Source organism: Acipenser ruthenus, chromosome 15 (assembly GCF_902713425.1).
Source record: "Acipenser ruthenus chromosome 15, fAciRut3.2 maternal haplotype, whole genome shotgun sequence".
Taxonomy (NCBI): domain Eukaryota; kingdom Metazoa; phylum Chordata; class Actinopteri; order Acipenseriformes; family Acipenseridae; genus Acipenser; species Acipenser ruthenus.
Window position 1 is genome coordinate 24,830,429 of NC_081203.1, and position 112,950 is coordinate 24,943,378.

At 36.9% G+C, this 112,950-nt stretch overlaps 8 protein-coding genes across 31 annotated transcripts in view; 5 read left to right on the plus strand and 3 right to left on the minus strand.

Annotated features, from left to right (window-relative positions):
* Positions 1-222: 222 nt before the first annotated feature.
* LOC117422104 (phospholipase B1, membrane-associated) lies at positions 223-7,055 on the minus strand. The gene is made up of 12 exons (XM_058986600.1): positions 6,995-7,055; positions 6,727-6,770; positions 6,365-6,485; positions 5,234-5,285; positions 4,963-5,043; positions 4,660-4,725; positions 3,116-3,207; positions 2,362-2,443; positions 1,604-1,708; positions 1,159-1,254; positions 954-1,022; positions 223-775 (listed from the first exon to the last, which is right to left on the minus strand). The coding sequence occupies exons 5-12, from the start codon at positions 5,038-5,040 to the stop codon at positions 653-655; spliced, it is 711 nt and encodes a 236-aa protein (XP_058842583.1). The 5' UTR covers positions 5,041-5,043; positions 5,234-5,285; positions 6,365-6,485; positions 6,727-6,770; positions 6,995-7,055; the 3' UTR covers positions 223-652.
* Positions 7,056-8,883: 1,828 nt separating this feature from the next.
* Positions 8,884-21,163, minus strand: LOC117422665 (protein sel-1 homolog 1-like). 6 transcript variants are annotated; one of them, XM_058987574.1, is made up of 22 exons: positions 21,069-21,163; positions 20,761-20,844; positions 19,953-19,987; positions 19,387-19,597; positions 17,988-18,155; positions 17,316-17,421; positions 16,992-17,154; positions 16,147-16,200; positions 16,002-16,061; positions 15,795-15,876; positions 15,449-15,603; positions 14,829-14,885; positions 14,427-14,495; positions 14,152-14,229; positions 13,713-13,775; positions 13,466-13,553; positions 13,174-13,322; positions 12,619-12,784; positions 12,313-12,390; positions 11,869-12,041; positions 11,630-11,773; positions 8,884-11,340 (listed from the first exon to the last, which is right to left on the minus strand). In XM_058987574.1, exons 2-22 carry the CDS (start codon positions 20,828-20,830, stop codon positions 11,152-11,154), a joined length of 2,358 nt encoding a protein of 785 aa, XP_058843557.1. In that variant the 5' UTR covers positions 20,831-20,844; positions 21,069-21,163; the 3' UTR covers positions 8,884-11,151. The 6 variants fall into 6 exon arrangements, with proteins under 6 accessions (XP_058843557.1, XP_034783931.1, XP_034783932.1 ...); XM_034928040.2 differs by having other exon boundaries at positions 12,313-12,387; positions 20,761-21,162; XM_034928041.2 differs by having other exon boundaries at positions 11,645-11,773; positions 20,761-21,161.
* A 949-nt stretch (positions 21,164-22,112) lies between these two features.
* LOC117421930 (dr1-associated corepressor-like) lies at positions 22,113-26,981 on the plus strand. Of its 3 annotated transcripts, none has more exons than XM_058987579.1 (7): positions 22,113-22,469; positions 23,007-23,096; positions 23,525-23,618; positions 24,126-24,263; positions 24,738-24,867; positions 24,969-25,051; positions 25,189-26,981. In XM_058987579.1, exons 2-7 carry the CDS (start codon positions 23,042-23,044, stop codon positions 25,241-25,243), a joined length of 555 nt encoding a protein of 184 aa, XP_058843562.1. In that variant the 5' UTR covers positions 22,113-22,469; positions 23,007-23,041; the 3' UTR covers positions 25,244-26,981. The 3 variants fall into 3 exon arrangements, with proteins under 3 accessions (XP_058843562.1, XP_058843560.1, XP_058843561.1); XM_058987577.1 differs by having other exon boundaries at positions 22,116-22,469; positions 23,024-23,096; positions 25,189-26,980; XM_058987578.1 differs by having other exon boundaries at positions 22,128-22,469; positions 23,024-23,096; positions 24,144-24,263; positions 25,189-26,976.
* A 1,187-nt stretch (positions 26,982-28,168) lies between these two features.
* LOC117422333 (activator of 90 kDa heat shock protein ATPase homolog 1-like) lies at positions 28,169-34,759 on the minus strand. The gene is made up of 9 exons (XM_034927477.2): positions 34,386-34,759; positions 31,850-32,040; positions 31,600-31,682; positions 31,071-31,188; positions 30,652-30,740; positions 30,053-30,178; positions 29,042-29,143; positions 28,850-28,901; positions 28,169-28,744 (listed from the first exon to the last, which is right to left on the minus strand). Exons 1-9 carry the CDS (start codon positions 34,463-34,465, stop codon positions 28,572-28,574), a joined length of 1,014 nt encoding a protein of 337 aa, XP_034783368.1. The 5' UTR covers positions 34,466-34,759; the 3' UTR covers positions 28,169-28,571.
* On the plus strand, positions 34,751-51,508 carry LOC117422330 (spermatogenesis-defective protein 39 homolog). 4 transcript variants are annotated; one of them, XM_058987583.1, is made up of 21 exons: positions 34,788-34,851; positions 35,166-35,195; positions 36,229-36,318; positions 36,912-37,014; positions 37,647-37,796; positions 38,712-38,750; positions 39,204-39,268; positions 39,389-39,445; positions 39,891-39,983; positions 40,441-40,474; positions 41,440-41,542; positions 42,058-42,085; positions 42,756-42,829; positions 43,742-43,817; positions 44,260-44,394; positions 44,882-44,923; positions 45,435-45,524; positions 45,683-45,769; positions 46,859-46,948; positions 50,744-50,848; positions 51,362-51,508. In XM_058987583.1, exons 3-21 carry the CDS (start codon positions 36,229-36,231, stop codon positions 51,380-51,382), a joined length of 1,482 nt encoding a protein of 493 aa, XP_058843566.1. In that variant the 5' UTR covers positions 34,788-34,851; positions 35,166-35,195; the 3' UTR covers positions 51,383-51,508. The 4 variants fall into 4 exon arrangements, with proteins under 4 accessions (XP_058843564.1, XP_058843566.1, XP_058843565.1 ...); XM_058987581.1 differs by lacking the exon at positions 35,166-35,195 and having other exon boundaries at positions 34,751-34,851; XM_058987582.1 differs by lacking the exon at positions 35,166-35,195 and having other exon boundaries at positions 34,845-34,983.
* A 130-nt stretch (positions 51,509-51,638) lies between these two features.
* gpr132a (G protein-coupled receptor 132a) lies at positions 51,639-62,134 on the plus strand. Of its 3 annotated transcripts, none has more exons than XM_058987585.1 (2): positions 51,639-52,534; positions 58,048-62,134. In XM_058987585.1, exon 2 carries the CDS (start codon positions 58,084-58,086, stop codon positions 59,107-59,109), a length of 1,026 nt encoding a protein of 341 aa, XP_058843568.1. In that variant the 5' UTR covers positions 51,639-52,534; positions 58,048-58,083; the 3' UTR covers positions 59,110-62,134. The 3 variants fall into 3 exon arrangements, with proteins under 3 accessions (XP_058843568.1, XP_058843567.1, XP_058843569.1); XM_058987584.1 differs by lacking the exon at positions 51,639-52,534 and adding an exon at positions 52,549-53,263; XM_058987586.1 differs by lacking the exon at positions 51,639-52,534 and adding an exon at positions 53,320-53,846.
* Positions 62,135-91,925: 29,791 nt separating this feature from the next.
* Positions 91,926-98,498, plus strand: LOC117422372 (cell division cycle-associated protein 4). Of its 11 annotated transcripts, XM_058987589.1 has the most exons (5): positions 91,927-92,100; positions 92,449-92,546; positions 94,408-94,499; positions 95,432-95,535; positions 96,362-98,498. In XM_058987589.1, exon 5 carries the CDS (start codon positions 96,368-96,370, stop codon positions 97,160-97,162), a length of 795 nt encoding a protein of 264 aa, XP_058843572.1. In that variant the 5' UTR covers positions 91,927-92,100; positions 92,449-92,546; positions 94,408-94,499; positions 95,432-95,535; positions 96,362-96,367; the 3' UTR covers positions 97,163-98,498. The 11 variants fall into 11 exon arrangements, with proteins under 11 accessions (XP_058843575.1, XP_058843576.1, XP_058843574.1 ...); XM_058987592.1 differs by lacking the exon at positions 95,432-95,535 and having other exon boundaries at positions 91,926-92,100; XM_058987587.1 differs by having other exon boundaries at positions 92,449-94,499.
* A 2,528-nt stretch (positions 98,499-101,026) lies between these two features.
* LOC117422201 (SERTA domain-containing protein 2-like) overlaps positions 101,027-112,950 on the plus strand; it is a 14,452-nt gene continuing 2,528 nt past the window's right edge. The window contains exons 1-2 of one of the 2 annotated variants that reach the window (XM_058987594.1): positions 101,027-101,433; positions 112,558-112,950. The exon at positions 112,558-112,950 is cut by the window's right edge and continues 2,528 nt beyond it. In XM_058987594.1, coding sequence (XP_058843577.1) covers positions 112,562-112,950 — 389 coding nt within the window. In that variant the 5' untranslated portion in view covers positions 101,027-101,433; positions 112,558-112,561. Of the gene's footprint in view, positions 101,434-109,043; positions 109,307-112,557 lie in introns of those variants that run through there. The other variant, XM_058987595.1, reaches the window with a different exon arrangement.

A 112,950-nucleotide genomic window follows, 5' to 3' on the forward strand; every position in this document is an offset into this window, starting at 1 on the left:
TACTGCATTGCTCTCAATAATTGTTAGAGGGCTGTGCACCAATGCATAAACAGGCACTCTCTGCCCTCTAGTGGAAGTTGAGAAGTGCATCCAACTCTGTAAGAAGAAACAGCAAACAGGATGATTCAGTCTGACATTGTGAAATATCACACCTGTTACAGAGTTTGATTTTATTTCAAATTACAATTAAATATTACAGATACAAATGTATTAGTATTATTGCTGGTATTTGAATTAGTGTAATTATTGAACCAGTTCAGAAAAGGTAAACAGACAATATGAGAATCAGATATATTGTATAAAATATATAGGATTATATAAGACTGCTGAACATTGATGTTTTTTTAAAACCATAAACAATAAAATGTAAAAAAATTAAATAAAATAGGATCATACAATATTTATACCTGGAGACAGCCACAGTCTTCTACACATGAATAAATCTTTAATTTGTGAAAATGTCACTGTGCACGAAAATGTTTTTAGGGTGTGCACTAGTTTGATTGGTTTATTGTAGGATCTCTTCCGTTTGTCAGATATTTCTCAGGAAAGCTCTCCAAAGCCTTATTCATCTTGTTACTTAAGCAACACTGTGGCTTTCAGATGTAATCATTTATTCACAAACAAATCTGAATATATTTTGGATATTTCTTCATCTCCTGTCAGTGAGGACAAATCCAAAGAAATAGCCCAGCACAAGCAGGAAGGGGAAAAGTACACGGGGTTGGAGTTGTGTTGCAGAACCTCTTAGGCGGGTGTATATGTAAGGATGGTCCTAAAAATAAAAACAAAAGGACATCTGTCAATAACTGTGACAATATTACAGATCCGTACTTGTTTTGTACCATTTTGTTATGTAAAATAGAAATACACCTTTCTCTGCGGTTCTAAGAATTTCGACATAAGCATAATACTGTCAGCTTTCATTGCAAAATTACAAACAAGGTTCTTACCACTGGTGGACAATTAGCCTTTATATTTGTAAAGGTATCGAGTATGTCCTTTTTCCCTTCTGGCTGAAACTGAAATGAAAAAAAAAATAATAATAATAATAATAATTTTAGCTGTATCTCTTACTTGTATAAAATGTGTACCACATTACCAGCAGGTTTCCCACATCTCGCATGCTTATCAGGAGTTCACCAGTCCATGTCTTACCATATTGTTCCACAGCCCCTTTGCCATCTCTTCATGCCCCTTTATGGTGAAGTGGAAGCAGTCCGGAGTGAAATATGAAAAGTCAACTTTTCCGTCCTAAAGTTGAGATTACAAATTACATTTTAATAACCTCAAACCGGGAGCCTGTCCTTCCCAAATGATCTGCAATTTCTGGCACTACAATGGCATAGGTGCGGTTCTGTAAACAACAGATACAGTGTTAAAGGAGATAATAGCTGTGTGGATAAAATCTGAGGAGTTGTCATGGGTGTTGAAAAGTCGATACAGAAATAATTCATTCTGAAATCTCATTCATTTGTATTTATGCCTTGCAGCACCTCCTTGTCCAACTGCAAATCTGATAGCGTCACAAGCGAGACATTGTATTGCACATTAGAGAACCCTACAAACTAGCACTCCTTTGAAGGTAGAGATTAGGCTTTACCGGAAGCCGTGGAGGCACTGCATTCTTTGCGTAAGGCTGGAGAATGTCAGCAAAATCATCCCGTTTGTCATATCTGCCGGATGCTATCAGTTCCTCCATTTTCTTCTGTGGAAAAAACACAACATGCACATGTTTTTTCTCTAATTTGTAAAATGCCATATATTATAAGAGAGCTATACATTTTAGCTTGCCATTTGCATTAGTTTAGAAATGTCCATATTCATTAAATACCTGTAGTAAATAACCACTAACAAAAATGAACAACATACTAGTCATTAACAGTTATTAAACTAAAAATAATGTCCCTAAAATAATGCAGGACTGCCACAGCAATTCCAACTATTGTAATTCAGTTTTTTTACATTTTAGTTTCTGAGATAGACGAGGTCGAAAACATGCTGTGAGGCCCTGGAGACTACCTTGGTCCTTTTTTTTATAGTACATCTTTATAAGACAGGTCCCTGTAGACCAGACTGTTTTTGTGAAACCTTTTAGTCAGATACACCAGTTTAATAAAAAAAAAAACACCCTGTCATTTTACTCTGTCAAAATAGATGAAGATTGTTCTTTCCTTTCATGGTTTGCAATCATGTACAACAGTTTTTTGTGTGTGTGTGTGTGTGTGTCCCTATCACTCATAACTGACAACTTCAGATAGTCTCTCCCCCAGCCCCAGCCCCAACTCACACAGCCTTGATAAAATCAAACCGCACTGCAGACTGTACCATCCAGTCAGCAAGCGTTCCAAACACACTAACCTGGAAGACTGAATTCATCTCAATAAGCTCCTTCAGTTCTGTGGAATTGTCCGGTGGCAAAATCAAACACGAGCAGAATGACCTGAGGAAATAATATATTTGACAAAACAAAGATTAGGGATGGCTAGGCATGGAATACAGGGCAGCAAGCACATTCACACTTCCATACACTGCAACCATGAAAGTTTCACACAGAGTAGTTCTGCTCCAGGTAATATAATTGATAGAATATCACCATGGTAATAAATAAATTTCAAACTACTTAGAGTACTTTTATTGTCTAACTAGGCCCATAAGCAAACCAGGGCTCCACATTCAAGGTTTATTTGGGAATAAATAAATACAATAAATTATAGAAAAATCTTTTAAAAATAAAAGCTACGTTTTACACACACACATATATTTTTATTTTTAATTTCTACTTAAAAGTTGCGACTGCATTTTTTTCATGTTCTAATTCCATCATTCTCAGTGGTTCTCAAATATTCTCAAATATTGTGCCATAGACATATGTAATGAAAACTACAATCAGCCATGGTGTCAAAAGAGCAACTCCAGAACTCAGGTGAAAGAAAGTTGAGACAGTAAAAAACACAGTATTTCCGTAAACCCAATCAGAACCACTCAGAATATTTGTAAAGGTACAGTAAAGAAAAAAAAAAAGCTAAGAATGAAATTTCAAACTACTTAGAGTACTTTTATTGTCTAACTAGGCCCATCCTAAAATCTCTGGCCAACTTTAACAGGAACCTACCTTTGAAGCAAACAGCCTAAGGTTTCTTTTTTGAGGTCCCGAAGACCCTCAAGAGGCAGGATCTCGACGAGATTCACCAACATCCTCGGCATCTGTGAGAAAAGAGTTGAGGGGCTGTGAATAATGAACTCCAGATGTTTCATTCAGAAAACAGACTTCATTATAATGCGCGTTCTAGAACAAAAGGTAAAAACAACTTGCAGCAGTATAAATATTAGTCCGCCTAAGTGGATTAGCTCTTTCCCATCCATGAACAGTATGTAGGCTTAAAGGCGTCAAAAACAGTTTTGGTCTGTTTTGGTTGCAACACGGTCTCATTGTGTGCTGGTGTCAGCTCAGATTGGCCCCCTTTAAATCTGGCCTATCCTGACCAATTTTCAGTTTCCTAGACAATGTGCCCCCCTGTAATTATATACATTAAAATCAGCCCATCTATGACCCCCCCCCCCCCCCCCCCACACACACACACCCCTTAGATTATTTGTTGAAAATGTGCTCCCCCTGTGTCCCCTGTATTTAACTATTCAAGTGAAAGAAAAAAAGAATAATAATAATTGCATTTTCTTTTAATTCAATATTTTTACCTAGTACCCTTTGTACCAGTGTTCTTGTTTATTGTGTTTCATAGATAAAAGTTCTATAAAGAGGTATTTAGTTTATATAAGAATTATACAGATTAAGCAGTAATTTCTGACTCATGCACGCTTAACTTAAAACATTTATATTACATAACACAGGATGATAAAAAATAATGCTTTGATGGCTGTTTTATGATTAGTTACAAGTTTGTTTGGGAACACTACTATAAAACATTTGTTTTATTGACATGTAAAAACGAACTACTGTAGATCATTAATGCATTTTTGAGAAGTTTACTTTCTTTCATTGGAAAAGCACAAAGAGCCATCTCTCACTGAAGGGTAAGACTTGGTCCTGCTATTGGAACTTACAGCCACTAAAGCCAGTTGTCAAAGCCAAAGGTTTAGCAGTACCAAGTTCATTCATTTGTATGGCATGTCTAAGTGCTAATGCATTTAACACCTTGTGTTATCTACCTGTCTCAAATCAAACACAGTAAAATATCTGATTAAATTATAAACTTGTGATTAAGAAAGTGGACAATTTAATTGTAAAGAGCAGATTATCACACTGTACTGTACTAAACATGCTTCCAAACAATACTAAAATAAGCTAATATTGCCCATTTAGCTTCTAAGCACCTAACAAATCAGAGGCTTAAGCAACACCTGAATCCCTATTAAAATGTAATACAATTATCTTGCCTATGTTGCTGTTACCCATTTAGCTTTCAAAATACTGGGGTGTGGAGATACAAACTGTAACAAAATGAGCTCAGAGAAATATGACAGGCAAAGCTTTATAAGCAGGCTATGAAGCCAAGCTTTTTCATCTAGGTTAAGACACAAGATTGATTTCCTGGTTGTCATATGCATTCAAACACAAAAGTATGTATAATAATAATAATAATAATAATAATAATAATAATAATAATAATAATAATAATAATATTAATATCACCATACTTCTTCATAGAGCATGTCCAGGGCAACAGTCAAATTATGAATGAAACTCTCCACTGAAAAAAGAGTCTGTGGAAAAAGAAAGATCCATTCTTGTAAATGAAATGAAATGCTTTGTTATTAAAAAAAGTTTTAGAATCAGGAGAATAAAGTTGCAGATAACACATTCTTTATTCAGACAAATTAAGATTTTTGAATATGAAACAAACCGGTTTGACTATAAAAAGCAAATGAATGCTCATTCAGAAAGCATACAAGAAAAAAAAGAAAAGGGATTTTTTTCTCTAAATGGAAAACCTATAGTACCTTGTTTTTACAGTAGTCACACAAGTCATTGTTTCCAATAAGAATGGTCAACAGTTTCCAATCCTCATTATAGTTCATCCCCTAAAACGAAACGAAATAAACAATAGTTATGATTTACTGTCTCTGGCATCCCCAGTACAGAATTGCGGAAGCAACTCTATCTACTGTGTGCTGTTATAAGGAAAGCAGGGGTTTAGCAGCACAGGAGGGAAACGGACTACATCCATTTGTGTACCTGCTCAACTAATAATCACAAGAGTGGGGTACTTACTGAGAAGTTTTTGAAAGTGTCAATCAGGTGTCTGGTCTGGTCTGGAAACTCACTGTAAAAATATGAATCTGTAGTAGTATTGTTATAGGAACTCTATTACTGAAGTACTGTACATGTTTAATAGTCTATTATCATTCTGTACCTACGTCAGACTGTAGTTAATAAGCTTTTTAAAATTAGAGAAGGTCAGTGAAGTAATGAAGTTACTGGTACACTGAAGAAAGTTCCCTGACACCTGTTCTGTCCCTCTCATATAAGCAGCTCATACACAGTTATCTCCATAGGAGGCTATGTGGTCCAGTGGTTAAAGAAAAGGGCTTGTAACCAGGAGGGCCCCGGTTCAAATCCCACCTCAGCCACTGACTCATTGTGTGACCCTGAGCAAGTCACTTAACCTCCTTGTGCTCCGTCTTTCGGGTGAGACATAGTTGTAAGTGACTCTGCAGCTGATGCATAGTTCACACACCCTAGTCTCTGTAAGTCGCCTTGGACAAAGGTGTCTGCTGAATAAACAAATAATAATAATAATAATAATAATAATAATAATAATAATAATTAGTCCCCTACTGTACATGCCCCTTACAAGATACCATCAACCAGAAATAGGTCTGAAAAATACTAATAAGGCAGTTGCTGAAAACAATTAAAAAAACTGGTAAGATAATGTAAATCATTATAGAGAATGGCAATGCACTAGAGTTAAGATTAATACAGTAGAGATATTTTATCACAGTACAGTGTATGCCCTTTAACAGTAATAAGCAACCATCATACAAGTACTGACACTGCACATTTGACCTTTACATTTTATCAGTTATACAACACTATAATTCACTTCCATATGCAGCAAACATTTATAGACTATACAGTTTAATGAAATAGACTAATAACTGAAACAAATCCTTGATTCATATTGCATTACCTTATCATTAGCTGGATAGCTTCATTATTACAATAGTCATAGCCTTGTGAAGCCACACATCTGAGAGTGTGGACAAGAATAAATGCATTACTTTAAGAATTACAAAAATGAAATACTTCTTTTAAATGAACCCATGTGTTTGATATTGACAGACGTGTATTATCTGTACATGCTTATTTGAGTCACCGCTTAATAAATCAGACACTTACTATGTATTGGCTCCAGTGACTGCAAGGTTAAAGCCAGTTTCGTTCAGCAAAGCTGGTTTTGAATTTAATGTAATCTTAGGAGCGGGGCCAATAACGTCAGGGTTAAAGACTTTTATAATGTCTAGACAATGAAAAGGCAAATAATAAAATAATAAAATAAATAAATAAATAATAAAAATTTACATATATATATTAAAAGTTACATTAAAACCCACTAAGATAAGAAAGCTGTTTTCAATTAAAAGTATGTTTTCAGTCTTGACTTACAAACTGTAACAGTCCCAGCTTCCCTGATGAAAGAAGGGAGGGCATGCCATAGTTTAGGGGCTCTGTAAGTATTAGTTGTCGTACCAGTGACTTACTTGCAAGGGTAATAACATCTTCATATGTCCCGTAGCCTCCAATGCTAAAAGGAAAAAAAAAACTGTTGTTATACGTAATTATTATATAAGGAATAAAAAAGACACCCAACTGTGCAGTCCAATAACCCATAATGCATTCCATATGAAAATGTTGGCTTTTAAGGCTGGATTGTAGCCACAACATGCACCAGAGTGTGCTAATTACAGTGTAACTTGTGAACAGACAGATCTCATCCCCATTGAGGTATTGTGGCACACTCTGCATTACCTCCATGAAAGTTGCCGGTACTCAAACGGAACTCCTAACACATTTGAAGCATTCTCAGCAATCGCAGTCTGCAATGAAACACACAAAAAAAAAGGATTTAGCAGCGGAGTTCAACAGAATACAATAATTATCTCTTTTGTAGTCCATTGAAGCTTTTATTGCTAAATATTACTGAATTTTATTTTTTTCAAGTCAGACTTTTTTTGAAAGCAAGGACAATGTTTTTAAATCGATATTTTTGTTATCTTAAAATACCCCCAGGAGCTTGGTACCTTGACACATGAAAACTCAATTCAATGCTTATAGTGCTAGCCACTTACAGCAGTTTATGACATGTATATGCTATAACAGCTTCAATTGCAAAGAAAGAAAAAATATATTTACATACTATTACATGTATAAGTAAAGGATATTTTACCTTGAACATGGTAAATATTCAGAGCAAAGACAGCCAGAAGAATTAGGAAGCACCCCATGGTCAGTTATATGAGAGGTGCAATCTTATCAGCGGTGGGTCTGCACTTTCTGGAGCTGTGGGAAATGTTAGCTCTTATACCTGTAGGATGGACGAATGCAGATCGTCTTCTATTGGCTACTGTTATCTTTCACCCTTGACAAGTATGTGACAAAGTTCACATGTGATTAGATTAATAGGGTTCATACACAATTCAAAGGAAAAAAAGACAAATTTGGAGTCAATAGACCATGGGTGAATTCATAAAAATCATGAAAAAGTAAATACTCATGACCTACATACACAGAATAGGACATATATTATTTTTCCAAACATCTTAGTATCAGATTCGTAGATACTTAAAAATGCCTGACCTGAACCCTGTGAATGGAGCTGGATCTCTATAGTCCCTTCCTGATGCTTTGACATTTTTTTTTTTTCCCCCAATGAGAAAATGCTTCTATACCGAACAGACATTGCGCACAGTATTTGGCACCCAGACATAGTGGGATTAAAATCTACATTTATGGGCCAACAGATTTTCTGACAGATGAGTTGTAATGGTTCATAACAAGGCAAAGGACGCCACCAAGAAGTAGCCAGAGAAACAAAGGACTAACCAAAGATACGAATTGATGTGTGAATAAATTGCTTAGTCAATGGCACAAAGAACAGAGATCAAAAGCTGGAACCATGTGAAACGTCTTCAGTGTTCAGAATTTGTAGTTGCGATTTGTTTTCAAACACACCAACCCCTTGCTCTGCAGTGTAACAGAAAGTATTGTACACTGATGAAAGGTGCAACTAACATGCAAATATAAAGAAAAACATTGTTTCTTACAACTGCAGAAGACAATTTTGAAAGTGAGTGTTTGAGCTGTATATAACAGTTAATCTAATATTAAGTATCAACTCTTCAATAAAAATATCATATATACCTAGAATAACACAGTAAAAAAAAAAAAACCCTTGCACAATTTCTGATAACGTTTTTGATTTCAATTTCCTGATACAGTTACACTAAATACAAAATCATTGCAAAATGTAATGTGTATTTTTAGTTTCATACCAGCTACTGGAGAATTTCAGGACTGGTCTGTCTCTCACTGCCTTCCGCTGCCTTCTCAAGACCCACCTGTTCAGAATGCACTTGTAGTTCCCCTGATCTACCCCTACAGTGCACTGGGCTTGCCTGACCTAAGCACCATGTTACTGGATTCTCAGCTAAAGCACTATCCTTCACTTCATTACTATTCTGTCATTGTACATACAATTTGTTTTAATCATAAACTTGCTACTTCTTAGCTCATATTGTATTCTAGTAGCATTTGCACTTACTGTAAAATACACCATTTAAATATTGTTTTGGCCCTGTAATACCTGTAAGTCACCTTGGATAAAGGCATCTGACAAAATAATAATACAAACGGAAGGAAAAAAAGAAAACGACAGTTTAATTACATTTAAGTCTGTATTTTGGTAATACAGCGTTTTCTCAAATTGCCATTCTGATATATTTAACTCCAGTCTGTACTCTACACCTTATTAACAACATTTGTACACAATGTTACACTGCAACAGCTGTTCTATTGATTTTACACATACAGATTTTATATTTACAAAATAGATTTTCTTTTTGTGTAACTAAACCCCTTAAAAACCAAACTCAAGATGTTAGTCTATTTGTAGGCTGTCATGGATTTGCTATAGACATGTTGTGGGTAAAATTAAAAAAAAAAAAAAGAAAGAAAGATGTCAAAGGGTTAAGTACTCCCAATGGACATAATTGGAGATGCAATTCTTCCAAGACCAATACTGTTCAATGCATGGAACATTTAACTACATTTAAATACGCTCAAGTCTTAAGCACAAGCTTTACATTTAATTGCTGTAAAAAAAAAAAATAATAATAATATGCAAACATCCCCATGTCCATTACTAGTTAAACTCACTGAGAGGTCGGGAAAGGGGCGGTGATGACATTTCTTCAGGAAATGTCTCTACACACCCACACACCCACACACACACACACACACACAAACACACACACACAGAGCTGATTATTGTATGAAACAATGGGCTCAATTCACAAAGAAAAACATGTGATGTTGCAAAACAAGAAAGAAACAACTTTACCTTATATTAAACTTTCCTTCCTGGTTGTTTATTATCAGTAAATTGGGATTTTTTTGATTACCAAATGGTATTTTTTGTTTTATTTTTTTATTTTTTTTACATTTTAACTAACTCAATCCTCTTATCTTAAGACAGATTGTATCCCTTCTTTAATTACAGCAAGCTTTTCTTTAGTTAAGACATCTAATAGTTTGTTAAACTGCAAACTGCTACTTAATTAAACAAAAATCAAACCAGCATATATTTTAATCTAGAAATAAAACATCATAGGATTTTGCTGGGTACTAGAACTGCAACACTATGACTTGCACCAGCTTTCAAAAAAATGCTCCCTGGGATTAAATTACAAATTCACTCAAAATGATAGATCAGTCATAACATCACACACATAGCATTCAAGATATGTCTGCAACACATACCAGATAGCTAGTTTCAGAAACCTGCTAATGTGGCCGAGTACAAATCCTACACATGGATTGGATGGTAAAGTCACACATCTGAAAGGCTGAACACATTTTCAGACAGTTTGGTTTTAGATTTTATTTAATAGTTTTATGAGGAAAAGGGTGGAGAGCAAACACCTTTCATTTAGTGTTACTTGGCACAGTCGTGACTTCTTGAAGTTTAGGTTTCCTTATAAACTATTATTTGAGACTTATCTTTTCAGTAAACGTGGGTTACCAGTAGATGAAAGAATATGGAACACTATTTTCCGATAAAGTGATTTAATGTTAAGCAAACCATGATGTATTAAACGAATTTGCACTGTTCATTTAACTTTTAACAATTTAGTGGTGGAAGCATTATAAAAAAAATTATAAATTCACCTAATGCGAGTATAATCTTGCAACCATGTTGATTATAGTGGTAACATTTCCATTAAAACACCTCTAAGGGGAATGTTCACAAGCCAGGTTACACAGGCAGCACTCTAGAAGGAATAGATTACTGAAAAAAAAATCTCTAATAAATTATGAGTTCCAATTGGCTACTCCAGTGACCTATCACTGATAAATGTGCCTGGTTGAAGAATTAACACATCCAATGTCTATCTCACATTTCAAAGACATGTTAAACCACCCCGAACTTAAGACTTCAATGCAAAGTTTCCACAGGTCAGCAAAAAGGATCAACTGGGGTGACACAAATGAAAAGTCCTGTACACAAGATGCACTAACTGTATGTGAACTGTGTTTCTGAATACAAGGTTGAGCCTGCTAATGTATTGGAGAGACACCCCTCCCACCCAATTTAAAAAAAAACCTGTTGCAAATGAAGAAGCAATCCAACCCGCTCCACATTTATAGAAACATTTAACAGCTGTGTAACAGCATTATACAATCAGAAGCAGGATATCTGTCATAAGTGGAGGGGGCAGGTGTGTTCAGAACCCTATGTGCACAATTTCTGCAAAATGAGGGTTCAAGTCATGTTGGGATCCTTTTTATGCTGCTCCAAAAAGAGCCAGGACAGCCTCTGGATTTCTGTGCAATACAGGCTTTAGGAGAAGTCTGTTAGCCAGAAAGCCATTATAATGGAGGGTCAGTGAGGAGGGAGGGCAGTCCGCTTATTGCTCCGGCTCTCGCTGCTCTCCTTGGGGCCGCTGTGGGGCTGCAGGTCTAGGAACTCCCTGGTGCTGTCTCTGCCTGTAAGCAATGACGGTCCCCAGGAGTAAGGCAATGATTGTCATGAGGTACAGGTCCCACTCTGGCCCCAGTAACTGGTCCAGGTCAATCTGTGACATAAGCTCCTGAGCCTGAAATAAACCCAAAGTAAAATTCAATTAAAGGAAGCAAGAAGAAATGGGGAGAAAAAAGCACAGTAACTAATTAACCCAAGAACTTCTGATACTGCTATTATGTATTTTATGGCTTCCAACATTTAAAAAGGTTTTCACTGGTATACATAAGTAACAAGAAGAGCAATTAAAACAACCTTGAAATACAACACTAATAGCATTGCTGCTTCTTGTTCTTTAATAATAAGCTTCCAAGAATACAAATTCTGAAAATGATTGAAGTGAAAGAAAAGCAGTGGGCACTTACATTCCTGACACTTACGTTCATTTCTTGTAGATACTGGAGGGAGTAGACCAGTCCAAGCTTGCAGAGTGCTAAAAACACAGGGACCTGCGCATCCGGACTAGCCTCAGCTGCCATGTCATAGAAGCGCTTTGCAAGGTGGATATCCTGAAACAGAAGGAAATATGGTTTCAATCAAGACTACGTCAAATAAAGAAGATTTAACACAGCCTAAGAGGGTGCTGCAGTCCTCCCTGCCTCACCTGCTTTATTCCCAGCCCTTTCTCATGCATGTAGCCCAGGTTGAACATGGCTTGAGCGTTATGTTGCTGCTCTGAAGCCAGTCTATAATGAATAACTGCTGTCTCATAGTCCACATCTGTACCATAGCCATAGAAATGGTAATCTCCCAGCTTGATTCTTGCCACTGTGTATCCTGTTTAGAGTATACAGAAAAATAAAATGTTTGGGGTTATGATCTCGACCGCGATCTTCAAACTCACCACAGCAGTTCAATGTTGAAAGCATGTCTAGTGCACTTTTCAAGGCTGCCAGATATCTAACAGGTTCATAGCTTAATGTTATGACGGATTGCTTGGATCACTGAAATGCACTCTCATTAATTTAAATGAGTCTGTATATATACACAATCCATGACCACAGCTCCACATCTTTCACCATTAAAATAGAAAAGCCCAAGTCCTCACCCTGGGCAGCGGCTCGGTTCCAGTGCAGGAGGGCTCTGGGGAACGTCTCATTTTCACTGAACAGTTTTGCTTCTCCTGCTTAAAACAGCAGACAAGGGAAAAAGACAAAGTTTACTGCCTGTAAATCACATGCATGTGAAATTAAATAAAGATCATTTAATGTGATATGATTTATTTATATATATCAACCTTGATACATGGCAAACCGTTAGCAGGAAGGTGAATATCTAAAATGTATGACTAAAGAAACTAAATGAGGCGTCCGAAGGCTCCACAAGTGTGTTGTTTCTTTGGGTTTTGGCTTACCTTGATCCAGTATGAAGGCCACATTGCTCTGTGCCACTTCATATCCTTGTTCAGCCAACAGAAGGTACTGCACCACAGCCAAGTCAGCTTCCCCTTCTTTGTAATGGCTGTAGGCTGTCATCATCCGTTCAGACCAGTGGCCCCGCTCACACACGTTCTTAAACAGCTTTAAAAAAAAAAAAAAAAAAAAAAAAAAAAAATACAACTTGAAATTGTATTAAAGTAAAAGAATGCTGGTTAAATTTATATCTAAAAAAAGATAAAAAGGTGGTTCAACAATGTTTTTTAATTCTTCCATTCCACAGAGAAGACAAAGGGCTCTCTCTAGTGTTTAACTAAATTATAGCAACTTATGATTTCTTAATTGTCATGAAAAATATCAAGCTAAATTCTTTTTTTTTCAAAAACTGAAATTGACATGTTCATTTATTATTATTATTATTATTATCATTAAATGGGAGGGTGCAACTATTTAACCATCTTATCACCAGGTCACGCATGTCATTAAAATATAGAACCACAAAACTGCAAATAAAGCCTTGCTCTGCTGCTCACCTCTACGGCAGTATGGCAGGACCTCATCACACCCGTGCCAGTGGCATGCATCTGAGCCAGGTTGTAGAAGGCTAGGATATGCCCAGCCTGAGAAGCCAGGTTAAAGTACTTCAGCGCCTGCTTGTAGTCCCGCTTTACACCTATACCATCTGAAGGAACAAAAGAATTCAAGACATTTTAAAACGGCAAATAAAATCTGAAAGGTATTCACAAACCTATATTACATTTCTTACAGGGTACTGTTAAATCTATTCTTGTTAACCTCCCCAAAGCCCCACAGAACGTTTCTTACTGTAGTACATGGTTCCCAGTTGGAGCTGCCCATCCACCCAGCCCTGCTCGGCTGCTTTCTGAAAATACTTCAGTGCCATGTCATAATTCTGCAATAGAACATACAGCAGTGTGTGAACAAAACACAAATTTGAACATTGCATTCCAGATCAAATGGGCCAAGGGGAGCTTTTGTTAGTGAATTGTTTAGGACTTTAAGAATCAAACGCATTACTACTTTAATGAATTTTAATGTATGCAATACGCACCACTGGAACTCCCCTGCCATATAAATAAGCCATTCCCAGTCCACTCTGTCCAACCGGGTTACCCTGAGAACAAACACAAGGAAGGTTATTATATGCACGGAGTTTGGAAAATGTGATAAGTGAGACTATAGGTTTAGTGATTTACAGTCAATTAAAATAAATCGGGAGGTGTCTTTTGTCAGCCTAATAATGGTAGCTTCAAGTCATGTTATGTGGAATATATAATGTAAATCATAGGTTATTTTTTTGAAGACGTCTTTTCGCAAGTTTTAAAACAATACTATAAGTTCCCTTTCAACATTTTCGAAAAATTATACAATGCAGGTTACAAAGGGAACTGGGTGTCAATATTATATACCGTTTAACTCGGATGGGAGAGTCCTCATCTTTGTGAAGTGAATGAACACAATAGAGAACATGTTTTTTTCCCATTACTCACTAAGTCTGCTGCCTTCTTGAAGTACTGCATTGCAGTTTCATTGTTTTGAGGTAAAGAATCGCTACCCTCAGAGTACATCTGAAAAAAAGTCAGAAGTATACATACTGAACAGGAAAAGTAACAACAGATATATTAGGAATTTAGGTGAAGCACAGCAGTGCTCATTAAATCCAACTGTTTTTGAACAAACTATTCCAGCTTTTTATTCATGCAAGTATAAAAACAGAAAGAAAAGACAATTAGCTTGAAAAAACAGAACAAAAAGAATATGGTACCTTTCCCAAAAATGCCATAGCATGTGTATTTCCGGCATTAGCTGCTTGATTGAAGTACTCAAAGGCCCTCTAAAAAATAAAAATAAAAAAATAAAAAGAAATTACATAATAGAAGAAAAAAGGTGGTCAAAGGCATTTTGTGTGTTTCCTTTCATTATGAAACAGAAAAATGATTTCCTTTTTAATGTGCACCATTATTTTAACAAGTTTTCACACACTGTAAAAGAATGTATACATGTTATATATGAGCTGAGCAGGATACACTCTCTAGTTTATTTTCATGCATCTCAGGCCCTGTCTGCAAGAAAGGAACAACACTTGTGTGCACAGATATATCTTTCCAAATTGAAAAGTTAAGCAGAGAGTTTTGCTATGTATCTCATAGAAAATGTTACATCATACCTCATGGTTTTGTTCCACACCACGACCTCCATGCAGATGCAACTGTCCAAGACCAACCTGCACAAAATGGATAACAACTCACATGAAATCTCAAGGCCCAGTTTTAAAAAGCATATACATGAATAATGCTTCAAACACAAAGCCAGTACACTGGCAGTGTGGCAGCAGCAGCACTGTAAAATTACTGCCACAGATGTGCAAAATGTTATGATCACCACGACTGAACTCCTAACTCCCTCCCCAGAAACAAAGGGTTTAGCTCTTCCTTTATACAGATGGCCACTACCCAATTAGCACTCAATTACCTAATTGGGGAACGGCCACACTTGTGATTGATGGCAGGGACAGAACTAACCCCATCCCTGCCAACCTTACATTCCCACACACATTTATACAAGCAAGGCTTTTGCCCCGCCACAGGGATCTTAAATAGTATAAGCAATGGTAGCAGTTGAAACTGTGGTTAGAATTTAAGAAATAAAGCAAATGACACTGTGACCAAATACAATACTCCTTTTTTTAAACTTAAAACTTAGCAGATGTCTTGTTACTTACTGTGCCTTTGAAATATAAAAAGTATACAAAGAGGACATTTTCTGTTGTACTAGCTGCCTGCTTACCTGAGCCTGCACATCCCCCTTTTCAGCCAGAAACTGGTAGTATTGGATCAGATCCTCTTCCAGCATTCCACTGGCCACGCCAGGGTTCTCCACTTCATCCAGCAGGCGGATCCGCTGAACCACACTGCCTCCTGTCAGGGAGATGTCACTCGCCACTGTGGGAAGCACACACAAAGCAAAACCTTTTTAGAAGGATTCACTTTAGCAGAACCAGTTAGCTCCTGAGCAAGTGGCAAACCACGTTTGTGGATGTGATAAGAACTCTTAATTCAAATCTATTCTCACCCCCATCCCCTCCAACAACAAGGCTAAAGAGACACAGTTACTTAAGTAATATGCTGCTTACCATGGTTCGCTACAAGTCGATAGTGTGTCAAAGCAGATTCACAGCTCTGAGGGACTCCTATTCCACCCCAGTACCTGTATCCCTGAAGAAGTGGCAGAATTAATAATCTTCAACACTGAATTGAATTGCAGGTAGGCAAGCCAACAGTTCCAAACGATAACTTGATACTAAAATCAGGGACATCTAAAACCTGGTGTTTTAACTTACCAGGATCATGTGGGCTATCAAGTTCCCTCCAAGTGCTCCAAAGGTGTAATAGACCAATGCCTGCCAAAAAGCAAAGACAGATCAAGCATGTGCTATAAAATGGTTTATATTTACATTTATAAAGAAGTATTCAATGCACATATACCTTAGCTTGACTTGAGTTAACTCCTAGACCAACAGCATGGAGGAATCCAAGCCCCTAATGAAACAAGACAATTAAAAAGCCACTCTTGGTGATTTGGCCAGCATAACAAATCTCAGTCACATTTCAGTCTTTCAGAACATCTCCATCATCTCATCAAATGTTTAATGTTGTTGAAGCTGACACCCTGGGATCCTTCAAGAAGCTGCTTGATGAGATTCTGGGATCAATAAGCTACTAACAACCAAATGAGCAAGATGGGCCGACTGGCCTCCTCTCGTTTGTAAACTTTCTTATATTATGTTACAAAATAAAATGAGCACTGACATTTCAAGTCCTGTACAGGAAGTGTGCTATCATTTTTAAACATCTACACTAAGTCCACTTTAATCTTATGTCAATGAAAAAGGACTTTTAAGGATTTGAAAGCTTGGTTCCTATTCAAATAGGAGGGAAAGGGCACATTTTCTGAACGGAATAAATCAATTAGAACAGCATAATCCATCAAGAAACTGCTTTGTACAATAATTAACCTGCTTTCCATTTTTTCTCTTTACTTTCATAAAATTTGCCCTCTCACACATAGGTATATACGCCCCATTGTGTTTTCTACTTGTATTACTTAAATAATGTAAGGCTTCATTTCCTTTTTTTTCCTGTAAAGCGTTGTTTATTCTCTGGGCCAATATGACGAACAGAATTAACATTTCCTTTTATGAACAAATTATTTACATTAAAAATGAATGATCTGACTAAAGATGTTCAAATGAGTTGAATAGTATGGAGTAATCCAGCAAGGCTTACCATTACTAACACATTCAGTTTAAGTTAAAGTTAGCTGTACATACCGTTTGAGCTTTGGGAGACCCCTCAATCAGCAGCTTCTCAAAGAGTTCCCTGGCCTGATGGGTATTCTGTGTCATATAATCTCCAAACAGCATTGCGTATGCCACTTTCTCCATTGCCTTGGTGTGACCCATCTCTGCAGCTTTCATCAGAATACTGTATCCCCTGCAGAAAAAAAAAAGACACAAAATACATACTCATACAGAAGCAAGCTAAACTATTGGTAAATGTTGCAAACGTAATTCCATTTGGTGTCAAATTTAACATGTGTGTATGAATGTATTTCAATTGGAAAGCGTAGGACTAAACAGTGAGAAGATGCTTACTCTTTCTTTTGGCTGGTCTTGCTTGTTCCATTAATGATCTTTATCGCTGTCTGGTAAAGGTCCTCGGCCTCTTGAGCCTGGCGTCTCTGCTTAGCCTGGTCTTCAGCTGATAGGAAAAGAAAGCCCATGAAACGGGAAGACTTTCCACCAGGATTTGAAAACAGAACATGGTGGAAGCACTGTATTTAAAGTATTATTCCTGGTATTCAATTCTAGCCATACCGTCTGGCAATGGCACCTCAAATTGCACTCAGCTGAGTGCAATACATACAGGTGTGACATACTTTTAGTCTTTTTTTCTGTTATAAAATGTACTGTACCCAGACTGCCTGCACTGTACCACATTTTTCCCCCCACTGTCTGACCGGTTATCCTTTTTTGAACAACTTGTAAACTTGTTAAAGGAATTATGCAACAAGCAATGGTTATGTGAAAAAGATCTATACCTGTGGTTAAATCAATGTGGCAATAAAATGGTTAATTTTATACAGATGTAATTCTACAGAGGAAATCAGATTTGTATTTATTGATGCATTTATACAATACACTTTTACGTCGCAGTATATTTCACAGTGTTTTGTTCACTGTCTTCAAGGCTCAGGCACAGAGATTTGTCAATCTGTTTAGTATAAACTTGGCATAGCTTGTCGCCACCACTAAAAAACATTTTACTTTCACAGAATCCCCATTTCTTGTCTCTGTCGTAGTCGTAGGTAGTTGAACACCAGAGCCTGCCATCTCCTCGTCCCTCTGTGGTACACACTGTGAACTCTTTACCCAGGAACAAATAGGGAAAGAAGCAGGGCTCGCCATCAGCTGTGCCCCCAACCACTCTCTGCACTGAAAGGACAGAGATAAGAGGTAAAGACAGTGTCCCTGCTTTGGGGATGAAGTGCAGTAACAAGGGGAGGGGAATGGAATGCCAAGCTCATACACAGAAGCCTGACCAGCTTGGCTAAGGGAAATGCCTTTTAAGCTCCTCTTGTTGCGCACTAGCTTAGTAGCCAGAAGGTTGCGAGTTCAAATCCCAAGATCCTCAATAATGTTGGGATATTTATTTCAGCACATCTTCAAGGACCAGCAACCATTCCAAAAGCAGTAGTTGGCAGCACAGCACCTGGAAAGCTGGCAAAACCATGCATAAGGCAACAGACAACAATGTTTCCCAGCCACTCGGTCAGAAAACAGTAGTTTTCCCAAGATAGCAAACAGTAGAGGCCCAGTTCTTGTTTGCTTGCATTATCAATGTAAATTATTTCAGCTAAATATTCAAGGGCACATAGTTTAAATAATATTAAAATATATATTTCCCTTTTTGTGCTACTTGAGTGCTGTTGTTCAAATAAAACAGCACTCAATGATTGCAAATATCACACAAAGGCAAGGGTGAGTTACTTGATTTAAAATATAAAAAGGGCATCATATAATCCTCCTAAATTGCACTATGTTCATTATTCCTTTTAATACTGTATATTACAGACAGAGCCTATGTACCACAACTGAGAGAAATGCAGCCTTACACTGGCACTCTCATCACAACAAAAACATTTAATTTTGTTTCTAGGAACATTCTTTTTTTTTTTTTTTTAACTGAAACCTTGAAACACTACAGTCACTCAGCAGGCAACAGGTGTGCAGAAAATAACAGAAATTTGCATTCTGCAATCCCTGAACCTATCTGAAAGTAGAAACAGGAGTTTTGTGCTGCAATAGCAAAATACACCATAATGCCGACAGCTGCTCTTACAAAGACAGGCATATAAAAGGACATGTTTTAAAAGCAGTCTATAATCATAGTAGATTTATTTTTAAAGCTAATAAGAGTTGAGTTTGGTTTGTTTACAGATGGCCCATCTAGCTAACGTTAAAACAGATTTTTAAGACATTAGGCTTTCATGTTGAAATTTAATGTGTAAAGTATACTCTATCCAAAAACTGAACCAAATATACTGTTAATACTTCAGGTTTGGGAATCCTGTTAAAAGACTGATCCTTTTGGCAAATTAAGGTACTGCACACCCACTAAACACTGTTTGGAGAAACTAAAGTTAAAGAAGTCTTAGGTATTTACATGCTTTCTGTTTTTCTTCAGCATCCACAGGCTCAGTGGGCAGGTCTTCAGTACCAGTCACATCTAATAGACTTGGTTCCACAGAGCTGCCCTCACCACCCCCTTCCGAATCCTGAGACACTTCTTCTCTGGGAAAATGCGCCTGCTCCACAACCATCCGGGTTCCAATGGGAACCTCTTCCTCTTCAGTGTTTGGACTGTGGAACGACGTCTAAGATCAATCATTTCATATAAAAAAAGAAAAAAAAAAGAAATGTTAGCATGCCAACTGTTCACAGCTTTACAAAGAGCAATTGTCCAGTTCGAATAACTAATTAAGGGCCCAGTTTGATTAACTTTTACCTTGGAAAAAAGATATGAAAATAAATTTTGCTGAAATTATGGAGAATATTTTCTTCTCCACAAAGAGGATCTCTCTGCTCTCTGTCCAAGTCTGTGTGATTCCTATTGGGATAATGGGATTTAAGGTGGCAACTGATATTTCTAACTTGCTGCAGAAAGTGTCTATATTTTTGATCTGCCAGCCTATTATTCCTTGGTAATGTATATATGTGGTTTTGACTTACCTTGCCTTCAGGAGAGTCATTTATCTCTTCCAAATCTGCACAAGAAAACAGATACATAAATAAACTGCCACTCAATAGTAAGCTACACAAATTAATTATAAGGCCACCAATCAAACAAAATCAGATTAAACATTTCAACCATAAGATGCAAGAAACGCCTCAATCACAATAGGAAAACTGGCATTCAAACTGTTCATAACAAAACTACAGATAGCCCCTTCCTGTTATACTTTCTGCAAGCAGAGTAAACCAATGAGTGACATGACCATCTAGGCCCCAGGGCCTGAAGGGGATAAGCATTCAAGATATGACGTTGATTATAGTCTGCAAACGTGTGTAATTATCGATTGCAGTGTATATTTGAAAAAATACAGTTTTTAATTATGTATAGGGTAGGATTTCTATTTATTTTATATGTTAGAAAATAAAACTCGCATTGCAGTTACCTTTATTGTTATTATTTTAGTAAGAGAAGCCCACTGTTATCACCTCGTTTATTAAGCTTAAACTAGTGCTAGTGCCAACAATGTATTGTTCGATATGCACCAAATCTTTTTTATTCACATTTTATGCATTTATAATACTAAAACATATTTTTGGTGACCACAGATTCGTAGAGTGTACCCTCTCTGGCTACATTTAATTAAAACACTACGTAAATACACAAGTACAACAAACACCACGCCGCAAGTAATCAGGAAACGTGTTCGTTACAACACTTTTCTAGAATATGCTGTTCATTTGTTTGATTGCGTGTCAGTCTCTTAAACACTAACGGATTTATGCAATTAATAATATGCACACTTACCAGCTGTCACTCCCTGTGAAACTCCCACCACCAACAATGTAAACAGCAGCCACTTCCTTCTGGTCATCATCTTAATACAACTTACTAAAAAATAAGTACACAGAAAGCAATGCAAACCTTACTAAAATCAAAATTAGTTTTAACTTCCCGCTCCACTAGTAATGAGAAATCACTCAGTCTTTCTTCTACACTTAACGATTGCAGTTCGACCTTTGTTTGAAATCAACCAGTTCGTACTTTAGGGCATGTTTCCCTTTGTTAATATACAAATAACATTAATATCCCTGACAATAACATAATCATCTTACTTGGAGCTTTAAATTCCTCATTTCCTTAGGTAAGACCCCATAACCCTCGGAAGACACTTCCTGCCCGTTGTCGTCAAACCAATCACAGCCCGAGATAAGAGGCTCTAGCCAATAATTGCCCATAGAGTTCAACTCTGCCCAATAGAATTTGCACACACAATTTTTTTTTTTTCTTCTACCTGTACTGAAAAACAATTGGCTACAAAATCGGCATACATGGCTCGTTCCCACTGGTTCTCAGAATATTATTAGGCCAATGGAGTTTTGTAACCAAAGTTACTCTGTATACATTCACCAACAGAGAGCCAGCGAGAGAGGTTAGATGAGGTGATTTTTATTTAGTTTATGTAAATATATGGCATTGAAAAATAATGTCGCGGCTCAATCCAGATTGCATCCAGACAGACTACTGTACTAAGGCCAACTCTTAGATTTTCTATCTGATGTCAGTAACATGTTGCACATGCACAATACTGCCAGGACTACACTGGTTTAACTCAGGAGTCTGTATTGTTATTGATCTAGACGGAATGTGACTGACCATTGATAAATACTGTCAAATTCCTTCTTGGAGGTTGGGGGTATTTATTTGCAAATGTAATTTCTCCAGAGTCCACAATGGCCCATATTTGCATAATTGTTCCTTGTTAAAATTTTAAAATGTGTTTAATCTCCGATACAGAAGTAGCTGTCAAACAATAAACCGCTATTGCCCTATATCAATTTCTGTCGTTTTCATCATGACAGGAACTCAAGACAGCTTCTATATAGTACTTAGTATTTAATTATTTAATTACATTTCACTATTTCGTTATCCTGCTTAGTTATATTCATTTATACCATTAAAATATCCATGATATATCCATTATATTTCATTATTATGCTGCTGCCAAGCTAGGCAATTTGTAATTTAACAATTAGATTTTTTTTAAGTGCTGTACTGTATTTATTAAGGAAACGAGAAGGAACGCGTTGGTTTGCTTTGGTTTGCTTCGGTTAATTGGTTAATTAACTAATACTTGTGGGATTCGGTTTCTAAGCAACCAAAAAGCGGTCAAACTTGTTAAACTTAAAATAAAGCTTACAACGACGATGTATATCAGATTTATGTTTTTATTCCCCCAGCGCATTGTAAATAAATAAATAAAAACACCAATTATGTACGCTACAGGTACAACGTGTAAACCTTAACAATGTATTTTTAGAGAGAAAACAAGTGTGAGGTATTTTAGAAATCCTGTTAGTGTTTTTAAACCCTACCCCTTAACTTCCTGTGAAAAATAAACAAATGGAGCTGGAAACAAGGGACCAGGAGAAAACCCAAACATGTACTCGTACTCAGGATTTAAAAAAAACAAAATGCCTGGAAGAAAAAGAAAATACAACACAAGGTTTCCTCCCGTAAGTATGACGTTAGGTTTGTTGCAGCGTATAGTGAATAACGAATTTTTGTGAAAAATAAAACAAAGCAAGATGCACCTTGCAGGGATTGGACAGGTGGCTTCGTTTCGATGCAATGGACACACATGCAGCCCAATAGTGTTACACAGTAATATCCAGGTTGCTGTACGTTAATTGCTTTGCAAGTCTTTACGCAGGCGTAAACCGATCATAACCGGCGAACCTCCCTCTTTCTCATGGTCACGAGTTTTGACATTTTAACAGTACCACTAAGTGAATGTTTTGTGGTCTGGAGAACTTCAGCATTTTGTGTAGTGCCTTATACCAAAATAGTTACAATATTTTTGTATTGTTTGAATATGCAATGTATAGCATTGTACTGTTGTAAATATGTAGCCTACCTACAGTATTTTAACACAAAATTACGTCATAGGACTGTGAGTAAGCCTCTCCTTATTGCTAAAACTATACATGGAAGAATTTAGGAAGACAAATATGTTTTTTACTGAGAGGTTTTTGCTTTATAAATTTCTACAGCTTTTTTTTCATAACAGTCTCGTATCAAGAAAATAATGCAAAAAGATAAAGAAGTGGGTAAGGTTGCAGCTGCTGTACCTGTTATTATATGTATCCTTTGCTTGAAAAGAAAGATCTTACAGTTACATAGTGAGTCACCGGAATATTGTATTCATGCTTTGGTTGAAGGCTTCAGATACTCAATCAATAATTCACCGTTTCTTGTTCATTAAATAGTTAATTGACTTAAAAATGACAATGTAGTCTTGTTACAAAGTTTTGATCCTAAGCACTGACACAAGACTGGTTTAACTGACCCTGACTAGCACTGATTTGTAATAATACTTTAAATATAGTCCAAAATTAGTGGTGATCTGGGTCTTGGTATGACTTCCTTTCACAGCTTCAAGACACCCAATGCACCCTTTCACCAGTAGGTCATTGGTTCAACTCATTGGCCAGTTAGCTTCACTCAGCAGGTTTTAAGGGGAGAGGGTTCCACTGCTCTCTCGGTTGCTTGTCCTTGACCCTGGGTTCAGCCAGAGCTCTGGAGATGTTTCTGAAGTCTCTTCTGACACAGACCAGTCAAATCACCCAGTCCAAACACACCAGAACCATGACCCAGGCGCACTTGTAAGTAATTTATTCTGATCACGCATTTCCACCTGGATCCATTTGCAGGCTGTGAAACAGGATCGGTAACTGCTTCTCACGCGGCCCAGAGTGGAATGGAAATAAAACATCATTCAAATCTGTTTAACAGCTTTTAATCTATCATTATTATTGGCTGAACAGTATAAATGTTTTTAATTGTATGCATGTAAGTAACCATCTACCTGGCTAAATAAAGAAATAGCAAAGAATAATCAAAATGCTTGTTGCCATGGTATCTACCAGGACTGTATTTTTGGAGCAAATCAAATTGGAGTAATTTATGTTTTTGACCATAAAGGAAGTTGTGCATGTCCCAAAGGATACCTTATTTCTAGAAATTAAAGGTACATGTCAATATCTTAAGTGGAGATGGGATATATTTTCAGGTTGTTTGGTTTTTTTGCACTTTTTTGGTGTGAAAACAAACACTTGGTAAATTGTCAAGCTCAAGTTAGTAACATGAATTAACAGTTGAATTTTGTGAAGCATGTTTTGTGATTCTAGGAGGCAGTGCATTAACACAGAGAAGAACTTTGATTTCCTGAAGGATCTGGCAGCTCAGTTACCAGCTCTCCGGCCCTCCCAGGAACAGGGCTTAGCCAAGGGAGTCTGGACAAGTCACAGGTGCGTGGATGACTAACTGCAGTTAACAGATGCCTCTCTTATTTAATCAAAATATTTAATTTACACCTTTGTAGAAATATCAAGACTGCTGAAAACTGAAACTACTCAGCTTAAGTTGTTTGATTGTGTTGTGTTTTTTTTTTGTTTTTTTTAAGTAAACTCAGTACTTTGCCATACTTCCACATATTATCTGTGTTTGGTGGTGGATATTTACATGGAGTTTCTTTCTGAAGCACTATAAAATGTCTTTGAAAAGTCCAGAGAAATCTCCAGCATATTCTTTCTCTCTGCGTTGACTATTGTCATAACACCCCCACATGTAAATATCCAAGCATTAAGTGAGGTTTAAAACGTATAAAAATAACAGATTACCTTAAAATAAGGCAGGCAAACTAAGAGATGGAATATATGGAGTCAATGTATTGCTTTGTCCCCTTTTAATGTCAACTTATTTTGATTCTCATGCTGGAAAAGGTGGCAGGATCTGGGACAGAAAGCCAAGCGTGGTCCAACATGGAAAGTTGGACCATCAAAAAAGGTTGGGGAATCTCAGATTGTTACTAGCCAAATGCAAGATTCCATGGAAACTCAGCCAGATTCTGATGTAAGCCTCAATGTCTGTCTCTCTGTCAGCCACAACACTTTTTTTTTGTTCTCCTGTATCCAGTTTAAAATCCAATTTGCTGTTTTGTTGATGTTGTGCAGGACTCTGAACCAGAGCTAGTAATCTGCCTGGATAAAGGGGAGTCTCCATCTCACATCAGTAGGTGGAACACACATTCTGGACGGTAAGCAATGCAAGCTTTTAATAATTATAACAGTAATAAATCACAAATGTGTATATTTTACAGTGAGTCCATGTTTTATGGTATTATATTTTCCCAGTAATAAGTTATTTCTCCTCAAAAAAAATGTCATCTTGCAGGTCAAGATCCAGCTATTTCAGCAGTTCTTGTACCCATAAGATCTTATCAAAATAATCAACAAAGAAGGCCGACACTAAAAGCTACTGGATTGCCAACTTTTAAAAATATATATAAATATGTATAAATATAGATTTATGCATATATAGATCTTTATTTTGATATTTAAAGTTTTATCTTAATAATGTTAATGTTAACAGTTTAAAAAATATGAATTAATAAGCTCCCACAGATTAAGGAGGCAAAAATTGTCAGGGACTGTTTCTCTTCACCACGCTACAGTGGACCCAGCATGCCAGGTGCTCGTTTAGCTCAGTGGCTTTTCTGTTCAGGGCTTGTAGCTTGCAGCTTGCTGACATCTGCTCGCCCACTGACTGTTTTGGGAATTGGGGTAAAATTATTGGACACACTGAATTTATTTATTTAAAAAAAAAAAAAAAAAACATAGAAAAGGAATCTTGTTTTTGAATGACTTTGGAGTAGGTTTTCAAGTTGTGATTGGCCTTCCCTAAAGTGTAATGTGACTACGCCTATGCTGAGCGACAATAGAATGAAAGTTTTAAAGGCCTTATTTATTCTGAAAAACAGTTGTGGCGTTATATATAATTTATTTAGTTATTTTTTATGTTTTCTTTTTTGGTTAAATGTGAATATTCATGGGCTGAGAGACATTAATATTAAGTTGTTTAGTTTTGCTTTCCTTAGATTTTAGAGGGGTGTGCAAATGATAAAATCCAGATTGGATCCCTGTTTTGTACAGAACCAATTTGCAAGCATTCATTGGATTAGAGAATATTAAAAAGTGATGTTGTAATATAAACAATTTTATTCTGGCACTGACAAGTTTAGTTAAATGTATAAAACACTTGAGATAAAACTGATGTTACTATGTTGTGAGGGGTATGTTGTTGGTCATTCACCGCATAACATTTAAAAAGCATCTTCAGATGTTCTTTAATTTCTGTTTTACATCTCCCTTACTATTTGTAATGGTATTTGCAATCATCTGAGTGGCTCTGTTGTTCCAATATTAATTTTTCTCTAAATATGCCTTTACCTTGCTTTGATCTGGTTTAAGCCTGTCCAGAGAATCCTAAGTGTCAGGCTTCCTCATGCCATCCAAATCGTCTGACAATGTGTTATTTCAACTCTGCCAGCCCCCCAGCTCAATTTCGGAGCAAGAGACCCCTGAACCACGCAGAAGAATTGCAAACAACATGAAATAGTCAGGGTACTGTAAATTTAAATAAGCTTGGAAACTACTTGATCTTCAAATGAATAGTGCTGGGTTGAAGGTCAACAGTACAAGCACTTAAGATAATTTAAATAAAAATGAAAAGAAAATTGCAGTAAACTGCTTTTTCAGTCATTACCAATGAAATAAACCAATACAACATCAATACTGCCCAGATAAAGCAGCGCTGTCATGGATGTGGTACTGTTTTTTTGTTTATCTTGTAAGTTTTAAAATTTTAGAGCAAGTTGAAATCAAAGTGCCTTAACCATGTTCTGTACTTCGTCTCAGCTAGCAGAAAAAACTACTCCCATTAAAAATGTAAATCTGTATAAATGTATATAGAAGAAAATCTGTTAAACTGCAAAAGATAATGTGATGTAAATGCCTGTGAAGATGACATGCATTATTTTTTCAAGCTGTATTGCTTAATGTTACCTGCCCAAGATTGCAGAATAAATATTGTCATTTTCTAGAAAATACAATGCTTGTGATTGCATTCCTCTATGTACAAAGACCCTGGCTTGATTTGTTTCTAAAGTGACAAGCACAAACACATCCACCCCTGTATGTTCTGTAGTACCAGGGATATTTAAGTTAAAACAATAATACTGTAAAATTAATACTTTGCATCATTTATAGGTTTACCTACAGTTTAGAAAATTAATTGCAGTGTTTGGTGATGCACTTATTAGATGAAACTGCTTTACTTAATACATTTGTCCTTATAATGGTAAAGAATGTCTTACCTTCCATAATGTTAAAGATTTTGAACTGGATTACTTAAAAACCTAATTGGTGACTCTTAAATAAAATGTTATTTTAAACAAAATATGTATACTTGAAATGGGACAGTACCTTTTCATTCCACATATAGGTTACCGAAACTTAATTTTTTTGATGCCATTTTGGACTTTGGTCAGTTGATTATCTGTCTGGATAATTTAAAAGCACAATTGTACCAATCATGGCCCTTTCCAGCCTGCAAACCCAAATCATTGTAAAACATCTTTAAAGGTAACAATCCAAACTGGTCTTTGATTTAACACAATATGGTTGTGATTTTAGTTTTATAGCTCAGTGTCTGGAAAAGCATTCTTTTGCTTTGTGGTCTTATGCTTTGCTAGTTAAAGATGCCCATGACTTACCAATTTCTCTTAAGATCTAGATACACACATTCATCACAGTGTAAAAGCTGGACAAGCTTTTATGAAAATCTTTATTGAAATTGACTTTCTATTAAATGTTATTTTTGAATTTAAAGGTCAATTCAGTTGATCAAAGCTGCTATATTTGGCTATATAATTGACCCATTGTGATTTTATATTTCATGTTGCAGTTGAGAATATTATGTACTGTAATGTAACGATATATCTATCCTATTAAGGCTGTAAAACTGTTTAAACAAGCACACATTATAAATGAAAGTCGTTGTGATTTAGTATTTATAGTCATCTTTATATTTGACTTTTGTATTCACACACATTCAATTACAGTGCTTTACAATGCATTAAGATACTATAAAACAATGAAACAGTTGAAAGAAATAAAAAAATCAATACAAGATCCTCACAATACAGGACATTTTTAGTTAAGCATTTAATAAAATACTATGATGTTTAGGATTTATACTTTAGTTTACTGTTTAAACCTTTACAGCCTTAGTTAACAATTGGTATTTTGTGTACCAAGCTTATGAATTCAGTTTTTTTTTCCAATTCAATCTTTATTGTATTCTCAGAAAAGCATTTAAAAAGCAAGGATGTACATTTATTATTTTTTAATCGGCACCAGTTTAGCTTGACTAGACCTATTCTTTAAAATGACACACAACGGCTAAGTAAAAATCACATTTATTTATGTACTTTGACATCTTAAATATGAACATGTGACAAACTACAGTACAGAGAGCAAGTGTAGTTGTTTGTTTTAAATAACAGGTATGATGCGAGTGGTTCCGTTTTTCACACTTTCTGTATTTTATATATTTCTTTGTATCCACAAGCTGTTTTAGAATCCTTTCCAAAAGGCACAATGCACTCACAGCGGCCTCAGCTCCCCACTAAATGAATGTACAAACACAGAAATGGACAGGGGACTGGAGCTTTAACATAATATCAATATTAAATCCCATTATACAGTGCAATGTCCTCAATACAGTCGTGCCCCATAACCAAAAGTCTGTTTAATGCCCTCAAAGTAGTAGCGCTTCCAGCCGTCTTTTGTTCTGTCTTCTTCGTTCACTGGAACTCCTTTACAGTCTACTTTTAGCTCAGTCTCTCCACTTTGGTCAACAAAATGGATTGTTATATTTGCATAATGTTCTAGGAAAAGTAAGGAAACACCAGTTAATATTTAATGTATGTATTCAAAATAAAAGTTAACTTTTTTAAAACAACAACACAGGACATGAGAAAACCAGTACTTACCAGTAGGCCAAGTCTTAAACCTCCATTTCATACCAATCTTCTGTTCTGGAACCTGAAAAAAACAACAATTATTTTAGCCAAGATAAACTTGTTTACATTTTCTGTGCTTATGCACTGCCGTGAACTAATGTAATCTTTCATATTCAATAAGAAACTGTCAAAAAATAATTAAAAAACAAAATCGGCATTCACCAGTTCTAAGAATTCACCAGTGACGTTCCCCTCCAGCAGCTTGAATTTGCCTCCTTTTTCCGCATCCACAACCGCAGCAGAGTGTGTGAAACCCTGCACCAGCTGGGGGAGGGGGAGGGGGTACAAAAGAGAAATTATTGAGTTGTTTCTTGATAATTTTACAACATAAAACTTGTTTCGTCTTAAACAATTATCTTGATTCTTGTAGCGAGTCAAAGATAGCTATGGCTTCCTGGAATACATGAAACTAATGCTCGATGTGTCTCTGTGCCACATTGGTTCCTTTACATGCAGCATTAGAAACGAAAGAGGATGGTTTAAAAAAAAAAAAAAAAACAGTAACATGGAATATTTTAGCAGGGTGAAGCAGTATCCAAAATGACAGAGGAAACAATACTTGTCGTTGAAAAAATAACCAGAGCTTTATGACAAGGCCATCACAATTATAAAGATACGGATTTGAAAGATAACATATGGGAGTCCACTTCAAAGGAACTGGATAAGCCTGGTGTGTATGATTTATTGCCATATATGTTGAAATACCATCAGAGAAGACCCTCATAATTACCACATTATGTTGACGAATAGGTACCAGTCTTGATCATAGTTTTGTCAATAGCAATTTTGAACAGTTGTATAGATCTGGCAGTTTTTAAACCTGTAGCATTGCCTCTGTGTCAATTCTGGTGTGTACGGTCATGTCACTGCCAAAGTGTCTTGTTGCCAATTTAAAAATCGCATCACGTCTGGTGTGTGGAGCCATCTGGTGTGTGGAGAACTTTAACTGTATTAAGTTCAAGGCTGTCAGACTGCAGCATAGGAGTCATGCCAAGCTCTCACTTCTCAAACAATTGCTGAAGCAAGTGGCCTTATGCAATCACAGTGAAATTCCAACCACTCGCCTCACTGAACATGCACATTGTCTCCAAATAGATCCCCCCACCCCTACACACCTGCATCAAGATCCAAGAGCAAAATAATATTAAATAGAAATGTGAATGAAACATTTACCTCCTGCGTCACAAAGACTCTATAGATCTCCTCAGGGGGGGCTGGGAAATGGTCCTTTAAACTGAACTTGCAGGTGGGAATCTTCACTCCAGCACTGGTCTTGGAAGCTGCATTACCTGAAGCAGGCTGTCCAAACAGAAATTAAGTGAGAAAGTCAGTGAACTAACACAGACAAACACATACCTGACAGACTAGTACTATCAATTATTTTAAAAAAATATTTTACACACAATTTCAGATTCACCTAATTTTGCTTAATTAAAAAAAAAAAAATCTTAAGTGAAAAAAGTAGTAGTGAAAAACTTGATAATTCAGTTTCAGTTTAAAAAGACTGTATTTGGTTGGTAAAATGAATCAAGCATAGGTTACTAAAAAAAAAAAAAAAAAAAAAAGTAGATAATCTAGTTTTTCCAGGGCATTCCTCAATTACATTATGAGGTGTTCTTCCTGTTTGTTTAAAATCACCTCTTTACAGGTGAACTAAGTACACCCGAAATCACCCCAAATGCCCACCAAACTTAACATTAGAGTTTGTGTCAAGTAAAACAGTTAAATGTACACACTTAGTGAATGCAACGTGCAGTCAATTCAGTGGTTACCTGAGCTTTATCCACTTTGGGTGCAGCCTGTGCTCCTGCATCTTTGCTCAGGTCATTAATTGTAGGCAAGATCATACCTTGAGTGAACTCTGGAATTGAAAATGAATAAAATAGGTCATTTTTCTACATTACAATATAAAAACATGATTGGAAAAGCCGAATGACGGATGCAAACATATTTTGTTTTAAAATATGAAAAATACTTCCATGGGATTATTGTTATAGTTTTTTTTGAAATTGGAATAAAAAAATACATTTTACAAATTCTGACTTAAGAGAAAAGTAAAAAAAAAAAAGAAAGCAAATAACCAAAACCTGTTGGCCAAAAAAAATGCTTTGTCGAAACAAAATCTTTGAGAATGTTATCTTGCTATTGTGCTCATATTGAGAGTGCAGTAGGAGCTGTTGCTAACACACACCTGTTCTTAGCGCATCCATGTACATTCCCATCGTTTCTCTAATTTTTTTTACACCTTCTTTCTTCATCAGTGCTGTGAGATCTGTTTCAGGTTCATCTTTTCCAAGAGAGACGGCTATCTATTTAAAAAAAAAATGCGAGACAGACTCAAAACAGGAAATCAACATCACCCCTATCAGGGGCTCTTAATTCAGACTTAAACTAAATTGTTATTTTTCTGTAATCAGGTTTCAAGTTAGGTAGATCCTGGAGGTACTCCTGCACAGTAGACCTACAGAAATTCTCAACTGCTATAGTTGACCCATGCTTTTTTATTGTAATAAATAGAAGTAAATAATGAGAATACTTACAGCAAACTAACTATTTATTATGGCACTAGTTTGGACCAGAAAGGAGTAGTGCTTTTGAATTTACTTAATTTACACCATTTAATGATTGCAGATCAAACAGTGAACATTTTTTAAGAGACATACTACCGGACAATCAATAGGAGTGTGTTGATCTCAATTAACCATTTTATAAACACTTACATCCAAGTCATCCATGTCATTTTCATCTGACAAGTTGGCAATCTCCACATTCCCTTTGTATTTTATTCCAGACTTTGCTGTACCTGTTAAAAAAAGTAAGAATGTGTTATTTTGACTTTCTGCTCGTGCAAAAAGACTACCTTATGCTTCGTTTATATGACATACTTCCCATTTCCACTTGCTGTAACCAGATTGATCAAGTTGCTTTAGAAATAGACCTTTCGAAAATGTTCCTGTCAGATACACTTACCGGTCCATGTCATTTTAAGGTTCCACTCATAAAAGAAAATGAGTTTTCCTTTCCGGTTGTTGATAGAGGCCTCTCCCTCCACCTTGCTGACTTCTGTCACCTCGCAGCTCCCATCTTCATTCTCCACCCGCACTGCCAGCAACAGCTCCTTCAGCTTGTCCGACGACCAATTTGTTGCATCTCTCTCTGTCCTGCACACAAAATGGGGTTAAAAGAAAGTAAATTCCATTTGAAGCGAACAGCAACACCAGTCCTGGAGAATAAAGTTATTGATGTTTGAAAGTTGTTCAAATCTCCCAGTGAAATACATTGGATAGTTGACTCTCCTGACTTTGTTGTAATTATTGCAACCCCATAGCACAAAACTAAGCAGTGACCCCACCCCCCATTTTATGTTGCTATTTCATGGTCAAACCCACCGGGTCTTTCACTGAAAATTGTAAAACAATTCTTAATGTTATAACTATATCTGAACAGTTGCCTTTAAAAGAACAGCACAATCCCGCATTGCCCATCCCTGCTACTGTAGCTTGACCTTGGTTTAAAATACAAGCAGAAGATTAATGGCCTTTTCCCTTTTATCATTTGTTTTGTTAATACTAAATAGCTATGCCAGCAAAACATACTGCTGTGAAATTTCTCCTCAAATAACCCTGTTACTGTAACATGGGACGGTTGAGAGGAAACTACACCAAGAACACTTCTGCTGCCACCTTCATATTGCTTTTATACAGTAGGTGAACACCTTCAAGCTTGTTTAATTCTTTATAAACCTACAGTATGCTAATGTTCCTGTGCTGTCATTTTAATATTATTGTTACTTTAAAACATAGATAATAAAAAGAATTATGCCTCGGAATACTGTAGATCCATTCCATTTAAGGTACACAATAAAACTCTGCCTCCAGGGTTCTCCCCAGGAATTCTGTATAGCGGGGTGGCACAGCATTATAGCCGGGAGCACTTTTAAAGGCAGTTTGTTACTTATCAGTAACCTTTAAAATTTGGCCAATTGTTTCATGCCAGTAAATTTCATTTTAGTTTGAATCTAACTTCATAGGTCAAGAAACATACATTATACCTAATGTAGCAAATTGCAACACAAGATGGGAATATTTTGTCTTTGATCATTTGTTGATGAATTAGTGAATGCCAATTTAGTATTTGTAAGACTAAATGGAGTCAACTAATGGAAGTCAGACCTCAAAAAGAAACAACTGAAGCCTTTATAAGGAAACGCCTTATAGCTCAGTTGGTTGTATGCAGTTTTTCCAGCTATATCGCAATTTGCTTGTAACCAAGTGTATTTAAAAAAAGAACAGTTGACAGACAAATGTGTTATTTAGTAGCAGTCCTTTTTATCAATTTAGTCTGGCTGCCACTGTAAAGGCTTTTCAAATTCTTATTATGCAATATGTTTAATATGTGCCATTTTCAATTACACTTCAAATGTGTCCTGTTTCAAATCATGAGTGCCTCAACATGAATGAACAGCCTCTCAAACAAACATTTTATTTTAATTTAATAATCTTCAAAATCGCTAATGCAGGACGAATCCGGTCATTGTTAAATTGTGTTGCGGTAAAAATAAAGGTGGCTACTCATTGTCAGTTCTGATCCATTCCCATGATTTGTTCGGCACTAACTGTAGAATTATCTGCTGCCTCTGTCCTCCGTGTTAACTGAAATCCTTAGGAACACTATCCTTTAGCAATACTAAGTATGCTTCTTGACACTTTCTGAAAATATTTTGTAGGGGTTTGCAGTTAACCTTGGAAAGGTATTCAGATGGCTGTACAGTAACTTCTTTTGTATCTATTTTAAAGTGCCTGTCTAGACATGGTAAACTGAAAACCAGCAGAAATCTTTTTACCATTGCTTAGGAGTTTAACTACATTTCAAAACAGGGCAGAAAACGCATAATACTTATTATTAAACAGATTATTTAAACAAGGGATGATTGCCTACAGGAGCACTTCATCCCCAACGAACACGAATCTGACTCGACTTACTGATATTGTTTACAGTGTGTTGCGTTTGGAGGTACGGGGATAGCACAGCTCCGCAGTGGTTATTATTTTTGTGTTATGGTAATATCAGAGAGAGAGATATTCTTCCTGTAATTAAAAAACCCATTTAAATTGGGTTTGGTATATAAAGCAAGCTTCAGTACACGCAGGACAGTTACTATTTATATAATTACAGTAACTGCTGCAATTACAGAAACGACCAGAGATTAACTTTGTAAAATATATGACGTCAAACATCTATGCTGGATCATAGATACCTAGTTATATGGGACAATTAATTGATATGCAGTCCCCTGCCAATCCACGCCTGGGACAACAGGGAGCTATTTTTATAAACGTTTACATCTCCCCCACGCAAGCCACGATCTTCTCACTTACACTATGGCAGTCAAGCCATGTGTATAACACGCCATGTTCTATCTTCATATTATGGTAAAGAAAAAAAAATCGCCACACAACACACCGTATAGAATCTTATAAATATTCCGTTTGCTGTGTTGTCTTACCAGTGCCAGTTATTGACATTGGTTGCATCGGCTCTCTCCTCCACGATCCAGCGAGGGTCTCCTTTTCCCCACTTGGCCATAACGGAAAAAGTCTCTATCGCAACGGAAAGCCAACAAAAGAACAATCTAAACGAACAAATAAATAATATAAAGCTCTACAGGGATGTCTGACCTATGTCTCTTTTTGCTCTTTGTTTCAAATATATTAATAATCTGTACTATCTCTTACTGCCCTTTTCTAGAACTCCGGCTCTTTTCTTCTTACTCTCTCGCCGACTCGCCGTAGAAATGACTGGAAACAGACCGGCATTGAGAGTCACCAGAGTTCTGCTCCCCCTATCCACATCCGCAAACCATACAATCAATAGTTCCGTTCTGTAGACAACGCGTTTTCTAGCCTATTCTGGAACCTTCCTAATGGAGCAAGAGATTCTGAAAGTGACGCCATCCTGAGTCAGTCAGAAATGTAAATAAACTTTTGAGAAACCAGAGCCAACATGGGGGGGGATACAGTTTCTTTATTGCAGAAACCTTGAATTAATCGAGGACAGAAATGACGTTCCATAGTGATGCAGTAGTGTATTAGTACTTTAGTACTGTAAGTATCGCAGCGAATGCAATGGTAGTAGCCGTTTGAAACGCCTCAAAAAAAAAAAAAAAAAGATGCTGTACTAGTGTAGCTTTTTGTGGAAGAACTGATTACAAAATGTTACAAAATAAGTAAAATAAATATACATTTAAAAAATGTATGTAATATTGTTTTTTTTTTTTTTTACACAGGAAATAGGATCAGACATAATTCCTTGCAAGGTCATCCACGCTTTAAAATTATTATTATTATTATTATTATTATTATTATTATTATTATTATTATTGTAGTTGTTGCTGTTGTAGGTGCCTTTTTTTGTTGTGTTGTTATGCCGTGTTATGTTTTTTATTCAGAATGTGGGTGCTTTTACCGAAATATTTAACTATAAATTAAAACAACAGTCAATACATTTCCGTATTCTTTGACTCTGGGTGGAGCTTTGATTTTTGACAGCTGCGATCAAAAAACCAATACAACTCTCGAAATGCAAGGCTGACGTACAAGGAAGTTGTGCTCACAGAGACTAGTGGGAGTTGTAGTTTGTATTATTTCCAAAAATGATTTATTCAATGAATTTCTATTGAAAAAGAACTACAATTCCCATAGTAGATCTATAATAATCTGATGTTATATTTGTCGGGCAGGTTAAGCATCGGGTGTTATGTAAAGGAAGGTACAGTATTTGTATGTTTTGTTCATAATAAACATGACTACGTTATATTGAAAGTGTTTTTAAACAAGTAACGGTGCCTTTTTTTTTTTTTTTTTTTTTTAACAAATGCCACTTTGGTTTGCACATAGGGGATCTATATTGGTCTTCTACACAACAATTCATTTGCTGGATGGATGCAGTCAGATTGTTATATTGTCTCTCGTCTATATTGATCTATATAGCAACACACAAAAATGTACCTAATCAGGAAAATCTATTTTTAAACTGAAGCTGTAGAAAACAAAACTTACACGGCAGGCGTGTTTTCTTGTGTGGATATACCGCAAATCCTAGACTAGTTGAAGTTCAAACAGTACCAGAATACCTGTTAATAAATCAAATAATAGCAAATACATCACAAACCATGACACCGAAAAAAAAGTCAGTAAAATAATTAAAAAGCGTGTCCAAATGTGCTATGTAATGTAATTTGGTGACAACGAATATACAGGGACTATTGATTTAGTTAACGAAACTAAAACAATCTTAAAACAGCACGTCAAATCTCGATTACCAACAGTATTCTCTTCTTGAACTTTCAGATGCTCAGAAATAAACCTGACGAAGATGACTACTGGAACAGTTCAAAGTGTAATGCCTTCACGTTTGACGATGATGATGAATTCTCCCAGGTACTGTAACGTTATGTAAGAAATAAAATAAGGGTGTGTGAATCTCTCTGCCATGCACTTTTATTGAGATTCAGAACTCCTGTCACTGACGTTACATTAACATCCATGGTCACAAATATATGTGGACACTGTAAATGTAGATCTTTTAAAGACTTGAATATTTTAAAAGATCTGACCTCTCAAACATGACCCAATTTCAGGGCTTGCTTTTGTCCGTCATTGGCACCTCTGCCTCCCCTCCTTGTATAAGCCCATAACTTTAAAAATAAAATCATATTTTGATATTCTTCCTAAAATACTTCCATATGTGTTATCATCTGAGACGGTAAGGTTGGTGGCATCCAAAAAGTTTGTTTATTTGGTGTGAAATTACCCATAATAGCGATAGCTAGAGAAGCAGTAAGTGTACTTGGAGTCACACTTGTGAGTATGCAGACATCAATTATGTCATGGATTCTATTCATGAAGAAGCCTTTTATATCCCTAAAATAGACTGATACTACTTTAATTAGTAAAGAAATACACATCTGTCCTGAGGTTTCCCTCAATATCGAATATGAGAATGAACTCATAGCTTTTCTTTGTGTGTTCAGTTGAAGGAGTCGAAGAGGGCTGTGAACAGCATCTTTGTGACGGATGATGAAGATGATGATGATGGTGTGGAGAAGGTCAGCTGGAGTGGAGAGCCAGTGGGAAGTATGTAAGAGATCTTAATGCAAAATACTGTGGGGGGTCTGCAACCTGAAGTGGTTGTAACAAAATGATTCCACAAATCGTGTACAGGGGTGTTTCTACACTGGGTTTGTTTTTAATGAAAATATGTTTGCTGTAACACGTGCTTCTTTCTAAACTGCACATTAGAGAGGTATGTAGCTAATGAAAGTGCAAAGCAGGTATTATTAACATCATTATTTTGTTAGCTGCAGTGTGTAATAGACCCATTATATTACTGTTACATTCTTGTAGTTTTGTTTTAAAATAAACAATTCAGTAATATTAAATGAAATGAACTTAAGGTTAGGCATTGTATTCTTTAGTGTTTTGTGTTGTTAAAGGTATAATAACAAGTCCTTTAAAAATTAAATGTATGTGTATAAGGCTGCCAGCGTGCAGCATTTATGTGTGTTGTGTCTAATAAAGCGTGTAAAGTGTGTGTCTAAAATTACCCTGAAATGAGTCTTAAAATATAACTTGTATTACTATACAATTAATAGTTTACAATAACATCTGTATTTGACATTTCACAATGGTTAAATGGTTAAAAAAAATAACCAAGCTCATTATATAAAGTGTTTTTTTTGTTTATTCTTCCTGTTGTTTATTCACAGGTATCTCCTGGTCCATCAAAGAGACTGCTTCCACTCACAGGACGACAGGAGAAGGGCGAGATTATGGCTTCCCGAAGATCGAGACTACAGCCCAGATTCCCTCCTTGCCCAAACAAGGATCCAGTTATTCCTTAAGCAGCTTATTTAAAGGTTTTGCCTTATTTGTATCATAAGATGGCCATGCAGGTTCTGGATTAAAATAACTGGAGGTGCAATCAGAACATGATATCTGGAAGGTTATCCCTGATTGGGGTCTCTGAGTGGCTCTCCTGGTAAAAGCAGGGCCATGTGGAGTGCGGGGTTGTCATACAGTCAAGGGAGCGCAGGTTTGCGTCCTGGCTGTGCGAAGACACCGGTCTTCGCTGGGGATTCAGGAGGTAGTGTCGCATTGGCTGTGGCGCCCCCGTGGGTTAAATCCAGCAAAACCGTGCAGCGGACCCTACACATTGTTAGTTCTTGGGACCTACTCATTAAAATGCATCTAATCTTAGTTCTGTACTTAGGTATATTTATTATTCTGTACTTAGGTATATTTACATGTAACATTGAGCCTAGGTAACCTAGCAACAGACCTATTGTAGTTTTACACACAAAAAGTACCGAGAGCAGTTTCCTTCTACAATTCAGTGACGTCCAGTTTAAAGAAGCCACTACCTGGCAGTGGTGGGTTTGAGGGTAGCATTTTAATACAAATCTTGCTGCTTAGTTCATTAGGCGATCCATTTTTTTTATTGCTCGGTAGATTCATGTAAAAATAAAATATCACCATAATCAAGCAAGGGTAAAATATGGCTCTTAATTAATATGATTTCTTCTTTGGAGCGTAATCCTTTTTGAGCTAAAAAACAAAAACAATACCCATCTTAATATGAATTGTACATTCAGGATCTTTGACATTTTTTAAATACCAGTTGAACTGTTTCTATTCAGATGCCCCTGAGTACACTGTAATCAGTATATTGAGGACATCTGAGTAAAAGCAGCGCAATTGGTACTACTGTGAAACCTACTATTAAATAATAGGAATTTAAATATTGCTAATCAGTGGATTGTTTTTGTTTTTAGGACGGAGCAAACTTGGGAATTTCCAGGTACTTTCGGATTGTAAGTAGCACTGAACCCTATCCTTATGAAAAAGACGTCAGTGTGGAAACTTGATGCTACCATATCTATACTGACTATAGGAGGTTCTTCATAGTAAAGGTCAATTTCTGATATCAGGTATTCGCAGGGTATCCATGGGTTACCGGTCTGGATGTGTATTTACAATTTTTAAAAGGATATTAAGGTATTGTACAAAACTGTGCCAGCTCTAAAAATGACTTTGTTGCCATTTAAATTGCATAACCTATTTGCAAGCATGGAAAGTAGATTTGCAAACCAACTATGTTTGTATGTTTTCCAAATATACTAGTTGTTTAAAGTATTAATAAACAGTAACTGAATCAGAGCTCTCATAATGTACATCAAGTGTTCTTTATTGCTTTATTCCTGGTCAGTGCAAAAAAAAGAAAATTAAAAAAAATAAACACCTTCCATCTTACTTCTATTTTAAAGCTACCAACGACCCCTCTCTTAGAAGTTTTGCCCCAGAGCTGCGAAAACCAAAGTCTGAATACAAGGTAAGGATGTTAATATTTTCACGTAACGTACATATGTCATTAATAGCGTCTTTATTTTATTTTACAGTTTGAGCATGTTGTGGTTTTTTCTGTGTTGACAACTGTGCTGTGTTGTTTTAGGACTACATTAGTGACTGGAGTCCAGAAGATACAGTCAGAAGGATGCAAAAGGGCAAGGTAAGAACTCTCAATCATGTTACTCAACATGCCTAAATCGGAGAATGCTACTAGACAATAGCCATCATTATATCTTTGCCAACGCACATCATCAATAAAAAGGGCTTGGGATGGGCTGTGAGGCAGACATCAAGGCACTCCAACAACAGCAGGCAATGCAAGTTGTTTTCTGAGTGCTCAGTGTGGCCACCAGTAACTGTGGGATTAAATCATGACAATAGCGCCCCTCTGGTTTTATATACTATAAAAAGACTGTTTTGTTCTGTTAGAGGTGGCTGTTTACCTTGGAAGACAAAGGTTCCTATTTTAATTATTGAAACAGTGGCAGTTTTTATATCTGCAGCTGTTGAGTTAAATTGAATAGCTGCCTAAAATTTGACTTCTGCTCCAACCTCCCTCCAACCTTTGGTCATGTTTCTCATCCCTGTTCAATGTTCTGCTGTAGCCGTACTCTCTTGAGAGTTTCCGCTCCCTGAAGGATAAGCTGCTGCTCCTGGATGAAGCCGTCCAAATACACGACGGCAACGTCATCACAGCTGTGAGTGTCCCTGCCTTAATGTCCCTCCTCCTTCTGTGATGTCACTGCTATAGGAGGCTCTGTATCAAACATTCCACAGTTCAAGTATGGTGCTTATACTGCGTCAGGTTCAGTTTTTACTTTGAGATAAAAGGGATTCTAACATCACCAACAATCTTGGACCGACTATAATATAGTATTTCACTGCTGAAGCCATGTCATGATGCTTTACATAGAGAAATCTGAATAGCAATTAAAAAAAATTAAAAAATATAAAGAAAACCAAAAAAAAACCCCACTGAATCTTAAATCAGAATGCCCCCTTTAGCTTTAGTTAAAATGTTCTGAATATTAATTATTGACAGGTATGGAATTCAAATTCACTCCTCAGAGTAACCTTTTATACCAGAACGAATCTGTGATTATGATTGACCACTTCATCCAACTAACATTGTGATCCCTCCTGTCTGTTTTGCAGGTTTTGATTTTTTTAAAGAAATCGTTAAGTAAAGGTAAGCATGCTGTATTCTTTAAATTATCCCGGATAAGAAATTAACCAGTTGCTGACTCCTATTTTGTCTTTTTGATTATTGGATGTTCTCCCATGATTTGAGAAACCATGAAATCTTACAGGCATAACATGGAACAAGCTGAACAGTTCCTCGTATTAAGCTGTTGATTTTGATTTTCCTGTTGCTATAAAATAGCTTTTCAACAGTGTCGTCCTTAAACCAAGTATAGGGTATAATGGTATTCTCAATGGAGGATTTACTTTCATATACTTACTTTTAGTCAAATATATAGGTTTTTTTTTGTTTGTTTGTTTGTTTTTTTTAATTCTATTAACACTTTATAGAGCATTCCTTTTTTTTTTTTTTTTTTTTTTAATATGTAGTCATCGGCAATGGATTTTTTACCCAATTTTTTACCCAATTTGAATTGCCAATTGTATGTATTGATCTCGGTCCACCGCTGCAACCGCCGCACCGACTTCGCGAAACGGCGGCAGACACACGCGTCCTCCGAAACATGCCCTGCCAAGCCGCCTTTTTTCGCACTGCAGGTCCACAGCGAAGCCATCAGACCTATAGTGCCGGAGGACAAACACATATCTGAATGGCTCCACAGCAGACCCGGAGGCACCCTGTCAGCCACAGGAGTCGCTGGTGTGCGGTAAACCGAGGACTACCCTGCCGGCCTGAGCCCTCCCTACCCGGGCGGCGCTCAGCCAATTGTGCCCCCTGGGAACTCCTGGTCACGGTTGGCAAATGACATAGCCTGGATACGAACCAGCGATCTCCATGCTTTAGGGTGCGTCCTGCACTCCACGTGGAGCGCCTTTACTGGATGATCCCCCTTTATAGAGCATTCCTGAAGACAATCTACAAACTTAATTGGACATGAAATGAGTTTTAGAAACACTTTATTGCTTCTAATTGTGTTTTTTGTGATCTGTTTTTCTTACATTTTCTTTCAGAAATCCTGTTTCGGGAGTTGGTGTCAAGACAAATCGCACTGCAGCATTTTATCCACTTTCTGAAGGAAGCAGGAGAACAAAAACTACTTCTGGAACTGCTTAAGTAAGCAAGTTAACCCTATTCTTACAGCCTAGTATCTCAGCCTTTACACAGGCGTAACGTTCGAGATAGAAGCAGGCCTCCACAAGAAATCAGATTGAAGTTCATTCTAAAACATGGATTAGGCTTGCTGGGCTCCATTACTGCACTTGAGGCTTGTGCAACTACTTGAAACTAAAGGTGTACAAACACAGCTTTCATTGACTTGGTATAGTACCAGATATCATTTTTCAAGTGAAAGCAGCCCACAGTTATTTTGTTAGCTAATAATGGACAGTTGCCTCACTGCTTTGATCGGCCAGTAAATCCGGATAATGAAACTGTTTGATTCCAGTTATCGTTCAGGGTTGTCATGTTGAATAATTAGTAATGCTTGACAATCGTGTAGCCTAGTTCTAACAAATACAGAGCCGCCACATAACGTGTTTCTGACTCTAAGACACAAAACCCTCAAATGGTTATGGGCACTAGTTATTTTGAGGCACAATATCTCACAGATATGTTCTGTTTGCATGCAGGACCCTAGGAAGGACGGAAGATATGGCTGTAAGTATACTTGCAGTATTGTTGCAATATTATTCCTTTTGCATTCCATTCTATATCTCCGAACTTTTATACTACATTGATCCAATAGCAAACTCGAGGGTTAAAGTGCAGTTACCTTGTGTTTCTATGTAATAAGTTCAAGTGAAATATCTTATGAAACATTTATTTAACAGTAGGGTAACTGGTGATAAAGAAAACAAAGTTAACTATATAAAAACGATATTGAAGTGGAGTGCATTGTTTTTTGAGGGTCATTGTTTTAATCTCATAATGCAGACCGGTACCAGTTCTATAGTCACAATCTGCAATAGAAAGCAAGTATCCTTATTTGCTGGTATTATATATTGTTATTTACGGGTCTATGTGAGGAATGTCTCCTTATGAGCCAGGTAGAAGGCTTGGGACAGTAAATACTCAAATACTGCAAAACTACAAAGTGACCACTAGAGGTCACCAATGTTTGGATTTGAAAACCACCTTGTGTTAGCGTCATCATAAAATGTCAATAATTGCCAAGATTATTTAAGCAGTTCCATTGAACTGTAATGTTTCATAAAGGGAGTGGTGGTGAATAGTGATGTAATTCGATTTGTTGTTGGTGATGCACCCCTGGAGAAAATAATATACAATTTTTTATTTTATTTTTTCCCCCCCGATGTGTCGTTTACAGCTGTTACAGTACAGTGAGCATTTGAATATCAAAGATGAAGTCCAAAGAAAAGACTTCCTGAAAGGCTGCATTAGGTGAGGTTATCATGAAACCTTTGTTGTGATGAATAACACATCTATGACATAGTCAAAACAACTTCTCAAAAACACTATATTTTAGTTATTAAAGTAAGAACTACTCAGAATGATAGCAAAAAAGAAAAGGGGGCAGTAGCACAAAAATGTTATGATTATGATTTCCATTACACGAGAGTAGATGTTAAAACTTCATGCTGATTTGAACTCGGCTCTCGCCAAGATAAGCACCAACTAAGACGTAGCTTTACAGTAAACTAATGTGATCCATATGTGTCTCCCTCCATTTAAGTTTCCTTCCATATGATGATGTAGATATCCTTCTGTCTGGTGTTAATGGCTGAAGTGTAATGCTGGCTCCAGGGATCAGCTTATTTTGCCTCCCTGGCGCATCAGCACACACAACGGCTGCGATGCTGGCTCCGGGGATCAACCAAAGTGCGGCCTCCCCAGCGCATCAATTCTCTTTAAATTAAAATTAATATTTGTATTCTTGTTGAAATGTCTCACAGTATCCAAATTATTTTGTTTTTAAATATGGTGGTGAATGCAGTACTTCTTGTTTGACATTTCCACAGTCCTTTCCACAGTGCAGTACATGGCCCTGGAACAAAAGAGCCATCCATAACATTTGCTTCCCCCCAAACCAACTTCATTTAACATCTAGAAATTGTGTGCAAGAGCAGTGAAAATGTAATATTGTATTATAATATGCAGCTAAGTGCATCAATACATTGTTCTGTTGGTCAGCACTTATTTATATATTTATTTTTCATGTAACATTATGTTGATCAAAGCTTTCTTCATTGTAGCTGCTTGTGAGACTGACAAGGTGGGCTTTGACTAACACAAGTTGCTGTAAATAGTTGAGTATTATTGTGTTGTTGTGTAAAGCCCTGGCTTTCCTGTTAGTCTCCCTTTTTCAGTGGACGATGCCAGTCATGTTCAGGATCACTACACGTTACTGGAGAGACAGATCATTGTAGAGGTAAGGAAGACTGTGACTCTATTGGTCATCATACTGAATTGGCTGATATGAAGTGAGCTGGGGATTAAATAACAGAGAAACTTCTGCACCTTTAAGAGCTTATCACCAGGAATCAAGATTTTCACATATAGCCCTTGTAGTGTCTGTGATGGTGCTTTGATCTTCTGCTTCCAACACTCAATGTATGTGTGACGTAGCGGAAGCTGTGGTAATGTGGAGCACATCTCCTGGCCACTCTGACCGATTTTCAGTGCTCTCTCTGTCTCTGTGTTCAAATACATTTTCTCAACCATTGCAGTTTAGTCCCCGACTTTATACCACTTAAGTTTATATGTAATGTGTTAATCCATAATTACAAAACAATCAGAAGTAAGATTGAAGTAGGGTTGCTTTGGATAAGGAAAAGCCTGAACTTTACTTGTGTTTCGTATCGTTTGGACAGGTGAATGACAAACACTTGGAGAAAGCCGGACAGACAGAGATATTCAAGAAATACCCCAGAAAAGCTTCCATTTTAAACATGCCCATCATAACCACACTCTACTACTCCTGCTTTTACCATTACGGGGAATCCGAAGTAAGTAGTTTCATTCCACCTGTGCACTGCTAGAAGCAGCGGAATGCAAGGACAGCCTACATATCCTATACATATAAAAGAATGATGTCAAATGATGGATCCATTCAGCCTGCCTCTCGGTACATCTTTAAACAGTGATGTGGCCCCCCCTGTGAAGGTATTGCCTAGTCTAGTACTTCTGTGATTTATATAAAATTTGATTTAGTTTAACAAAACTATTGCCATGCAACAGGAATGAGCAAAAGTAAAAAAAGCATTTCATTTTTAAGACCTTTAAGTGTTCTTGTTGCGTGGGGTCTCTGCTGTTTAGGGTTAGCTTGTGATTTCACATCTAGTAACTTCATCACATATAATAAACTCTCAGAAATGGAAATGCTGGGTACTACTGAGGGCTGCAGAAAGCTAACTAAGAGGCAGACAATATGGATTGAGAAATATAAAATATTAAGAGTGTTTTATGACTTTTTTCTTTTTTTTCACCTTCAAGGGAACGTACAGCAGCCCTGCAAACATCAAAAAAACTTTCAAGGTAAGTCTTGAACGGTAAAGCTTGTGGTTTCCTTTTGCTTGCTGTGCTAGATAACAAAAAAAAAGATGCACTGGTCTGTCACACAACTAAATAAAAGACAATTAAATACGTTCTATTTATTGTTCTCTTTTATAGTTTGTTATATATATATTTCAGGGGGAATAAAAGGTCACAGCCACCAATCTTTAAAAATCCTTCCTCTTGATTCCTGATGATAAGTTACAAAAAAAAAATCAGTGTCTCAGCCCTGTCTAGGGAAATTACAGGGGGTAAAAAATGTCTGTTTTAAGATTTGTGACATCAGTCTAATATTTCTCCAGGATATCTGAGAAACACAATCTCTGTTCCCGCGGGGACCTGCGTCTATCCAGTTAGGTGGAATGAAGTTTGAGTCTTGTTGTCAGTGGAGGAGCTGAACTTTCAGCCCACAATCTCCTGGTTGTTAGTACTTTGTTGACAGCTTCCTCCCTTGTGAAAAGAAGAGTTAATTCAAACTTGTTTTTTTTTCCAGATCTCAGACAAACAGTATTTATTGGCAGCACTGGGAGCCAGAGCTAAACTGAAAGCATGGAAAGATGTGGACACCCTGTTTACTACAAAGGTAATAGAAGAATATAAAATACCTTCATTTTAAATGTAGTACTGACTCCAGATATTAGCTGTTCCTTAACTTTTTTCAGTCTGTTTTATAGAATTAAATAAGTACTGTGTAGAATTAAATAGCTGGTTTTAGACTGACTCTACTGTTTTTCATTGCAGAACTGGCTGGGTTACACAAAGAAAAAAACCCCAATAGGATTTCACAGAGTTGCTGACATTCTGCATAAAAACAATGCACCAGTGCAGGTAGGCTGTTATGAACCTCTTTATTTCTAGTTTGTTAGTTAAGTTGTTTAATATGCTCAATGGGCTTAAAGAGAGTAGAGCGACTATCAGAAGTTACCCTGATCAAATATATAATGCTGATTTGTTTGAAGATATGAATTTGTATTTATTAGCCACACTTAATGTGCTTGCAGTTAACAAGATAAAGTATTTCCTGTTGTGTAGTCTCTAAATAGATCTCAAATGTGCTGTTTAGAGAGGAGCACATGTCATAGCCAACATGATATATTTTACAACACTATGTCAGGAAAACTTCTCAGTTTGCTTCCCTTATTTTCTGGAAGGCTGTCACCGTTTCACTTCCTATGCCATTTTACCTCAAGGTTGTGGCAGAAAGGAAGATGTGGCCTGAGAGCAATTTCACAAATGACAAAGGAAGTACATTACAACCTGAATGCAAGTCTTGTAAGACTGAGATTTCTTTAGACAAGTTAAGTACCAGATGTAGGCGAAATCGCAGGCTAATGGCTCCTTATGTGGAAAATCAGGCCCATAAAGTAACAAGAAAAAGAAATAACGGTACTTGTCTAGAGAGTGATGTATTTAGGTGGCTGCTGAAAAACAAAACACACAGTTTACAGTCCAGTAGTGACAACAGTAGACTTGCATCAACATGTAAAGCTAGAACTAGTAGTACTTACCTAAGGTAACATTGACCAAGTCAGGATCTGTGAAACCTGCCAGTGCTAAAACAAGCCAATAAGAAACAAAGTAGATCCTGGGTTTAAACTCGGCAGTGGACCATTAAGTTCATAGTAGTCTCATTGCCCTTGCATGTGGAGGGCATGTTCTTCAAGGTGTTCCTTATTGATTTATTTTTAAGCGTTAATTTGTTGAAGTGCAGGAGGTAAACATTCAGAATTTTTAGAATTTTGACTGTTTACTGTACCTGTACGAAATATTACATGCGGTTCTTCAGACCCATGTACAGTGCTTCATTAATCTTAGTGTTCCCCACATACATGCAGTAAATATGTCAGTCTCTCGTTATGATAGGTACCCTTCTGCCTTTCAATTCCAACCTAAGTTTTACATGGCAACCTTTTGCAGGTGCTTCAGGAGTATGTGTGTTTAGTGGATGACACTGACCTGAAGTTAAATCTAGCATCAAAGTACAAGTGCCACGATGTTATCATTGATGTAAGTACAGATCTCCTTTCCAAATTAAGTTTTATAGGTACACTATTTTTAAGGGTTGTTCATGCAACCAAAACTAAAGAAAAAACTAAATTATATATATATATATATATATATATATATATATATAATTTATATATATATATATATATATATATATATATATATATATATATATAATTTATAATTTATATATATATATATATATATATATATATATATATATATATATATATATATATATATATATATTTATTTATTTATTTATTTATTTATTGTGGCAGAGTAGGGGAGGAGGAAAATGTAGTCCAGGGGTTAGTACAAGATTACATCCCCCAGAATGCCACAGGGTTGGAGTTGACACCTGCCTGTGATTAAGCAGGCAGGTATAAAAGCAGGTCATAAATGTTTGTTAGGCTGTCTGTGTGGAGACCAAAGACCTGTGTGGATACCTGTGTGGTCAGACATAAAGAGAAGGTACTGTGTGTAACAAGTGGGTTTTGTTATCGGTAAATGGCTCAGCCGTCCGGTTCTATGATTTTAGAAATTGCAAAGTTTAGGAAGCACTCCTAGGAGGAGTTAGGCTTTTGTTTTTGTCACAGTGTTTTGTTTAAAACTTTTGTTTTAGAGTAAAGAATAAAAGTGAACGAAAGTGTTAAACTTGCAGTACTGTCCCTGGATAAGTGCTATTTCATGTTACCACTATATATATATATATATATTAATCATTATCCATTTAGAAAGTCTATTGCAAGGCTAATTTAACCCTAGCCTTTAATTTAATAAAGTTCCACTGATACATGCATTTGCCTAAACTTGGTATGGTTCTGAAATATCACGGTTCTCTTAACCGATGTATTATTCTTGTTCAGAATCACAAATGTTGCATTGCTTACATCCAGTGGGGACAGAGGCCGTACCCGCTGAACTTAAAAAAAAAAAGACGTTTAAAATGATGTTTGAGAGCCTTTTTTGTGTCCACAGGTGTCACCAGTATGTGATGACTGAAATAGAAAAATGATATACAAAATGATTCGAACACATTTTAAAATAACTGATATTTCTTAATCATGCCAAGTTTCTCACTAAATTAAAAATATACTTATGGTTTGTCTCTTAACTGTGTTAGGGTTTTGGAGCCAAGTCTGCGTTATCTTATTGTGGTTATGACAGCTACTGTCCCTGAGTGGTTGCTGACTTAAATACACTAAACTGAGTCATGGAAAACAGTTATTCACTGCTATTGAACCAAGCCGACTGCGATAAATAAAATTCCTCAGTGTGTTCAAAGTCAGTGAATATATGCCTTATAAAAGAGTTGCTTAAAAGAAAAAAAAAAAGAGAGAGAGAGAGAGAGAGAGAGAGAGAGAGAGAGAGAGAGAGAGAGAGAGAGCAAGAGACAGAGGTGCTCCTGTTTATATGCCCCATACTGTCTCGTATGGTAGTTTAGAAAGTTTTAGTTGCTGGGCCCCATACTGTTTATATGCTTTCACTGTTCTTATGTGATTTCTATGCATTGAATGAAGCTAGTTTAAATTGACTGTAGCTTACAAAATAATGTAATGAATCTTACCTGTTGTACACTTCCATTTCTTATAGATATCTGAGATGTGCAGTTTTGAAAGAAATACATGTCATAGGAAATGTTTTAAAGTGAAAATATGTTTGCTGTAACAGGTGCTACTTTCAAAACTGCACATTGAGACGTATGCAGCCAGTGGAAGTGCAAAGCAGATGAAGTTTATGGAATTATTTTATAGGAAACATAGGAATTACACGTTTAACCACAATATTTATTTATTATGATACATTTTATCAAAAGGCTATATACAGACGTGCTCAAATTTGTTGGTACCCTTACAGCTCATTGAAATAATGCTTCATTCCTTCTGAAAAGTGATGAAATTAAGCTATTTTATCATGTATACTTGCATGCCTTTGGTATGTCATAGAATAAAGCAAAGAAGCTGTGAAAAGAGATGAATTATTGCTTATTCTACAAAGATATTCTAAAATGGCCTGGACACATTTGTTGGTACCCCTTAGAAAAGATAATAAATAATTGGATTATAGTGATATTTCAAACTAATTAGTTTCTTTAATTAGTATTACACATGTCTCTAATCTTGTAATCAGTCATTCAGCCTATTTAAATGGAGAAAAGTAGTCACTGTGCTGTTTGGTATCATTGTGTGCACCACACTTAACATGGACCAGAGAAACCAAAGGAGAGAGTTGTCTGAGGAGATCAGAAAGAAAATAATAGACAAGCATGGTAAAGGTAAAGGCTACAAGACCATCTCCAAGCAGCTTGGTGTTCCTGTGACAACAGTTGCAAATATTATTAAGAAGTTTAAGGTCCATGGAACTGTAGCCAACCTCCCTGGGCGCGGCCGCAAGAGGAAAATCGACCCCAGATTGAACAGAAGGATAGTGCGAATGGTAGAAAAAGAACCAAGGTTAACTGCCAAAGAGATACAAGCTGAACTCCAAGGTGAAGGTACGTCAGTTTCTGATCGCACCATCCGTCGCTTTTTGAGCGAAAGTGGGCTCCATGGAAGAAGACCCAGGAGGACTCCACTTTTGAAAGAAAAACATAAAAAAGCCAGACTGGAATTTGCTAAAATGCATATTGACAAGCCACAATCCTTCGGGAGAATGTCCTTTGGACAGATGAGTCAAAACTGGAGCTTTTTGGCAAGTCACATCAGCTCTATGTTCACAGACGAAAAAATGAAGCTTTCAAAGAAAAGAACACCATACCTACAGTGAAACACCCAAAACACACCGCTAAAAACACCCAAGAATGGATAAGAACAAAACATTGGACTATTCTGAAGTGGCCTTCTATGAGTCCTGATCTGAATCCTATCGAACATCTATGGAAAGAGCTGAAACTTGCAGTCTGGAGAAGGCACCCATCAAACCTGAGACAGCTGGAGCAGTTTGCTCAGGAAGAGTGGGCCAAACTACCTGTTAACAGGTGCAGAAGTCTCATTGAGAGCTACAGAAAAGGTTTGATTGCAGTGATTGCCTCTAAAGGTTGTGCAACAAAATATTAGGTTAGCGGTCCCATCATTTTTGTCCATGCCATTTTCATTTGTTTTCTTATTTACAATATTATGTTGAATAAAAAATAAAAAGCAAAGTCTGATTTCTATTAAATATGGACTAAACAATGGTGGATGCCAATTACTTTTGTCAGTTTCAAGTTATTTCAGAGAAAATTGTGCATTCTTCGTTTTTTGTGGAGGGGTACCAACAAATTTGAGCACGTCTGTATATACAAACCACAAGACCCCCCCCCAACCACGCACCATGTTTGTCTTATGTGGTTCAAATATCACAGCACTGGTTAGGCAAATGACTTTCATTATTAAGGCATTAAAGGGAGGGAGGCAATACATTTTAATAAAGAGCTATTGCATAAAGCTTAAATAATATCTAAGCCTGGTTTTGATCAACTTGCTAAGATGTTGTGAATAAGCAAACAAACTAGTAATTCATAACTGAGATATTTATGTTATTCATGGTAGTATCATTGACAAAAATACATGCTAATCTTTCTCTGGATCAAAAGCTTGGTAAATCTGTCCCTCTGTGTTTCAGACAAGCTCTCAAACTCACACTCATACAGATCCACAGCAACTCATACGCACATATGCAGTACATATATAAAACCAGTAGCCTAATAATCAGGTTGCTCTGCTGTGGTTGTGAAGATCCAGTGCAGCCGGTAATTCAAGCACATCTTGGGATACTCTCGTTTCTAAACCATGTTTCATTTCTTTGTCTCAGACATACAAAGACATGAAGGACCGTCATCAGTTGATGGTGTACAGGTGCAAAGTAGACAGGAGCTCCCCAGAAGAGAGGAAGATTGATGACATCCTTAGCAACACAGTAAGCTTTCATATGGTCATGTTAACATATGATGCCCTGCTGCCTTCTTTGGTACACAGAAGACTTTGTAATGCCATTCTAATGCATAATGTCATTGGGTTTATTTGTCACAAGAAAAATCTCTTCAGGAAATAAAGGAATTTAACCTTCCTGTACGCAAATATTTTACATTCATTTTCTAAATCTAAAATTGTCAAGTGTTTTTCTGTTTGGCGAGAGAACTAACAAAAAAAAAGTTGCAGCTGCTGAGACAATAAAACCTTGTCCAACAGCTTGTTAAATACTACAGGGATAACAGACTGAGGAAACTTCTGAAATGCTAAACATTAATTATGAGTTAATATGGTAGGTCTACGGTAAAGGGATTTTATTAAAAAAAAATATATGTTTTATAAAAACCTGAATTTAACATACTTTCCAGTACAAGATGAATCTATCTGTCTGTCTGTATTCATTATTCTGTTGTCAAGTTTCCAGAATGAGATTCAAGGCATGAACTATTTTATTTTTCAGCAAATCCGATGGAAAAACTGACACTGACTGCATTGGGAAGACTGGACTAAATTGATTACAGGGACGCTGATACTTACTAATGCCAATGAGTATACTGTACATTACATGATGAGATTTTATTAATAAAGTTAAAATGTATTCACTGAATTTTATCAATTAGCAGAAATAATTAAAAAAAAAAAAAAAAAAGCTGGGCAAAATGTAATGGTACCCTTCACTTAAAGTTGTGTCCTACGTACAAGAAAATTATCGTTTTGTGACAGTAATTTTACTGTCAATGCCTCATACTGTAATCAGGCTTTGATGAAACAAGGGCCATGTACACAAGATGCTACAAGTTTTGCTTACCTTGACATTCACCTTTTAATGAAGGTGACTATATTGAGTCCTGTGACCTTCATGTAGTACTGAGACAGTGCATTCATTTCAGCCATGTTCTGTTACCAGCCTTGTCCTTTAAGAATGAAACCCCTTCACTGCCACATTATCAATGAAACAGATCACACTCTTGTTTCACATATCCATTTCATTAAGACTGACTGCAGTTACTTAAGTAATCATTTGCCTGGAGATAAACGGGGATTTCCAAAAAGACATTTTCAACGAGAAAATGACGTGAGTGAAAAGATGAAGATTGGTATATGGAAGTGAGCCAGACATCTTTCACAGAGAACAGACAAACCAAGGTAACCACAGAGAAACAGTGCGTGACAATAACAGGGGAAAGCAGTGAACAAGATGGATGAGTGAGATAGCATCAACACGGGAAGTGGATCGTCAGGACTCATTGGAAAGTCGGGCAGGAAGCAACAAGTTTTCTTTCAGCATAATAGGTCATGAATATTATGGGATTTTACCTTAAATGATTGAAGACGCCTTGGGGGTTTCCAGCTGCAGTTTAGATCATCTATTGTAGTGACCTCCGTTCTCACGCCAGAAATACACAGTTCTTGGATGAGAAATGGCAAGTTATATAAAAGCTGCTGTAGTAGGTGTTCGGTTGGCAGGTGCTTGCGTATCTAAGATTGCACAAATAACTTTTCTGCACATTTCCAATCCCAACTTCCCTGAAGGAATTAAGAGGTGATAATCGTTCGAGTGGTCAAATATCCCTGAAAATGAATTAAACGCCTTGCAGACTCATCACATGGAATCTGTGCTGCCATTTCACAGGTAAATTGCTGTCTTACACCATTCACTGCACTGGCTGCTAATATGATTGCTTATAGAGTGTTATTTGCAAAGCTCTTCACAGACGTGTCCGCAAAACTATGTACATCAGCAATCGCCCTGTGTGTGTCTCTGCTTCGCTGCTGAACACTCCAACCTGAAGTCTTTAATCTTGTGGATCCTGCCTTTAAACAGCTTTTATTCGGTCACACATTTCAATTGATGATGCTAAAGCGATATATATATATATATAAGAGGAGGAATTACATGATGCTCTCCACATGAAAGCAAATTGTCTTCTATTGTAGGAAATAACGATTAATAATGATTACGGTTAGGACTAAGTAATATGTAGACGGCGTATGGAGCATGTTCTTATTTACATGGCATTGGTGTAAATAATGCACACACATTTTAAGCAGACAGTTATTTAGGCTGATGCATTTATCAGTGTAAATAGAGAGAGAGAGAGAGAGAGAGAGAGAGAGAGAGAGAGAGAGAGAGAGAGAGAGAGAGAGAGAGAGAGAGATTGATAATATATTTGTAGCTACCGTCTGTGATCATTACCATTCCTACTCCGTATTTTCCTGCTTGCTGCGCACGTGCTTTTCAAACCTGGTTAGGCGGCGCTGCAGAGCTCAGATAGGGACAGTGGCTGGCTTCTGAAATGGTTTAATCTTCGACTGCAGGAAGATATGAACATGCATGTTCATGCATAGATGTATGCAAAAGGTAATATTTTGATTTTAAAAACAGATTTTATCAGATGTATCTGTAGTATTGTATGTGTGCTTGTTTTTATTGGTGTATTTGCTGATCAGTTGTCAGTGTAAACTAATTACAAGCAATATTTGTAGTTTGTACTTTGTTCACCGATATGCTTTTCACAAAGAGGTTTAAGCTTTTCTGACGTAATGTCTTTCAAGCCGAAAGATATCTAGTCATATTTGTATTGCAGGGCTTGGTGCCTAGAAAATTATGCAAATATACTGAAAATATAGAATAAAACACAAGCACAATACAATGTACAATAACGGGGGTGGGTGGTGTGTGTCTTAATATGAGTGTTTTAAAAACGAGATATAATCTATTAAAAAAAGCATATTTCAGACACAATTTTAAAATAGAACTATTTGCAATAGTATACTCATGCAGACGGCTTGGCTCTTAAATCTCATTGGTTAAGAAGAAGATGAGTCAATAATCAATGTACTGAACTAGGTGTATTAGTAGCAATTGCAAAGTAAAGCTGTCACAGTGAGACAAGGAAATGTGATGTGGCACGTTTCTACTGAGAAAGCGGTGTTGCAAAACGGTACGTTTGAACAATAGTTAAGCATTCTTTATCATTTTAGTCTTGGATATATTGTAAATACGTAGATAAATGAGAATACTGCATACCGATTCTACTTGTGTGTGTAACTGTGAAAGCATAAGCGCTCATTAGTTGCTATTATAACTATAGCAAGAAAGCTTTGTGTATCAATTGTAATTTAAAAATGTATGTATATTATTATGTATGTATGAAGCAACACAGTTGTGCTAGGCAGATAACTTCTGAACTGCTATATCCGCTATTCAGAAAGCATGCCTCCTTTATCTTTGGTAAGTAAAACATTGTCCTGGAGTATTGCTGTTTATTTTTACCAGTATTAATGGCCATGTATATTCTCTTTGTCAGTTTAGTTTTATTTATAGCAGAACGGAATTATTATTATTTTTATTTTTTTTTTTAAACCCACAAAGAACCAGTGACCTAGAAGCACGTTGTTCAGTCAAAATTCATGGATTCACCCAAGCAGGGTACGGTGTTTATGAGAAAAAAAAAATCCAGACAGTGTTTAATAATTAACATGTCTGGCAAAATGGCAGCTGTGGTTATTTTAGTTTTAACGATTGTTATGTATTGTTTTATTGAACATAATTTTGAATAATAGTGCTCTGAATTTAAGCCAATTGACAGCCGTATGTCAGTTTATCAGGTGTTTGTGCGGCACCACACTGTGCAAAACCTTTATTTTGTGTTTGTTAAAATGCTGTACATTTTATGAAAAAAAAATTATATATATGTAACTGCTGTCTGTTAGTACTGCTCTTATTTTCATAAGGTTTTGATAAAAATGTGCTCTCCCAGTTTACTTATTTAAGCTTTTAGCGGTACACGTTTTACTATAGTACTGCATGCTATTGTAATAAGCAGCATTGTATTAACAAACCATTTGTTATGTTTCCACTACAATATTATAATATTAAATCTCATGCCACTTTAACATACTTGCCTTTATTACCTTAAGGTTAAGATTTGACGTCATGGAAAATCACAACTGAAAAGAAGAATAGAAAAATATTACTAATAAAGTACGGAAAACCCCCAAACATACAAACACAGGCACACATACAAACAGAGCACACGTGTATTGCGACCAGGCAAATAATCTGTTGTATTTTATGTGTGTATTTAACTACAACAAACCCTAAAAAGTTAATAGTACAGTTACAGTACATCTTAACCCTTAGCACAGCTTTTAGACTTGCGCAGATTTCTACAATTTCCTAAATATCAACTAGTAAATAATAATAATAATAATAATAATAATAATAATAATAATAAATGGTATTGTTATATATAGAGAGACAGCGATTTGAAAAGAGAGGCAGGCTGTATGATAAACAATGTGATACTGGCTTAAGTCATGCGTAGCCTATTTGCCAAGAAACCGCTTGTGTAGAGTCAAGTGGAAGAGTGAAGTAGCCCTTGAGGTGTTCACAGGCTGCAAATGTTTTTAATATGGGTAATGGATGAGTACTATTCCTACAATATGTGCATAGAAGCAAGAGGCTGATAATAATTAGACATGACAAGTGAAGAATGGGTATCATTGAATAAGGAGGTCAGTCACTAGCAGCATTGATGTTTCGTGATCAGCTGCACTATTATCTAGCCATTTAAAACCAGTGCCTTACTGTATAGAAACCGCTATTTGGTGGGGAAATGTGTTGCAACTCATTCTAGGGTCATTTCTACTTGGTTATACAATATATACAAGAATGGCATACAGCACGTTTTAGTTAGTTTGTTTATAAAAAGATACAGTGTGTATATATATATATATAGTGCTGCAATCATTCACATTAGGGGACGCCTATTAAGTAAATTCCATGTCCACAGTTTTGCTGCCTCTAAAACAGACTGGTCACTCTGAATATTTCCTCAAGCTCAACCTGATTTAACTGTGCTGTTGATATGCTGGGGTATTTATCCGTGACGGGGATGTGTCAAAGTGGAGGAGTCCGTTCACTTGTCCCTATGTATGTTCAGTAGGGTTACCATCCGTTCTGGTTTTGCCTGGATTGTTCTCTTTTTGAGGCAGCTGTTCTGGGAAATCTGTAAGACTTCCCGGGACATTAAATGTCAAAGTATATGATTTATTTATTTATTTTTGTACGAAATGTCTCTGGTGTCCCGGTTTTTTGTAAGTCAGAGATGGGAATGTTCAGAGCTTTACAATTTCCAAGTATGATGAAACTTGGTCAGGACATTCTTTAGCACAAGTTATTGAGAATAATTGGGGATATACAGTAAGGAGGAACCTGTCTGTCTGTTTTCTGCTTTTAGTTTTACGTTACGTACAGAAGCAGAAATAGTTAAATCTTGTGGGACACAAGCTTCCTTCCCATTTGAAACCTGCTTGCCACTGTGTCACTGTTTTAGCCACAGAAAATGTTCTAAATGGCTTCTTCATGATCCTTTTTCAGACTTTCTTTTTATGTTACACAGTACAGCCCGGTAGTGAATAGGCAGTCCATAGGCCTGTAACAGACTTATTAAAATGGATAGCATATATTTTAACGTGCTGTTCAATGCTACAGATATTTAATGTTGTGAGGAGGTTTACTAGATAACAAAGGTTGTCTTTAAAATTTAAAATAAGAGATACACACTTAGCTGTTTAACAGAAGGGCGTTCAGCCCTTGTGTTAACAAATGATCACAATAGTGCTGTGTTTTTTTTTTTTTTTTCTTAATTGTGAATAAATGTTCTGGAGTTCCCATGGGGACAGGGATTCCCCACAATCACCCAATTTACCATCTCAAGATGGATGTGGTTTTTGGAACGTCAAATGGGGGGATCTGAAACTTTATATTAAGCCAGAAAAAAAGAGAGAGGGGGAGGCTTAAATGTCCTGTGTGGAAATCCCAACACAGAAAAATCTCTCAGTGTTGAGTAAACTCATTTTTATAAGGTTAAACAGCAACAACAGAAAGCTTAGACTGTATACTGTATCTTTATAATACCAGTGTCTTACCCTTAATAAACCCATTCATAACTATTAGCAGACTGCAGCATCAACAGAAATGCTAAAATAGTGGATTTAGGACAAACTATTGTACTGATAACCTTAGCCTTCACCATTCACATTTTGGGGTAAAATGAAGAGCTAATTCATTAATTAGTATATGTATAATGATCCCGTGTGGCTGGTTTGGAGGTAGGAGAGTTATCTGTTCAAATATAGTAAATCCAATGCATTGCTCCACTCTTTAGATGATCGTTTAGAGGATTAATACTGACATGTCTAATTCATTTCCTAATAGTTTCTCACAGTGGCCACATACCGCATTTGGCAGCATCATTTAAGTAAAAGTATAAAATACATATTTGTACAGGTTACTAATAGCAAAAGCAACTGGAAAGTAGAAAGAAGAAATTAAAATAATGTTATCTAAAAATGAGACCCAAATTATAACCCAGCACTGACCCCGTGTAATGTGCTCAGGCTCTTTTTAAGCAAGTGTACTTGTCCTTTTGTGACTTTTTACAATAGCTGTCATGTAAAGCTGGCTGGGGTTGGTTCAAAGCAATGGAGGTAATGAAAATACATGTTCCGAGAGCAGTGTGCTAAAATGCTTAGTCCAATGGAGATTCCTGTAAAATGTCTCACTGTTGGATACAGAAAAGCAAGGGAAGTTGAAGAGACAAAAGCTGAAGCACAAGTCCTTTGAATTCAAAGAAGTACAAGACTTCAGAAATGTCCTTTTCATAGATATTTTTGTAATGTTTTTACATCGTTGTTTTGCTTTTCCTTTTTTTTTTTATCGATTTAAGGCATCATAAATAGTGCATCAAATAAAAATTCTTATAACAATTAATTTGAGTAAGTGTATGCTGATCTACTTAGCCGTGAACCAGATCGCTTTCCTTTGTTAGCAATGTGTAAAACATTTCTAAATCGTTAGTGACATATGCTCTCGTGTCACATCCAGTTGTGATGAAGCTTGATTAGGAGATTGTTTTGTACACATTGTAGATGTTACCGAGAGCATCAGATGGTATATGGAGGGCATTTGTTACAAAAGGTTGTACTCAGAGGTGACAACAGTAAGTAGTGAGAACAGGGTTAGTAATTTCATCTCAAACCTGGGATTTGAACATTACTGCTCCTAATGCTTCTTCTCTCAGTATTGTAGATCTTCTGTCATGCAAAGTAACTGTGATCTCTTTTTTATTCTTCTAGGAGCATCAAGAAGCTGGAAATAAATTGACGGAAACAATGGCTAATAATTCAAACGAGAGTTGCAAACTCCCTTATGATGAGGACAGGATTCCGTTAGTTGTGTTGTACAGCATTGTCTTCATCATTGGAGTGCCTGCTAACTTTGTGACTGTAATTTTAACTTACAAGCAAGTCCAGAGGAAAAACGTGCTGGGGATTTACCTTTTCAGCTTGTCGTTATGTGACCTGATGTATTTGTTCACACTGCCTCTTTGGATGTCTTATGTCAACAATGACCATGTGTGGCTTTGGAGTCCTGTGAGTTGCAAGATCACAGGCTATGTGTTTTTCAACAACATGTACATCAGTATTTTCCTCCTGTGCTGCATCTCTATAGACCGATATGTGGCCGTGGTTTACGCTGTGGAGTCCAGGGGCCTGAGGCGGCAGAAGTTGGCAGCCATCATCACATGCATCATCTGCATAGTTGTGCCAATCGGCCATGTGCCCGTTTTCACAATGGAAGAAGACGACACAGGCCAGGTCAGCAAAAAATGCTTTGAGCCAGGCAAAGCCTCTGCAATGGTTACAGGCTTTAACTATGCCAGGTTCTTCATTGGATTTTTCCTTCCCTTGTGCATCCTGATTGTCACCAACTACTGCATCCTAACAAACATTCAAGCCAGCACCGGCCTGCTTGGAAGATCAAAGATGAAGGTCAAGTGCCTGGCAATCACAGTGATAGTTCTTTTTCTGGTCTGCTTTGGACCATACCACATCATTCTGTTACTCCGAGCCGTGATGTATCACATTCTAGAAGAGGGACAAAACTGTGACTTTGGGAAACAAATCTATATCCCTTATACAATTTGTTTAGGCTTGTCTACATTCAACAGCGCCATGAACCCTATTCTTTACGTCCTGGCCAGCGACAACATTCGGAAGGAGCTCAAGAGAGGACTGCTTAGCTTTCGAAGCCGCACTTCCTTGCAGCACAGAGGCACTGACAGCAGTTTGCCCAAGTTTCCCACCTCGAAAAACTCTGTGGATGCAGCACAAACACTTGAAAACAATAACCAATGAGGGTGTCATTATTTCCTCCCAGGAGTTGTGCTGTTTGATCATTTTTTGGACATTTTTGTTTCATTTCTGAAAGTTTCCGTGCCAGGACTGGAAAAGCTATTGACAAACTTGCAGTAAACCTGTGATGACTGCTTCTAGTGGCTTGTATTCCTTTCTCAGGGGAGCTACTGTGATTGCAATTTCTTTGTACACAGAATGACAAAACAAAAATAAATCACAAATAAAGAGTTTAAAATGTGTTTTTTTAAATAATAATGCTACGCACCATGATATGTGTTATAAGACTTCCTAGATACCCATTTGAAGAAAACAGCCTATTTCAGCATTATAGAGTTCTATTTGTTTTTAAAATGAACAGACCACCTACAACTCTATTTCAATCATTTTTATTTGCTTTCTGTTCCCTCTTAATGAGTTTTGGAAAGTTTACGAGTTTCCTTGTTTCAGTGGGGAAAAATAATGCTAATGTTGTGCACAAAAAACTCTTAAAACACTCAGCAATATACAGTGCTCTCCCTTTATAACGCTGTAGTTGGGACCCACAGTTAATGAGACTACTAGTGTAATGGCATTATGGGGCAAATGGGAGCCTTGACCATACCTCCTTATAACCTGTTCCGCAGTATAAAGGACCGCCTAATAAAGGGGGAGCACTGTCCCTGTATATTGGTCAGTGCTTTTGTATAAAAAGTATGTAAAATATATATTAACCTCTTAAACATTTCCCAAACCTTAGGCAGATAAATGATTAAAATGTGAATATATGACATGGTTATAGCATGGTGAACGTCTGTGTGTGGCAGAATATCAGCATGTGTATGTCCTGTAACTCGATTTATATACTGCTCTATTATTCATACACAAGATACAAATCCAGCTATGCTTGCTTACTATTCATTACCAACCTTTATTTAGTCCATTGTGATTTTCATTGAAAAGGTAGATGAAGAGAATACCATTAAGTGGCTGGTATACGGCCGATTGTGATGTCACTGTTTTGAAATGACGGTTTGCCGTTGAAAGGTGCCTCAGGTATAATTTTGTAAAACAGGTGGCTTCAGCTGTGCTAACAACTGAAAATTGCACGGTTGTTGTAATGAATAGGGTTTCTCTTTGATGTTTTGTGGAATATAGAAAGCAAAACATGAGCTCTGATTAGCTGAAAGATCCCGAGCAGTCTGTAAAACCTAAAATGTTGTGTTTAATTCACTGGTTAGGTAATACATTGTACCACATAAACATGTTATTCCAGTTCAAATTTTAAAACATGAGCTGTTGGTTATTGCATTAATATATAACAATTCCACTAAGCATTTCTCTTATTTTGTGTTAGTTTTGTACAGGGTGTCTATCTCTGCTAAATTTGGTAGAGCTGATATTCTATATTTCCACATTTTTAATTTGCAAGTGTACTAATTTTTTTAATTTATTTTTTTATTTTTTATTTTTTACAGTTTTTGTAATGGGGATACAACAAAACCAGAAAAACAGCAAACCGAATACTATATATAGTTCATCAGAATCAGCAGTAGTATGTTCTCAACATGAACATAAAAATAAAACTAAGCAAAAATGGAATTGTAACACCACAGAGGCCCTCATTCATAAAACAGGCATCAGCAATGGAGCAGACACCACAGACACCACAAGGAACTGAAACCTGTTGGCACATCAATGACAGTGTCTTTCTAAAGCCCCTTTCACACTGGCACTCCTACTCAGGTCCCGACCCCGGTTCTGGCTACCCGGGTCACAATCCCACATAGTGTGAAACCACGTACCTGGGTCATACCCGGGTTGAGCAGGGTCCCAGCGACCCACCTCAGAATGTGGGTCAACATGCTGTGTCCCGGGTTGAGTGAGACGAAATGCATGACAGCTGTTCGTAAGCTGACGAAATAATAAACAGCTACACCCCAAGGAACATTTCTGTTTATTCTGTTTAGCCATATTTATGTTGATTGAGATACACATGAGACAGATTGCAGCAGGGATGACATTTGCACTAATCAACAATAGGGCAGAGGGTTCAATCCAGAGAAGCTTGGATGGAAGCATAACAAGTTGCTTTTGGGGCATTGACATGCGCATTCTGTACTTGCGTCTGTCACCCAGGTCAACCCTGCGTTATTAAAAGCAGTGTGAAATCGTGAAGCCGACTCGCATGACACCAGATCCTGACCCGGGAGGTTCCGACCCGGGTAGAGCATGCCCATGTGAAAAGGGCTTTAGCAATGTGCAGGGCTAAGGTGTCAGAACAGTGGCTTCAGTCTGTTAGAACAAACCCACACCCAGATTAGTCTCTTACCACGCAGCCCAGTCATAAAATTCATTGCTGCAGTTGGCTAAAACTTCTGCAATTCATTAGTGCTGCATGAACCGATTATGCGGATTTAGCACTGAGAATCAGGTGAGGGTTATTGCTGTTGGACTAATTTACCATTCAAAGAAACTATCTACATAAAACTCAAAAATAGCTAAAAAAAACAAACAAACAAAAAACACCGAAAAATGAAATTAATAGACACTGTAAAACAGACGTCCTAGACATAAAACAGTATGTTTCTCTGTTTAGGTTAAAAACAAAACCACATACACTTTAAGCTATTTTTTCTGTTTTGTATCCCACTGAGTCTAGTCATATGTCACTGCATTATTTGCATTTCACAGTCATGTCACTTCTTCCATCAGAGCAACTTGGCGAGAGTGAATTCTCTCAGTTCCTATTCCAAACTCATACTGTTAGTGTCCGAGTTCAAATTGTGTTGATATTGTTAAGTTTTGAAAGGGTTTGAAGCATTTCCTTTATGTAAGGTTATTATATTAAATGAAACAGAAAATACATAGTTTGTGTTCTGCACATTCTATTAGCCATGAATTGAGGATTTCTGATCTACTGTTTTATTTTTACAGTGTAGATATTTAAGTGCCTGCTGAAATCGTATTGTTGCTTGCACTGTCTGAAGAGCATAGTTAAGTGTTACAGAAAAAGTTGTTGTGTCTCCAAGAAAGACAGTACTTTGCCATGTCCCATGCTTAATGCATTAATAAAATATTCTTAAATATAATCCTGATTGTTTTGATATTTTTGGTTACACATCAGGAGTCATAAATCCCCAAGGGCTACAATCACACAGGGTGGTTCAACATGAAAAAGGAAGTCACTAGCACATCAAAATCAAGCTCCTTCCTGTAACAACAATGCTGGTTTTCAGTTCCCAAGCAAGCATTTCATTTCAATCAGAGAGCAGAAGCTTATTTATGACTTTTTTAAAAATCTAAACAATTGAGATTGTATTAAACTGGAAGCATAGAACTGCAATGTCATGTGCCGAGAAATCCAACCACTCCTGCAGTATTTAAGAATAAAATTAAGGTTTAAATTAAGCGATAGTGCCGTAATCTGTATCTTAAATGACTTAGCTTCTGTTTGCATAGAATTCAGGAAACCATTTACTCATCTTATGCCACGTAACAGACAGGAAGCCCTCAAACAGACTGTCTGAGGTTGACTTGTTTAAGAACAGGTAATTATAATTCCTGTATAAAAACAACTAGTTTAAGAAACCACAGCGAATATATATAACTGTAACTGCAGTTATGAATTTGCTGTGACAGCTAAACTGCAAGGTCAAAAAAATTAAATTCTTAGAAGCTGATGATTAATCATAAACTGATTTACAGTTACATTTTATCCATATACAGATACTGCAGATTGTTGATAAAAAAATATTTTTTGTGAGTCACCGGCTGGTGAAAGTAAAAATTAAGCACATTACCAAAATGCAAAGTTTTATGAATACAGCTCTTGGTTTAAGTAGCCTCCTATATAAACCTTTACCGCAGTACATTTGCAAGGAAATTGTGCAGTTTTTCCATGCATTTCCCATAGTCAAACTATGCATAGCTTACCATGTTTTTTTAATATGCTTTACCATTTCACTATGCTGTGCTTTCATTATTATTATTATTTATTTCTTAGCAGACACCCTTATCCAGGGTGACTTACAATTGTTACAAGATATCACATTATTTTTACATACAGTTACCCATTTATACAGTTGGGTTTTTACTGGAGCAATCTAGGTAAAGTAGCTTGCTCAAGGGTACAGCAGCAGTGTCCCCCACCTGGGATTGAACCCACAACCCTCTGGTCCAGAGTCCAGATCCCTAATCACTACTCCACACTGCTGGCCTGTGGTAAACTTTAATAAAGGCTATTCTTTAGAGTCTGCCTCCAACTTTTGAATCTTGGCAGGGACGTATTCAGTAGCTTTGCATGTATCAGTCACCAATGTACTCCGATGTCACTAGAAAACAAGCTGCTTTGATTGGTAATTTTCATATAGTATCACAGGTAAAGCTGTGGTCCATTAAATACATTGTGGTCAAGGAAAGCTTGTGTTCAAAACAGTTTGATCTCTGTATATAATATAAAAAATATAACAACTACAAGTTCACGTTATAGAAAGAGGCACTGGTAAGGGACCATAGGGTAAAGATTTGCATAGCTATTTTGGCACATTAAAAGCCTCTTGTTCAGTGTAAGTACAATATGTAAAGCTGTCTTTTGGTAAATGGTGAGCAAAATAACTACTGTTGGTGAGATTCTAGTAAAGCTTCTGTTTCGATTCTGATAGACACAAATCTGTTGATACAGATTGCAATATTTCAGTCCGCCCCCCCCCAGTTTTCTGCCAGAATTAATCATGAGGAATTTTTTTGATTACTGTAGTGCTTCATGATGCAACAGTAAGGTTTTGACTCACGCCTTCTTCGTCAGCGTTGAAAGCATAAGTCTACTGTATTTCACTTGCAATTTTACCTCAGAGTTCGTTATCAAGTGTTTGACGTTGTGGATAAAAATGTGTGATTCAAAGTGACAGACATATCTATCAGGAGCAGTATTAGCACTGTATTTGTGATCCTCATTTCACTTTGTTGTGAAATGTGTTACTGCTGTCTCTCAACTGCAAGGTGTCTCAATGCGCTCCTCTGAAACTTTGATGACGGGGTTCCGCTGTGGTGACAGAGATCAAGTTACTAAAACTCCTTATAAGGAATCTATTGTGAAGTCACACACGAAAGGTGGCGGCTTAGTTGAAGTCCTCTGTTTTCAGTCAAAAAGACAAAAGTTTCAGTGACTACTTGCTTTATTAGCAAGGGCAGCAGTGTAGAGTAGTGGTTAGGGCTCTGGACTCTTGACCAGGAGGGGCATGGGTTCTATCCCTGGTGGGGGACACTGCTCCTGTACCCTTGAGCAAGCTACTTTACCTAGATTGCTCCAGTAAAAACCCAACTGTATAAATGGGTAACTGTATGTAAAAATAATGTGATATCTTGTAATAATTGTAAGTTTCCCTGGATAAGGGTGTCTGCTAAGAAATTAATAATAATAATTACCAAATAGAATCATTTTGTTTTGTCCAAATAAACAATTTTGCCTATCAGCATATCAACTATGGTCCTTTCTTAAGAACAAGTCACATAAGTAAAAGCTCCAAGCCCTTCATCCTTTAATACTACATCAATGACAAGCCCATATTTGTTGTTTTGCTGAGGTGAAAGCAGGATAGGCCATTCTCTATTAAAACAGAAGAAAGCATTGTGGTATTATACAGGATGTTGCTCTTATTGTTTTCTGTAATGTCCTGTACAGAAATAAGAGAACAAGGACCCTCTGGGATTGTGTCACTGACAGACTCACATTTATGGGTTTGTTATTTGAGAGGAGCTCACCTCTTCCATGGACACTTAGCAAGCTGGTCATTATTCAACACCGAGAGGGACAACGGTATCTAGTGCTTTTGTGACAAACGTTTCAGCTGGATTTAACAGTTTTAGTGGTGGTGTTTTTATACATTGTTCACAAGATTTAAACTCATAACGTTGATGAAGGGGCAACATTTATGTACTCTACCTAACTCAATAGATGGAACTGTTGTCCAAATACAACATGCTGGAAGATAAAAGCTTATTGTGACTAGTCTGGGTGCTGGTGGTGGTTGGCAGGGACGGGGTTAATTCCTGTCCCTGCCAAAACCATGTGAGAATGGGACTGCTCCTAATTGGAATAATTGGTGCTATGTGGGAGCAGCCACATCATATAAAAAAAGGACTTGGAAGCTCCATTAGGGAGACCACCAGGGAGCTGGTAAGAGTGTGTGCAGTGTGCAGTGTGCAAAAGAAAGCCAGTAAAGGCTTTTGCCCGTCCTGGTTTTTTCTTGGGAAAATGGCTTAGCTGTCACAACCTTGTAGCTGAAATGTTTAGTCAGTACTCTGTGGGGAGTTAGGTTTTTGTATTGTGTATTTTGTTTGTTTGTGAAGAAATAAACGTGTGTAACCTCTCTAAAACTGCTGTTTCTGTGTCTGGGTCAGCGTTTTAGGGCGCAATGAGCCCGAGGCGAGGGCTTTGCCGCACTTACATAATGTATTTTTTTGTATTATTCTTTCCTCTTTTGCCATGCCAACTATTCCACCAAAATGTTTTTCAATGATACTAAAAGCTGAATTTGTGCAGTAAGACTGAGGTCGATCTTTAAAAACCACACGCTACAGGCTTTGGTAAAAAAAAAAAAGCCAGGTACTATATTGTTGTTGACCGAAATTATCTAACAGCAACCTTTTGTGAGGAAACGAAACCATAAGAAAGTGTTTCTAATAGAAGGTGCGGATACGTTACATTTTGAATGGAAATTATCATAGGTTAATATGGTCACAATTAGCCTGAGCTCCTGCACATAAAAAAAAAAAAAAAAACACTAAAAAGCAAAGTTAAATTAGTGTGTAAAATAATTTGGGAGAACTGCTGTTTAAAAAACACAGTTTTGCTTTGAAAGGGCTGAGACCATCAGGACTTGTTTCAGGTCTGAAACCCTGTTGCTCAATATATGGGTAACTGAAAAGGTTTGTTTATCATAGAACTGCAGAACGAATCCTGTACATTTCAACTGTAGATTTTCTCACAGTGTTGGGACTAAATTTAGCAGTGATGTTTAACACTGACACAGACTGAGAGAGAGATTTTAAAGATCTCACTACTGTTTCTTGCTCATCAGCTATCTCTATGATACTCTTCTGTTTCCTGAGAAACAAGTGCCAGTTTGTGATTTTTTAAAAAGTCCCATTATGCACCTATGTGGGTGTGTTCTTCACAGAAACAAAATCAAGTCAGAGAAGTTTTACTTCTGAGCACCTTTATTTCCTACCTGCATCTATTACATTTTGATCGTCTTATTTAGGCTAACACCTCTGTGACAGGAATGTGTATGTCACCGCTGATTACACTGTTGGCTAGTTTGACCAGTTTGTACATAGCTGTTTGTAGTTAAAATAATTAAATGCCAAAATAGTTAATATAAAAAAGGAAACTACATATTTCCCTAATACTAATCTATTAAGCATCTATAACATGTTAATAAACTATACATGACCCCAAATACAAGGTGTAACCTAGAAACCATTTCCTTCACATTATGTCCCAAATTCTGGGTTTTTTTACAGTAACACTGTGAATGTGCCTTTTCTATACAAGCATAACCATTTTGTGGTTTGAGGAGTATGTTGTATTGCCAAACTAGGACACATAGTTGCAACATACTTATGGTATGGAAACAGCCTTCAAACTACAGGTGAAGCAAATCAGCATTCTAGAATAGTAATAAGAAACTATGCTTAGTGCTCCTGAAATGCTGTTTTCAGCCTTTGAAAAGGTTTGTGAGATACTGATTTCAGAACAGTTTGATTTTGAAAACAAAATACGTTTGCAGCATCATTGTGCTATATTCCTTGTTTAAGAAAACACAGTTTACAGCAGCGTCCTTTAAGATTGTATTATCGAGTGTTTCATGGATAAACTGTAACTACAGTTTGATGTTTGTCATGTCTACCCAACCACGGGCAGGAGTCACCTGTAATTTTGTAATGTCGTCTGTCCTTTTGTAAAGCACATCTACTGATTTGAAATTATTCCAGAAATGTTCTTTATTTTACTTTGATCTCATTCAGTATTGGTTTTAGCTTACCTTTCAAGGTCAGATTATGTTAGTAATTTCAAGCAAAAGTTAGTCTGAAAAAACACATTCTGAAACAAATGAGTAATGCTGCATTGTCTGGAGTTGTTGGGTGCAAACTGTCATGACAGGAACCCCAGGGCATTTCTAGAGGGCACAGCAAGGTCAGTCTGTACCCACAGATGTAGGAGGATGTTACTGTGGTAAAAAAAATATTGTCCCATATTGTAGAATACGCCTATAAGTATTCATAAAAGAAAGATATCTAATTGAATAGCGTGAATAACATTTGAAAACTAAATCACATTCGTATATCCAATGACAGAAACTGATGCGAAGAAAGGAAAGTTTGATATAGTTACGAACAGAATTCAGCTGTTTAATGTCGTTTTCTACATCCCCAATTGTGAAAAAAATTCAAATTACTCCATGAACATGAGGCATACTCTATTTAAAAGGCTGTTTAGTCCATTTCAAGCCTTGGAAATACAGTATAAACACCTGTTGTTTTCTAAATGACAGCTGTTATTTCTCCGACAGGTTAGTCCAGTACGCACACTATACTGTGCTTAACCAAAAAGCTTAATGCATCTTCAAATAAGAACAATGCCTTTTTATCTTGAATCCTAAAGCCCTTACATACTTAGACCTGCTATTTCCTGTAAATCACACTGATAGCATATTGAATGAGGTCACACCCACTGCCTGTTTTCAATTATGTTTTTACTTCAGTACTAAAGTACCTCCCTTGATGAGAAGTTAGAAATAACCAGACAGTATTCCAGCAGAACTATAAGCTGAGCACGGCATTATCAGCAATGACAGGACAGAAAGGAGGAACCTTTATCTGGGCATAATAGCCAACAGAAAACGTACAGTAGTGTATTTTACAATGGTTATACAGTATATAAAATAAACGAAATCAGTCATAATATTAAGGAAATGTGGAGTAGGACACAGATGCAAGCCTTATGAATTAATAAGTACTATTAGGACTGTAAGTGCCATTAATTGAACACCAATAAATCATTAAGTAGCAGCAGCTGGCTAGAGCCTTATTTTCCATGGGGCTGGTTTTCCCCCAAGTCCTGGTGAAGGAGCCTGGGCCCAGCTACCTGCTGTGGTGGGCTCTGCCAGTCTCTGTGATAATGGCTGGTGGACTGTCACCTTGCTGGAGATGAAAGTGGATCTCAGTTGGTGACCATCTTCTCATCATTCACCTGACTTCACCACTCCTCCTTGACAAGGCTGAATCTCTGAGTCCTGCCACAGATGTGTCTGTTCTCCCATCCATCTGGCCAGGGCACATATACCGCATGTCTGCTACAGTGCTGTGGCCATTAATATTTCAACATTTTCAAATTTGTAACATACGTCGGTGCAGTAGTTCTATATTTTGTTATTGTGATAATTTATTAGCAGTACTCATTTTGTAATAAGCAAGAGCATTATTAACAGTTATTTAAAATATATATATATATCTATATATATATATATATATATATATATATATATATATATATATATATATATATATATATATATATATATATATATATATATATATATATATATATATATCCCTTGAAATAAAGCACAACCAATATGATTTTGTATTATTATTATTATTATTACTACTTTATCTAGTAACAGGAGGCTATGGTTTAGGCATGGCATCATGGATTGGGCACAGAGAGAATAACCAAGCACTAATTGTCTCCAGGATTGTGTCAGGTTGTGATCAAGGCCAAGAGAAGATACAAAAAGATGGCGTGAAGCAATCTGTGGCATACTTAAAATAACTGTGCTTCCTATCAAAAAGGTCATCTGTTTGGAACAATTTGTACAGCATTTATTTTTTGTGGTGAATTTTAATGCTCATGAAAGTGCTGAAATCACTGGAACCTGAAATCCTCTTTAGTTAACCTGCTGTACCATATAAAGTTCAGGAATACCCTTATCCTTTGTAAAAGTTTATAGTAAAAACATAGCAACGTGTACTAAAGCACAGTGAAAGCACGGTAAAGCCCACAGAGGTATGGTAAATCATATTAAAAAAACATGGTAAACTTTTATAAGGGATATTTCCCAATACATGGATATAGACATTCTACAGATACTAAAATTAACCAGCAGAGAGTTTTCCTTGTGAAAAATGTAAGTGAAACTGCATTATCATCTCAAACGCAGGGCAGTAGTTCTGCAATTTAAAGGAAATAATTTTAATTTCTTCTCTTATTTTTCATATTGTGCAGATTGAGGGATTTTTCCTCATAATCTATCAATGTGATCCTTAAAATGTTTTCAAAATGTACACTGGAGAGAAGCTAGACTGGGCCTGGCCTGCAGGCTTGTTCTCATTTCATTGCTTATATTCGGGAAGAGGTGCTGGCTTGTAGCGACCCTCATAAATGTTTGCCACACTAATTTTGCGGTTTACAATCGTTTACCATGGTTTGTCATGTTTAATATGTTTTACCATACCTCGCTATTCTTTACAATGCCTACCTATGCTTTTAACATGGGAAACTTCAGTCCTCCTATTTGGTAAATGAACTGCAGTGGTGAGGTGATTTTTTTTTTTAAATAAACATTTATATATAATTTTATATAAGTACCATCTTACAAATTGGTCAAACCATGTAGCTCCAACTGTCATACCCTTGCCCCTTAGTACAGAACCACTGCGTTGTCACTGAAGATTTGGTAAGTGAATCTTTTTAATTAATCAATTGTGACGCCTAAAAAACCTCTAATAAAATATAAATCCTTGTGTGTGCGGTGCAGCATGTTTACAGCAATAGGTCTGTTTCTTGGCATTGAAGAGTTGAGATTTCTGAAACTGAAACAAGAGACACCTCGTCAAATCTTCTCACTTTCATCACAATGCAGCTGGTTATATTTTGTTGGTGATTCTCAGATGTTGGGAAAGGAAATCAGTACAGCAGGGTGGCAGAGCACAGGTTTACTAGGTAATCCATCATTTCTTACTAAATGAATTGCCCTGGATTCAATCAAAATAACGGTGCTGCTACAGTATTGCAATGGCCATAAACTGCAATTCATTCAGGCCTCTGTTTGTTTATGATAACCATTGCTGTCCATGTATAAGGTGAATTCATGTGAGGTTTAGGGAGTAGTGTGACCCCATAAGGATTGAATTATTGATTCAACTTTACTACATATTAAATACATTGTGGAGAGTAAGTAGCTTCAAATTTCATATCTTAATTTATCATACAGACCTAACACAATATCAGAATAATTGTAAATGCCATAACGACGCAAAGGAAACAAGAATGAAACTTAAAATCAAGCAGTTCCAAAAAAGTTTGATAGTTTAGCATGGTCTACAATGTTAAAATATGCTTTACCATTCCTCTCTGTGCTTTACAGTGCTTGTCTATGTTTTACCATGCTTTCACTTTGCTTTATGTCACTTTTCTAAGGGTTTCCACATGTTCTGATGGCTGAAGTCCTGCTGTAAACATGTCTATTTGCTCTAATGTCTTTCTGCCTTTGTTAAGCCAGCATGCCATGTCAGAATGAAGGACACGGAGGCAAGCGGACCCCCTGTGCTGTGGATCGCATTGCAAACCCCGACAAGGTGTTAGACTGGGCGAGGAGCACTCAAGCGCACTGAAAGAGGAGCCGAAGGCTGAAGAGGAAGCTGGCAAGGGAGAGGGTCTAATGAAGTGCAATGACTCAATGACTGAGGGGCTAATGCATGAAATGCCTCATTCGAAAGGGATTTGCCCAGGGGCAGGAGAAGAAAGTGGATTTGATCAGAATTCTTGAAACCAAAGACGTTGGTAAGAGAAGTCTTTTGTATAAGAGTTTTTGTTTTTTCTGAATGATGATTAACCATTTGGTCACTCATGGAAACGAGGTCCATATCTGGACACTGTCAGGGAGATCATGGCTTGCTTTTTCTTAAGGAACTGAGGAGTTCTTATTTCACTTCGACTGACCTGGGGAAGCATGTTTATAGCATACAGGCTGAAAGACAGTGCTAAAAACAATGCTTACTTCCTGCAAACTACCATTGGCACAAGTAAATTGACCAACATTACATTTTCCAATTCCTGTATTGAACACTAGGTGTTATTTTACTTTATCAATTTGTTTTCATCTTCTTTTGTAAGATACATTTAAAAAAGTTTGTGGTTTTCAATGGCAAACATTCATGTCCCCTAGCTGATCCACTCACTTATTTAAACCTAACAGAAATTATTTAATTTAGTGCTGTCAGCATCTTAAAAGAAATCCCAGTGGTTAAATAGAATTTTATTATATAACATTGAATATTGCAGTTGACCTTTTTCCTTTTTAAGAAACACACTAATTAAAATAAAAAATAAAAACATAAGACTGCATACAATCCCCTAAATAAAATGGAATTGGTTATTTCTGGTTTGCAAATGTTATTGTGTACATTTAACCATCCTGAAACATTTGTGCTAATAATTATTTTGAGAAAGAGCTTCAAGAATCATTTATATATATATATATATATATATATATATATATATATATATATATATATATATATATATATATATATATAATAATACACACAATGAACTGAGCCAAATCTTTATTAAAAAAAACTAAAATAAGGTGACCACACAACACTTTTTCTGTTGTTTTTCTCAGTTGTTTTGAAGCACATGTGGTTTCAAATGTACATTTGTGTTGGTCGATTTATTGGTGTTATGTCCTGTTAGAGAGAATTTGTTGAAGAAATGCAAGTTGCTTCATGCATATTAGTTGTTGCTGTGAGCTCACTGGTAGTTTATTAAACAAATTCAGTATAAAAAAAGGACTTGGAAGCTCCATTAGGGAGACCACCAGGGAGCTGGTAAGAGTGTGTGCAGTGTGCAGTGTGCAAAAGAAAGCCAGTAAAGGCTTTTGCCCGTCCTGGTTTTTTCTTGGGAAAATGGCTTAGCTGTCACAACCTTGTAGCTGAAATGTTTAGTCAGTACTCTGTGGGGAGTTAGGTTTTTGTATTGTGTATTTTGTTTGTTTGTGAAGAAATAAACGTGTGTAACCTCTCTAAAACTGCTGTTTCTGTGTCTGGGTCAGCGTTTTAGGGCGCAATGAGCCCGAGGCGAGGGCTTTGCCGCACTTACATAATGTATTTTTTTGTATTATTCTTTCCTCTTTTGCCATGCCAACTATTCCACCAAAATGTTTTTCAATGATACTAAAAGCTGAATTTGTGCAGTAAGACTGAGGTCGATCTTTAAAAACCACACGCTACAGGCTTTGGTAAAAAAAAAAAAGCCAGGTACTATATTGTTGTTGACCGAAATTATCTAACAGCAACCTTTTGTGAGGAAACGAAACCATAAGAAAGTGTTTCTAATAGAAGGTGCGGATACGTTACATTTTGAATGGAAATTATCATAGGTTAATATGGTCACAATTAGCCTGAGCTCCTGCACATAAAAAAAAAAAAAAAAACACTAAAAAGCAAAGTTAAATTAGTGTGTAAAATAATTTGGGAGAACTGCTGTTTAAAAAACACAGTTTTGCTTTGAAAGGGCTGAGACCATCAGGACTTGTTTCAGGTCTGAAACCCTGTTGCTCAATATATGGGTAACTGAAAAGGTTTGTTTATCATAGAACTGCAGAACGAATCCTGTACATTTCAACTGTAGATTTTCTCACAGTGTTGGGACTAAATTTAGCAGTGATGTTTAACACTGACACAGACTGAGAGAGAGATTTTAAAGATCTCACTACTGTTTCTTGCTCATCAGCTATCTCTATGATACTCTTCTGTTTCCTGAGAAACAAGTGCCAGTTTGTGATTTTTTAAAAAGTCCCATTATGCACCTATGTGGGTGTGTTCTTCACAGAAACAAAATCAAGTCAGAGAAGTTTTACTTCTGAGCACCTTTATTTCCTACCTGCATCTATTACATTTTGATCGTCTTATTTAGGCTAACACCTCTGTGACAGGAATGTGTATGTCACCGCTGATTACACTGTTGGCTAGTTTGACCAGTTTGTACATAGCTGTTTGTAGTTAAAATAATTAAATGCCAAAATAGTTAATATAAAAAAGGAAACTACATATTTCCCTAATACTAATCTATTAAGCATCTATAACATGTTAATAAACTATACATGACCCCAAATACAAGGTGTAACCTAGAAACCATTTCCTTCACATTATGTCCCAAATTCTGGGTTTTTTTACAGTAACACTGTGAATGTGCCTTTTCTATACAAGCATAACCATTTTGTGGTTTGAGGAGTATGTTGTATTGCCAAACTAGGACACATAGTTGCAACATACTTATGGTATGGAAACAGCCTTCAAACTACAGGTGAAGCAAATCAGCATTCTAGAATAGTAATAAGAAACTATGCTTAGTGCTCCTGAAATGCTGTTTTCAGCCTTTGAAAAGGTTTGTGAGATACTGATTTCAGAACAGTTTGATTTTGAAAACAAAATACGTTTGCAGCATCATTGTGCTATATTCCTTGTTTAAGAAAACACAGTTTACAGCAGCGTCCTTTAAGATTGTATTATCGAGTGTTTCATGGATAAACTGTAACTACAGTTTGATGTTTGTCATGTCTACCCAACCACGGGCAGGAGTCACCTGTAATTTTGTAATGTCGTCTGTCCTTTTGTAAAGCACATCTACTGATTTGAAATTATTCCAGAAATGTTCTTTATTTTACTTTGATCTCATTCAGTATTGGTTTTAGCTTACCTTTCAAGGTCAGATTATGTTAGTAATTTCAAGCAAAAGTTAGTCTGAAAAAACACATTCTGAAACAAATGAGTAATGCTGCATTGTCTGGAGTTGTTGGGTGCAAACTGTCATGACAGGAACCCCAGGGCATTTCTAGAGGGCACAGCAAGGTCAGTCTGTACCCACAGATGTAGGAGGATGTTACTGTGGTAAAAAAAATATTGTCCCATATTGTAGAATACGCCTATAAGTATTCATAAAAGAAAGATATCTAATTGAATAGCGTGAATAACATTTGAAAACTAAATCACATTCGTATATCCAATGACAGAAACTGATGCGAAGAAAGGAAAGTTTGATATAGTTACGAACAGAATTCAGCTGTTTAATGTCGTTTTCTACATCCCCAATTGTGAAAAAAATTCAAATTACTCCATGAACATGAGGCATACTCTATTTAAAAGGCTGTTTAGTCCATTTCAAGCCTTGGAAATACAGTATTAACACCTGTTGTTTTCTAAATGACAGCTGTTATTTCTCCGACAGGTTAGTCCAGTACGCACACTATACTGTGCTTAACCAAAAAGCTTAATGCATCTTCAAATAAGAACAATGCCTTTTTATCTTGAATCCTAAAGCCCTTACATACTTAGACCTGCTATTTCCTGTAAATCACACTGATAGCATATTGAATGAGGTCACACCCACTGCCTGTTTTCAATTATGTTTTTACTTCAGTACTAAAGTACCTCCCTTGATGAGAAGTTAGAAATAACCAGACAGTATTCCAGCAGAACTATAAGCTGAGCACGGCATTATCAGCAATGACAGGACAGAAAGGAGGAACCTTTATCTGGGCATAATAGCCAACAGAAAACGTACAGTAGTGTATTTTACAATGGTTATACAGTATATAAAATAAACGAAATCAGTCATAATATTAAGGAAATGTGGAGTAGGACACAGATGCAAGCCTTATGAATTAATAAGTACTATTAGGACTGTAAGTGCCATTAATTGAACACCAATAAATCATTAAGTAGCAGCAGCTGGCTAGAGCCTTATTTTCCATGGGGCTGGTTTTCCCCAAGACCTGGTGAAGGAGCTTGGGCCCAGCTACCTGCTGTGGTGGGCTCTGCCAGTCTCTGTGATAATGGCTGGTGGACTGTCACCTTGCTGGAGATGAAAGTGGATCTCAGTTGGTGACCATCTTCTCATCATTCACCTGACTTCACCACTCCTCCTTGACAAGGCTGAATCTCTGAGTCCTGCCACAGATGTGTCTGTTCTCCCATCCATCTGGCCAGGGCACATATACCGCATGTCTGCTACAGTGCTGTGGCCATTAATATTTCAACAGTACATTTTCAAATTTGTAACATACGTCGGTGCAGTAGTTCTATATTTTGTAATTGTGATAATTTATTAGCAGTACTCATTTTCTAATAAGCAAGAGCGTTATTAACAGTTATTTAAAAATATATATGTCCCTTGAAATAAAGCACAACCAATATGATTTTGTATTATTATTATTATTATTATTACTACTTTATCTAGTAACAGGAGGCTATGGTTTAGGCATGGCATCATGGATTGGGCACAGAGAGAATAACCAAGCACTAATTGTCTCCAGGATTGTGTCAGGTTGTGATCAAGGCCAAGGAAAGATACAAAAAGATGGCGTGAAGCAATCTGTGGCATACTTAAAATAACTGTGTTTCCTATCAAAAAGGTAATCTGTTTGGAACAATTTGTACAGCATTTATTTTTTGTGGTGAATTTTAATGCTCATGAAAGTGCTGAAATCACTGGAACCTGAAATCCTCTTTAGTTAACCTGCTGTACCATATAAAGTTCAGGAATACCCTTATCCTTTGTAAAAGTTTATAGTAAAAACATAGCAACGTGTACTAAAGCACAGTGAAAGCACGGTAAAGCCCACAGAGGTATGGTAAATCATATTAAAAAACATGGTAAACTTTTATAAGGGATATTTCCCAATACATGGATATAGACATTCTACAGATACTAAAATGAACCAGCAGAGAGTTTTCCTTGTGAAAAATGTAAGTGAAACTGCATTATCATCTCAAACGCAGGGCAGTAGTTCTGCAATTTAAAGGAAATAATTTTAATTTCTTCTCTTATTTTTCAGATTGTGCAGATTGAGGGATTTTTCCTCATAATCTATCAATGTGATCCTTAAAATGTTTTCAAAATGTACACTGGAGAGAAGCTAGACTGGGCCTGGCCTGCAGGCTTGTTCTCATTTCATTGCTTATATTCGGGAAGAGGTGCTGGCTTGTAGCGACCCTCATAAATGTTTGCCACACTAATTTTGCGGTTTACAATCGTTTACCATGGTTTGTCATGTTTAATATGTTTTACCATACCTCGCTATTCTTTACAATGCCTACCTATGCTTTTAACATGGGAAACTTCAGTCCTCCTATTTGGTAAATGAACTGCAGTGGTGAGGTGATTTTTTTTTTTAAATAAACATTTATATATAATTTTATATAAGTACCATCTTACAAATTGGTCAAACCATGTAGCTCCAACTGTCATACCCTTGCCCCTTAGTACAGAACCACTGCGTTGTCACTGAAGATTTGGTAAGTGAATCTTTTTAATTAATCAATTGTGACGCCTAAAAAACCTCTAATAAAATATAAATCCTTGTGTGTGCGGTGCAGCATGTTTACAGCAATAGGTCTGTTTCTTGGCATTGAAGAGTTGAGATTTCTGAAACTGAAACAAGAGACACCTCGTCAAATCTTCTCACTTTCATCACAATGCAGCTGGTTATATTTTGTTGGTGATTCTCAGATGTTTGGAAAGGAAATCAGTACAGCAGGGTGGCAGAGCACAGGTTTACTAGGTAATCCATCATTTCTTACTAAATGAATTGCCCTGGATTCAATCAAAATAACGGTGCTGCTACAGTATTGCAATGGCCATAAACTGCAATTCATTCAGGCCTCTGTTTGTTTATGATAACCATTGCTGTCCATGTAGTGAATTCATGTGAGGTTTAGGGAGTAGTGTGACCCCATAAGGATTGAATTATTGATTCAACCTTACTACATATTAAATACATTGTGGAGAGTAAGTAGCTTCAAATTTCATATCTTAATTTATCATACAGACCTAACACAATATCAGAATAATTGTAAATGCCATAACGATGCAAAGGAAACAAGAATGAAACTTAAAATCAAGCAGTTCCAAAAAAGTTTGATAGTTTAGCATGGTCTACAATGTTAAAATATGCTTTACCATTCCTCTCTGTGCTTTACAGTGCTTGTCTATGTTTTACCATGCTTTCACTTTGCTTTATGTCACTTTTCTAAGGGTTTCCACAAGTTCTGATGGCTGAAGTCCTGCTGTAAACATGTCTATTTGCTCTAATGTCTTTCTTCCTTTGTTAAGCCAGCATGCCATGTCAGAATGAAGGACACGGAGGCAAGCGGACCCCCTGTGCTGTGGATCGCACTGCAAACCCCGACAAGGTGTTAGACTGGGCGAGGAGCACTCAAGCGCACTGAAAGAGGAGCCGAAGGCTGAAGAGGAAGCTGGCAAGGGAGAGGGTCTAATGAAGTGCAATGACTCAATGACTGAGGGGCTAATGCATGAAAAGCCTCATTCGAAAGGGATTTACCCAGGGGCAGGAGAAGAAAGTGGATTTGATCAGAATTCTTGAAACCAAAGAAGTTGGTAAGAGAAGTCTTTTGTATAAGAGTTTTTGTTTTTTCTGAATGATGATTAACCATTTGGTCACTCATGGAAACGAGGTCCATATCTGGACACTGTCAGGGAGATCATGGCTTGCTTTTCCTTAAGGAACTGAGGAGTTCTTATTTCACATCGACTGACCTGGGGAAGCATGTTTATAGCATACAGGCTGAAAGACAGTGCTAAAAACAATCCTTACTTCCTGCAAACTACCATTGGCACAAGTAAATTGACCAACATTACATTTTCCAATTCCTGTATTGAACACTAGGTGTTATTTTACTTTATCAATTTGTTTTCATCTTCTTTTGTAAGATACATTTTAAAAAGTTTGTGGTTTTCAATGGCAAACATTCATGTCCCCTAGCTGATCCACTCACTTATTTAAACCTAACAGAAATTATTTAATTTAGTGCTGTCAGCATCTTAAAAGAAATCCCAGTGGTTAAATAGAATTTTATTATATAACATTGAATATTGCAGTTGACCTTTTTCCTTTTTAAGAAACACACTAATTAAAATAAAAAATAAAAACATAAGACTGCATACAATCCCCTAAATAAAATGGAATTGGTTATTTCTGGTTTGCAAATGTTATTGTGTACATTTAACCATCCTGAAACATTTGTGCTAATAATTATTTTGAGAAAGAGCTTCAAGAATCATTTATATATATATATATATATATATATATATATATATATATATATATATAAATAATACACACAATGAACTGAGCCAAATCTTTATTAAAAAAAACTAAAATAAGGTGACCACACAACACTTTTTCTGTTGTTTTTCTCAGTTGTTTTGAAGCACATGTGGTTTCAAATGTACATTTGTGTTGGTCGATTTATTGGTGTTATGTCCTGTTAGAGAGAATTTGTTGAAGAAATGCAAGTTGCTTCATGCATATTAGTTGTTGCTGTGAGCTCACTGGTAGTTTATTAAACAAATTCAGTACTGGGAAATGCATCTGTTTCTTAGTAAAGCCGTGTTTGTATTTTGTACTCCCATAGAGACAAAGCATTCCTACAATGAATTGTATTACAATAAGCCGCTGTGCTGGATAACCTATGTGGTTTTATATTTTCCACTGTGTGTATTTATGTTGCATAAATCTAGATTTGCAAGCGCTTTTGAAATTTTAATTTAAAAAAAAATCTATGTGGAATACCACTCTACAAAAAATATTAGGACAGATGAATCCATTTAAAATGACTGTCTGGGAAATACATTGACCATTTTACCCCACTAAATATTGTGGTAGCCTTGATAATTGTCCCCTATTCAAATATATTCACAATGTTTTAATGAGAAAGCAACAACACACAACAAGCCTAGGGGAGGGAGCTGATAGTTTGCAAAATAAATCAGTCAGAGAGGTTCTAAAAGTTGCAAGCTGTGCTGGTATGGTTTCTTATTTGCAAACGTCACAACACATGTAAGCCATATTTTACCTCTTTCCTTGCCATTGAATAAGAATGCAGAATGAATAGAAGTTAGGATTTATTGCAATGCAAATGGCAGCACAATGATAGCCATGTGGTATGCTATTTGAGGAATGACATTTTCATAGTTGACATCATGTTTGACAAAGCTATGAACTAATACCACAGCATATTAAGGTCCACCATTTTTGAATTGGTTCAGATAAGATACTCTGGCATGAATGGTATAAAAATTATTTGTACAGACATGTAAAGGGTTGTTTCTCCTATACATAACCAAAATACATTCAACACAGCTTCCATTTCCAAAAACCACTCCATGTGAACACATTTTCAATTAAAAAGAAATATGTCGAGACCTGTTTTTGAACTATTACCGTCTGATTTAAATTGAAAGTAGTGTTGCAGGAATCATTTATATATGTGTGTACTGTGCAGCTGGGGATACAATCTAGGCAAATTGCAATTTAATCATAAGAGTGACTAAATTTGAACGTGGAGCAGTTCATTTGTGGTAAGCCAAAGTCACTGAAATTGCTGTGTAAATACGCAACTGAGAAGCAGCTCAGGCTGAAGCAGATTAAGTTAAAAACTGAAGATAGTCAAGAAGTTCCCCAAAAATTCAAATATATATCTTATGAGCAATTTAAAAGTTTAATGCAAATAAATAAGAAATGTATTAAGAATGCATACATTATAGAACCCTTATTAACCCATATTTAGCAAACAAAGCTGTTGGAAAGAATAGCTGAAGTTTTATTTTTCATCATTTGTCCGTTCAATCTCTTAAATGACAACAAATAAAGATCTAAAAATAGTGGTAAAAGAACCAGAAGACGATATTTATGACAGCAGTTATAAAGCAGATTTATCAAGTTGTACACATCCGTTCAATGTGCTATTTTAACACCCTTTAAAAAAAAAAAGTTAACACCACAGGCATGAATTCCTCAGTCTCCACTTTATCACATTTCTGATCTCGACTCCACCTTTGCTTTTTTATTTTAGGATATTCGGTTATTGATACAGCTCACTAGTTTAAAGCTATTGTAATGAGAGAGGAAAAAAAAAAAAAAAACAGGTTTGTATCGTATAGGAAGTTGTGCACCAATTCTCAAAAGATTTGCACCTTTGACTAATACTACAGAATATATCCACAGTACTATAGTATATCAAAGTGCCTTTTGCAGTGTTACTTAATTGTTAAGTTGTCATTTATTAAAACAATTTGGTTTGTAAAATTGGGATAGCTCCAAGTATAGTACCTGATTTAATTCAAGTCCTCCTTTTATCTCTGGGGATAGGAATCGAGGGTTGATGGCTACACTAGATTCTACAGATAAGGTTTTAAAATCAATTCTTAACCAGCCACACCCTTTTTTGTGTGGAAGATGTTTAGAGTCTTGCTTCTTTTTTTTTTTTGCATACTTCACTCTATGATGCGCAGACAAATACAACCCTAATAATAAAAGTTGTTGATGCTTCCTGGTATCCAGCTCGCTCATGTGTTGTGGTTCAGACTCAACCGAGTGGTCGAGCTGAGATTAGACCATGTACCTGCCGCAAAGGCACCAGAATACAGCAGTCTATCTATAGCTTTGCATTTGAAATAGCATGTCCTGAACTAATGTCAAACTAGTGAAGCAGCAAAATATTCTCAGCATAGCATAAAGGGGGGCAGAAACCATGTTAATAAAGCTAATAAGTAAAATAATGTATGCTTATAAAAGAGTTTGGTGGCTACCTCTAATCAAGCTGACAGTGCCTTTCCAACTCTTTGATTTGTCAGGCTGTCCTACAAAGAGTAGGAGAAAAGTACACTCTAAACTGGATTAGAGGAATGATCTGTTTATATAGATCTGTTGTAGTTGAAAAGTTTAGAAGGCATTGTCATTGACATTCTGATTGCGAGATCTACACTCAGCAAAATAAGTGTAGTTGCCCCTAATAGGTTCTAATGGGGACATGACATACTGGATTTTAAAACATTATCTTTAAGCTAAAACACTTGATTCTGTTATCCAAGAAGAGTCTGACTTGACGATTTTGGGTTGCTTGTTGATCAATGTTAAGATAGCAAGAACATGGTGAGAAAAAGAAGATGAAGCAGCCATACTGTATTCAAAGACTACCAGGAAATGTGTTTTGGGGTTTTCCTCTTCTACCCAAGTTCACAGGTTACATAAAAAGAATGAATTTTGGATGGTTTAAATTGTATTTATTTTCAGAAAAAAAATGGATCTTTCACCACTGCCTGACACAAACTTCCTCAATGTAGATGTTGAGTAGGTGGGCTGGCCTTATTGTCATAAAGGTCATATTGTCACATGACTTAAAACTGACTGAGGAAGGTTATTCAGTGCAGGTACTTAGGATCTCCACTGAAGCTCTAAGCCAAGTAATGGGAGGGTCAGAGAAAATATAATTCATCATAGCTACAGAAGCACTACACACACACACATATATATATATATATATATATATATATATATATATACACACATACACATATACACATATACACATATACAGTAGATTTATTAAATGTCACATGCTTTAAAAACTCACAAAACTGGTAGAGAGCTGACCAGGTGACAATAAGCCAAACACTTAACTGTGCACAACCATTAACCCTCCCGTTTTCCACTACAGATTTGGGGATTCTGTGACACCAACACCCCCCCCCCCAATAATCTTTATCCAAATCACAATCCCAAATAAAACTATAAATATGACATCTAAAATAGCAATTCTTACTAAAACAATTGGATTAGGTTAACACTATCTAAAAACATGTTCAATTGTGCAAATAGGCTGGAGGTCCCGGTGCTTCGACTGTGAAAAGGGAGGCCGTAGCACAGAAAGATACAACCTTGTGTTCCTTGTGTCCTTTATAGCCCTGCACACTTATCTGCAAGCCAGACAGGGTTCACCACTCAAACAAAAGTACTACTACTTGGTTGTACCTTCCCTCGATATATTGGTGCAACTTTTCCAGGTTCTTCCTGCAGTCTGTTCCTCCAGCAATTCCTCTCATCCACTTCTTGGTTTGGGTCCTCCAGCAACACAGTCTGCCCTGCACTGTGCTGACAGCACACCTTTTATAGGGCAGTTAGTACTCAGATGAGGTAATGGGGAACAGGTGATGCAAGTTGGTTCCTCAGAATGTCAATCAGTTCTACCATTTGATCACCAGTGTACTAATAATAAATACAACAAAATCGTAACACACACAAAGCAAAAACTGAACATAGTAAGTAATATAAAATAAAACAACCAAATAATCACAGCAAAATTATAACAAACAGTGCAAATCAATCAATCAACGAAACGTGAAGAAGTGCAGTGCTCAATTTGGTCACTTATGAGAAAAATATTCCTTATATTTTATCTAAAAGTCATATCTGATGTGTGAATGGGAGTTGGACACCTTCATAAAGGCCGCTTAACATTGTATAACTGTAAAATCCTTCAGACTCACTTTGAAAAATGATTAGAGGATGTTCTCATAGCATTGTTGTAAAAGTACTGTAATTGTTCAGCATGTCTGTGACTCAGAGCCATTAACACTTTTTTTCTGTAATTATTTATCAGTCTGTGGTTGTTCTTGTGTACTGCTTATCTGCACTTTGCAAAGTTGGCTCAGTTTTTGTGAGTGTTGTCAATTACAGATTTCCCCCTTAAGTTCAGTCTTGCTAAGACATCAAAAAAAGAAAAAAAAAATTGATGTGCTGTCAACATAGCCTAACCATGAAATATCATATTCATATTACACTGGTTAAAAATAAATGAGGTAAGTGAATATGTGGATTGGAAAGAAACATGGGACAGCACTGGTGAAAGATGTCAGCCCTAGCCTTGGGCTAAAGTGAACATACTGGAACTGATTGCTGAGCACACATTGTGAACAAAGTAGAAATTGGCCCGAAACTTACAAAGCAGATGAACAGCAAGAGGGGGGTCACTCATACAGACAGCAGGCTTCACCAGACCACAGGGAACGCTTGAAGTGTCTATAAATGTAACAATTATAGAATTAAATCAACTTCTAAACAGTGGACAGCTGATCCCTTTAAGAAAATAAACTGCAGGCCTCTTAGTTATGAGCAAATCACTCCAGTAGGGTTGTGTAGTGGGGTCCAAGCTTGTTTTTATTTGGAATAATGAAATATATTTTTTGTAGAAAGTAAGACCTTTATTTGAACTCTGTGACAACTTGATGATACGTAGAGATAGACAACGCTGATGTCTTTTGAATTGCAACCTGAACGAATGTTGTTTTTTTCTCAGTTATGTTGTTTAAGTAAATGTGAAATTCAAAATGTGCCCCAAACTCCGAAAATATGACACGTTCCAATGTCTTGTATACTCAAGCTTTACACTCAGAAGATCTGCTTATATAGGTTAAGAATAATGAAATGACTGTGGCTGAAAGCAAAATAAATATTTTTGTACTTTATACAATCTTCACACACTGTGAACCACAAGTCCCTGCTGGGTGTGGCTGCTTAGACAGAAATATCCCTGCTCTGTCACACACATCACCTGATAATCTACCATCTATCTTACAAAACTCAGGACTGTTGTTTTGTTTGAAATCCATTTTATAGTATGAACTAAAAAGATATGATACGCATGAAACTGTATTTGATACGCATGAAACTGTATTTGATACGCATGAAACTGTATTTGATACACATGAAACTGTATTTGATATGCATGAAACTGTATTTGATATGCATGAAACTGTATTTGATACGCATGAAACTGTATTTGATATGCATGAAACTGTATTTGATACGCATGAAACTGTATTTGATACGCATGAAACTGTATTTGATATGCATGAAACTGTATTTGATACGCATGAAACTGTATTTGATATGCATGAAACTGTATTTGATATGCATGAAACTGTATTTGATACGCATGAAACTGTATTTGATACGCATGAAACTGTATTTGATATGCATGAAACTGTATTTGATATGCATGAAACTGTATTTGATACGCATGAAACTGTATTTGATACGCATGAAACTGTATTTGATATGCATGAAACTGTATTTGATACGCATGAAACTGTATTTGATATGCATGAAACTGTATTTGATATGCACAAAACTGTATTTGATATGCATGAAACTGTATTTGATATGCATGAAACTGTTGCAGACCTTTGTTATGCATAAAAAAAAATCATGTTATGGGTCAAAACAGATTTTAAAAATACATTATTTAACTAACTTGTGTGTTAAAGCTTGGTGAATAGGTCCCACAAGGCTGCCACATTACTCAGTCAAACTGTACTGTCAAGCATGTGTGTGTCTTGAGTAATAGTCTTATTTTTAAAGCCACCTAAATGTGGGTATGAGCATAGTAACAGCAGCCACACTATTCTGCTTTCTAAATATGTGCAGTTTTGAAAAAAATTGTTAGAGGAAACATGAATTTAACTTGTGCATGTCAGGTAATATTTATGTTAGTGCATTTTGTGCATTTTGTGCTCAGGCTATACATAGAATAGCTTCAAACAAAAGCAGCATTGTATCTCATATCACCAATAATAATGTCAAAAGCAAAGAAAATGAATATCGGTTTCTTTTTTTTGTGGCTTTGAGGTGACGAAAGGCATTGCCAGACACACATGCTACAGAAACAAATTAGTAGGTATATGGCATGCAGTTAATTGTACTCAGTGTCACTGTGCCTTTTTATAGTGTTGTGCAATAAACCTCCACATACTGGACATGCCATATATTGCTACATATAAGGTTGTAGGAGGAGGGGAATGAAAGTCATCTATGACTATGGTGGTACACTCCATAATGACAGATGCATCTTACAGGTACCTTGTATGGGATTATAATATATCTAAAAATCTATCCTGAAACTACTCAACACCCCAACAAGACAAAGGTGTTTGAAGGATGTGTATATCTTGGAGGTTTGTTGCATTGCCCCTGCAGAGCAGCTGCACCGGCTCATAAAACACAGTGGAAAAAGGAAGACTTGCATATGCGCATATTGTACATCAGGTAAGTTGTTGCTGTTGCTTCTTGTGCAAGCTTTCGGCTTTCAATAAAAAATAACACAAGGTATTGCTGGTTTGCAGACTGGTCAGCCCCTAAGTAAAGTCGAAGCAAGTGCATATTCCTGTAAAGCATCTGTCCGGAAGCACAATGATGCTTGCATTATCTCATGCACGCATAGGCCGGATATGTTGGTTTTTGTTTTTTTAAAATAAACATATTTTTTTGTAACCGTAATTGCTTTGGTGGAAGGCGAGTGTTTCTTTAGAAACAGTCAGGTTGTATTTTTCCTCACCTCTTCACCTCAAACCTTTCATGGTCAATAAGATCATGCAGTATGTAGGGCTATGATGCTTTGCTATCTAGTTGCGGTCTTCAAAATAGCAAGTGCCACTGCCCATGCTGCAAGAAAAGACAACAAAATACTGCAGAAAGTCACACATGTCTCATCAATCCCCTACATCCTGAGCCTCATCAAGAAAACATATAAAATAAATAATAGAGAGACACATTAAACATGTAGTAACAACAGGCAGTGAAGTCTTTAGAATATATGAAATTGTTTCAATCATTTAAAAAAGTACCGTAACTAGTCCTTTCAGGAAATGTTTTTACAAAATAAAATGTTATTCAGATAAATGTTTTTCTACTTACTTAAGGTAATGTTAGGAAATCCAAGATTAGTGCTAATTGGGATCTGGGTAACCAGCCAATAGAGCTAACCAAACAAAACAGGATGAAACAAAACATGTGAAATCTTAAAACTGACAATTAAAAAAAAAGACTGCTAACCAATTTGAGGCCTTGCTATTTAGTCAAGTCCTCTCATTGATTGCATGGGATTGCAAACTGTAAAACCGAGCCCTGAGGTCCCACATTATTGCAGCGTTATGGGGAATATAACAGTTTAACCCCTTCAACAATGTCAGGGCAGCCAAGAGAGATTTCTGGAAAACAGGATTGTGTTATTGGGGTGAATATTGCGACATTAAGGGCAGCTGCTATTTTTTGTTATAAACAGTGTGTGCATAAAACCAATGGATACAAATTTTGAAATTTGTCACAGCCCTGATAGTGCCTTTTTGGTATACCAGCTGTCTATTCTGGTTTATCTCATCCTTGCAGTTTCTTGGTTATCTTTATAGATGTCATGCAGTGGTTAGCTGTTGGTATGTGGGTGTGTGGGTCAGGATGGTGAGCAGTCTTTAAGATCAGGAGATCACTACAGTGTCTGATGTGCCCTGTGCGGACCGCAGATTTGCTGCGGTTATAACATGTTAAAAGACAATTAATTCATGGTAAAGCACTGTGAAACCTTAGTATAGGTATGGGACAACGTGTTAAACTTCAAAATGACCATGCCCCTGACTAAGAGATTGCATTCAAATGTTTTGTGAACAGTGTGGTTAAACTTCAGTTTATCTTCAATCACCCTGCAACCTTGCTAGTGCTACACGGAACAGTTCAAGTGTACGACTGCACTTTTAATTCCTGAAACGCACAATGCAGTGTATTTCTATCAAATGGATAGGTCTCCCTCTACAGTCTTTAAAATGAATTACACCATGCCTCCTGTCAAGTCTTGTATAAAACTTCTGTTATAGGGCTGTTGAGATCACCTTAAACATGGTATTTAAAAAATATATTCCCTCTTAAATGTAAATGATAACAGATTCAAAATATACACGAATATATTTCAGATTTATGTGTACAGTAGTACCAGTAAATATGTGTTTTTAATTCCATTACTGTTAAACTGCAAAAATACCAAACCTCCACAAGGGGGCACTTTTGTTCATAAATGGTTTTTTTTAAACATCAAATGGTGGAAAGACAAGCTACTGTCTTGTCCCTCTTGTAGTGTTTTAGTAATAAAGATCACTTGAATAGACGGGTATATTATAAATCAGTGCTGTTATACTGCAGCTAGCAACTATTATCCTTATTACTTTATTTTTAATAATGAGGGTTAAATGTGATTTCACCTAAAATTATTGCTTTCACTAATGGTGTACAGGTATTATAACTCAATGATACTTTCTTAAACAATGAGCAGGATGCTTTTAGTAAAAACAAGTACAGATTTTCCTTTTTTAATAAGTGTATTTCTGTCAGGACAGCTTCATTTAAAAACATTTTATTAGCAGATAATCAGACATTTGATATTTTCATCATACTTCGTGTACTTGCTTGTTTGGCATCAGCCTCACCTTTTGAGGCAAGGCCAAAAAGCCTTCATTGATTGAATCTCTCAGGTGATGTTTATATATAGGCAGGGAGAAAATCTGACAGGGATAGAGGCAGGGATGCAGTTTGACAGGGATAGAGGCAGGGAGGCAGTTTAACAGGGATAGAGGCAGGGAGACAATCTGACAGGGATAGAGGCAGGGATGCAGTTTGACGGGGATAGAGGCAGGGATGCAGTTTGACAGGGATAGAGGCAGGGAGGCAGTTTGACAGGGATAGAGGCAGGGAGGCAGTTTGACAGGGATACAGGCAGGGATGCAGTTTGACAGGGATAGAGGCTGGGATGCAGTTTGACGGGGATAGAGGCAGGGATGCAGTTTGACGGGGATAGAGGAAGGGATGCAGTTTGACAGGGATAGAGGCAGGGATGCAGTTTGACAGGGATACAGGCAGGGAGACAATCTGACAGGGATAGAGGCAGGGATGCAGTTTGACAGGGATAGAGGCAGGGAGGCAGTTTGACATAGATACAGGCAGGGAGTCAGTTTGACAGGGATAGAGGCAGGGATGCAGTTTGACAGGGATAGAGGCTGGGATGCAGTTTGACGGGGATAGAGGCAGGGATGCAGTTTGACGGGGATAGAGGCAGGGATGCAGTTTGACAGGGATAGAGGCAGGGATGCAGTTTGACAGGGATACAGGCAGGGAGACAATCTGACAGAGATAGAGGCAGGGATGCAGTTTGACAGGGATAGAGGCAGGGAGGCAGTTTGACAGGGATACAGGCAGGGAAACAATCTGACAGCGATAGAGGCAGGGATGCAGTTTGACAGGGATACAGGCAGGGAGACAATCTGACAGGGATATAGGCAGGGATGCAGTTTGACAGGGATAGAGGCAGGGATGCAGTTTGACAGGGATACAGGCAGGGAGACAATCTGACAGGGATAGAGGCAGGGATGCAGTTTGACAAGGATAGAGGCAGGGATGCAGTTTGACAGCGATACAGGCAAGGAGACAATCTGACAGGGATAGAGGCAGGGATGCAGTTTGACAGGGATACAGGCAGAGATGCAGTTTGAGAGGGATAGAGGCAGGGGTGCAGTTTGACAGTGATAGAGGCAGGGAGGCAATTTGACAGTGATAGAGGCAGGGATGCAGTTTGACAGGGATAGAGGCAGGGATGCAGTTTGGCAGGGATAGAGGCTGGGATGCAGTTTGATGGGGATAGAGGCAGGGATGCAGTTTGACGGGGATAGAGGCAGGGATGCAGTTTGACAGGGATAGAGGCAGGGATGCAGTTTGACAGGGATAGAGGCAGGGATGCAGTTTGACAGGGATAGAGGCAGGGATGCAGTTTGACAGGGATAGAGGCAGGGATGCAGTTTGACAGGGATAGAGGCAGAGATGCAGTTTGACAGGGATAGAGGCAGAGATGCAGTTTGACAGGGATAGAGGCAGGGATGCAGTTTGACAGGGATAGAGGCAGGGATGCAGTTTGACAGGGATAGAGGCAGGGAGGCAGTTTGACAGGGATAGAGGCAGGGAGGCAGTTTGACAGGGATAGAGGCAGGAAGGGTTATATCTGTTAGTTGGACTACTACAGTGTGAACTAGAATTTATGATAAGTTACCTTTAAGAACTGAAACCATCGGCCTGATGTATCATATCATAGACAGGGATTTGAGAAATATAACAAAAAAAGAAAAAAAGAAATTAAATACTAACAACTTTGTGTTAGGGGTGTTGGTTCTGCACTCAGTACGGACCTGAAGAGGTCTGGTCTTTGTTTCAACCCTGTTCTAAATTGTGTATTTGGAATAAATCTTTTGCACATACAGTACAAGAGCAATGTAGTACATACTAATACAGGAAATAGCACTCAGTTACTGGAATGGAACCACAGGGATACAGGAGGGAGAACAATGAAGAAGGAGAAGGGCAGAAGGTGCTGCTGGAGAAGCTGAAGAGACAGAGGCACCGCCCAGAGGAGGAGTCACGTTCAGGGGGCGGGGTTAGTCATGACAAAGAGTGTGTTACCAAAGATCTTAATGTGACTGACCATGCTTTCTTATTTACAGTATTTGGAATTGTGATTCAAAACCATTGTAGAGCCTTATTTCGTCACCTTGGTTTTATTGGTCCACCCTATTGGCTCCTTAACTATCAACTGTCTTGTTTTTAACATCTTTGACATCTTTCTTTAGTGGTAGCAGACACCTGAGTGCACCAGGGACACTGCAGCATATATTAAAACATGTCATTAGGGATGCATTATATGAAATATCTGGCAGCTGCATTTTGTGTAGTCGCTTCATCATTAGGCACAGTGGCCCACACATAGATTTTAACAATAAACATGATCACTTATATCTTGTCTGTAGCTTTTACTGGTGCATAATTATTTTACAGCCATCATTTCATTTACAATTTCTTTTTAAATATTTTTTTTGGGGGGGTCATTGTTGCTTCCACTGTCAACCTAGTTGGGCCCCACAAACCACCTTTTTGTCCCAGCCCACAGACTGGGAACCACTGGACTATGGGACTGGTTCGGTCTTTTTAGTGGTGTTTCAGAACCACTTTGATGAATGTACATGAATGTACATCATTCCAGAACTACAAATGACAAACATGTTCCATAGCTGACACCTGACATTCCACAGGACATCCCTGTAAACATTACCCCTCAGTGGGGTTTTATCCTGTATAGATATATTGAAATTAAAATTAAAAAAAACAGTTTTGCTTCTCCTGAATGGGGCAACACCTTGAAGCAGGATGTGTCCATATAAGGATTGCCTCATTGTGAACTGCAATATGCTATGCAATGCTAGTTGATGAAATGGGCTTATAAGGTAACATAAGCACTGGTTTGTTCTGTCAAGAAATACTGTACAAGCTTGGTAAAAAGAAGGCTAATGTGGACCTTTGGCACCTAGTTTAACATGAGCTATGTTTTATAAACATGTTTCATTCAGATCAGTGAAGGTTTTCAAAAAATTGAAAAGTGATGGTCAAGGAGGTGGCAGCTGTGCTTAACTTGTCCTGGAAGGCCACATGGCTGAGAATGAGTGAAGCCCAGTTAAATCATGCTCCAATACAAGCTGAAGACCGTACTATGTGTGTGTATCATTTGTATACTGTCAATCAACTTAGTAACAATGGTTTTCAGCACAATGAAGAATTCCTGCAAGCACAATTACAAATATTTCCTTATTTATAAAATGCTTTTGTAAATTTTCATTTTCAACCCTTTTGTATATAGTATATCGTATAGTGCAAACAAATAGATAAACGGTCAAAGAAACGCATGACATAACAAAGGACACGTAGCTCCACATCCAAAAGCAAAGTTATCTGAATATTAAACAAAATATGAAATCTTAATATTGCTGCAGCAGAACACGGAACATATGAGGAAGGTAGCAGTCATCGTAAACAGTGTAAGGGGAAGTTAACCAACATGGAAAATACCTATTTGCGTTCTATTTCTTTCCATTTACTCTTTCATAATGCACATAAGGGAGGTAAGGGGTCTGGTGTGACTGGTGTGACATGAGCACATACTGACTACCCAGCAATACATTCAAATAGATTAAAGGAAGTAAATGTCATTAAAAGTGTTCAGGGTCTTGCTCCTTCTGTTTTTCTGTCAAGTTTCCTAGGCCTGGGGGACTGCACTTCCTACACTTCGTATACACTTCATTCAGTTAAACTGATTGATCACCTTGTACAGTATGGTTATCTGCATGGGTTAGACATACATTGGAAATCCCTGCATGATGTAGCACACGTGTGTAAATGGGCTGTCTTTCACGTGAATGAATAATTTATTAAGCAAGGGCCTCCCCTGCATATATTCAGTAGATATGAAAGTGATGGTCCAGACAGCAGAGCTGCCAGACTTTGATAGAGGGACAATAGTAGGAGTTTGGTTTGGCAGGTGCTTCTGTATCCTAACACTTCAAAAAGTAATTGATGGGACAGTTTTCACAGTGATAACAGAGAACAGACTTCCTGAAAGAGTTAAAGCATGTGTCATGTTGAATTAGTACCATGCTAGTTACATCATATTTTCAGGCCAGTTATAAGTTATAAGGGATACCTGTCTCCAAACGACATAGGGGAAAGAAACTGCTTTCAGCTGTTGAATATAAAAGTTAAAAAAATATTTTACATTATTTATTTTACCTGAGATTTGATTTGTTTAATTGCAGTTTGCCATTTATGCATGACTAATTCTTATATATATATATATAAAAAAAGTTATATTACACCATCTATTGGCAATATCAAATTTGTTGTCATTTTAGCCATAACAACAAACAGCATTCAAGCCCCCAAGATGTGCAATATTTGCACCAGTTTTAGGTAGAATATAGCTGTTGCAAAACTAGTGGGATGCAACTCAGAATGTTGTGTAATTTAAAAGGGCTGTGGAGTTGCTTCTTACTAGTTGTGTATTTTCATTTCACAGAAACATGGTGTACATCATGTGTATAATGGCTGAAATAAACCGCTTTGATAATAAACGACTATAGTATTAGTAAGTAATCTGTTGGTCTTCTTCCTTGATGCTCGCTTCTTGTTTCTTTGGTGTTTGGCTTTTGTTAGTGTGATTCCATCTTAAGCTACCGGCTGTCCATCAATTCGTATAGTAACCGCCCACTTCACCCTTCCTCTGCGGCAGCTGCATCTCTCTGCAACCCTGTTCAGCTTTTCACAGCGTCGGGAAGGCGAGAGTGCCAGCTCTGTGCCTTTAATTCTCCAAACAGGCTCTCAGCTAACCAACAGCATATGATCGCCGCCGATATAGAGTAAGATTAAAAAAAAAAAAAAAAACATACACACGTCTAAGGTAAGCGTTGAACAACAAAGTGCCACTTTGTTTTTCTTACAAAATGTCTGAAATATACGGGTATTTGAAAAAAAAAAAAAAAGCTTGCGTTTAGGTAATGAGCTACATGCCAGCAGTTTTATGCGGAAGTGTCTGTGCTATTTTACCTTTTTGCCACTAGGGAACAGTATTTAATCGACGCGATGTGAAAGTAAAAGATATTTAAGAGAGTTTAAAAGTAAATTCCGACTAAGGTTGGCGCTGACTTTAACGGCTAGGGGGGTTATTTCCTAGGCTTGAAAAGTAACTGGACGGGAAGGAGTTAGCAAATCCAAAATGGCTGCACTCTCCTTGTTGTCGTCTCCCCAGGCTTTTATCACGTCTTAACCGGGAGACAAAGCGCGCAGTCACGACGAGGTCTGGGAAACTCGACGTGATCGTGCGGGGAGAGGACTGGCGACTTAACGGTTCTGTGTGTTTTTAATTATTATTCAGAGGTTATTGTGAGGTATTTTTGTTTCGTTCCGTGACTGTATAGTTCATTAAGGAGTAATCTAACCGGCAGGGGAATACCACAGTAACGTCAGGGTGCTGTGGGGGAGGGGAGCGAGGCTGGGGTGGAGCTTCACTCGGTTGGGGAATGGGATTGATTCATTGAGATTTATATTAGTGTCATATTCAAGTGTGCCACTTTAATTTGCTAAGGGGTTGGCACTGTCAAACGTGGGGTGGGAAATTCAAAAGTGCAAATAAAGACCAGTGGTTAACGTAAATGTTATCAGTAGTTTAAAGCTTTTTTTAATTTTTTTTATTTGTGATGCAAGTGTAATTCATTCCAGAAGAGGCAGTGAAAAGAGCACAGTGCAGTCGGAGCTGAAGTCAGGGTTGGCCGAGCTCCACAATGAGAATATTTATGGACGGATGCCACGGGTACAGCCACAGCACTAGCTCCTCAAGAACAACCGAGAATTCACTCTTGCTGATTAATAATGAGAGACAACATCTGATTCTTTTTAAACAATAGGTGTCAATTTTACATTTTTAATAATATAATGCAATATATAGTCATCCAACACAAATATCAATCAACAAATATGTGGAATTGTGAAGAACAAAATATGACATGTAGACTCGTTTTCAAATATGTTTTTAATTATCATACAGACGATATCCATATAATTCTGTTTTTTTTTTTTTTTTTTTTTTTAGCCAGATGGGTCTTTGTGGTAAAAGTGTTTGTTTTTTCTTCTTTGTAATGTACTTCATGGAAGATGGCCATATTTCATGTATAAACATCATGAAGGGACACACTTTTCTTTAAAGGCTAAAAACTTAAGTAATTCTTGCTTTGTTACTCTTCAGTGTGTTTGTTACTCGGAACACCTTGGTTTTCCTGAATAGCGCATGGATCAAACATGACAACCCATTCTTGGAAACTAATCAAACCCTCTGCCTGCATCATCAGACACTACACACATTATGTAATGCAACTTATTCTGCCAAGCAAGTAAACTAAGCCTTTGTTTTGGTACGCAAATATCAAATGCTGTATGTATTTTTGGTCAGAAATGCAGTATGGTATAATTGCAGCATATTTATGATCAAGTGCAAACCCACAATAAATAAATAGCAGTCATTTTATTTTTTCTGCTTTTAGATTCCACTTGTGTCATTAAACAGTTTTGGTGTCTAAAATTCTACAAGTTTGCAGCTAGGTAGTGCCTGTGATTATTTGCAGTTAAGGTATTGACCCACTGCAGCAGTTCAGGTGTATTTTTATCTGCAGCAACACCAGTGTGGATTTCTCTTGAGCACGGCTCAGGTAGGATGATTTACCATGAATTTTACTCGACTGTACCCTGATTTGTGTACTGTTGGAACTGGTGTATTTTGAAAACCCTTCTATCTACACATAAAACGTTCCCATAACCTTTACATATTTTTATATTGCGACAATGGAAAATGAACCATGAATATTATATTTTTGATAACATTTGTGCTACAGCACCCTTAAAAGTAAAACAAAAAGTAGGTTCCCTTTTATTGTGTATGTTCCTCAGCCTGGTGTGCATCCTTCCTGGTTTGTTTTAGGAATGCACTGAGTAAGGTGTTCCAAGTATCAAAATACAATCAATGGAAATGTCAGATAAACTAAAAATGATTTATTAAGATTCATTTATAAGGTATGCATCATCTTGCTTCGAAAATGTTATGCTGTTATGCTAAATGTGTAACAACAAAACTTGCTGAATAACAGATCACCAAGTAAATGTGGATATTATGTATGATGAAGTGTTGGTTATTGTGATTTGTTCTCTTTGCTTTTAGATGCATGTTTGTTATTTTTAGGCTCAGCAGCCCTGGCTGGCTAGTCCTGTGACAGTGGAAGCAAGTGCCCAAATTTCATTTCAACACTAGATGTATGTACTGTGTTTTTAGTGATGCTAAAATATGTCTGACAATAAAGGGTAGCATTTAATATCAAATATAGAAACCACAAGGTAATCTTTCCTGAAAAAAAAAAAATGTGTGTGTGAATGTGTGTTCAAGGGAGGGAGGTGGGGGGGATCTGTTTTGGAAAAGTCATCTCAAGTCTGGTTTTGATAAAAAAAAAAATAATAATAATTGAATCATTGAAACTGCTTGGAGGTGCCATGTTATCCTGTTTGAAGACTAGTCCTAGGTTTTCTCCAGTGCGTTCACTACGATATTTTGGTCTTAGTCTTTTTTTATTACAATGTAACATCCCCTAGTTGCTCAGAATGCATGGATTAGTATTTTACAATCTTTAGTCTTTTCAGATTAATAGAATAATAGAGTATCTGGTTTACATGCTCTATAGCTACAATCATAAAATACCTGTAGCAGTCATTTTATTCTTTATTACTTGTAGTATGAAGATATAGAAGTTGTTATTTGTTTTACTATGTACCTGTACAAATCATTGTGAAAATGTACAAGTTCTGTAGTATTTTTAACAATTGTATTGAAAGGAACTTCAGAATTTCATGGAATCTATGTACGTATTTCATTTGTAATTGTGTTCTTGTAAAATTGACTTTCATAGCTTAAATGTCTTACTGGAAAAAAAAAAAAAGACAAATAGGTACTTGATTTAGTCTATCTGTAAACAAAATTGCATGGGTAAGATGTCCTAGATTTACTTATATTGGGAAAACAAAAAAATGTTTGCAGTCACTTGAGTGTTGTGGGGTTCAGGCCTCAGTATTATCAAAGTAGATGTTAAAATGTAGTAAGGTGTTAAAAATAGTTAGTTAAAAATCACTAGTAACATGCTGTACTTTGCAGTGGATTAGGGGCTGTTTAAAGCTTCATTATTCCACCCACGCAGGAACCTTACTTCTGACTGGCCTAAAATGGGCAGAAAGAGAGCAGAACAAAAGCTGTTTGTCGCTAGTACAAAAGTGCTGAAGCAGTTCATTCAGGAAGAAGCTGGTATGTTAATGCCTTTCCCTGACAACAGGAAAGGTATAGCCTTTAAACTTTCAGAAAAGAAAATCAATTTCAGAAAGCTTGTTGTTTTTATTATTGGGTTTTAAAAATGTAGCCAGTAGTATTTAAAATAAGATCATTCTATTTATTTGAATGACTTATGTTTGGGAATATAGTCTGTGTTTTAATTCAAACTCAACTCAACCCCCCCCCCCCCCCCCCCACATAAATTACATGCTTTAGAGATTTGTATAGTGGGATAGTGCGCTGAATAATCATTTTAAAAAGCACTTTTAACACATTTTAGCGTGCAGATTTATTATTGAAAATGCTATTTTTATTACTACTCATCTGCATAACAAAGTTAAGGGGGACAACCATTGTGATACATTGGAAAATTACAAGCCAATACAATTGTGTGTACCAAATTTTCTGTATTTTTTATAAGCGCCTTCAGTATAGGGCACATAAAACAGTTTTTCATGTATTGTAGACCAATGAAACACGAGAATGCCTTGCATTAAGAAAACATTTAATTGGCTGGTTCTGCGATTTACAAAATAATTGCTACCGTTACACAGAAAGAGGATGTTGGAAGGCATGTATTGGGTCTCTTTGTGCGATTTTGAGACAACCTTTTAAGATGGTGAACGTCCAGAAAAGTGTGAATTAAGACACAGCCAAAGTAGTCTACAGCTTAAATTACCATTTATGTTGGCTTGGAAAGTTGTGAGTTAATTTGGAATAAATGTTCAAACTATTTTGTTTATTAATTTACAAGCCTTGTTGTATATTGGTAACTAATGACAAGTTATCATTTCATTTACAGAACAAAATGTTTCCAAAAGGCACAAAACGTAAATTTTCTGATGGCGAAGAAGTTCCTGACGAGAATCCAGCTGATATTAAAGTTATGTCTTCATATAACCTTCAACGGCAGTCTCTGCTAGACATGTCCCTGATAAAGCTCCAGTTATGTCACATGCTGGTGGAACCTAACCTGTGCAGATCTGTGCTCATTGCAAACACAGTACGGCAGATCCAAGAAGAGATGACACAGGATGGAAGCTGGACGATCATGGCTGAAGCACTAAATTCAAATCAGAGCCCCTCTGATCGCCTGGTTGCAACAGAAATTCTTTGCAGACCATCACCAAAGGACCAAGACGAGGAAAAGCCTTTTTCTGTCATCAGCTATGAAGGCTGTGACTCTGTCAGCTGTCATTCAGAAGAAGTGGTTGATGACTCTTTGTGTGAGCCATCCTCTGAAGCCCCAACGTATATACCAAGCAGCATCGGTACCTGGGACAAAGAAGACCAGAAGGAGAACTCAGAAGAGGAGTCTGAAGAGGACTCGAAGCCAGAAGAACAAGTCTTCGGAACTTTTGAAATTAAGAACCCCACTGCCACTCCGGACCCTGCCCTTGACGAGCTCTTTTCAGATGTTGACACTTCTTATTACGATCTTGACACCATGTTGACAGGAATGCAGAGCAGTCCTAAAATGGGGCCCTATGATTTGTTGGACAGTTTGTCATCTCACAGTCCATCATCCATCAGTTCAAACACTGGCTGCAGGCCTGACCTCAATGAACTTGATCACATCATGGAGATCATTGTTGGGTCCTAAAACTGACCTAAAAAATCAACTGTACAGATATGGATGGTATGCAAAACTGCTAGCTCTTGACTGTGATGAAGTGTAAGTTATGTTTTTTTAAGGGCTAATATTTTTGCATGCCAACCATTGGAACTTTATTTACATTCATTTTGTATTTGTCTTTTCTTTATGTGAGTTATGTTTTTTTCACTTTTTTTTTTTAATTTATTGTGACATTTACTCTGAAAAATGATGTCTACACTACATAATTTTGAATTGAACAAATGAATTGTGTACTAAAAGTTCGAAAGCTACACGTATTTTTCCTAAAAGAAATTAAATAATAAAGTATATATCTATATTTTTACAACACATACAGCTTTGGAAATGTTACAGTACTTTTAGAATCTTTTTATGTGAAAGAATTATGATAAAATTGAAAAAAAAAAAAATCTATTTGAAATGGTCTATATTAAGTCTTCCTTTTGACTTTATCCCAAAATGCAATATGTGCCTAATGTGGAGATTGATGCATAGAAATGGTGGAAGGCACCTTTTATATTAGTGCTTAGACAATATGCATAGCCTACATCTCAGTCAGATTATTTTGTTAAGATTGCATAATTGCTAATGTATATCCAACTTGCTCCTGCTTTTGCTGTTTAGAAGCCATATGTTCTTACATTTGTATTGCTACAAATGAAGAATTGTGGGTCGAACCCAGTTTTAAGTTATTAGAGTTAATTTATTTTTTTTTAATTTATTAAATGCACGTCAGTTTTAAGTTTTGAGTTTAAACACTCAAAAGTTGTATCAACCTTATGAAATACTTCATTGTCAAAGTGTTCTTTTGAAACTACAAGCTCTGTAACATGTCTTGGGATATCGGGCTATGGCAGTTTTCCTACAATGTAGAAATCGGTGGTTACCACTGTATAAACAGTATTTAAATACAGGAATAATGGCAAACGGAGCTTCAAACTAAGGTATTCATTGTTGATTCATTCTAAAAGAATGGCTAGAGTGTAATTTGGTTAGTTATGTTTCTTCTAACATACAAGGGTCTTTTTTCTAAGAGATTTGTAAGCATAATATTCATTATCATGGGTAATTGATTACTCAGGCAAGATAAATAAGTGTGAAAACAGCCAGTATTATGAAAGCCATTGTCAAAAATCTCCCTTCTGAATGATGTCAATTAATTCAATGCAGTTTACCATAACAACCAGGGTGTAAGTTGAGTACACGTGGACATTAATACCTTGAAACTATAGTAGACTATATGCAGTTTTTTTATATTTGTAAAAAATACATTGTAGCAGTTTTTTGTAAATACTTTTTAATAAAAAGGTACAAACTAATTTTATCCCTTGTGTTGTTTGATTTGTGTCCGTTCAAATGTCTTTTTTTTTTATCGTTATTTGTATTCTTTTGCTAATATCATTCAGATTACATCTGTAAGTATTCTCTGAGAGCGATGAATGTCTTCAACAGGCAAGTGGTGTCGGCATTACATATGCCGCACGTACATCTTTTAACAATACCTAACGATACTTTCAGAACCATGAGATGAGATGCTATATGCTTCTGAAGATTTCAGCCACGATGTCCTACTTTTTCATTATTCAGCGACACGTGCAATGTGTCATTGATAAAGGGATTTTTTAACCAAATGCATAAAATATAACTTTTTTTTGTTTTGTTTTTACTTTACTTTCTAATTACGAAATTCAGCATTGTGAGCACTATTACTACATTTACTATACATATAGAATGCATGCAACAGTTGGAACCCATTTTATGTTGGCTCTTTATAAGGGGTGTGCCCTGTAGCTGTTGTTATCCAAATGCTTAATTCTTAGAACACGATGTTAATGTGAACCCAAATGTAAATTAAATGTGTAATCTTAAACATAATCCATACATATTTTATCACACTGCTCCAATCTTTGTAATCATTCTCCAGAAGACCTTACAAACTGCACGTTATAGTAAAAGTGTGGTAAATTATGTAAAATGTTGCCTTTAAATTAAGACGCTAAAGATTTTCCACCAGAATCTTCAAATTTGCATTTTAAAGACATCTATAAACAATGTAGTGGTATTGGCACTATTATTTTAGTTGTGCATTCCTGTTTTTGTAAATTAAAATGTCAGGGTTTTCATTTTAAATGGTTTAGCTTTATGGTACCCATATAGTCCTGAATTTAAATAAATACCAGATACTGATTTGTTTAGTATGGTATGTCACTGGAGTGGCTAATCGAATACGGTATATCCAAACGTAATATATTTATATATATATTTTTTTTTTTTAAAGTACACAACGTGTGAAAACTAAATTACTAAATGGACTGTAGAAGCACTTCACTGTTTTCAAGAAAATTCAGCAGTCATTACGATTTTGTTGTTTGTTATTGCTTTTGTAACCCCCAAAAAAGACAGTGGCATTGCACTCGATTTTTGAGATCAACGAAGGAAAAAGAAACGCAAAATGCTGATTTTGTGATGCTTTGAAAGGCTGGCATGTGGACAGAGCTGATGCGGGATAGATACAGGGGCGGGGGAAAATATATCTAGGAATTACAACACCACGCCTACATTTGATGTTATGTCTAAAATGAAAGCAGTAGAAAATAACTCCGACTTGGAAAAGATGTGTTCTCTTTCTGAAGATTTGCTACCAATTATTTTGAAGTATTCTTCGGTAGTAGCAACGAGATAACTCATGTAGATGTGCTTTGCTGTATCTGACGATTTTGGTTGCATGCAGACCATGATACATGTCCTACGGTAACGTATGCTAACGTGTACTTGTGACAAAGCATGTTCAATCTGGTTTATGCAATGTATTTAATGTATCAATCATGCAGACAAGGCTAACAATCATAACGTCTTGATAAACGTTTTTTTTTTTTTTTTTGTTCACCCAGACTACACTGTAGCCTTCTGAATTTATGAAGTAGCTTAGTCATTGTATGACTCATTACGAAAAATAACGATTTTTGTTGCATTTTACCTTAAATATACAATCCTCGTTTTGTGAACTCCAACAATCACTTTCATACATATCCTACACTGCAGGTTTGCGAAATAAAATACTCCCAAGTCTCCCAGTTAAATAAATGCGAAGTATGACTGCTCTTACTACTGATTTTATTGTATTCTATAACTGCATCTGTAATGTGATACTTTGTGATACCAGCAGAATGCATGAAAGAAACTGAATGTTCAAAATGCAAAGATTAAATGTACTTCAGCTTCAACAAACGTGATAATTTGCAAAGATCGGTCAACCAAACTTAAAACTGCCTTTATTTGAGTGACAGGTTAACCTTGCATTTGGGATATCAATGCAGTAGCAGATCCCTGAAAACTGATCGTGAATCACGGCCTTAATTAGAGCTGATGATTTGTGAATGTGTTAGTATTACAACATAGCTATTCTATCGCTAGAGACAAGGTAATATAACTGAAAGCTCACTAGCTTTATAATGAATGAATTAATAACATAAGAAACAGCGCTATATTTTAGACCTCACTCCCACACTCAGCTGTACACCGTGCTTGGGTAGTTAGGATTGTGCTATGGTACAAAGTAATTTTAATCCTGTTAAATCTTTTCCCTGGTTGGTCACGATGTGTAGTCAGCGTCCAATCAAAAAAGTTTAGACAGTATGTAAAGTCACTGGCTGGCGGGTGCTAGTGACGCACATCTACATTAAACATTTTCGGGGAGGGCTCTGTAATTCCGTGTCTTTTTATTTTAAACCAATCAGAGGACATCTCGAGGCGACCTGACGTACGAGGATCCCTTTTACTCGATTTTAAATGGTCACATTTCAGTCCCGTGAGCGAGTCGCGTTAACAAAATATTAACCAATGGGAAATGGTTGCTAGGCGGTTCATCGAGTATGCAGCCCAATTGTAACCAGGGCACCTGACGACCGTCAACCAGCTGAGTGTCTTTCCCGCAGTTTCTATCCTGTTGACTATTTTAGCCGGCTTCTGTGAAACCTAGCCGCAGAGCGAGCGAGCGAGTGAGTGGTGAGAAAGATATGTCGTTAACACACACCACGGTAGTAAACAAGTTTTATCTGGAAAATAATCCTTACCACATGCACAAGAAGACATACGGGAATATAACTGATTAGGAGTTGTATTATAAATTATTTGTTGATAATGTTACGGGTAAAGGGAATTTTACGAGTCAAAGAGACACCGTCTCAGCTGTTACGTTTTTGCGACTGACTGCTGGTGTTGATAAGGAAGCTTAAACCTAAAGTTCGTTCTGTATTACGGTAAGTGCAAACTGTTCGTCACTACTTATAGCTAAGTTGATAAAACTGACCCTTTTCTTACTGGCTTTGAAAAATAAGTACAGTACAGTCAGTAGTGTGTGGTGCTTTGTGGTATAGCGTAGAAATAAATGCGTACATGTTTTTATACCGGATATCTTGGTGTTTAATAATGCTTGTCACTTTTGTTCGATTTTATCTCGTTTTATTTTCCTAGTGTCACTGAGTACAGTTAAAGGTGTTGGATCTGACATCGGTGTAGGCAAAAATTGAGTCAAGAATGAGTCGCATTCCCCGACTCCTACCCACACCGAAGTTGTAGAACTAATTTAGAGTTGCGTGACAGCGTTTGAATTCAACTACGTCATATAAGGTTGGACAGCTTCCTAGTTATGTTTTGTAACTCCATGATAAAGTAGGCAGCTAAGTTATAGGCTGACATGCTGCGTCGTTTGGGTTTTATGCTTCAATATTTTATTCACCCTTTGTTTCTTTATAAACTACAACCGCTATTGGCAATTAAATGAAAATATAAAATAAAAAGTAAGTGCAATGCAATGAGCCGGGTAGAAGGTGCTTTGCTGAGTCACTCAGTACAAGAGAAAACGTTATTGTATTATGTTTAAATACAGTGATTTGGACTGACTGTCAATCAAATTTGGTGGATAAACTTTACTGACTGTGACTGTCAGATTTGGTGGATAATCTTGTTCACCAAACATCAAATTTACCTGTATATGTCCCAACAGAACCATGATGTCTACTAATTATATTCTGTTTCCATTAATTTGGTTCTGACAGGTGGGTTTTGGACCATTTGCATAAGCACAAGAATAAGGTCATTCTAATCAGAATGTGCTTGTGTGGATCTTGAAATGATATATCATGGGTGCCTTTGCTGCCATGTGACCAAATACACTCTAGTTTAGCCTAACCAGAAACACCAAGTAGTGTTACATAACATGTGCAAATGTAGAAAAAAATGGAAAAAGCATCAAACCCTTTGGAACATTCCTGGTGTTCCAGTCAGATCACATATATTATTCTAAGCCTATTGCATTGTGGAAGTGCTTATACAAGTTTTTCCCTATCAGAAAAAATGTTAAGCCTCTTTCACACTGGCACTCCTACCTGGGTCGAGTGAATCTGTAAAATGAAGGAGCATTTTTTTTCCAACTAATAGTGTGTTACAAGTACATTTATTTATATATATATATATATATATATATATATATATATATATATATATATATATATATATATATATATATATATCTATATATATATATATCTCTAAAGTTAGCAGCAAGATGAAGGATCATGGTCCCTCTCCGTCCCTCTCTAGGCAGTGGCCCACTGTCTTGTTTTGTTTTGTGTGTCTTCATACACTATCCAGATGCAGTTATTTATTTTATTAAATCTTCTCCACTGTAATCTCTCATCAATATGAAATAGCTGGTAATTGGCAAAGGGATTTTATTCAAAACAAGATAACGGTTGTAGAGCATTACACAAATCTGGCACTGAGAATGAAAGAGGGAGAGATATTCTGCCACTACAGTTCCTGCTTGTAGATTATGTCCTACAATATTTGTTACATGTTGAAAAAGTACATTTCTGTAATTTCTATAACTGTGTCCACCCTCCTATTGTATTGCTGATGCTCAAGTATCCCATTTAAATACTGCAGACTGCTTATGTACATTGTTGTGACTTAACTGTTCAAATGTATATAAAATAACTTTATCAACATGAAATTGTTACAGTTTTAATGGGAAGGAACATTGAATCTTGTCGGTCAATTAATGGTATAGCTTGGGGAATATTAATGTTATATCTTGCTCAAATATCATGTTATACTAAAGCCTCTTTAGTGGTTACTGGTATAGTAAGTTCAGGTGGATTTAGATGAACACTGGGAGACATGTTTTTTTGTTCTAGCACTGTTTTTTCTATGGGGCAAGTTGCTTGTTCATGAGCACAAAAAGATGATCTTGTTGGAGGTGAGGTGTCATGCATCTGTGGGATTATACAGGAGGAATTCTGCATCCATTCCCTAAGCTACCAAGAAACAAAGCATCAGAGAGTTGATGATTTGAAGATACTAACATTGAGCTGAACTGCAAGAGACTCCACAGAGTTGATGGCGCTCTGCAAAACCAGAAGACTGCTTGAGAACTCAATGACTCACAACTATAGTAGGTACCCACACTGGGGTTGCTAGCTACAGAACCAGAGATTTAGGGAATCTTTTAAATCCCGGCGGCAGACTCTTTTAAGCTGTAACAGTGGGTGGAGAGCTGGACCTGGAGAACCACTGCACATAAAAACATAAAGTATACAGATTTGTTTATAAGAAACAACCACAATATTCACAAATAATTGCCATGTAACTTAAATGTAGGGTTTGAGAAGCATTACATTTCTCAAGTTACTTGATCAATTTAATCTTCAAAAGTCATCAATATGGTTAGAAATATACAACACTGCATTCAGCAAAGTAACATGTTTGTGGTAAATACTGCACAGGGTTCTGTAGCACTTACATTTATTTTTCTAAACTAAAATACTACAATTATTGTCAATCGAATTCAGGTTAGTCATGTGGCTCTCAGAAATGTCTGCAGGCTGTACCTGTAGCCTTTAGGGTAGCTGTGGTACCTCACCTCTGCTGTATGCGTTCTTGTTGATATGTTCCTGCTACTCTTAATTTCAAATCAGGATGAGCAATCCAAGCTTTTGCTCTGTTCGGCTGGGGAGGTGGTTCTGGAACACACTATCAGGTTTTTTTACAAAAAATATTTGACACCACTTGCATGGTCAAGGAATCTGGTAGCTTGTCAAAAGTTAACCAAATGCAAACCTATTACCACTGTGCTTTTATTGCTGGAAAAGCTGAAGACCAAGGCTTTTCAAAATGGCCGTACTAGTGCACTGGGGTTTGAGATCTGTCCTCCTAAATCAATGCAGGAAGAACAATACAAATAACAAAAAACAAGTGCTCTGGCTTTTCTGTTCCATACCACATCATGGATTGTTATTGCTGTTACCTCTTTGACAGTGTGGGCAATAATAACTATACTATCACTGCACTAGAGCGGACATTTTGAAAAGAGCTTTGAAACAGAGTTATAAACAAAGTTTAAGTGTAAAAAGTTGTCAGGATGTTAACAATAAAAAGAAAAATTACAGGTGCGTTATTTAAACAGGTGTAGAAACACGTGGGGACGTGTAATGCTATGTTTTTCAGAACCCTGCTAGTCATGTGGATGTGGGCTCAACAAGGGATTCATAAACTAGTAGTTTGCTTCAGGCACCGCATCACTGACTGTCCCCATATAGGTTGTAGGATGTTCAAACTGAAAGCATGACTAACTTATTGCCACATGGAAGTGAGTCATCATATTGGGGCAGAGTCAGCTAAGCTTTTCTGAAACACGCAACTGCCCAAGTTTAATGGTAAAACAGCCCTTATAAAGACATCCGTTGCTTATCTATTGGATTAGTCAGAATGCAGCCCACTCCTTAATTCAGATTTGATCATTGTTGTCAACAGTCACTCCCTCTCGGGGGCTATTTCCTGCTTGCTAGGAGCTGAGTTGCTCTGCCATAGTCATGTCTCTCAGATTTCTGAAGTGGGTGAATACATGAAAGCGTATAGCAGGAACATAAGAATCAAAATAATAAAGTAAACTAGGAAGAGGTTGGATTACATGTGGTTTTCTGTGCATCTTCTACATATACAGAGAAGATGAATGTCTTTAAATGTTAGATTGATTATTTGGGAAAAAAAAAAAAAAAAAAAAAAAAAAGCTGTTATAGGCCATGAAAAGCATTTTATGTAATCTGTAGTGCTAGTGCATTGGAACTTCCTAAACATTGAGGCAGGTTCATGCTCCAGGTACAAATAAATGTTCCAAAATAATTCAAACTGATTTTGTAAAAAGTTCTGTGCATGGCTGAATTTTTAAAGTAGGAGTATTCAAGTCTGTTCATTTAGCAGAATGAATTAATGACAGGAAATGGCAGGAATGGGAACAGATATTCCTTTTAGTGCCCTCTGAAATCAAAGATGGAGATTTTTTTATAACTTGCTTTAAACACCAATAAAAAAGTGTGGAGATCAATCTCGATAAGAAGGAAACCTGTCTGTCCGTCCATCTGTCTACTTGTCATGATGCTGATGATTTTTGTAATTTTTGTTTGGTTTGTTTTCTTATCTGTAAATATTTGAGTTTTTACTGGCTTTACCAGATGCAGCTACATTTTAATGTTGATTTCTTCAGTCCAAGACTTGCCACTAGAAGGGGAACTATCTCTATGACATCAACAGTACATCCCAGCTTGAACTAGGCCTATATTTTGGTGTTTTAATATTGGATTAAAATATCAGCAGCAGACTAATTTTCTAGCGTGTTACTCATTTCCAGCACTCTTGTGTTCTATTTATAGAGCTGCTGTTTGCATAAAGCTTCCCTATTGTTTTTACAAATGTATGCCATGGAAGGGACAGCTTTTCTTGCTTTTTCAGAAAGGAGCTTCAAAATTATTCGCCATTCATTACATTGAGGTTAAACCAGCTAATAGTGTTCCAAGTAGGTACTGTGTGTGTAACTTGAATTGACATTTTCACCCACTTCTTCCTACCTACTACTGGTGCACCTAAAAAGTTATCCATACTCTGATGTACTAAACACATCCAAATGAGTAACTGTTTTACTTAGTTTACTGAACAGGCTGTAAAGTTTATAATAAAACATAACTTACTGTTGCAGCTTCCTGTATTGGACATAATCTCACTAGATGTATGTCTGTTTTCTAAATAACCATGATATACTGAGCATCAAAAGAAACATACTACTTATTTGAGCATCAAAAGAAACGTATCACTTAAAATTCACTAGATGTGATCGAAAAATGACAAAAAAATGATCTTGGGCAGGTGTTGTGACTCTTGGGTCTCCCAGTTCATGGCCTGCCATTGACAGAGTGTGTCTGGTTATACCGTCTCGCCAGGTTTGAAATTGCTGGCTGTGAGCACCCAAGACGGTGAGCCACAGTACGCTGCCCTAGTCCAGCCTCCAACATGCCAATTGCACAAAAGCGTTGCTCTCTTGACAGACGTGGCATATTGTTTTTTTTCTGTGATTTTCTTATTGCTTTTATTCAAGCTTGCAATTCAACAGCTGAAATCACTCCATATCCAGTGTCTAATCAACTCTCACTAATTAGGTGATTAAGTGCATATGCTTCAGTCGTAGTCACTCAAGCGTGTCATGGTCAAGGATGAATTATCGAGTGATTAAAAAGAATCATTTATATACCCTTTTTTAAAAAAAAAAAAAAGTGTTATAATAGTGAAATTTCTTTTGATGCTCGGTATATTTCTGTTCCCATATAATTTGTCAGAAATCAGTGTTGAATTTACTGTTTCATCCAAACATAAATTGGAAACATGTCATGGGTTCCCCATTCCTCTCACTGAAACTATATTAAAAAACAAACAAAAAAACATAAAAAACAATCAAATCCATACAACTCTGCAGGCAGCAACAATATATATGTGTTCAGTAACACCTTTTAATAACACCTTCAATAAATTATAAACCCAGTGTATTAGAAACCGAACAAAGGACAGAGCAATTTTAGACCTAGTTTTCACATAAAACCAGGACATGGTAAATAATTGGAACCACTAGGGTCAAGTGATCACAACATGATTCAGTTTGAAGTTAACTGGGATTCTAAGCAAAAGGCTGCGCAAACAAGTGTATAATTTTAGGAAGGCTAACTTTGAAAGAATGAGGCAGGAACTGAGAAATAGACCGGGGGATTGGAAGGTTGAAGTGAAAACAGGTTTAACATTATAAACATACAGGATATGTATATACCTTTAACGAAGAAGTCAGAGTTTAACAAGCATTCACAAGTAGGTAAATGGATCACTAAAATATAAACTAAGAATAAAAAAAGTTATGCTTACAAAATCCTAAAATAATGTATAATATATTCAAGCAAAATACCTGTTAGAGGAAGTTAATGTATTAAGTAATCTCAGTTCTCATAAGCAAATGTATTATTTTGTATTATTATATTTTCATCAGGGAGGATACAAACTGTATACCATCACACAGTTTTTAGAGATTTTAGCCTCAGTGAAGCAGCGCCAAGAGCTAAAAAAATAAATCACCTGGCCCAGATGAAATGTATCCCAAGTGCTTAATGAAACAAGGGTAGAAATATGTAGCGAGCAGCGCAAGAGGACACACATGGAAGCAGATAAAAGTAAGTTTAGAATGGAAAGTAGGAAGCCTTTTTTTTTTTTTGTTTACAGATTTATCAATGCGTGGAATAGCCTACTAGGTGAGGTAGTAGCATCATAAGCACTGGGAATATTTGAAAAACAGCTAGATTCTGCCCTATTAAATTAGATCCTCCTAGTAGAGGGAAATATTGTGCTAAGAATGGCAAGCCTTGATGAGCCAAGCAGCCTCTTATGTTACGGTCCAAACCCCTTCGCCCAAATGCAATCCAAAATGTCTGTGGAGTATAAAGATCTACCATGTTTGTTCGTTTTATGTAACCAATTAAACATCCAGCCAGGTCCAAGAAAAGTTAATTATTTAAGTTACTTACTAAACCTGGTGTAATGGCACTCCAGATGTAGAGTTTGAGACCTGATGGACATGATCAGCGCAGAGCATAATTGTCAGATTCCCAGGTCACAGTGACCTTCAAGTGTCCAGCTGCAAGACTGGATAGAATCTTGGGAAATACACAGACCTGCGCAGGTTGTTGACTTTGATGTACCTGATCTGTGATTAATTTGGACTTCATCTCCATTTCAGATGTAGCCCCTTTCATGGGCACACAGTTCTCCCCATGGGCTTCACCCCATTGTTTTAAATAGTAAGACCTACCTGATGCAGGGAGGACTCACTGGGAGAGCAGATGTAACAAATCTAAGGTTACTGTATGTGTTTCACACGTTTTCAGTCTCTGCATGCATTTCTTTTTTACCTCATAAATGACACATGATTTATTAAAAATGATTTAAAATTAGGACACTTCTAGAGCATTACTGCTTTGTTCATATAATAAGTGCACCTTAACCTGGAATTGGTTCCTACCAAAAATACTGATAGGTTCAGAATGTGACAAAGGGTACATTTGAGTGTGTGTGTGTGTGTGTGTGTGTGTGTGTGTGTGTGTGTGTTTTGTGTACAGTTCATTAAAGGCAGCAAATGAAAAAGGAGTGTAAACATTTTCAATAGTTTTTGGATCTCTTTTCAGATCTATTCCTGGGAGGAAAGAGTAAAATAGTGAGAGGTAGCAGCACAAATAGGAGAACATATATAATGTTTTGCATGAGGGAGAAAGGGACAAGAGCTTATGGTTGTGAATACACAAACGCTTGCATTGGAAAGCTGAAGTTAGCAGCCCTGATCTGCACATTCGGGGCCCCGTGAGGGCGATTTGTCTCTGAGGAGCGAGGGGGCGTCTCCTCGGTGCAGCAGGCTCGCGGAGCTCCACCTTTCACTGTGTTTTTTTTTTCATACTGTATCAGCCCCCCCCCCCCCCCCCCCATTTTTTTTCCTCGCTCCACTTATCACTAAAGCTTGATTCTACGTCAGCCAAGCACTATTTTGTGCAGTTTCTTGTTTGTCAGCTGTCTCCGCGATAGAGCGGAAAGACACAGCCGCTGCAGTTTATAAGTATTTTTGCCCCTCCAGTTTAGCAATTCATTTTGTACACAATCGAACAAGACAGCACCGACGGTAACAACACTAAAAGCACTGTGTACGTGCAGTTTTAATCATGATCTGCGGCAACTTTATGGTAACGTGTTTCAGTGAGGTGGTTTTACCACGAAAAGGTAAGAACCATTTTAAGTCTTATCTTTTTCTTTTTTAATCTAGTATGCTCTTGTTTATTTTACAACAAATGTAAGGCTGAGTTTCTGTACAGGTATGCTTTTCATTATATTAATGCTAGTACCGTCTAAAGATTACATTTGGCTACCGACTTAAAGAGCGATCTCCAGTGCCTCGTTGAGCATTTTCTTCCCCATTGACAAAGTATCGAATACACTAGCTACTGATGTGGCCTACAACCACGATAGTTTCATTGAGTTTAGATAGAGTAGCACGTTCATTAATATTGGTCTCGCTCCAATAAAGTGTTTCGGTTCTAGAAATTTGAGTAATAAAGGCATAAACCTCTACAAAAAACTGCCTAGTGTAGCAAATCGGGTAAACACCAGGAACCGGTTACAACGTTCCACACTATAAGGAAAGTTATTGTACATTATCGAGAAACTGCATTTAAATACTTTTACAAACAAAAATCGTAACTTCAAACCAAGCCTCCAATACTCAGTAACGTTATGAAGTTAAGTATCCCGTTAATCAAAGTTGCAGGATGATATTCCTAAGGAACATGTTTTTTTTGGGCAGCCGTATTTACTGTATACATGTCGGCACTAAGTTGTGTGTGATTTTTAAGTAACAGAAGTGGACTAACAGTATTTTGGTTATAAATTGGATGACTATGATTAATAATTAATTCATCACCAACTCTGAACTGAAAAAGTTATTAAATCGAAAGATACTTTACATAAATTCCCTTATCTCTGGTAGGGATTGAATGGTTAGTATTACTACACTAATCCTGTTCCAAAGAGTTATTACACAAACAGTACTTGTGTAAATTACAAAGTACAACCCTAAAATACTGATGTGTTGATCACTGAATTAATCACACTTTTTAAAGCCATGCATGTAGGTTGTGCAGGACACATGGGGAACAATGGTTTCTTAATTTATTAATGAAATATAAAGTACTTGTAATATGATATTACAAAACACACTTTTTTAAACTTGTACAAAGTGAACATGGGACAGTAGAATTATACTCCTGAGAATGTAGCCTGACATGCATTTCCATATGATCCAGGGAAAAGAAAGTTTGGGCAGGATGTATAAACTGCAATGGATTTGTTTTGGACAACATAAGTAACAGTTATATTCATTAACAAAATGTAATTCCAGACAAAGTGGTAAATCTGCCACTGTAAATATGGCATTAGACATTTGCACACCTAATGTGAACACTAGAAAAATAAGATTGATTTATTTATAAAACCATGGTATTCATTATTCAGTTGCCCTCCCTTTTTTTTTTTGTTAAAACCATTGCGATTTAACCTTTAAGTGCATGACTCAAAGATCAGGTGATTGGTCTTGGTGAGTAATATGGACTGGTTTTACTAAGCTTTGGTGCAGTGAACACTCAACACAAGAATTTTTTTAATAAAAAATAAGCATAGAATTAAACTCCTCGAAATAGGCTGTTTTTTATTTTAAATATGGGTAGAATGTACATATGTAAAATGAGCAAGAAAACTAGCAATAATTTAGCTAACCACTCTCTCACTTCAAGTTCTTTCTTACAGTTAGTAGTTTGACAGTTCTTACTGAACTCGGTGCTGATATTATAATGGAAACCTCTTCCATTTTTTTGTGGTAAACCAGAGGCAAGGGCTAATTCAAAGTTACATGATGTTTTGAACAGGATTCCTATAAAAGTCAGCTGTCCATATTGCACTGCACAACACAAGCATGTAGTTTCTCTCTCTTTCTCTGTCTTCTATTCATACAGACAGAAGCTGCTCAGCCACAGTGCAGCTCCACCGGTGGTACAGTTCATGTTTTTTTTTTACGAACATGCGCTCTGTCTCCTTTTATTTCTGTAGCAGAGCTTGTTGTTCTGTTTTGTTTTGGTGTGTGTACTGTAGGATTGGATATATTTGAAGAGCTTGAGGTATGTGGGTGGATAGTACAACTTGCCTGGTTTCACTCTTGTGTAATAAACCCCAGCAGGCTTGTTTACAGACAGTACAGAAGGTTGGGCAATACTAGAACAGCTTTGTTGTTGTATTGTATAAGAGTGAGCTTTGTGAACACGCCTGCCTGTAGAAGTAGTCTCTATGCACAAAGACATGTTGATATGAGTCGCCACGGTGATGGGAGTATTCCACTCAGACCCCACTGCTCCTGCAGGAGAGGAGAAGTCCCTTGAGACTCTGCTTATGAAACGCTGCAGAGCTCCTTCTAGTACTGCTGACGAGTGCAGGATTATGCAGATACACAGGAAGACAGTTACCCTAGGTCCTGACTGGGATCTTCTGCAGACTCAAAACTATTTGCAAGTTGATCCACAGTTTCCAATATATACATTGTAAGGGTTTAAAGGTGTTTTAAAATTTCAGTTCACTATTTTAACTTGGATTACAGGATTTATAGAGTGCCACTAGGTGACTCTGTGATTTTATTACTCTAAGGCCCCTACCCCCTTATTAGGTAATAATAGCAAGTAGAGAAAACTACCAGTTAGTAACACAATTAAGTAATTTCTGTTTTGTGAATGCCCCTTGGTAGAGTAACCAATGTTTTTAGCACATAATTAACCACATCAACAACTCTCAAGAACAAACAACTAGCAAATTTCAGTCAACCAGGAATTATGTTCCATTTTGTTTGATTCATATACAAACAATGCAAGAAATGATGGTACTTCTAGGTCCCCAACATACTGTATGTGGCTTATAGCAGATGGAATGTGGAAGAACAGCTGCATGGAAGTCACTTGCACAGAACTGCACCTGGAGTTCACACTGCAGACTTGAAACTAACTCCTGAGAGCATACCATTTATAGCAACGAGAAAGGACTATCAAACACCAATCTAATGCTCATTTCTACAGTTGAGCCACAGAATAAATTCATTACAACCATGAAGGAAAGCATGCAGGTGCAATCTATACCACATCACCCTTTTTTCAGAAATGCTTTTTTTAAAGCTGTATTCAGATGTAATAGAATATAATTTAATAATGCTTGGAGCATTCCATATATGCAGGCTTGCATATACAGCTGCCACTTGATTTTCCAAGCAGTTTTCACCTCATCATTATAGGGATATGCAATGCAACCTTATAAATTACCTGTTTTGTTTTATTTATATATTTACATAGATTTATTTTAATCTGAACCAATAAAGATTCTTGGTTGTATAGTGAATAACTTAATGATACTCTGTTGATTCACTCCTTTTTTTTTTTCTTAAGATACATGTTGGGCAGAGGAGTGAAACGCAAGCTAAGTGACTACGACGAGAGCATGGCTGCTGGTCCTCCAGGTCCCTTTGACTCCAGCCCGGCTCTCCCCTACCCCCAGCAGAGGCAGCTGGTGCTCAACATGTGCCTGCGCAAGCTGCAGAGCTGCTGCTTGAAGGTGGAGCCCAGCCTTCACCGCTCCGTCCTGCTCTCCAACACCCTGCGCCAAATCCAAGGTGAGATGCTCAATGAGGACTGCAACACACCCCCACTCGCAATGCAGTCTGACGGGAACACCTACAGTGTTGACACCAGCCCCTACATTGGGGACAACCCCCCTGCAACTCCCGCACACATCCCTGACCTGCCCCCATTGCCACTCTATAGTCAGGCAGAAGAAGCTAA

Bases quoted from the DNA above. Each gene is read 5' to 3' on its own strand.
- LOC117422104 (XM_058986600.1), bottom strand. From the start codon at position 5,040: ATGAACTATAATGAGGATTGGAAACTGTTGACCATTCTTATTGGAAAC. The intron at 2,444-3,115 runs GTAGGTTCCTGT...TTATTTCCTCAG, and splicing joins TTAGGCTGTTTGCTTCAAAG to GTCATTCTGCTCGTGTTTGA. The intron at 1,023-1,158 runs GTAAGACATGGA...TTTTCATTTCAG, and splicing joins AGGGGCTGTGGAACAATATG to TTTCAGCCAGAAGGGAAAAA.
- LOC117422665 (XM_058987574.1), bottom strand. From the start codon at position 20,830: ATGATGACCAGAAGGAAGTGGCTGCTGTTTACATTGTTGGTGGTGGGA. The intron at 12,785-13,173 runs GTGAGCAGCAGA...TTTTTTTTAAAG, and splicing joins CCTGCCATACTGCCGTAGAG to CTGTTTAAGAACGTGTGTGA. The intron at 11,774-11,868 runs GTGAGGCAGGGA...CTTCTGTTTCAG, and splicing joins AAGGGCTGGGAATAAAGCAG to GATATCCACCTTGCAAAGCG.
- LOC117421930 (XM_058987577.1), top strand. From the start codon at position 22,395: ATGTACTCGTACTCAGGATTTAAAAAAAACAAAATGCCTGGAAGAAAA. The intron at 24,868-24,968 runs GTAAGCCTCAAT...GATGTTGTGCAG, and splicing joins AAACTCAGCCAGATTCTGAT to GACTCTGAACCAGAGCTAGT. The intron at 25,052-25,188 runs GTAAGCAATGCA...GTCATCTTGCAG, and splicing joins TGGAACACACATTCTGGACG to GTCAAGATCCAGCTATTTCA.
- LOC117422333 (XM_034927477.2), bottom strand. From the start codon at position 34,465: ATGGCCAAGTGGGGAAAAGGAGACCCTCGCTGGATCGTGGAGGAGAGA. The intron at 31,683-31,849 runs GTAAGTGTATCT...TTTTTTTAACAG, and splicing joins CCTTAAAATGACATGGACCG to GTACAGCAAAGTCTGGAATA. The intron at 30,179-30,651 runs GTAACCACTGAA...CTGTTTGGACAG, and splicing joins CCAAAGTGGATAAAGCTCAG to CCTGCTTCAGGTAATGCAGC.
- LOC117422330 (XM_058987581.1), top strand. From the start codon at position 36,229: ATGCTCAGAAATAAACCTGACGAAGATGACTACTGGAACAGTTCAAAG. The intron at 39,446-39,890 runs GTAAGAACTCTC...GTTCTGCTGTAG, and splicing joins GAAGGATGCAAAAGGGCAAG to CCGTACTCTCTTGAGAGTTT. The intron at 42,830-43,741 runs GTGAGGTTATCA...CTTTCCTGTTAG, and splicing joins TTCCTGAAAGGCTGCATTAG to TCTCCCTTTTTCAGTGGACG.
- gpr132a (XM_058987584.1), top strand. From the start codon at position 53,237: ATGTTCATGCATAGATGTATGCAAAAG. The intron at 53,264-58,047 runs GTAATATTTTGA...TTATTCTTCTAG, and splicing joins TGCATAGATGTATGCAAAAG to GAGCATCAAGAAGCTGGAAA.
- LOC117422372 (XM_058987592.1), top strand. From the start codon at position 96,368: ATGTTTCCAAAAGGCACAAAACGTAAATTTTCTGATGGCGAAGAAGTT.